The following is a 141,816-nucleotide window of genomic DNA, read 5'->3' as shown; positions in this document are numbered from 1 at the left end:
CATGATGTAACTAGAGAGCGCGGGGACATTCCCTTACACTGCTGTTCCTCTCATCCTGCCGTATTTCTCCATGTGGGGGAGGGAGGGGGGGGATCTTCACTGTGCAGAACCTGTCAGATCTTCCTGGACAGCAAGTGTGGCAATCGAGTCACTGTGTCGAGGTCCAGCAAACTGGTGGGACCCCTGCAGCCCAGCCTGGAGGTCTTAGTCCTGCTCCAGTGTCCAGTGTCCCTTCTTCCTTCCTTCTAAATTCTCTTATTGACTAAAATGAGGTTTTCAGTTCAAATGTCCAACTCTCACAGTTACATCAATATGTTTGAAATGGATTAAAAAAGAATTTAGTGTTAAAGTAATGAAATGACAATGGAAGAAACGCATGAAACACATGGTTTAATTTAAATATCCACCTTAACACTGTGATAAACTACTACTGATTCACGTAAACATTCTTACTCTGATGTTGCATGCTCTTGAAAAATTATGTAGTTTAAAGATGTATGGATGAGTGACCCAGTGTAAGTAGTGTATCTAGCAATGTAAGTCACCTTGGTGAATAAGGTGTGTGGACTGGTAACACTACATAGTATCCATTGGAAGTCGCTTTGGAGAAAAGTGTCTAAGTGGATAAATGTAAAGAGCACTTAACACTGGTTAGGGTTATTTAAGTTAAATATTTGATTGTACGGGTTTATTTGCGGGGGGGGCGCAGTGGCGCGGTGGGTTGGACCAGGTCCTGCTCTCCGGTGGGTCTGGGGTTCGAGTCCCACTTGGGGTGCCTTGTGGCGGACTGGCGTCCTGTCCTGGGTGTGTCCCCTCCCCTTCTGGCCTTATGCCCTGAGTTGCCAGGTTAGGCTCCGGTTCCCTGCAACTCTGTATGGGACAAGCGATTCAGAGAGAGAGAGAGAGAGAGTGTGTGTGTGTGTGTGTGTGTGTGTGTGTGTGGTTTATTTGCATGATGGGTATGAGGACGGAGGGGGTGCGGTGGCGCAGTGGGTTGGACCGGGTCCTGCTCTTCAGTGGGTCTGGGGTTCGAGTCCCGCTTGGAGTGCCTTGCGACGGACTGGCGTCCCGTCCCGGGTGTGTCCCCTCCCCCTCCGGCCTTACGCCCTGTGTTGCTGGGTAGGCTCCGGTTCCCCGTGACCCCGTATGGGACGAGCGGTTCTGAAAGTGTGTGTGTGGGTATGAGGACGAGCACAAATGTAATATGATTTTAGTGCAAAGGCAATTTTTCAGCCTTTCAATATATATTTTTCAACAGCTTTATCAAGCCTAATACCATAACTAGTTACACTTAAGAAACATTTTACAGCATTTCTGCAGTTATGTAAGTTTTCTTCAAAGTGGAACGGGGTGATTTGCCATTTATTGAATGTACATTAATTTCAAATAAATATCCTTATTTCATAGTAAACTACAATTTCCAGGTTGGAAAATGAATGACTAGTTAAGAACGTTAAAATACACATTATACTTTTTTAACAATGTTAAGCAAGTCTGTTGTTGCGTTAAATAACTGAATTTTTAAATTACGTAATGAGTAAATTTTTATCTGATTATTTTTACAGACTGGGGGGGTTACACTCAAGTTGTACTGAACATGATACTTATTTTTTCTTCTTTCCTTTGTCGTTTCAGATCAGTAACGTGCTGTTTTTCATTTTGCCGCCCATCTTGATGTGCTTGTTCCGTCAGTATGCCACACATTTCAACAGCGGGATTTATCTGATATGGACTCTGCTGGTTGTGGTCGGTAAGATGGGCCTCTGACACACTCCAAGTGTACACTTAGCAAACACACACACGCACGCAAAGGCAGTGAGTGCTGCTTACATGTCACAGAGTTTGGAACAAAGTGTTCTCCTTAGGAAGCACAGGACCAAGACCTTTCACCAAGATCCCTTTTCCAAGTGTAGAAGAAGTCAACGTCCTGTGTATTCGAAGAAGGGGGCGGGGGCAGTAGGGTGTTCATGGAACTGAGGTCTGGAAAACAGTACCTCTTAATTTAACTTGTTCGAGATTCTCAGACAAACAAGCCTGTTGCTGTTTGGTCTATTGCAACTTCAGCCTGTAACGGAGACCAATTTTTTTTTTTTTTTTTTTTTAACTCTCAGACCCTGATGTTCCTTAAGATCCTTTCGAAAATAACTTATTTTATACTTTTTAACACCACTGTGAAAATGATCCAACCTGTAGCATAAAACTGCCTGATTTTAACTTGGAAGGGAAAACATATACAGAAGCTCTCCGTTAAGTTGTCAAGTGACCTTGTGATTACTGTGAGCTGCAAAAAGGTGTGTTGTCCAGATCAGGAGTCTTGGCTCTCCTCTCACTGGAGTGTAACAGCTTACATTTATAGTGGCGCTTATTTATTTATTCGACAGAGCAACTAACGCAAAGTCACTTACACTGATTTACCCACTTATACAGCTGATTAATTTTTACCTTAGAAATTCATGGTAAGTTATTTGATCGAGGGTAGTACAGCAGGAGCTGGGATTCAAACCTGTATAATTTCAGTGCAAAACAACAGCTCTGACCAATAACAGAGTGCTAGAGCTAATGCTGGTACAAAGAGGACATCAATGACAGCACAAAGTAAGTGAAATGGCTCCATCTTCAGCATTCAGCCCCCATCAGGTTAGGCAGTAAAGAGAAGTAGAAAGTACCCCACTGAGCACATACTGCTGTGTACATACACAAGCCATCCTGTGTTGCGTTTCAAAGTTGTCCCATGCCCGGGTTCACTGCTTAGTGCCTGCTGACACAGCTCCTTTGAATTTTCTTTTACAAATGACCAACTTGTGTACCCATGCTGATCACCCCAGTGTAAGAGGATCTGTAGCCAGAGCTTTGCCACTTCAATTTTCGGTAAATACAGATTCAGGAAGCATGTCCGTGCAAGATAGTGAGTCCAGGTGCAGCAGCAAGACTCTCCCACAGATTCCTGTAGCTGTCTCTGGGAAGCTGTCTCCCCAGGAACATGTACTGGAGCAACCCTGACTGCTTCGAATGCCAACTCTTACTATGCCCAAGTTACCATGCTCGAAAATACTGTCCTGAATTTACAGCAAGCTCTGCATCTTGTACATAGTGGCTAAGAACACAAACTAGTGACCAGCAAAATTCCTATTTGCAGTGCCAGGAGGTATCTACTGTTATACCCAAGAAAAGGTACTTAACCTATGTAGTATCAGTAACAATACCACTTGTCTCTCATGTGACAATAAAGCTACTTACACTGACTTACCCATTTATACAACAGAGTAATTTTTAAGGTATCGGTTCAGGGTAAGTACCTTGATCAAGGGTGCCACTGCAAGAGGTAAGATTTGAATCTGGGTCATTATGATCCAAATACAAGAGCTATATCCCCTGACACCCACTGCCCCTTTAAGAGTAAACTAGAGAGAATCCCCCATGGAGTGGGTTAGTTTACCTGCCTTTTATGGTGGATGACACCTTGTTCTCCACAGATATGGTGAAAACCATGACCATTTGTGAAAACGGGTTCTCCTCGTGTCTCACACAGCCCTGTGCCTTGTGCGTGTTTCTGACCCAGGTATCGGTTCCACATACTTCCACGCCACACTCAGCTTCCTGGGCCAGATGCTGGATGAGCTGGCCATCCTCTGGGTCTTAATGTGTGCCATCGGCATGTGGTTTCCCAAGAGATACCTGCCCAAAGTGTTCCGTAGAGACCGGTAAGAGCAGTGCAACCGCAGCAGGTGGTCCAGGGCGATGATGGATGGTTCCTGCAGGGCTTCTCTCCAGGTTCCTTCACCACCTTTGTCATAGATAGAGCAGCAGGGTACGATCTGTTTCAACTCTTTACAAAACTGATGACGCCACGTAGAGAATGTGTGCTTACACTGGCTCCCTCCTCGTGTTACAAACCATCGAGTTACACATTTTTGAAGAGCACGAAAAAAGAACAGGAGCGAGCAAACACTCCAAGTTCAACTCACTTCTACACTGTTTACAGCTTACATCTGGTGTTCCTGAGTTTCACAGCTTGATAAAAAGATGAGCAGCATTGCACATATTTATGGGATCACTCCACAGTCTGCACTGAATAAAATCAAATTGTATTTTTTAAGTAAAGAAGCAAGTATATAGGAAATCTGCATCTCATTTCTTGCAATGCTGAAATTGCACCATGGCTTTGTTCCTACTATGAGACTTCTACACATATAATATAAATGAAGTTGTGGTGATTTGTGTTTTTGCTTCTCCCATTCTGCAGGTCAAGGTTCAAGGTGGTCATTGGCATCCTGTCAGGGATCACCACTGGACTGGCCTTCGTCAAGCCTGCCATCAACTCACTGTCCCTGATGACTCTGGGTATCCCCTGCACTGCCCTGCTCATCACGGAGCTCAGGAGGTAACACTGGAAAACATAGTCTCTGTGTTCTTAAGATGATTTCACAGCTACAGCAGTACATTGAATAAAAAGCATATATATAGTTACTACTGTGAGCACTGGCCCTATAACATCATTACTGCTACAGCAGCAAAATGTGACAAATGAAACAGGATCCCAGAAAGCATTAACAAAATTAATATGTCATCATATATCCAGTAATAATCACTCTGACGTGATGCTTCTGCCACATATTTCCATTTAGTGCTAAATGTAGAAGGACAACATTTTGAGTAATGCATCTGTGGCCAGTTCTGTGATCAAGCAACTTTCAAGGAACACATTTCTATTTATTCATTTAGTTGATGTTTTTCTCCAAAGGGACTCACAGCATTAAGGTTACAGTGATTTACCCATTTATACAGGTGGATAATTTTACTGAACCCATTTAGGGTAAGTACATTGCTCAAGGGTGCTACAGCCAGAGGGGGGGATCAAACCTGCGACCTTTGGATCCAAAGGCAGTAGCTCTAGCCGCTGCGCTACCAGCTGTCCCTTAATACTTTGTAATACTTTAAATACTGTAAATCAAGGATGAAACCAAGGACATGGTAACTTGATGTTCAGATAAAAGGTTAAGCGATGCAGTCAAAGTCTATAGTCTAGATAGGTAACACACCCCGTGGTGTTCGGATCCCCGTTTGACATCAGTACTGTCTGGTCTCCCCACGCGTGACCCTCTAAGGCTGGTGAGGTATCTCTGGGTAAAAGTATGAGGACGTGTGTGTGTGAAAACCTGCACTGCTGACTGTCAACACGAATAACTCGCGATTTCCATTGTCTTTCTAATGCACACACACACACTTTACTGTGTGTGCATGTCTCACAGTAAACAGTTCCTGGGTGGGTTGCTAGTGGAAAGAGAAGGGCCTTTGAAAGAGTTCTTACTGAAATATGCAGGGAGGAGCTGCCTTTTCCCACACACACACACACACACACACACACACACACACACACACACACACAGAGTCTGAAACCGCTTATCCCGAGCAGGGTAGTGGTGAGCTGGAGCCCAACCTGGCAACACAGGGTGCAAGGCTAGAGGGGGAGGGGACACACCCAGGACAGGATGCCAGTCTGTCACAAGGCACCCCAAGCAGGACTCAAACCCCAGACCCACTGGAGAGCAGGCCCTGGCCAAACCCACTGCACCACTGCGCTACCACACCCCCTGTTTTCCCCATATACAGTAATGCAAATTTTTGCCACACCACATACTTTGATCACTGTGATTACTGTGTACCGTTAACCATGGGAATCAGTACTGAGGTTGGACTTTCTGGTGAGCAGCGACGTATGGAATCACATTTGTCAGTCTGCGTCCCCTAGCTTACGTAGCAGGTTGGATGTGGTGTCTCACAGTCCATAGAAGAGGGTTACCATGGCAATGGAGGTGAACCTTGAAAATAATCAGTTCTCCACACCCGAGTTCATTCAGTGAAGGTGTTTGGAAACTGCGAACTCTTCTTTCCTGAAAGGTAGAAAGTGGCGCAGTGGTTAAAGCTGTCACCTTGCAAGTGGAATGACCAGTGTTCACATCCCTGCTTCTGTTGTAGCACCTTGATCAATTGACTTACCCTGAACTGATACAGTGAAAATGATCTTGCTTGTCTCTGAAAGGGTCTCACCCCCCACCAAGTATTCCTCTGATCTTTCCTGTAACATGCGTGCCCTGTTACATGGTCAGCATTGCATATTTAGTGTCCGTGGAGTCCCTCATTCCATTTTCTCTCCTTCCTTCACTCAGACTTGATGGCACTCCAACTCAACATTCTCAGGGTCTGTTAGCTGAACTTCAGCCCACTTGGGCTCTGCCTGCACATTCTCTTGATGTACTGAACATTGTGGCCAATTAGCACAGAAATATCCAGAAGTGCAAGCACTAGCAGGCTTATGACAGTCTATTTGTGTTCTCTTTCTCCCTCTGTTCAGCATTGTCTCGTCTTTCTTTTAACCGACACGCAACCCTTGACACAGCACTTTGATAACCAGGCCTCCTTGTGACTGTGTTACACCGATAACTCGCCACACATTGATACGTCTCCCAGAATGGACCTCAGCCTCCCACGTGTCACATTTTCATTCTCGTGTAACTCAGTGACCTCACATCCTGCTTCACTCAGTATTTTCTTCTTCCTTTCTGTCTCATTACTTGTTTCTTTTCTAAAACTGTATCTTATACCATCAGTCTCCTGTTTGCCCAGACACTTCTGCTTGACCGTGCCCGATCACATCCTGCTTGTCTCCAGTAAGACACAGAGCTGTGTCTGGTGTCTTCAAGGGCCACTGCGGGGTCATATCAACTTAGACCAGAGTTTGTCTCATGTCTGAATGGTGGAATACTGTCATCATTCCATCAGTTATATTATTTTAGAGAGCCAAATATATTTCCATGTTTTTATTTTCACATACTAATGTCAGGACAGAAGGCAGCATAGTGGTTAGAGCTGTCATCTTCCAAGGTAAAGGTTCCCCGGTTCAAATAACACACACACACACACACACACACACACACACAAAATCTGAACCGCTTGTCCCATACAGTGCTGCTGGGAGCCAGAGCCTAACCCAGCAACACAGGGCATAAGGCTGGAGGGGAAGGGGACACACCCAGGACGGGATGCCAGTCCATCACAAAACATCCCAAGCAGGACTCAAACCCTAGACCCACCGGAGAGCAGAACCCAGTCCAACCCACCGCACCCCCGGGTTCAAATAACACCTCCTGCTATATCTTTGATTAAAATATCCTTTATCTGATACTTTTGTCCAAGGTCACTTACAATGTTAGGTTTGTACAATAAGCTACTTACAATGTTTTACATTTATACAGCTGGGTAGTGCTTACTGTATCAGTATAGGTTAAGTATCTTAAAGTCCCACATGGAAACCATGTTTCTCTTCCATTACTTTTAAAGACTGTCTTCCTGCGGTGGAGCAGCACACACACCACACCCAAAGGGCTGTCATTTCACTGCCCGTTTTAACAGTCTCCGGTCACACACTCTGCCTGCCTGACTCGGCTCAGAGTGGACGTGCAGCTCGGCCGTAGGCGTTCGCACGGGAACGTGCTCTCTTTGCAGCCGTGTCTCCATAACATCTGCGGAACAAAGGTCTCCTCTGTGGAGTGCTTTTTTTTCTGTGAAATGCCATCTTTTATTCCAGTTACAATTCTTCCCCTCAACATGTGATTTCAGAAGGATGGCTTTGTTTGCTTTAATGCCACTCTCCATTTTGAACAGTAACTGAGATTTAAGGTCTTCAGAGTCCAAATGCCATTTCTGTCAGCTCTCATAACACAGCAGAAGTCTGAAGTGTCTGATCCTTAAAATATTCTTCTATAAGTGAAATAATCAAGCTTAATAATTATTTTTAAGAAATACACAGTGGATTGGATTTCTGACCTAAAGTGTCTGATTAAGAGAGGTTCTGCTAGACTCAGTAAAAGATCCTTCCATCTATCCATTAATTGGATGGTTGCAGTGGTCTAGAGTCTATCCCAGGAGCACAGTATGTGAGAAAGCCTGGATGGAACACCAATCTGTCACAGGGAAAACACACACGTACACATTTTCTGAACCGCTAGTCCCATACAGGGTCGCGGGGAACCGGAGCCTAACCCGGCAACTCAGGGCGTAAGGCTGGAGGGGGAGGGGACACACCCAGGACGGGACGCCAGTCCGTCGCAAGACACCCCAAGCAGGATACGAACCCCAGACCCACCAGAGAGCAGGACCCGGTCCAACCCACTGCGCCACCGTGCCCCCCACACAGGGAAAACATGCATATCAATTCAAAGGATGTCCAAACTCTGTAGAGTTGGATTCAAACTTAAATCCAGACTGAGAGCACCAACAATTTAGTTGGGAAAGTTTTGTAAATAAAACTAAACTGTTAATACTGCTCCAGTCATTTTTGTAATTAAAACAGATTCCCGTCTGTTTTCTCTGTAATAGGTGTGAGAACCTTCGCGTTTTTAAGCTGGGTCTTCTCTCTGGCCTCTGGTGGACCCTGGCCCTGCTCTGCTGGCTCAGCGACAGGATCTTCTGCGAGGTGTGGTCCTCAGTCAACTTTCCATACCTGCATTGTGCCTGGTGAGTGACCCTACTCTTGTTTCAACATCATCTCATAATTTTTTCTAGCCAAAATTTTTTATTTATTTATTGAAATTGAACAAAACTAGGTATTGTAACATAGAGTCAGAACAGTACACTCAGAAATGTTTAACACATATAATACAAGGGCTATACACAGGTTGACAATATTTGGCTGGGGTGGCCATGTACTATAGCACTGTCTACAGAGTTCCAAACGAGGTCCAGATATTCCAAAATTCTTTCAAATAATCGTACAGCTCAAATGTTAACTTTTCTAGCAAAAGAAAGTTAAACATTTGAGTCAACTATATATTTGTGGACAGTTTCTGGATGACGAAAATAAAAAAACATTTCCTTGCTAAATGTGTAAGAGGAATCAACCTGCATTACATAAATTCATGAAAAGGACAATCTGGGTTGTGGTTTAAAATGTATATAGAAGGTAACATATCAATATTTAAAACATTATTTAATTATTTAAATAATAACCTGGAGAACATAATTTTTTTTTTTTAATGATCGAATGATCACCATTCCGGTAAGTTCCGTATCACATCTGAACAACATTTTTCAGAGTTCAGACACAGATTCCTGCGACTGCCAACACCTTGCAGCCCATTCAGGAGCTGTACAGTCCACTGTGTGAATGACCAAAGTGTTTAATGCTCTTCATCCTGAAACATTAACATTTTACCTGCTTAACAATTCAAAGGAATTCTGCAATACCTGGATGCCCTTCTGGAACTTATTAGAGCTACATCATTACAGCTGTGAAATACTGTAATCTTTTGACCTAATGCCCTTGTTTTACACATGTGGGTGTATTTGCAGTTTCTCAGTGCTTTCTTCCCCTGTGTTGCTGTAACTTGGTGCCGTTCATAAAATTAATTTAAAAATAGCTGCAGGGTCCCTGTGAGATTCCTACTTGGTCACTGTGTGGTCATGTGCAGTCACTGGACCTTGCTGACCTCTCCCCTCCACTACAGGCACATCCTCATCTGCCTGGCCTCCTATCAGGGCTGTGTGTGCTTTGCCTACTTTGATGCTGCTGCCGAGGCTCCTGAGCAGGGTCCTGTCATCAAGTTCTGGCCCAGCGAGAAGTGGGCCTTCATTGGCGTGCCGTACGTCACCCTGCTGTGCGTCCATAAGAAGTCCTCGGTTAAGGTAACGTAGGCTGCCCCAGGGCTGCCCAGGACCTTGGAGAACTCGTGTCTTTCTATACATGTATCACAGTTCAGCCCCAGCGGCAGGAACGTGAGGACCTCTGCAAGGTGTACAGTTGGAGAACCAGTCAGCTCCCAGCAGGACTGACTCACCCTGTGAGGAGGGCGTCTGTTCACCAGCGGAGATGGCTGCATTTAACACCATGAGGAGTTTATCAATATGCATCTCTCTGAATCCAGCAATGTGTGGATCTTTCCTGGATTCTTGACTTTTTTCCACCTCAAGCCATCAGCTCACATCACCTTCTAGATCCTGGTGACACTCCTGGATCCTCCCAGTTTATGAGCTCATTTTGTTTTAGCTGTTTCTATGGTTGCATCCTACTTTGTGATTAAGATCAGGGTTCAATTCAAGTAAGAGCAAATGTGACTTATTTAAAAAATACACTGTCTGGTAAATCCACATTCGTAGTGCTCTTTCTATTTATTATTTATTCAAACTTTTGATGTCTCCAAGGTGCTCTGCCACAAAGCACTCGTGATTTTATCCTCAGAGACTTCTTCGTTGTGCTAACTGCCATTAAAGTGAGTTTTTCACCCACTGAGAGCTGCATACTTTCAGAACAAAATTTCACCGTTTCTTATTGCACCTCAGCTAGGATTAACTGCTGATTTAATGCTGCTCTTGTTGTTTGTATTCATTTCATAGATAAATTTTAACATATTATGGTAATTATTTTTTGTTTGTGTTCTATGTTTATTATATTGATACATAAAAGGTAAAATGTATTTTACAAAAGCATGATTTTAGTGTTGGACTCACATGGTAGCGGTGTGACTTTGGGTTATTGTGTCAGAAGAAAGGACGGTCCTGATTTTCAGGGTGTTACTGTGCAGTTCAAAGGCCGCAGATACCTGCCTCTTGTTCTGAGTCCACAGAATCACTTGGTTTGTTCTGTAAACTGAAGTCACGAGGTTCTGCTGACATGAGCAGCGTCAGATCTGTCAACAGAATTTAAATTTAAAAGCCACTGAATTCACATGCTTGAAATTCAAATTCAAAAATTGTGTTTAAAAAAAATTAAACTGGTCATCCCTGACATAACCCCATTCAAACTGAGAATTTGACTTTACAGAGTATTATTTAGAACCTACACTGTTTCCATGAGCCACTTGTCCTTGCCAGGGTCATGGTGGGCAGGATCCTATCCCAGAATCATAGGGCACAAGGCTTGAGGTGGTACACCCTGGCTGGAACACCAGTCCATCACGGTATATATGTTATATTAAAAGTGCTGTTACTTTTATTCACAAAAGCTGACCAACTTAAACATTTTGTAGCAAGTTTTTGACACCTATTTTTCAGAGTACACCATCTTTAATAAACTTAAAAGAAAATACTATTTGTCTCAGCAGGATACTACACGATTATACATCTACAAGCCCATCCCTATGAATTATGAGTCGTCTTGAGTCACCATGAAGGAGTTTGATTAGATCCAGGTTCTTCCGAGTACACCAGAGGGTTTCTTTGACATCTGAATTTCACTGACCAAATTCAGCAACTTGAATATAAGGTACTTAATTCTACAATTTTCACTTTTTCAACCTGAATTTTCTAATTCAAAGAGGTCAGTTCACTAGCTTTTTTACACATTCAAATTCTCTTGAGTCTGATCTGACACCATATCTGGTCCAGTTACTGTCTTTTTCAACAGTATGGCTGGATCCCAGAGCTCAAGGGAAGTAGCTTGGTGTGTAAAGCCATCAGGAAAAAGATCTTTTGCTCTGTGGACCCAGAACTGCAAAGGGATAAACAGTGTTACTGGTGGAATGCATAGAGCCTGTTTATTATCATTCTAACATGACTTTTTTAAGCCCAATAAGTGTTTATAACCCAAAGAGAAAAACCCTTTTGTACAAGTTGTATTTTTGCATTTTATTCAATAAACAAATCCAGCATCAAAATTTTGAATGGCCCTAACTGAAATGCTTCAGTGATGCCATGAGGTGGATTTTCAGGACCTGTATAACTCTAAGTCAAAGTCAGTCCTAATTGGTGTGGTGTGAAGCTGTTGGGCATATGAGGACACCTCCTTAAAGAGACTCAAACTTCATTTCTATGAGGGTCATGCAGACCTTAACCAAAACTCAGACCTTTAGAGAATTCATGTGAGGAGATCCCATATGACAAGTTATTTCATCAGTCCTATGATGAACATTGGTTCATATGGTGGAAAGAAACAAACTGCATGTAAGTATCACAGATCAGCATCTAAATATTTCTTCCTACTAATTTAATGCACACACTGTATTTTCTTTGATATGTACGTCACTTTGGAGGAAAGCATCTGCTAAATGACTAAATGTAATGTCCTCACTCCATGCCCAGAGTTACAAAACCACCGAAAGGATCTTCCTGAATCCATGGGTCGTGTGTGTGTATCAGCCATCAGTTTTCTAGAGGTGCTGTAAGAAAAGTTCTCTGAAAGAGACACTTGTAGTTCACCTAAAAGGCAGAATGTAACAGCTTTTCCATCACAGGGCTTGAATAAATAAAATGCTGTTGGCCTACTACTAAGGCTATTAGTGGAATGTCTGGCACAAGTGAAGCGTAAGCAACAATGACCATGCTCAGTTGTATATGATAGAGCCTTGGAGGCCATGAATCTGAACTCTGGCTCAATAGTAAGGCAAAAACTAAAGTTTTATAAATTATGAAAAATAATAAGCAACAGTCAAAGCCATGGTGTACTTCCTATTCTTATTTCCAATGAAAACTGAATGCAGAACGTAAAGTCCAGAAATGCCAAGCTGTGTGGACCTTGACTTGTGCTCACTTAATACTTTTTCCAGTTAAGGCCCGAATACACCTGGAACGGTCTTACTTGTATTTTGGTGACATCAGGTCCTGATGGATAAAAGACAGTCGATCTCCCTGAAATGGCGCTGAAGAATGAACTCTGGCGGCAGTGAGGTCCGGCGCGCGCTAACCTAAAGGCCCGCCAAAACCACTTTGGCGGGATGCGTCCCGAGTCTATTGGGGATGGAACTGACGTCACCTCAGACGGGAGCGCGCTCGCACACATCCGCAGAGGTCGGTGGCAAAATCACCTCGCTACAGTTTTTCATTCAATGTAGTGAAAACTCGTATTAAGCAACCAAAAGTACAGGAGTCCGTGTTGTACACATAAAAACTCGCGAGCATTTATATAATTTCACACTACTGTCGAACTCACATACATAGCTCAAGAAAGTTGACGTAGTTGCAAAACAATACATTCAAAGTCATACAAAAAAAAAAAAAAGGGTGATTAATCTGGTATCACATCGAAAGCTCAGTCTTAGAGTCCAGCGCGAAATCACGTCTGCGGGTCCGTGCCTCAGTATATATATTAAAAAAAAAAGTTAAGGAAAGAAACAGCAATTTGCAACATTATGCGGTGCTCTTTGTTAGCGTAAATGAATTTTATGAGGAGATACCCAGAACATACAGTCCCTAAGTGTAAGGTTTAAGGTGCCTTGAACCCGCTAATCGCTCCTCTTATTGTTTGTAGGCCACACCCCTTCTGCCTAAGATATCGCTTCCTCCTCCATGGGTGGTCCCATATGTGTAGAGGTGGGAGGAGAGCTCAAGCACAGCACCATGTTCAAATAAAATTACTGCCACTTTCACAAAAAAGTTTTTTAAAAAAAAAAAAAAAAACCTGACCTGGGTAGTTTTTCAACCTGATATACATTTTACTCAAGTACTGAAGTTATTTTTAATTCAAAATAAGTTTAAATATTATGAGCCACCAGCAACATTAACAAATGTCAAAACATTGTCAAATAGACTACTTCAATAAATAGACGACAAACAGACCACAAGTCGGTAAAAAAAAAAAAAGACAAATGTGGGAGGTTTCCATAACAGGGCTGTATAGTTTCCAGTCTAAGAAACCAGCAGAAATGAATATCTGTAGTGCTACAGAGGAGTCCATGTGTAAATCTCAAAGAAGCAATGGTCCTTGCACCCGGGTCCTGCTCAGCACGAGGAGGCCGAGGCTAATTGTGTATCCGACGCCACACTCTGGCTCTGTGCTGGGGCAGCAGGCAGGGGCTGATGACGTCGCTGGCAGCCCGCACCCTCCTCCGAAAGCGTTCCCGATCTCTGGCCATCTCCAGCCACCAGGATCCATCTCGTGCAACCCGGCTTGCGAACTTCCACACCACCATAGGGTGCACTTTTACAGCGTCACTGAAGCGCACCTGAAATCGGGGGGGGGGGGGGGGGGGAAACCCACATGAAGCACAACAGCATACCTAACTGTAGTCCTTCATAGCAGTAGAAAGATAGAGGCTGTGTACTCAAATTATGCAGTAAATAGGACATGAGTGTAATGGGTGGGTATAACTGTCTGGAGTCATTTCTAAAGGAATAACAGCAATTAAGGTGACTCATGAGTCACCCACCCAAATCACACTCTCTACGCGAGAGCACGCTGGTGTGTTTAGTTAACAAACCCAACATGTTCAGGCCACTGTGAGACTAAACTTAAAGAATGAACCATAATGGAAAGAGGGGCATTTTTAGGGGTTTTTTTTTAAATTTTATTTACATTCATTCATCAGACACTTTTGTCCAAAGTAACTTCCAATGAACACTGCCCATTACCATCAGCCCAGACCTTATTCACCCAAGGTGACTTATGATATAAATCCACTCTCAACCATCAACCAATACACTTTCTCCGTTTTCATGCGGACGCACTATGGGGTTTTTTAAGTCACCAATCCGCCTGAACGATGCTTTTGTCCTGTGGGAGGAAACCAGAGCACTCAGAGGAAACAAAGAGGCAGGGAGAACATGCAGACTCCACACAGACCGAGCAGGGGTTGAACCCACATTCTTCCGCAGCACCCAGGTGCTGTGAAGCAGCAGAGCAACTCACTGTGGCACCATGTATCAAATTTTACTGCACAACTACATTTTAAATTTAATCAGTTAATAATTGTCATCAACTCATTTTTTTGCACAGAAATGAGTGTTCAATCACACCCATCAACCCAGCATTCCTACCCCCTGCAATGACTCATGCTACATTTTGCAAGTGGTGATACTTCAGAGTTTCATCATGTCCTATTTAGAGCCTCAGTGGTACAATTTCACACGCTTACATCATCTTTGCTGCAGATGATGCGATGTTTCTAGATCTACTGTGGACCACCACCCTCACCTTGTTAACTGAGCACCAGCCAATGCGCTAACTGTCATCACCAGACCTGATACCCACAGGCTGGACTCAGTGTTGCAGCAGTGTTGCACAAGCCTGTCAGATCTTCTAATGGCATGCAGATGCTGCCAACACTGGTAATTTACTTTCCTTCATTCATCTTACCTTTTTAACTCCTTGCTTTTGGTTCTGACGGGTCCTCACATCCTTGACTGGAGGGTGTCCTTGCAGCATCCCCGTCTGCTTGTCTGTCTCATTCCCAGCATCCTCCTCCCTCCTACCAGCAGGACAGGAGAAGTTGAAAGGGTTGTAGGGATCATCACTACGAAGGAATGAGTTCCAGAGTTCAGCATTCAACTCTGAGTCTTCATCTCTGGGCTCATCACTGTTGTCATCATCATCAGACCATTCAGCATCTGTGTTCCCCTCCAGCTCCACTTCAGGGGCCAAACTGGTCTCATTGTCCAGACAAACTGACCCTTTCTCAAGGTAGGAGCTGGGATGTTCTCTGATGTCCTCACCAAAGTCCTTAGCAGCTTCCTCAGCAGCTGCATCCCATGTAAGCTCTTTGTCTGGGGATTCCTCCTTCTCTTCGAGCAACCCCCACGATAACTCTGGCCACACATCCAGGCTCAAAAAAGACACCCTTTCCAGCGAGTCCGTGGCCCCAGCCCCCATTACAGGGAATTGTGGCACTGAGCAGAGGGGTGTCCCCATGGCTGGGGGGAAACGCCACAGGATGCCAAGCAGTCTGGTCCGCAGGTGTGCAAGTGCGCTGTGAAAGACGCGGACCAGCATTCTGCACAGGTTCCCCACAGGCTCCTTCCACAGCAGGTGAGCCATGGGGTGTGCAGAACCAGATGGTCTCATGCAGAGAGTGTCACCTGGCATTCTGGAGGTCCAGAGGCACAGGTAAGGTACTGAACAGAGAGCTGCTCGAGCCATCAGCCTGGGAGGGGGGGGGGAGTGGAAACCAGTTTTTAACACCTGTACATTTCTATGAAATGAGCAAAAAATTAGAAGCCATACATAGACCAACTGAAATTTATTATTAAATTAATCACGTCTGAAAACTACAGTACCCGTATAAATGCTATGGTAGTGCGTATAAAGAGGGATTTTATTATTGTTCCACAGTTTAAGTGACTAGAAATAATGCAAGAAAGTGTCAGAAAACAGGAAAAATAATGACAACACATTTTAAAGTGAAAAAAAGTGTGCAGTAAAAAAAAAAAAAAAAAATCTTGCTGGTGTGAACCACGTAACAACAATAATAATAATAATAATAATAATAATAATAATAATAATAATAATAGACTTGCCACAAACGATGCTGATCATCCAGTGCTTTGGCAGTCGCTCCAACGCACATACACTCCGTTTTCATCGGTGACTATAAACTTTAAGATACCGCTCGTGTTATGGAAACACGCTGTCACTGTACAATCCATCTTCTACTCGTTCTCCGCGTGTCCCTTTCCCTGTTCCTCGATCAGACGGGATCTGTCCATCAGCTGGGATCTGACTCTTTATAGCCTCTCGGTGACGTCATCATCCTGGGCGGGACCTCACTGGTTCCGACGACGTTGCCTCAGTGGGCGGTGTCCGATACGCTGATGAAGGAGAAATCAATTTTTTTTAACTTGTGACGTTAACGCAGTAGGCGTGGCCTGTCGTTGGAACAGGAAAGAAAAAGCAAGAAAGGCGGCGCACCTTCGCGGCGCTTTCGGAAATTTCTGCGTAGCGTGTGTTGTTCACAAATGCGAAGTAATGGGAACTCTTAAGAGAAAGCAACGTTGTATCACCTTTTAAAAAAAATCTAAACCGATAGCGCCAAGTTTGTCATGTGTGCTCACCATCCCTTCAGAAACTCTTCTACTCCTTCATTCTCTCTCACGAATACGCGTTCAATACCTGATTGATCGGCGTGATGTCTCAATTCGGTGCAACGTTTGCTGAAGTGAACAGAAGAAAAAGCAGGAGGAGTGGACTCTTGTATAGACCTCCAGCCTGAACACACAACATTAGGGCTCGTACCCCTAATCCACACCTGTAGGCTACCATAACCGTAGGCTACGTAGCCCCAACCCAAACCTGCCTCTCATACTCGGCTCATAACCAGAGTTACATGGGTAAATGGGAGCTTATGGTGCCTTTTTGAAGATTCGAGCTGAACTGAAGTTCAGAATAAAGCGGGATCGGATTGCCTGGGGCTACCAAGAGGCCAAAGACAGATGGAAAGACCTCGTGGATAAATGTGTCTGAAGCTCTGAGGATGGACGTTTGCTTTATGGAACTGCATTCTTTTAAAACATATTGTACTTTCTTGTATCTTACCCCTTTGTATATTTATTTATTTTTTTTTATATATTTGTCTGTGTGGTTTTTTTAGTTGTTGTGCAGTATTTATTCACAGATTTTAGTGGTTTGGGTTTGTGCACTTTTAACTAATATTTTTTAACTTATATGGGTTATTTGTATAAGACGTGTTACTTATAGATTTTAATGGCTTTGTTTTACGATGTGTTTTTGTGCACTGAGTTTTATATTGATTATTTATGTGTATGTTTGTTTTGTATTTATTTGTCTGGTTTTAGGGATATGACCAAGTTTTATGTTGTAATTTAGAAGTATCTTATGTGTTTTGAAGGAAGCATGTATTAAGATGATGACTTCAGCTGAGCTGCTACTGGGGGACAGTCCTTTTGGGTATGTTGGTGTGGGGAAGACATGGGTCAGTTATATTTTTTTGATGCCAGAAAGGGACTGTTATGGGAAAGATTTTGTCTTGACAATGTGTTTTATGTAATGGTTGCTTAGCAACTTTGTTGACCAACTGTAGGAAAATGGTATTGGGTTTGTTGGATTGTGGATTTTAATGTGTTGTTTTGGTTGTGTATTATTGATAACTTTACCAAATAAAGTTGGGGAAAAAAAAGGCAGCTTTCCTAGTGCAATCCAGGCTGAATCTTATTTACATAATTTATGGCTAACCCTAACCGACCCAGGCTTGGCCCGTGGGAAGGTATGGGACAGGTGAGCTGGGATCAGTCCAAAGTGATGAGAGCGATTGGGTCCCTGCTGCTGTACCTCCACTCCAAGAAAACAAACTATTCTAGGGAATCATATTTATAGAGTAAAACGAAGGCAATCGATCGTGCGCTAGTGCGTCTGTTTAGCAAACGCGTGCGAGCAAAGTGTGAGGACTTGACAGGCATGAATTAAATGAATGATAAATAGTTTTACTGAAAAAGACAAGGTTTGACCCGGCGTTGCCGTTTGTTCCGAAAAAATCTTGAAAATATTATAATACATTTTCACATGTTCATGTTAGATACATGCGAAAGAACAGACAAACCCCTGGTGAGATGTAGGCAGAGCAGAAGATCCCGCGCAGACCCACAGGCACACAGTGGGAGATTGTGTTGGCGGAGCGGGTGAGAGGAAGGAGTCCAGGTCCAAGCTGATTATCCGGGTCTTGTGATCCAGCTCTTTGTAATGAAAGGCCGTTTTCATGTGCAGAGACAGACGGCTGTAAGCAGCCAACGCTCCTGGGACCTGGTGAGTTCATATTTACATTTTGCACATTTAGACACCTTTATATCACATACTTGTTGGTAATTTCATGTAAATAAGAAATAGATTTTCATGCGCACACCGTGGGCTTTTCCCCACATCTAACAGATTTTGAGAGTTTGATAGAGGCGCAAGGGTTTTCCTGGATTTCAGTTCACACCAAAGAGCTTAAACAATTTTAAAGGGATAAAAAATGTACCAGTTAGCGTGTTCTTTGAGTCCAGACTTAATTAATTCATATATCATATTTTTGGTGGTTGATGACAAAAAAGAAAACACAAACACCACAGCCTCTTTGGACTGACTAGTAAATAGATAATGTTTTAAATAATTACTTTTTAATGTCTGGACTCAGACTTAACATTATACTCTTTTCTGTGTATGTCATCATGTTCGTTTCTTTATTGCAAATCCATTGATCCAGTTAATTTTCATTTATAATTTGCAAGAGGTCTATTTTGTAAAAAATTGTGCAAAAAAGATGTAGAAACCCAACTGCTGGGTGAAACTGAATTTCAGTCATTACCTTACATTGGTACTTGAAATATGGCATTGATCTACTTCACAGCAAAGTCACAAGGCTTTTGTCATCAATCACATGCTCTGAAAAGAGCCCCCTTGGACACTTTTACAACGACGAGCTGTCTGCGAACACGAGTGTTTACCACCACCAGTGTAGTGGTGGCTTTGTGACCACGCTGCTGTACCCTTAAGACCGAGTATTTTTAATCAAGTAGCTCTAAATTAGGTGGTCTATGGAATGCTAGAAAACACACACACACACACACACACACACACACACACACACACACTGTCTGAAACTGCTTATCCCAAGCGAGGTCATGGCAAACTGGAGCCTAACCCGGCAACATGGGCCATAAGGCTGGAGGAGGAGGGGACACACCAAGGACTGGACACCAGTCCATCACAAGGCACCCCAAGCAGGACTCGAACCCCAGACCCACCAGAGAGCGGGACTCGATCAAACCTGCTGCGCCACCACACCCCCTGTAAAAAACAGATTTGGTCAAATGTCTGAGGCATTGTTACAAAACACACACACACACACACACACACACACACACACACACACACACATATTTTCAGAACCGCTTGTCCCATACGGGGTCACGGAGAGCCGGAGCCTACCTGGCAACACAGGGCATAAGGCCGGAGGGGGAGGGGACACACCCAGGACGGGACACCAGTCCGCTGCAAGGCACCCCAAGCGGGACTCGAACCCCAAACCCACCGGAGAGCAGGACCCAGTCCAACCCACTGCGCCACCGCGCCCCCTGCTGTTACAAAACATTTTATCATATTTTTCACAGTAAAATCACTATCATCTGCTCATCATGTTTCCAACTGCTGAACATTTAACATTTGTTTATCAAAAATGTTGTGCATCTTAATTGTTATAGTGGACATACAAAAGACTTCAAGCCAATGAACCTTGAATTATACTGTATTAGGCAAAATGTATGCAACCTTCAAAAATTCTGAGGTATCAGTTTATTAATCACTAACTTGGCTTTTCTGGGAATTATGATTGAAGCTGGCAAAGGGAAACCCTGACATGCATGTGGCCCCCCCGGCGTTTGGGGCAGCCACACCCAGGTGTGAGGTCAGACAACTGGCAGGTTGGTGCCATGGAAACGGGTGAACCAGCAGATGGGTCAGGGTACGTGCATGGACTGCGACGACTTTCCTTCGCCTATCAGGGCCTCGTGGAGATCCCCTACAACGTCATCCTAGAGCAGCGCGACACTCTTGAGGTGTTGGACCTGAGCTACAACCTGCTGGAGGAGTATCCATCACACCAACCTGTTTCAGCGGTCACACCCAGAGGACTTTGTGATTTCATTTATATACACTGGCTCCTCATGTTACAAAAGGTCGAGTTATACATTTTTGAAAATACGAACATTTTTAAGTGCGTTTTCTTTACTGATTTATTTAGAAAAATGTCTGTAGTGGGGTGAATGCAACCAGTTTACCCTCTGAGATGAGAGATAGTAGTAACAAGCACCCAAATAGAATAGGATTGTGGGACCATCTTTTCATCTCCTTTCCACAGCGTTTACAGTTTGAGTCTGGTGTTCCTCAGTGTGTGATCAATAACACGATGAGGAACACTATACATGTGTACGTGATGAATCAGTCAACGATGGGCATTGAGCAGGAGTTTGTGAAGGTGATTTTTTTCAGTTCATTGTTTGATTTCAATGAGATATTAAAATAAAAAATCTCATACAGTATATTTTTATTAGAACTTTATCTGAGATTTTTATAGCACCTAACACAGTAAATAAATCAAGGGACGTCTGTTTATTAACCTCTTAGTGATTGCGACTGGTAAAAGTGACTTTGGAGTTACAAACAAACCGAGTTATGAATAGACTTTTGGTCCCATTTGTGATTGTAATATGAGGAGTCAACATATAGTCTCTTGGGAATGTGTGGATTTAAAAAATAATAATCTGAATTAACGAATCTTGCAGATTCTGTTGGACTATTTGGCTGAAGATACCTCAAGTGAGCATTCACTTAGTTTACAATTATTTAATTTAATTAATGACTGAAGCAAAAATAAACTTTTATGCATGAAAAATCTGTGAAAATTACTATTCAGATGGAAACTCTGCTGAGGTACTCAACTAAAACATACCAGAGATGCTCAGCTGTTGAACACAAACATGACCCTTCACTGTGGAGAGGCGGATTGTTTCCATGGCAATATGTTCCTTAACTCAGCTGAAAACGGAGCCCTGCTCTCCTGGGGGAGCTGGAGAAGCTAAGCACCCTCATCTTGGACTGCAATAACTACAGCTCCCATGTGAAGTTCCCCTTCATGCCCAGCATCACCACGGTGTGGATCAACAAGAACCGCATCACCAACCTGCCCATCTTCGTGGAGGAGATCCGAAGGAAGTTTCCCAACATCAGGTGGGACGCCAGGTCACGTGACCTTCTCAGTGGGCAGGTTTTCTGGTGAAGGCCAGTGGTTCTGATGGGACATTCTCCTTCCCCAGAATTCTTAGCATGATGAACAATGAAGCAGCACCTAGCTACTTTAATGGAGGGACCTTGACTCAGTACATCGATTACAGGTAAACTGGACAAAATTGTCTGTGTTCACGTTTAAACAGCTTTAAGACATTATGCGTTTTTTTCCAGTTGTCATTTTTGGTGAGAAAATCTTGTTATTTTAAACTCCTGTTTTCTAAAAAGGACAAGACTGTGCTGGATGTAACTCATGGCTAACACAAAGAGCTAATCTATAATATCTAAGGTAATATATGTCTTTTTAAATTCAAAAGCCAGCAGCAATTGGGTTCTACATCTAAAAAGTATTTTTACATTCCAGAACCTTCCCCATGTGTATCTTATGCATGTTTTTCCAAAAATTTACAGATTTACATAATTTAATCACAACAATAACAATACTGTATCTATATAATGTAATATAGATCAAAAATTAACATTGCATATTAAACAAGAAGAGCTGTGGTGGATGGACAGTGATATTTTGCAGTCTTGAGGTTAGAGTTTACAATAAAGTCATATGGTAAACACAACTCAAAAAGGGCGTTTGGCCTGAAAACTGATTCTTGCTTTATTGAGGCTTCACACAGCCAGAGACAACAAGCATTATTCAGTTAAGATCCAAACCTTCTTGTGATCGCTTTAGCCTCGCTGGTTATGTATTTTCAAACAAATTTCATCTAGAGAACATGCCTTTTCTCTTTCCTTCTGACTGATTATAAAGAGACTAGAAGCAACCTTTGGCAAATGAACATGCAACATGCAAAGCAAAATTAAATCAGAAGCAAAATTAAATCAAGGCTTTGGCTGAATAAATCAGAAACAGTTTGTTTTCCAGCCAGAGCCTCTGACAGCACAATGCTTTGCTGTATTTATGTTCACAACAGCAGTACTGGAAATGGACCATATTATTTTTCCCCACTTGTAATATGCATCTAGAAACTATGATTTTATGGTCAGCCAGTCAGTCAGCGCTAACTATTTCAAAGCTCCATCCTTCTTTTCAATGCAGATCTTATTGTTTTTCAATTACAAATGAATGGAATGGTCAACAAAGCCCTTTAAAATGAAGAATGATCAGTCCAGTGCAAAATAAGTGAAGAAAATACCCATACATTAACAGAGACCTCTTGTTCAGTACTGTGCTGCACTGATCCAGAGTCTGTCCTGGAGGTATAGGATGTGAGGCAGGGTATCATATGGTAATCCCAAATAATGAAACACACACATACACACATGCTAAGGGCAATTTGGAGTCACCAGTTCACCTGAAACACATCTCTAGCCTGTGGGAGAAACCAGAGCACCTGGAGGAAACTCACCAGAACACTCAGTGAACCAGCAAAGTCCATGCAGGCTCAGCTTCAAACCCACAGTAGAAGAGCTATGAGGGACCAGTGCTGCTCACTCCATAGCACCATCAAAAAAAGCTCTCTCTGTAAAAACAGGAGAAATGACAGCGTTACATATAATTTTGTTCATATGTTTACCACGTCACACACATCACTGCCTTTAGCTTCTGATGGCTGTGAATGAGAACTTGGTCAGAGACTGACATGTGCAGTTAAGGTAAGAAGGTGAGGGTGTTGTAACAGGTGTTCCCCCCTTCAGGCTGTATGTGATCAGTCAGATCCCAGGCCTCGAGGTGCTGGATGACACTGAGGTGTTGGAAGCCGAGCGTCTGCAAGCCAAGAGGACGTACCGGAGACAGAGGATTAGGGATGGCAGGCAGCGGAAGAAGGAATTGCATCGCTGAGCACCCCTTCTGGACCCCGTCAGAGAAGCTTCAGTCCCTGGACCTTGTCAGAAGATGGACTGTTTGGATGGTCTCACACTTCAGGTTCACTGAGGGTCACCTGTGAAAAGATTTTTGCTTTAGATGCTCCTTGAAATGACTGAATTACTGCAATATGTTTTAGGTTCTTTTTTTTTTTTTACAAAACAAAAGATTGCAACATCAGGACACTATTTTCAATTAACTGATTTTGGAAAAACACAGGTTTCAGCAATATGCATGTTACTATTCTACTAATATACTTCAGTAAACCCATGGTTTTTGCACACATTCAGAAATGCATTTAACTTTATTTTGTCAGTGGTGTACTTCCTGTAAAATTAATTTTGCATTCAGCATGCTGTAATCGCAAGTGTTAGTTCACAGGTAGAAGAAATTAAATGGACCCGACACCTCAGGACGACTGAACCCGTTTCCACTTCTAACACCTATAGCACTCAGATTATAATTATTCAGAAGCAATAACATACACATTGGAGGTGAAATATAAGCAAGTGAGAAATAGAATCAGATACTTAAAGTGTAAAACGTCTTCTTTTTTTGTGGTCCTGTGCTAAAACCTTAGCTCAGTTCAGTTTATAATGTTTCCTTATATGAAATACTGTATACACAGTATTTAGTCTACTTACATACTGTATATTTCCAATCATGTGGCCATTGCTGCTATGGTGTGCACTCAGACACCGCACAGTTCAGGGAAAGGTAAAGACAAGTGACCACAGTGAGCCGAGAAAACGGTTTTGTGCATTTTCTTCTTAAATAACAAAGAATGAGTCCTGGGTGTGTCCCCTCCCCCTCCGGCCTTACGCCCTGTGTTGCCGGGTAGGCTCCGGCTCCCCATGACCCCGTATGGGACAAGCGGTTCTGAAAATGTGTGTGTGTGTGTGATAATTTTGGACGTAAAATGTTTATCTTTCATCACCCCTAATGCTGAAGGTGTGTGCCTGCCACCCAGATCAGGAAAATCCAGTATTGCCACATTGCAGGGACGTGGATAGGGCAAACATCCAGGTCACTTTGCAGCCACCCTTTGGAAACGGTGGTAAAACGCATGGTCCGATCGCGCGTGATGGCGCTCCGAAGGTCTGACAACCCTTCCCCTTCAGTGTATTGGGCAATGGGCAGGAGAGGATTGCTAAAATCGCAGCTGTTCTGTAATTCACACCCAGAATTATGCAACGGATAGGAAAGTACTTCCACCAGAAGTTATCTGTGGGCCTCTGCTTTTTCTCTTCTATGTCACATGGGCTGGATCCACAGTAACGGCCAACTGTGTATAGAAACCCTGAAAATTAATCCACTGAACCACTATCGGGGGCCGCTCCTTACCTGTCCTCACCTTTATTTTTATTTTTTTTTTTTTTTTACAAACACTGTAAAAGAAAAAAAAAAAAAAAAAAAAAAAAAATTGAACTTGAAGCAAACCTTAGGTTCCATGCTAGTGGAGTGCGATTGTGGCAGAAATTTAAATGTAATGTGCATTAATATTTCAGCAATAAAACCCACTTTTTGGGAACGGCTAGCTTTTTTTTTTCTTTTTTTGCTGTCCACGCGCTGACAATAACCGCCATCGCGCTTTACTGACACCTAGCGGTGCACTAAGTCGGGGTCACCGTTCATGTTTCTGTTCTTGCGGCGTCGGTACTTTAAACTAGCTGATTCATTACCGTAATAACACATAAACAGACCCTCAAGATCCGTGAGAAACGAATTTCACGGGACGTCAGAGCGTCTCGCGCTGATACCTAACTCCCGTTCAGGCTGATTTTCAGTATATGTTCATCTTCACTGTGCTTCTATGCTGCTTCCTAACATCATAGCATGAGGAGCTGGTGGATTTATTCAGTAACCCACAGCAATACGGCTGAATTGGAATCATAGTTCTGTTGGATTTAAAACAGAAAAAAATAACAGGGAATACTTTTTAAAAATAAAAATATCCCGATGCACCCAATCATATTACTTATACTTCTTACTTTAATTTAACTATTAAAGACAGTGTTGCATGATTTGTTTAGTTAAAAGACACACTTCCCTTTTATTATAATAAAAAAACGCTGAACACGTCGCTACTGTGTCTTTAAATGGTACTTCGTACCGTAATACTGTGTGATTAAGCGCAGTTGTAGTGGACTCGCTGACGGAGGGAAGCGGGGTTTATGGTAAGGACGGACTAGGGGTTTCTTTTACACTTTTTCTCTTTTATTTTAGCCTCGATTCCTGCTGACAGCGATGTGACGTGTATGTTTCATGCATGTATGTACGCTGTGCGCTGTTATTTTGAGGTTCAAAGCATGTCTGGTTCTCTGATCAGTTCAGCCGTCAATTGGAAACTGCTGGCAGTAGGCCGAAAATGGAGGTTCCCTTCCGAAATGAAATTTCCTTGCCTAGTGCATTTACTCCGTTTATACAGTTTTTTTTTTTTTTACTACTGCGTTCAGTTCACTCACTGCCCTGCGTGTCCCGTGTCCCTCACCGTCCTTTTTCAATCGCCCTATGCGAGTGTCATTGAATTTGATTGATCGCAACGTTATAATTGTGTGGATCCGGTTACTTCACTGTCACTGATTCCCATGTATTTTTCTACAGTAATAAGTAGAGTAACACCGGCGGGGACGTGCTGCTCATTTTGTCTCTAGGCTGTATAGTGTATTTACCCCTGTGCAGAGATACGCAAACACACCATCATGCCTCTCCAACTGTTCTATTTAAATAAATGATTCAGCTGTGCGCCCCTTCCTCGCTTCGGTGGGTCCTCCGACGTGTGTCTCGGTTATGGCTTTGGTTCTATTATAGTTATGCATAGGTTCTTTGCCGCAAGTCGATCGTCTTCTTTTTATAAACTGAGATTGAGAACATGATTGTTACAATGACTGTTAGCAACCGACGAATCGTAAGACAGCCGAACGTGGGCGCGCGCGGCACGTGTGTGCCGAGAAACTGACGTCTGCCGTCGTTGGCGGCGACACCGAAACTAGTTATTAAATCATCATGTGCGGAGGAGTTTTTCCTGATTGAACATCTTCTTCATACAATTTTGGTCACTATGATTTTTATACGAAAAAAGGGATAAAACAGCTTGAGTCCACTGTATTATTTTTCATTAGGACACCGCCGCACTGATTTACACAGTGATTCCCCCTCAGCTGTAGTACCCAGTTATAGATCCTATAATATATATATCTTTTTGAGCGCCACTGTTTGGCTGAAAAGTCCATTGACGACCAGTCCATGTGCTTTGGGGCGACATTGACACCGTGTTTGTGACAGACTCGTCGATAAAACTGGCTCTGTGTCAATGACTCCTTCTTATTTCAATAATGTAGTTTTATTTGCAGAGCATTTGTGATTCCATTCGTTACTTTTTAAAAAAAAAAAACATTTTTAGTACTTTAATATGTATGATATGTGGAATTGGTGAGAAATTTAATGCTGCTGTACCAGTGTAGCGTTCATGTACCAACCAGCCATGTCAACAGCCATCTGTCCCGAGCAGGGTCGCGGTGAACCGGAGCCTATCCTGGGACACACCCAGGATGGGAGGTCAGGCCGTCGCGAAGCACCCCAAGCGGGACCGAACCCCAGACCTGCCACACAGCAGGCGCCGGCCAAGTCCACTGGGCCGCCGCATCCCCTATGTAGTCACATATTCATTTAGCTTTTCTCCACAGTGACTTACAGTGTCAAGCTACTTAAAATTCTTTAGCCATTTATACAGCTGGGTATTTTTACTGAAACAAGTACCTTGCTCAAGAGCACCAGAGCTAGAGGTGGGATTTGAACCTACAACCTTTGGGTCCAAAGGCAGCAGCTCTACTCACTACAGTACCAGCTGTTCAGTCCCACTCATGTGTGCTAATACTTTATGTATCCTTATATAATACAATATGCGAATGACTGACAATGAGGTTATCAGAGTGGACCCCGTTGTACGCCGAGGGCCACCTCTACAAACTGGACATTGTAAGTCATCTTGGATAACGGTGTCAGAGAAACAAATAAATAATAAAGTCTCGAGTTTAAGCATTACTGTCACTGCTGTGTGAGTGGCAGAAAATGCTGATCTGTGTGAAGTAATACTGGACTCCTGATATTGCGAAATATGAACCGCATCATCGTTGCTGTAAAATAGGAAGCGGCAAATGCTTCGCCGGTTACATATGGGGACGCTGCAGTTTCTGACAGCGATGTCTGCAGAATGGCTTGTATGTGTTAACACACACAGACTGAAACTGCTCGTCCCGAGCGGAGTGTCACGGCAAATCAGAGCCTAACCCGGTAACACAGGGCATGGGACTGGAGGGGGAGGGGACACACCCAGGAGGGGATGCCAGTCTGTCACAGGGCACCCCAAGCAGGACTGGAACCCCAGACCCACCAGAGAGCAGAAACTGGCCAAACCCCCTGCAACCCCATTGAAATACATCACTCTTTTATTTTTTCTTATATCAATGGAAATGCATTTTTGGCTGTAATTAGTAAAAAGGTAGATGAGAAAGCCCACGAGATTCATGTGTGATTACAGTCTGAAATTATCAAGTGTTTGGATTAAAAGGCTGAGACATAGCAGAGCCCTTTTTTCTTGATTGTTCTGCTGAGCTTAATCTGATGTTGGCCACAGGGTTTGCAAGACTCCTCTGTGTGTGTGTGTGTGTCTTATAGCAGAAGACACTTGTTCCATCAAGGAGTAGAGGCTCATTCAGTCAACGAGGGGGGTATTAGCAGATCACGTACCTTGCGGAGACGTTGTGACCATGGACCAAGTTTCAGGAGAGACACTCTTGTTTACTGCGGGACCCGTCAAGAGTAGTAGCTCTGTTCTCACGTTGTTGTTCTCCCTTCATGTTGCTGCGGTTGCGCTGCTGTCTTATGGTGCCTGGGTGGTGCGAGAGGACATGGGTTCGATCCCCACTCAGTCTGTGTGGAGTTTATATGTTCTCCCTGTACTTGTGTGGGTTTCCTCTGGGTGCTCTGGTTTCCTCCCACAGTCCAAAGACATGCTGTTCAGGTTCCCCCATAGCGTGTGAGTGACACAGAGAGAGTGCGTTCCACTGATGTATGGATGAGTGACCCACTATAAGTAGTGTATCTAGCAGTGTAACTTAAGTCACCTTGGTGAATAAGGTGTGTGGGCTGGTAACACTACATAGAGTTCATTAGAAGTCGCTTTGGAGAAAAGTGTCTGCTAAATAAATAAATGTAAACGTGTGTACAGGGTGGTGTGGTTGGCGTATAGCTGGCTCTACAGCTACAAGAGGAACGTGACTTGTTGCACGGAGTTCTCCTGTTTTAAGGCGAGAGTAGGGCGACTGAAGCAATTGGATTCAAACTTTTAAGGTGAGCTGTTTCTCACTGTTGGTTTTCTGCTTGATGAGTCACTGCTTTGGCGTGACCCAAAGCAGACGCGGAGGAGGTGGCTTTGAGCGTTCCGCGGTCATGTTTGCTCTGTGCAACACAAAATGCCCCCGTCACATGGTCCTCGTTGCTTCTTCCCCAGGTGAGAGAGCGAGGGAGAGAGAAGGACCGCAGTTATGACTAACCCGTACGCAGGAATCGTGGAGCCTCTGGACCCAGAGAGGCCAGATCACAAGTTCTACAACCTCTCCATGCTCAAAGATGACAGATATGGTAAGGTGACAGTCAGCGTCCGTCTCGGGAGAAGTTGATGACTCACAACGGTGTGAAAATTACGTGTGTGTAAATTAAAAAAAGTCTATCTGATGTACCGTAGACCCACCATGATCACAATGGTAGAATTTTGAAAAGCTTTACAACTTCATTCCCGACAGCTGCATATTTACCCTGTTATTACATTATTAAAAATCTTGCTTTCTCCTGCTTTTAGTATTGTACATTATGGAATGGGAGACGACAGAATTTCTGTCTTGCCGTCTTAAACATCCATTGCAGAATGCGCGGGAGGACTCACCATATTTCTCCTTGCAGGGCGTCTGCCCTTCTCCGTCCGGGTGCTCTTAGAGGCTGCCCTCAGGAACTGTGACGAGTTTCTGGTGAAGAAGTCAGACGTGGAGAACATTCTCAACTGGAAGGAGACGCAGAAAAAGAGCGTGGAGGTGCCCTTCCGGCCGGCCCGGGTCATCCTGCAGGACTTCACGTAGGTCTTTCTCTCCACCGTCGTCCTCACACCTGCGCCAAAACCAGGTACGCTTCCGCAGGCTGATCTGGGCAGTACGGCCAACTGTGCACACAGCCTTATGGGCACTGGGTTCACTTGCTGCCTTTTTTATTTTAAAAAGGACCACTGAGCATATTAAGAAGTTACAAGTAATAATGTTGCAGTCATTTGGGGACAGGTAATCCAAGGTGTAGTCATCCATTAAAGAAAAGTGAGCTTTTCACAATCACTGGTGTTAGAAAGCTTAGTTTGGACTGCTGGTTTATAACATCTGTTCCATGTCACCGTGAGAAGCAGAGAGAGCTTTTTTTGCGGAAGTACTGGCAATGCACGCCATTGATGGGAATGCGGCAGAAGCTGGAGTATCTCGGGTGCCTGTGTAACGTGACCTTTGACCTCGGCAGTGGCGTGCCCGCCGTGGTGGACTTCGCAGCCATGCGCGACGCCGTGAAGAAACTGGGCGGCGACCCCGAGAAGATCAACCCCGTGTGCCCAGCCGACCTGGTCATCGACCACTCCATCCAGGTGGACTTCAACAGAAAGCAAGTCACTGCTCACGTTCATAACGAGATTCTAAGTTGGAAAGAATGTGGCTGCTGGCCACTGGTTGAGATACAGGGACACCGTGATGGCCTCCACATGCTAAAATATTCTTCGGTAGCTATTTTGGGTATGTTTGCAAAAAGATTAGTTTTTGGTTTCTTTTACGTTATCTTACAGACACCACCCTTCCGCATCTCATTTTTATCACTGTCTTCCCCTGATAGAAATGGATCGCTTTTTTATTCTCGCGATCGCCGTTCGACATGACGAACGCTTGGGCCGTGGTTAACTGTACGTGACGAAAGACGCATCTGCCGGCGTGATTAAACTCCTTCATGGGCTCCCAGAGGGGCTGGCTGACTGATTCAGGAAGTGTAGTTATGGCTTTCAGTTAAAGGTGGAAGGGGAAAATGAAACGTGGAAGGGGATCCGGCCAAGCAGGGTCGGGGGGTCACTTTGACACAAAAGGTCCCGAGGTGGAGGTTGTGGAAAAAGCCGTGGCGGTGGATTCTGCGTTGCGAACCCTCGGTGGACGTCAAACGGTCTGCTGAACACACTTTCTAAATACACGGCCACGAGGTGTTCTGACTCGGAGTGCATTTGCGTTCGGTCGCTGCTGTGAAGAACCCGATTCGCTCTCCTCATTAGAGCTGCTGCTGTGTCCGATGTTGAGAAAGAGCCTTTATAACACACACACACAAACACACCCACATATTTGCTGAAGCCGCTTGTCCTGAGCGGGGGTCGCGGCGAACCGGAGTCTAACCCAGCAACAGAGGGCGCAAGGCTGGAAGGGGAGGGGACACACCCAGGACGGGATGCCAGTTCATCACAAGGCAGCCCAAGCGGGACTCGAACCCCAGACCCGCCAGAGAGCAGGACCCGGCCAAACCCGCTGCGCCATCGCGCCCCCCCGCAAGCCTTTATAAACCTCTTCTAAAATGTTTTCTTGACATCCCTCCTACTCTGTTGATGGGACAAGTGCACAGTGTGTTCAAGATTACTCTCGTTGCAGAAAGATAGCAGCGCCTCGCTCCACTCTGGACGGTGAAGGTTACTTTGGCATTACCCACCTGGGTGACGTCCCCAGTGCTCCATTCTGCTGCGTGCACTTTGTTCCAGCGGCAGTGTTGAAACCTTCAGCATGTGTGCTGTTGCTGCAGCACTGCCTCATGCCACCAACCTTTGTCACCGTGTTCCGTACGTGGTTGTAAACGTGGCGTTCCTTTATCGGTCCTCTTCCGGGGCAAGGCAGTGTAAGGTCCAGCATCTTTAATGAGTGAAAGTTTTGATTTAATGGCACTGTTTTTCCAGTAACAGAGAGCAAGCTTGTAATAGGTAACAGGACAGCAGTTCAGAGCAAATCCTCTCACTTAAATGAAAAACAGCCAATTGGTGTGGCTCATTTCAACTGTGTTGGGTTAATGCGTGACCACAGTTAGTTTCTGGTGTAAAAGTGTTCATGATGTACTTAGCATTTTTATGGCATTTTGCAGTAAAGAGGAAAAAAGCCAACAGATTGTAAATCCAATTGAGATGTCCAATTGATGTCAGTAATATCATTCCAGGTCCGACAGCCTGCAGAAAAACCAGGACTTGGAGTTTGAACGGAACCGGGAACGATTTGAGTTTTTAAAGGTATTAATCAAATTGCATTCCTTCAAAATTAGATGAAAATGGAAGTTTTTTTAAAATTTTTTTTTATTAAAAGTAATCTTTTTGTACTCTTTTTTGAGGGGGGTCTTGAATGATGACCTTTAACCTCTTTCCCTGGCAGTGGGGGTCGCAAGCCTTCAAGAAGATGAGGATCATCCCACCAGGTTCAGGCATCGTGCATCAGGTCAATCTGGAGTACCTAGCCCGTGTGGTGTTTGAACAGGATGGCCTGTACTACCCCGACAGCCTGGTGGGCACAGACTCCCACACCACCATGATCGACGGCCTGGGAGTCCTGGGTTGGGGTAAGATGTCCTTTTCGTCATGGTCATCTGAGAATCCTTCTCTTTCGTTCATTGTGATGGAATGACTCCAGGGCAGATGTGTCTTAAACCGGTTATTTGTTGTCGATTTTCTGCTGCGATGGGGTCACAGCAGATGGGGAGTAGAACTGGCCTCAGGCAGGTCACGTAGACGTTTCTGAACCTGTGTGGACCAAAGCTTGTAGGCCCTTCGTCAGTGTAGGGCTGAGGTGGAGCTGCTCTGCTCGGCTGCTCCTATTAGTGGTCTGAGAGGGCATGGTATGACCTTAGTAGGTAACCTTTCTATCTGGTGACTGTCTGCAGGAGTTGGTGGGATTGAAGCGGAGGCAGTCATGCTGGGCCAGCCAATCAGCATGGTGCTGCCTGAGGTCATTGGCTACAGGATGGTTGGCATCCCAGACAAGCTCATCACCTCTACGGACATTGTCCTCACTGTCACAAAGGTGAATGGATGAATGTTGGGGTTAGGAGGAGGATGCATGTATGATTAATGGTTACAGCTACAACATCTGGTTGGATGTTTTATTTTCACATGCAGTAAAACTCAGACTAATTGGTGACCGGTTTGTTTTTGGAGTTGGACTAATCCAGTTTTTACTGATTTCAATATTGCATTTTAAGTGTCTTTCTAATTTGACAGAAGGTGCAGTTTGTTGTTTGCCCATGTACAGTAGTAGTGACTGGAATGTGTCCATCTGCCCCCAGCACCTGCGGCAGGTGGGCGTGGTCGGAAAATTTGTCGAGTTCTTTGGAGAGGGTGTGGCCCAGCTCTCAATTGCTGACCGAGCCACTATTGCCAACATGTGCCCAGAGTATGGTGCCACCGCCGCATTCTTCCCTGTCGACAATGTCAGCATCAAGTACTTGGAGCAGACAGGTAGAGGATCTCTGTCGCGTGACCCTGTCTGACCTCTTATCTAGAACCTGTGAGGTGTTCGCTCCTCCCGAGTGCTGATCCAAGATCAGTCTTACAGATTCCCTTCAGAGAATAGATTTCCAGCTCAAGTTAACACCAGTTTCCTTTAGGCGACCGACAGCCGTAGACTCTAACATATGGCCTTACAATGAATCTCAGAACAGCTTTGAAGTTGGTGCAGGAAGCAGCTGTTTTCCTGGGGGACACTTCCTGTTTGACGGTGCCATGCGTTTGTCTCCAGGGAGAGATGCAGACAAACTTGAATACATCGAAAAATACTTGAAGAAAGTGGGCATGTTCAGAGATTACCGCGATAAATCCCAGGACCCCGACTTCACTGAGGTACTGCACTGAAACTTTTACACTGTCATTTCTGTTGATTACATGCACAGAAAGAATCAATGGTTGATGGAGATTATTTACTTTAAGGCATGTCTGTAAGGAGACCAATAAGAGACTATGAACGAAATAGTCGTCATAGAAGTGGACGTGTGATCTGAAACTCAAAAGTTCAAATCTCAGAAGGGGATGTTGGACCTGGGCAATTGTTGAGCCTGTATTATTTCAGTAAATACCCACCTATATAAATAAGCTACCTTAAGTAAGTCATTTTGGGTCAAACATCTACACAGAGCAAGCAAATGGCAATGCTATGCAGTCATTTCCTAGAATACGTCAAAAGTGCTTACGTTTCGCTGCAGGTGGTGGAGATGGACCTGACCACAGTGGTGCCGTGCTGCAGTGGTCCGAAGAGACCCCAGGACAAGGTGGCTGTGACTGACATGAAGAAGGACTTTGAGGCCTGTCTGGGGGCCAAGGTGACTTCCCTGTCTGTTTATAGTCAGTGGTCAAGGATCCTGCTGCTTCAGGGCATATAGTGCCTATAAAGCAATTAAGAAAAACAAGTTTTAATTTTAGTCTGATCATGTATTCCCAAACCCATGTTGCCCTGTACCATATCCTCCAGAGACCAAGGGGAAAATTATTAAAGTATGTCCTCTAGACTAGACAAAAATGAATGGGTGGCTGGCTTTGGTAAATTATATGGTTTTTATACAGTGGTTGTCATGTGACCTCTACCTTTCCTGCCTTTCCCTTCAGCAAGGCTTCAAGGGCTTTGGGGTGGCACCAGAAAAACACAGCAACTGTGTGAACTTTGCTTATAATGGGACGGAGTTCTCCCTCACCCACGGCTCTGTGGTCATTGCTGCCATCACCAGCTGCACCAACACCAGCAACCCTTCAGTCATGCTGGGGGCAGGTTTGTACTCAACACAGAGAGCAAAAAAAGCAGAAGCACTTAATTAGATGGAAGAAGTCTGTGCATTATTTGAAGTTTATAGGTATTTGTAAGTCTTTTTCAGATGTTTTTGGGTGATTATTGTTAGCCATATAATTAGATGCTGGAGACTTGTTGAAGCTCTTGGAGTGGTGCTGGTGTACGCACACCACGCACGCCAGTGATGTTGATCTGTTTTGGTTACTTCCCAGGACTCTTGGCAAAGAAGGCTGTGGAGGCAGGGCTTAGTGTGAAGCCTTACATCAAGACCAGCCTGTCCCCTGGCAGTGGAGTGGTCACATACTATCTGAAGGAGAGTGGGGTCATGTTCTACCTCGCCCAGCTTGGGTAAGGATCTGGATTTTGGAAAGGTTGATCATGTCATCTTGTGGAAGTTCTTGATCCCAGACATCAAAATAATCTATTTTTTTGCTCTTATAAATTATCTGTCATGTTCATCAGTTTGGCACAGTAATGTCCATACTTATGTCCATTTTGCTTTCAGGTTGAAAGATGTAATGACCCTCATTTAGATGAACATTATGAGTTTCTTATCTGTGGACCTTTCACACTGGTTACAATGACAAGCCTGTTAAATTCTGACCTCTGCGACCTCAGGTTTGAAGTGGTGGGCTATGGCTGCATGACATGCATTGGGAATAGTGGACCTCTCCCTGAACCCGTGGTGGAAGCCATTACTAAGGTTGTGCCCTTTATCTGCCACATACCTTGATCTCCGTTCACCACTGCATGCCTCGTACCACTCGTCACCCTCTGCTGTCCATTTCTGTCCCCAGGGGGATCTGGTGGTGACCGGGGTCCTTTCCGGAAACCGGAACTTCGAGGGTCGCGTTCACCCCAACACGCGTGCCAACTACCTTGCCTCTCCGCCCTTGGTCATTGCCTACGCCATCGCTGGCACAGTCTGCATTGACTTTGAGAAGGAGCCCCTGGGTGAGAAGGCCATGCTGGGCCCCATTGGGCTCCACTGTGGAACAAGAGAGAGGGGATTGTGGAAATTCAGACCTGTTGATACTTAGGCCTCTCAGAAGGTTCTGCATGTTATTGTCTGCTGCATGGAAAGATATTCCTCTTAGCAGTCATAGAGGATGGGCAGGGTGGGGGGAAGTGGTTGTCTCAGACAAATGAGCACATAAGAATCCAAAAACAAGAAAACTGGTAAAAGAACTGAGCTTGTTTAGAAAATGTCAGTGCTCTCTGTGTGGGTTGAAGAAGCATGTTGACATTCAGTGCTGCAGAGTACTTCCATCCATCCATCCATTATCAACAACCGCTTGTCCCGAGTGGGGTTGCGGCAAACCGGAGCCTTATCCCGCAGTACAGGGCACAAGGCCGAAGGGGGAGGGGACACACCAAGGACGGGGCGCCGGTCTGTCGAAAGGCACCCCAAGCAAGGCTGGAACCCCAGACCTGCCGCGCCCCCACGTCCCCCCACTGCAGAGTACTTGGATGTCTCTCTCAACCAAACGCACACACACTCTTACGTGTTGATTAATGTTTCTCTGGGCAGCGGTGAATGCCTCTGGCAAGGAAATCTTCCTCAGGGACATCTGGCCCACACGGGAGGAGATCCAGGATGTGGAAAGGGAGTTTGTTATTCCTGCCATGTTCAAGGAGGTCTACGAGAAGATTGAGGTAAACTGGCATTCTTTACCCACGGTTCTTATAATATGAGTTGATCTGACTGGATCTGACCTTGACAGGAATCATCAGGCATCACAGTGTGCTTGCAGATGGACTTGTGATTGAAGCGATCTGCTTTCGCTTTGAAAGAAAATCAGAGCAATACTGTGGGTGTCCAGGAGCAAGATGTGTAATAATATAACTGATTTCTTCCATTTTTTGGAGACATTGAATTGCCTGAAATTTGTTTATGCTCTATAATGTAGAAAGGGAATGAGCGTTGGAGCAACCTGAAGGCATCTTCTGACAAGCTCTACAGCTGGGACCCTAACTCCACCTACATCAAATCGCCACCGTTCTTTGATGGACTGGTACTTCTTGCGGCTTTTTTTTTTTTTTTTCCCAGCATTGACATTTCTGTGAAGCTTTCTGGAGCAGGTGTGGTTGAACTCCAGCGCCCATTTATCTTCCACAGACCAGGGAGCTTCTCCCACCCAGGTCCATAATGAATGCCCACGTCCTGTTGAACTTAGGGGATTCTGTGACCACTGACCACATCTCCCCCGCTGGTAACATCGCGAGAAACAGCTCTGCTGCACGTTACTTGTCTAAAAGAGGGTGAGCAAGCATTGGTGTGTGTGTGTGTGAGTGAGAGTATGTGTTTTTCAGTGTTTTGTACACCCATATCCTTCTCCTTTTGCAGCCTGTCCCCTCGGGACTTCAACTCGTACGGATCGCGCCGTGGAAACGATGCAGTGATGGCCCGGGGTACTTTTGCCAACATCCGTCTTTTCAATAAGTTTGTGGGCAAACAGGGCCCACAGACACTGCACCTGCCCTCAGGGGAAATGGTAAGGGGGGGGGGGTTCCTTCTGGTGTTTACCCAAAGCTCATTCTTACTCCGAGTGTCGATAGATATGTGTGAAAATGCCAGCTGTTGTCTTCGTGTCCCCGTTCCAGATGGATGTGTTTGATGCTGCAGAAAAGTACCAGCAAGATGGCGTGCCGCTCCTGGTTCTAGCAGGAAAGGAGTATGGATCGGGCAGCTCCAGGGACTGGGCTGCCAAGGGGCCCTTTCTTCTGGTAAGTCCTCCACCAGTTGGGGGCAGATCTGAACTTTGAGCACATATTGTTAGCGTTAATTCTGAGTAACATGTGGTTCTGGGCTCAAGAAAATCCATTGTCCCATTTCTTAATGAATGATCACAACTCCCCCCCATCTCCCAGGGCATCAAGGCAGTGCTGGCTGAGAGCTATGAGCGCATCCACCGTAGCAACCTGGTGGGCATGGGCATCATCCCACTGGAATACCTGCCGGGTGAAACGGCCGAGACACTGGGGCTGACAGGTCGTGAACGCTTCAACATCATCATCCCTGAATTGTTGGTGCCCAGGATGAAAGTGACCATACAGGTGTGTCTGGAACCATCCACACCCTCAGAATCAATAAAAGAATCATCCACCATCTTAAAAAATCCAGGATGAGACATTACACCCTCACAAACAGAGAATAAAGGCCTCAGTGGGCCACAGCAGTCTTTGCTGAACATAAGTACCAAGAGGCTGCATAGTGTATAAGGACAAGGGCTTGTACCCTGAAGGCTTTTGGTTCAAGCCCCCCTCCATACTCTTGCTGTAGTACTCTCAGTTGAGGTACTTTCCGTGAATTTGTCCAGTAAAATCAGACTGCTGGATAAATTGACTGGATTACTGTAAAACACACTGGAAAAAAGCATGAACTAAGTAATGGTAATCATAATAATTAACTGATAGTACATTGTAGACAATGTATAAGGAAACTGCAGATGGCGGTGATGAATGCTGAACCTTTAACATCACAGGTTGCATACTGACACTGATCTCATGTCTGTCTTCTACCTGTATTGTACCTCTTTACTACCAGCTGGACACAGAGAAGACCTTCCAGGCCTGCATGAGGTTTGACACCGATGTGGAGCTCACGTATTTCCGACACGGGGGCATCCTCAACTACATGATCCGCAAAATGATCCAGCAATGAGAGATGGACCTCGGGGGAGGGGTGGGGGTTACGATGCATCGATTTAATTTTATCTGGTCGGGTTGACTGTCTTTTCCATCTTCGTTGCCACCTGGTCTGTCCTCCTTACTCCACCAGCCCAAGCAAGAGATGTACTTTAGTTCCATTCCCTGCTCCTTGCCCCAGCATCTCACTGTTGAAAACCAGACAATTTCAGCCAGCCACTTTAAATACCTTGTCGCTTCCATGGTAGGTTTGTTCAGACATTCTCTGGGTTTTATAGTCTGTTTTTTTTTTTTTTGGCTCAGTCTGCTGGGTGGTTTCTGTAGTTCGTCTCTCCCTGGTGTCTCTTTTCAAACGGTTCTGTTGATTTCTTATTTTCTTTTCCTGAAACACTAACGCAGCATCAAATTTCCACTGGCACCTGCTTGTGGATGTCACTCTGAATACTCTTGGTTACTCTTTTTGTTCTGTTAGCACATCTGAATGGCTTGGACCTCGATATTGGACAAAAGAAGCAATTACAGCAATATATTCAACGTAAGAACGTCCTATTCAAGTGTTTATCTCTAGATGAAAAAGAACCATCGATATTGATAGATAAACTAATTTTAATATGCTGAAGTAGTTCAGTGTTCACTCGGATTAAGCAAACACACTTTGGCTCACATTTTTATACCACTTTGGTAAAATTTGGATCTAAGTGCCTGTTTTTTAGTAGATTATCTACAAGGGTAAGTCAAAGTATTTGCAACATTAAAATTCCGGTTTAATGCACATTGTTGCACATACTTTATTTGACCTACCCTCATACAATGTACACAGAAGAATAAAGCTGAGGTTTTTCCAGCACACTGCACAGTTTAGGCAGCAGGACTTTAGGAAGCTGTTGTACACAGAGCTGTACACAGGTGTGTGAGACCGTGGCCTTGATGTGGGGCTGAGTGTGTGAGAGGAGCGCCGTTATGCCTACGGCGTTTCGGGCATCATGTGACCAAAACAAACCTCCGGGGGTGGGAGTGCGAGCCGCGCAGCCCGTCACGTCCCGTCCTGAAGCCACAATAAAAAAAACTTTTTGGACCAACTACTCTTTTTGTCACCATCTCTGTGCTGTCCAGGAGGATGAGTGTCACACCAGCTGCCACCTCTACAGTCTGATCTCAAGACATTGGATAAATATGCCAACTAACATCTGCATTTAACATTGTGCATAGTAATTAGTACAGTACAGTTTAAAGAAACTGTATTTAAATGGAGAGGGAAATCAGTTTGTGTAGTCTACTTTAGTAAGGAATGTGGACTTTCCTGATTCATAGGCAGTATAAAGGAAAAATGAAAACTGAAATGTATATTTTAGGTATATAATTTCATCGTTTAAGTGCCTGCCATTGCGTTAAAATGTGTTAAAATCTTCCAAGTGACATGAGCATAAAGGCACGTTACTCCTTACCTCTAACATGAATTTATGCAACAAAAGACCGTTGTGCACAAATTTACTTGAAAAATTTATCATGTGCTTTGCACAGTATTAAATGTCACATACAGTATATATGCATGGGTACATTCATTGAATAATACAATGTTGCCTATTATATTAATGTGTAATACAATAGAGTGTAGCACCTCCCGTATAAAGGAACCTGAGGTCATCTGCACGGTGGGCTTTTTGTTCCCGAAAGACCAGACCACTCGTCGAGTGACCACCGTGGGGACAGAGCTGTCCTGCCAGGTAGCGCTCAATACGTCCCCACTGGTGGGGGTGGATGAGACCGCAGCCCGTACAATTTAATATTTGGGACAAACCCTCTTACGTGGGTGGTCATGTAATCATTGTCAGTTCACTCACCTCACACACCTGGCTGTACTGTGTCATAAAGGCCAGAACATAATACACTGCATTACCCCATGGGGCCACCTCTGACTTCACAAGTTCCTGAAAGGTTTGGGTGAAAAAAGCTCTCCAAAAATAAATACATAATAAAAGAACTGAGAAGTTCCTTATAATATGACAGAAAAATCGCAAAATTACACATTTGACAAAAGGTTCCACGTAAAATGGACTATTTATAGGTTTATATCTGATCACGACTGTATTTCCAACCCCAGCAGGGTGTACTTCTTGGCTATTCCCTGTTTGTGTTCCTCAGCGGTGACCCGTTGCGTGGTTCCTACGCAGGCCATCGGGGTCACGGTATCCGGCTCTGGTTTTGTGGTTAGCGGCGCCGCCTGCGGATCGCCGGATGACACGCGGCAGCTCACGTCCGCGTGTGGCACACAAAGCGGTGCTCCTTCCCCCTCTCACAATCCCGCATGTTCCACTTGGCTCGCTGCTGCACCAGCACGCACCTCCTGGTCCCCCCCTTCCTCTTCACACGGGGGGAACGTCCCCGCCAGTTAGTGTAGGTCACCGGCTCACCCCCGACCCACTCCCACCGGCCTCGGTTCTCCCGGTCGTTCAGGCCTGAGCAGTGAAGAGGACAGCCAGCGGAACGGTGGGTAACAGAACTTGAGAGGGGAAAAATGAAACAATACATACATGCCATTGGGCCAGAACTAGGTTTGCATTTATTGGTTTATCAGATACTTTTTCAAAGTGGCATACAGTGATCACTATGTAGTATTTAGCTGACCTCCCTGTCCAAGGTGACTTGTACTGCTAGATATACTGCACTAAACTCACCCATCTACACACCCAAGCAATGTAACATGCACCCAAAGGACAATGTGAAATTTCCAGTTACATTTGTTACTTCATTCAACAGACACTTTTCTCCAAAGCAACTTACAATGAACTCTGTGTAGTGTTACCAGCCCACACCGAGGTGACTTACACTGCTAGATACACTACTTACACAGGGTCACTCATCCATACATCTGTGTAACACTCTCCTCTGTTACTCACACACTATGGGGGAACCTGAACAGCATGTCTTTGGGCTGTGGGTAGGGCTGTGTTTTCTGCTTTACGGAGACGTGGCTCACCGCCAGCACACGGGACCACGCGGTCAAGCCCGAGGGTTTCTCAATTTACCGCGCAGATGGGACTGATTCCTCGGGGAAAAAGAGAGGAGGGGGTGTATGCTTTCTTATTAACAACGCATGCTGCATGAATGTGGAAGTGACTGCGCAGTCACAGAACTGCACTCCGGACCTCGAATACCTTCTGATCAAACGCCGACCGTTCTACCTGCCCAGGGAGTCTCGGCTGTGCTCATCATGGCTGCAATTTACATCCCACCCCAAGGGAACACGCACAGCGCACTGAACGGACTGTACCAGGTCTTCACCAAGTACGAGAACAAGCACCCAGATGGACCGTTCGTTATCTCTGGGGACTTTAACCAAGCCGATTTCAGGAACGTGTACCCCAAGTACCATCAGCACATCTCCTGCCCCACCAGAGGCTCAAACACCCTCGGCCACTGCTACGCTTCACACAAAGGTGCGTGCCGCTCCCTGCTGTATCCACACCTCGGGCAGTCAGATCATGCCTCGATTCTGCTGCTCCCGGTCTACAAGCAGAAACTCAAGCGAGAGGAGCCTGTGACACCAGAAGCGGAGGAAAGGCTTCAAGACCGCTTTGACTCCGTGGACTGGGACATGTTCAGAAACTCATCCTCCAGTCTGGACGAGTATACCACGGTGGTCACGGACTTCATCCGGTACTGTGTAAGTGTCTGCATACCACATAAAACAGTCCGCTCATTCCCCAACCAAAAACCGTGGATAACCCCAGAAATCTGAAATAAGATCCGCGCGTGAACTTCCGCGTTTCAGTCCGGAGACATGGACGCGTACAAGAAGAGCAAGTACGAGCTTCGCAAAGCCATTGCCAGCACGAAACGGGAATATAGCAGGAAAGTGGAATCACAGTTTAACTGCACTCAAGATGCACGTAGGCTGTGGCAGAGAATCCAAACTTTAACAGATTATAAACCACAGACGCGGACATTGACAGGTGCCGCTCCGTCTCTCCCTGACGAACTGAATGCGTTTTATGGCTGCTTTGAGTTCGAGAACAAAGACCCCCTACTGCGACTCCCCACAGTAGATGATAACGCTGGTCTCACCATCTCTGTGGCACAGGTGAGAAAAACTTTTAGCCGTGTCAACATCCGCAAAGCTGCTGGCCCGGACGGAATTCAGGGCGAGTTTTAAAAACATGCAGTGAGCAACTAAGCTGGTGTTTTCACAGATATATTTAACACCTCCTTAAAAAGCTCAACTGTACCCACTTGTTTCAAAAACGCCACCATCATCCCCGTTCCTAAGAAAAACAAAGTGAGCTGCCTTAATGACTATCGCCCAGTGGCACTGACGCACATTGCAATGAAATGCTTTGAGAGGCTGGTGCTGGAACACATTAGGACACCATCCTGGACACTCTGGACCCACTGCAGTTTGCCTACCGCCACAACAGATCCACTGAAGATGCAATATCACACACACTTCACATCATTCTGTCTCACCTGGATAATAAAAACTGCTATGCAAGGCCATTGTTTGTAGACTATAGCTCGGCATTTAACACTGTCATCCCAACCAAGCTGATCCAGAAACTACTAAGGCTGGGACTGAGTGCCACATTGTGCACCTAGATCCTGGATTTCCTCACCAACAGACCCCAGCGTGTGCAGATCGGCATTAATACATCCTCCCCACTGATCCTCAACACTGGCACTCCACAGGGAAGCGTCCTGAGCCCAGTGCTATACTCCTTGTTCACATATGACTGTGTGGCCAATCACAGCTCCAACACCATCATAAAGTTTGCTGACGATACCACCATTGTGGGTCTGATCACCAACAACGATGAGACGGCCTACAGAGAGGAAGTGAGGCTCCTGGGAGAGCGGTGCCAGGACAACAATCTGTCTCTCAATGTCAGTAAAACTAAGGAGCTTCTGACTGACTTCAGGAGACAGGATACGGCTCATGCACCCATCTGCATAGGAGGGGACGTTGTAGAGAGGGTCAACAGCTTCAGATTCCTAGGGGTCACCCTCGCCGCCAAACTCACATGGACTGAGCACACAGCATCGGCCATCAAAAAGGCCCATCAACGCCTCCGCTTCCTCAAGCGTCTGAAGAAAGCCGGGATGTCGGCTACAGTCCTCACCACTTTCTACAGGTGTGCTGCGGAGTCCGTCCTCACGGGGTGTATTACGTCCTGGGGCGGCAGCTGCTCCACAGGACAAGAAAGCCCTGCACAGGGTGGTCAAAACAGCTCAGGGAATTATCGACACACGGCTACCAGCAGTCCAGGACACCTACATCGCACCTCAGAAAGACGATGCGCATCGTGAAAGATCACAGTCGCCCCACGTGGGCACTTCTCTCTTCTCTGCCATCTGCAAAGCGGCTCAGGTCTATTCGAACCCGCACTGCTAGGTACAGGAACAGCTGAGAGTATACAACACTCACTAATGTGCAACCTTTAGTAACTAGAGTTGGACTGCTCCGCCCAAGCACATTGGTAGATTACACTGTCACTTTAAGCATGATCATTCCCATGTTCTGAGTTCTCTGGCTGTCTACTGGTATTATTGTTACTACTGTTACCATTATTTATCATTATTGCTATTGCATTACTCATTGTCATTGTGATTGTTTTGTTTTGTGCAGTATTTCTATTGCCTCTGTCCTTGTCCATGGCCTGTGGAGAAGCATTCAGGAAGAATTTCATGATATATGTACATGGTACTGTATCTATGACAATAAACTTGAAACTTGAAACCAGAGCACCTGGAGGAAACCCACACACACATGGGGAGAACATGAAACTCCACACAGCCCACCTGCTGCGTCACTATACCACCTGACCTCCTTCCTTGGCAGTGCTAAACTCGAATGCTAACGAAAATGTTTTATTTTAGTAAAAGATGTGAGTTAAAAGATAACACGAGAAATCTGAAGAGGTGAATGATTTACTATAAACTGCATGGAGTGGGAGACGGGGGGAGAGATTTATTTTACCGATCCAGAAGGGCCTCTGTCCACCGAAGTCCCACAGCCATCCCATGTCCGATTTTGACCGAATGCTGACCAGGGTGCCGCGATAACTGACAAAGTGAAAAAAAGAAAGAAAAAAAATTAAAGGAACTCGTTAACCTTTGAAGAATCCGCTATAAGCTGAATTCTTTTTCTTTGTGTGTGTGTGTGTGTGTATATATACAAACACACCTTTCATACAACTGATTTACTGGATATGCATGCTAAAATGTTGAAATTACATAACTAATTAATTTATTAATTTATTAATTAAATAACTGTAGCAGATTGCGACTCAAGCAGTAGTAATTTTTCAGTGGGTAGATGTGAACTCAGTTTTAACTCTTCTTACTGCTCTCACTGTACAGTAATTCTGCCTGAAAAGACTTGTGGTTCACTGAATTACATCACATTTGAATTACATCAGCGTGTCCTTTCTGATTTATCCATTTGTACGGACTGGTAATTTCAAAACTACTATAGCAGGAGGTGGGTTTCGAACCCAGGACGAAAGCAGCTCTAAGCATAAATGTACATGTGCAGCAGACATGCTCCTCACATCTCCCTGCAGGCCCGCACAGCACCGCTCCACGTGACTCTCCGACCCTTGCTCAGGACGTAGCAGCGCTCCCTGTGGAACGTCCACCCTTGAGGGCACTTGTCTTGCTGCTGTTTATAATACAGAACCGTCATATAATTAATAGAGTCTGTGAGTTTATAGCTTGAGGACCCAGCGTGGTATATACACTGATGTGTAAATTCACCTCATTACTGATTTCTAACCAACGTAAGTCATTCTGGATGAAAGCATGCGGTAAGTTATACAATAAAATACAATTTAGTCTTACAAAGACCTCTATATATAGGACACTTTCATAAGTCTTACAGATAAATTAGCAAATATAACATCTGCAGAAGACAAAGTCAAAAGTACAACTAAAACTCACACACACACACACACACACACACACACACACACACACACACACACACACCATCTGAAACCACTTATCCCATGCAGGGTCACAGGGAGCCAGGGCCTAAGCCAGCAGCACAGGGCGCAAGGCAGGAGAGGACACACCCAGGACAAGACACCAGTCCGTCGCAAGGCACCCCAAGCGGGACTTGAACCCCAAACCCCCCGGAAAGCAGGAACCAGCCAAACCCACTGTGCCACCATGTCCCTCTCACAACTAAAAGAATGGGAGCTAAAGCAAATAAGTGAATAAATACTTTAATGTACTCAATGTAAAGGTCAATAAACTTTATGACGACAAAGTGAAGTTATGAATATGCAAGCTGCGGCAATCCGCTCACCTGGTCTCTGGGGGTCCACGGCTTCCAGGAGACCCCATTGCAGTGCCAGATCTGGCCAGAGCTGCGGTTGTAGTGTAGCAGGTCTGTGTCCCCAGGGCCACATGCTCTGGGGATCCAGTGACTTGCCCTGTCCTGTCAGTGTCAGAGTGACAGAGAATGTTTTAACGCAAGATGGCAATACGGGGCTTCAGTAATATTATTTTATGACAAAGATGTTCTTGTGCTCTTTACACACCTATCAGGAAGAATTAATTTTGAGTTGGTATTGATCAGCTATCTGCTGTCAGCTATGACATCAATAGACAGACTGTCAAGTAATACCTGAGAGGACCGGTTCAGACCAACAATTAGTAAATGGGCAAATATGAAGATTCCAACTGATGTCATATATAGTATGACTTACCACTGGCAGTGAGAGCACTACTGAGGGACAAGCCTTGTGCTATCTGGTACTGTTTTTAAATAGTTGGGAAATGACAACTCATAGTTATTTTAGTCTAAAATGTGGAAGTAAAAATATGCATCAGAGTTGCAAAATGAATTTTAAAAAAGTTCAGTTGTAGACATGAGCATTAACAATTACGTTCTTAGAAGCATGGTCCCTAAAGTGAGCATTAGTAAACACTGTCCAAAAACGGCAGGGTTGTCAGCGTGTCATTTGTGACCACATATGATTGTAAAAGTGCAACAGCTGAATATCTAGATATTTTATATATCATAAGTAAATATAGGGGATGCAGTGGCGTAGCAGGCTTGGCCAGGTCCCGTTCTCTGGCTGGACTAGGGTTTGAGTCCTGCTTGGGGTGCCTTGCGATGGACTGGCGTCCCGTCCTGGGTATGTCCCCTCCCCCTCTAGCCTTGCGCCTTATGTTGCCAGGTTGGGCTCCGGCTCGCCGCGACCCCACTTGGGACAGGAGGTTTCATCCAGTGTGTGTGTGTGTGTGTGTGTGTGTGTGTGATAAAGTAAATATATCACAGATATTAAATAATGCATTCAACCCCAGCAATAACTGTCTGCCGGGTATGTGCTAGATTAGGCAGCTCAAATCAAATGTTCCTCCTGTACAGGCAGCCAGTCGCTAGCATGTAACATGATATAAGAGTTTAAATATTTAAAAATGATACTCGGAATGTACTTCTGACATGCAGCAAGTGTGCGTAAGTCCACTCTGAATGGTGACCTGTTTGATGAATGGGGCATCCCTAGGTTCTGCTCCCAGCGCTGCATTCTCTCTCACGGAAGCAGAAGCTGGTCTCTCCTTCCCTCTGCCGGTCACCCTCACCTGGGACAAACGTGCCAGCTGGGACGGAGAGGAGTCGTCCTGAACTCGCAGTGACACCATGCCATGATACTGCAACCAAAAGTGGGTATTACAATGAGAGCAGCACTAAATAATAAATGCACCGTGATGCTATTTCAGTATAACGTTCATGACTGCTTGACACCATTCTGGAAGTCATAGAAGTCCATCGAGTGAATGAAATAAAAATGCAAATGTCAAAATCAAATTCTGGCAGGTAAAAATAAAGGTGTACGAAGGGATTTTCTTACTGTGAAAACAACATTGGATCCATTTCGCTGAACCACAGACGCTTGGACCTGTGGGTAAAAATACAAGTCAGATAATTCTAATTATAATTAATGGATCAAGTCCTGAGATGTTACCCTGAAAAGTAGTTTCACCATGGTACAGGGTATATACTATAGATATATATATACATATATTCACACACACAGGTGGTCTCCGATTTATGATGGTTCGACTTAGGATTTTTTTCGACTTTACAAGGGTGAGCTGGCGATAGACATTCAGTAGAAACTGTACTTCAAATTATGAATTTTGATTTTTTCCCAGGCAAGCAACGTGCAGAGCGATATTCTCTCACGATGCTGGGCAGCGGCAGCGATCCGCATCTCCCAGTCTGCCACGCGGTTGTGTTTTGTGCGTCCACAATGTCACAGAAACGCTCATCTGTGACTCCTGCTACAGGTGGAAAGAAGAAGAGGACGGCAATTACTCTTGAGGAGAAACTCAAGATAACTGCCCAGCATGTAGGCTTCAAGCCTGTAATGATTACCGCATGTATGCTAGGCTATAGTATGATGTTCAGTAGGTTAGGTGTATTAAATGCATTTTTGACTTATGATATTTTGGACTTATGATGGGTTTTGCGGAACGTAATCCCATCATAAATCAGGGACCAACTGTATATGTATTTCTTTCTTACACACAGACAGTACAGGAGTGGAGGCGAAAGACAGAGCCAGGGACACGGAAGATGACATGGAAGTGGAGGAGGAGTCTACAGTGAATGGGGCCCACAAAAAGAGGATGGGTTCACTGTCTGTGTGTAGCTAAGAATTTGGAGCTCACCGTCCTTCCATTTCCCACAGGCCTCAGTCTCCTGTGGCTGAAGGGGGTTTCCTGCTGCACGACGGGTAGTGCGTCACCCCGGACGAAGGGCAGGGTCTCCAACTGGATAGCCCCATGGTAGGGAGGGACCTGCTGTACTCTACGACCGGTGCGGCACTGGCCTGTACGGGCAGAGGAGGGAGCAAGGGGCTTAGGATGACACATGATACATGTAGGAATCTGTGCAGCGTGACCCTGCTTTCCTCGTGTCTATTTCAACTGCTTTTCAAACTCTTCCATGCAAAGTAACCCATCTTTATGGCAGCTAACTGATAGTATGTTAACCCACCCTTATACTAGTAACATTTATGCTGAGTAACTGCTACATGTCACGTCCACGCCCACAACTCAACCGACAGCACCTGACCAACTGCTCACCCTTTAAAAAACCCTGCTCAGCTCCCATACCTTTGCGGAATCTCGTCAGAGACAACCGCCCTCCCTCGTGATGTCCAGCGCACACTCAAACCTTGTTCTTCGTTCTTGTCTTCCGGTTATCATCCCTTCGCTTTGTTTCCTGACCACGTCCACGGAGCTTCGTTGAAACACCGACCGCCAATCGACCGACCGTTCGCCCATCCCCGACTCCGAGAACTTGCCTTATCCCCTGAATCCAGACGAACAACTCCGCACTTGGGTCCTGCCATCCCGGTTCCCTCGGCCCCACATGACACTACACTAACCATGAAGCTAACTGTCAACTACGGTAATTGTTAACTAATTGTTAGTATAATTTACTGTTAATTAATTACTCAAACCATTATGTATTTACCGTTACACTAACTGGCCATTAATGGTTTATCCATGTCCTGCATCCTTGTGTGTTTAAATATCGTTTTAACAGAAAGTGGTGAAAGTTCACAGGTCATGAAGCAATCTCTCATTTGTGAACAAACGGTGCTTTAACTGAGCTTGAATTTATTTTAATTGTTGATTGTATCTTGTTTTTCATTAAAATGGAGGTTGGTCTCTACTCTACATTATATTAGCTGTGCTCTCCTTTAATTGTTGTATTGGAGTTGATAAATGGGCAAAAAACCGAACCAATTGACCTAACTAACCGTTATGCTGTTGTGTGGTTGTTGTAACTGTTGACTAACCATCACAGTAGCTGTCACGTTAACTAGCTGAACTGTCCTCACCTGTCCCTGAATCGAGAATGGTCACAAGCGCGTTGTCACGGTGGCCTAGTACGACGCCTTTGGGTGACACCAGGGACACCGTGAAGATCTCCTCTGCCTCTTCCAGTTGGTCTTCGGTAATCTCCACCCACCAGGTTCTGAAGGACACTCCTGAGGGCAGAGGGACACACACACTGACTCGAGGTTGATGCGTTGTTAATCTGACCACAAAAATATAAGGTATAAAAACATACCAGGATCAAACTGAATTAAACTTGCGGGACTCGGGATGAAATCTGCCCCAGAGGAAGCTGTGATTTCTTTAACCTGAAACCAGAAAGAAGCAAAACAGTGATTCTCTGTATACTGGTTGCCAAAATGACTCCATTCCACTCTTCCCAGCAACATGACCGTGGATATCCACGTGAATACGAATGCGACCATGAAGACCAATGCAAAGATGAATGTGAAGATGAACGTTAAGGTGAAAATTAACGTGAGCGTGGCTGGTGAACATGAGCAGACTAGACCTGGCAAAGAGCCTTGGTACCTTGACGGTCACGTAGGAGGACTCGGCACAGTTTCCTCTCCTCAGTACGGTCAGCGATAGTCTTCCCTCCTCCTCACACACGCTGAACTTCGTTTGGGAGAACTCCACGCTGGCCCAGTGGAATTCCAGTCTGCAGCGGCCAATGTTGGAAGAGCCATACGTGACTCACCAGACACAGCAAGGGCGGAGGACAGCAAAGTGGGGTGGGTGTCTGATGCTGAAAGGGTCTTACATGTGTGGCAGGCTGTGGTTCCTAAGGGGGCTGAGGACCTGAAACTGCAGGCTGTCAGACAGAGCCTCACTCTCCAGGCTGATGACATACAGGACTATCCTCCTGCTCAGGTCTCTCTGGGTGAAGCCGTGGCGGATAAACTGGCCTTTAGAAGAAAGGGGTGATTGTCGCCATGGCGTCACACACAAGTCGGGACTCACACAAAGACTGCAACTTTAATCAGAAACCCACGGCAACAACAAAACTTAAAAACTTATTGAATGTTACAAAAAAATTATTCAGGCCCCTGCATACGCTGCTCCTCACCTGTGGAGGCGTTCTCCAGGTGGCCGAAGCTTGGTCCTCGGATGATCTGGAAGGTGATGTTTTCGTTGCGGCCACCTGCTTCCCTCGCTCTCAGCTCCCGAGATGAGACGAATATGCCGTAGCGGCCATCCTTCAGCAGCTCTGCCCTCCAAGCAGCCTGCAGCTGAATTATCTGGGGGGCAGGGCTGTCCAGGGGCTCCACCTGTAGGAAGGATGATGTGAGTAGAGTAGCACTGGACCAATGGAAGAAGATGCAGCGTGGCACGTGTTGGAGTGTCCCACCTGGATGGTGAAGAAGACTGGTTGTGTCTGCAGCTTCCCCTCCAGCAGGAACCCCTGGTTAGTGCCATCAGATGCGATGAAGGAGAAGCGGTCGATCTGTGCCGAGCTGCCTGCGTGTCTGTAGGCCACGTCCAGATCAAGGAGGTGCTGCTGGGTAAAGTTTCCCCTGTATAGGGGCGCCCCCTTCAGGAGTAACTCTCCGTAGTGTGGCGGCTGGACCAGCAGGAAGAGGAGGCTATCCGGTGGGGTGTCAGGGTCAGACAGGGTGAGCACGTCAGGGGACAGCACTGTGGTGGATCCCTGGGGAACCCACAGGCCACCATTGTGTTGTAAGGAAGGCAGTTCCCGGTCAGCTGTCTCCACAGCGATCTCCAATGTTCCGTTGCGGGAGGAATGCCCATTGCTGATCATGAACCTGGAGAAAAGGAGGTGAACCTTACCTTCTGTTCCCACCCACTGGCACTCTAACGGGCAGATGTATTTCTCTAAACACACTGACAGCACCCATAGCAGGTGGCACCTACCACAGCATCTCCCTTGGAGACGTGGCCCACTTGCTGTGGACGTAGCACACCAGGTTGGCGGCCACATCCATCTGGCTAAAGGAGGTGATGGGCGTGCCAGGATGATGGGCGTACTCCATGTGTCCGTGGGCTGGGCCCTCCATGACCACGTAGAGCAGCTCCTCCGGGTGGTCTGTGCCATCCACTGCCAGGAGGATGTCTGTGGTCAGCACCACACGGCCCCCCCGGGTGACAAGGACCGGTTTGGAGAACACTGCAATGTCCCCTAGAAAGTCAGGATGAATATCTGCTCACCAAAGCTTCATTAAGGTCTTTAGCGTCACCATTAACTGGACTTTTATGTATTATTTATATGATAATGTTACTTCTGACATATTTTTAAAAGCTTTTCAGCATAAAATAAGTTTAGCCAGATATGGAAACATAGACCCGAGCCAAAGAGGAAACAGCAACTCTGCTAGCTGCATCTCATCAACAGCTGTGATAGGACACAACCCCAGCAGTTTCTCACCCTTTTCCATGGTTTTCAGTGTCACCTGGAAGTTCTGTGTGGGTGAGCGGTTTGCCCCATCCTCCACATGGAAGACGAAGAAGTCCTGGTTTTGGAGCCCTGTGGCTTCCTGAGGCCCAGTGGAGCCAGTGTGAAGGTACCTGAAAAGGTTGGCATCCACAGTCTCCTGGGAGCAGTTCGCCCCCTTTCCGAGTGTCACCCAGTCAAGGCCCACCTTGTGAAGATAAAATCCGTATTCAGGAAAAATGCATTATATTCACAGTACCTGGTAAAACACAGGAATTTACTGAAGCAGAAAGGTCCAGTTCCCCTATTTAGAGAGTCTGCAGGATCTGACATGAGGACCTTTCTCCTATGATGCTTGAGTCAACTCAGATGAATTCTCCTGAACTCTACAGAATCTCATCGCAGGACATGAGGATCTGAGCTGACCTTTATCTGCAGAAGTCCCTGGGTGGGAATGCTCTCAAACACATAGAGGACATTCTGGAGATGAGTATCCTCATCCTGGGCTGAGAGGACAGCGCCGGAGATCAGCCTTGATTCGCCCATCTCCACCTCTATCCCCATGTTTCTGCAGGATGAACACAAAAATGTGTCTGACCCTCAGCACTCTGTCATGTGTCCCAGATCCAGTGGATTCAGAAGTGGCTTGATCGACCATAGCATCCATCATGCAGAGATGATGATACCTTGTGACACGAGGTGCCTCATCATTGACGGGCAGAACTGTGACCTCCACCCGCTTTTGCAGCCGGTGCTTCCCATCTGACACCTGGATGGTGAAGCTGTCATGCAGACTCTCCGAGTCGTCATGCACATACATGACCGTTACCCCTGGGGAACAAAGAAGGTTGGGGCTGTATCAGGTGAGTGGCTGATTTGAAGACACTCAAGTCTAGGGGGCTGCCCTGTATCTTAGACTTAATGAGGTTACCATGTTGATCCATGGTTAGACCAAAAGAGCTTTAGGATCCGAGGTGGACGCATCATTAATTTAAAGATGAACTGATTTTATTCATTTCTAATTACCCCTGGAAACTGAGTGAGAAGTTAAACAGGTAATGAATTCTGAGAAACTTTTCTGAGGCAATCTTGGTAATGGTCATTGAGGTGTACCACCATGCTCAGGGTGGTCTTACCGTTCCTCAACTCATCCAAGGTGAAATCCTTCATCTCAACCCCAGTGTTTGGATTTCCGGGACGGAGGGTTCTGGGATGGTTGACATCATTCACATGGGGCTTGCCCATGATCGCTCCGTGCTTTGGAGACTCAATGATGCTAAACACCATGTGGTCTCGCGGGACATCTAGATCCACCGCATCGAGGATAGATGGGTCCAGTTCCCTCATCTGTCCCTCACTCACCTAGAGGGGAGGGAGGCTCATTAACACTGGATTCTCTGAGATGTTACTAACACACATTCCACCTATATTTTCACAATTTCCAGGACTCCATATATTTGAAACCTGATGGTTACTACATCAAGTACATGAAAGCTATACTGTATGAAAATTGTTCGGCACCACAGCTCCATGGCCAGTCACATTGTCTTGCTTGAGCTCACCGTGATGTTCCTGGCAAGGAAGTCGGGAACCTCATCGTTGGTGGGGCTGATGATGATGTAGAAAGGAGTGTCAGGGGAGCTCCGCTTGCCATCGGACACTCTGATCATGAACTGGTCTGCTGTTGGCTCCAGTCTCTGGTGCCTTGACTGCACGTAGTTGATGTAGCTGCTTTTCACATCTCTGTAGGTGAAGGAGCCTGGGAGAAGGTAACAGCATGGTTCCTGATCTGTCACCACAGTATGTTTTTTCATGAATAATGAAGAATATGATGTTTTGATATTTAGAATAGAGCCATCTGTGACCTTGTAGGATTCCCAACGGTTTAGACATATAAGTGTTCTGCATGTGGTCCCTCACCAATGCTGATCCCCATGTTACTCTTCTCAAACCCTGGACTGGGCAAGATGTTTTCAATGTAGCCAAACTGTGGGGGGGATACCAAGATGAGCCCCAGCTCCCCAACGGGGGTGTCGACGTCGGACGCAATCAGGTGTGCTGTGGTGATGGAGGCGAAACCCCCTTCATCTACCACAAAGAGCTCTCCTGAGAAGGACAGCACATGTTTGACATTCGCCCAGAGATGGCGGATGAGGAGACTGGATGGATTAATAAGTGATATTGTGGAGTTTTACAAATACAATATACAAAAGAGCACCAAAAATACCAATGACAAGTGAGGGGGCTTGGCTGTCCACAGGAAAAACAGTGACATTGAGGTCATAGACAGGCACGGCTTTCTGGAGATGGGCAGCTGGCCCGCCACTGGAGGTGCATGCTGGGAGATTCACTGCCTCTTCGTCTGAGATGACGAATGTGATGATGTCATAGCGAGGGGTCAGTCCGATTTCCTGTCCTGAGGAACATAGCATACATACCATACATGGATAAGCACCAAAAAAAAACAAAAAAAAAACAAACAACAACAAATAAATGCTCAAGTGAAGATTTGCGGAACTGGTAAACTGAAGTCCTGTGCCAGAAATACACACACACACACATTTTCTGAACTGCTTGGTGCCAGAAATATTGCACATAAAATTTTTAAATTTCCAAATGCAGCGTTCAGTATTTGATAGCACCACAGTGAGGAAGGAGAATTGAGGAAGGAAGGTCCTACCTGTGTGCTTATAGGTAATGGACCCTGTGACCACATCCGCCTGGACAAAGCGGTCCACCACAATGCCATTCTTACACACCACTCCATAATAGGGTTGTCGAGCAATCATGTAAATCAGTTCACTGTCGTCACTATCCTTGTCTGTGGCCTGGAGATACTCCGTGGTAATAACCACTTCCTGTCCCTCGGCACAATCCAGCGTAGGCTTCAGGCCTGGCATGATAACTGGAACCTCATCATTGACTAGCGCCACCTATATAATTAGAAGAAAAGACACCACACAAATAAAACAACTTTTCTGAGTGGATGAATCAATGGCAGAGATAAGGAAAGCCTCTTTTTCTTTAATTTTCTCTTCACCTTTTCCATTCATATAAAATTTTTGCCTGTTGTAGAGAGAACACGACTTATGTTTACTTGTCAAGCCAACGGGTGTCAGTAGAACACACCCAAACAAGAACGAGAGACCGTCTTAATTCAATTCACTTCCACAGTGTTTATTACTTATGTCTAGTGTTCCAGAGGTACAGTTATCATCAACAACACAATGAACACTGCACATAAGATGAATCAGTCAACAGGCAGTATTAAACAGGGGTTTGTTCAGACAAAGCATTTTTATTTTTAGTCAATTAAAATTAGTTTTAAAATAGCTCAAAGAAAACAGAGTAGATATTAAAAAAATATATTTTATATTTATTAAAGCTATTTCCAAGATTTTTTCAACACCTATCCTATAAATAAATTGAGATGTGTTTTATTAAGCTCTTGTTGATTGCAACTTCAGTAGGAGATGGGATTAAAACCTGAGTCCTTCACGCACACACTGACACCTCAGTTGCTACATTACCTGCTTCACTTGGTTTATTTCAGGTGACTTTGGATTTACAAATAAATTGTGTTTTTACAGACAGAATTCCGGTACCAACTGCGTTCACAAACTGAGGACAATGTGTATAGACAACTGCAGGAAATGCAGCCTGGATGTGTCTTACCTCAACGTGCAGAATGAAGTCAGAAGTGTTGATCCCATCAGTAGCCATGAAAACAATGTCATCCTGATCTGTCTCAGAGCCATCATGGTGATATCTGAGGATTTATTGCATGTAGCATTGTCACATGATGATCAGTTATTAAATAAAATGGCATTATTATAAATTAAGGCATTTGGGGCAGCAAGACTACCTACGGGTCACAGCCCGTGTCCGCATCCACGTTCATCGCACGAGTAGGTGCACAAAACTCAGGATAGATGAATCCTGATCACCTTCCTACAATTTTTTTTAAAGGTAAACATTTACATACAATACAGGAGTAGCAGGTGTGTAAAGGCTTATCTGGGCATGATCATTTACTATCTTGTACTCCTGTTCTGTGTCACACCATGGTCTCCGGAGAAACGAAATTTCGTTCAACTATATACAAGCTACATAAACCACTTTAATTTGAACTTGAACTTGAATAAAGTGATGCAGTAGATAGTGCTGCTGCCTCATAGAGGGTGTTTGGCCATAGATTTGAATCTGGCTCAGTCTGTGTAAATTTTGGTTGCTGTCCCCGTGTTTGAGTGGGTTTCCTTCGGGCGCACCGGTTCTCTCCCGCAGTTCAAAAACATGTACTTCAGGAAAACTGGTGAGGCTAAATGCCCCGACTGTATGAATGAGTGAATAACTTTGTTTGTGTGTAGCTACCCTGCAATGGACCGACATCCCGTCCAGCGTGTACCCCCCTCAACCTTATGAACAGTGATTCCAGAATAGGTCCTGGACCGCTGTGACCTTGATCAGGACAAGCAATTATTGAGAATGTATGGATGGATGGATGGATGACTAAAAGATGAAGGCGTTGCTTGTTTTCTCTTAATGCTAAGTTGATCTAAACATCACATTATGTGAGATGACTTTGACAAAAACCTTTATGCCTGTATTTTCTATGAAACAGGTAACACGGAAAATCTCTATGTGTTGTCCTGAGCACATCCAGGTCTTAGTGAGGGATGTAGGAAATGGTAACTATGGTAGTGGTTTGAGCTGCTGCCTTAAGTCCCAAATGTTGCTAGTTCAAATTCTACCTCCAGTTGTAGTGCTCTTGAGCAAGGTACGTACCCAGAATTGCTCCAGTAAAATTACCGAGCTATGTAAATGGGTAAATAATTATAAGTTGCTTTGAAGCAAAGTGTCACCTAAATTAATTAATGTAACTGATAGAAACAGTGTTAGAAACTTGTAAACAAGTGTTGGGAAGAAGACGTTGGGCTGGCTGAGCATCTTACCTAACTGTTTGGCCATTCATGTCCTGCAGTGTGAAGGTCTGCCCTGGCCTTATGGCAGATCCATCCAGATAGAGGTGACCGTGCTGGGGCTCCACCTTTAACTCCACCCACAGGGCATTCTTTGGCGAATCCGGGTCTGTCACCCGTAAGTGATCCAAGTCCAGTGGACAATCTCCACCCTCTTCCACAGCTAAGGGGCTGGTGTGGACCTGAAGTAAAAGGAGAAAAAATAAACTCTGAGACCTTCTCCCCAGGTATAAAGTTCAAATTAGGAGATTTTGGATGAAAAGTACACTGGAACATTAACACAACTGAAATGATTGTCACCAAGTAACATTGCATGAGAGTCCTGTACCTGAGGGGCCTGGTTGTCTACAGGGAGCACAGTGATGTTGAAGCAGATCCCGACAAGGGTGCCACCCTGCTGGTTTGTGACAGAGAGCACAAACTGGATGTGCTGGGGGTGGATGCCAATGTCCTCAATGGGTGGCATGTAGGCCACCTTCATGTAGTTCACTGCTTGCTGTGGACACAGGAATAGTCTAGTCAGATAATACAAGTCCACAGTTATAACCAGCAGCTAATGTCAAGGCTAACCATTTCTTTACCTGTGTGAACAGCCTTAAAATGGGTGCACTGGGGTCTTTGGCAAATTTGGGAATGCTGTCAACCAAGAACAACCTTCCAGCGTCACTTTTCCTGACACCATGAAGAAAACAACACAAGGCAAGAGGATTATACAGAAGACACCATTCTGATAATGCTGGGTGGATTTAGTCTTTTAACTGGCATTTATTACTGTGAGGATTCAAAATCACTCACCCATGACTGCTAATGTAGAAGGGAGGACTGGTCACAGTGTATGTCAACTCACTGTCAGGTGACTCGAGGTCAATAAAATGGAGCTGCTTCTTAGTTAGGTGGACTACATCTGTCTCCTTAACGATCAGTTGTCGAGTAACCCCAGGTGCCTCCTTCGGTAATTGATCGTGGACAGGAGTAATGTGGACAACAATAACCTGTGTGGATCAACAATGGCACATCAGTGGAACAGAAAAAGGAAGATGACACGTAGTGAAGAAAAGCATAACAGTCTCCTGTGATCATGCTCTGATCGTTGCATCAGAGATCTAGAATAGCAATGTATGGTCTTCAGCAGGATAGTTCACCTGAGGCTCTGAAAGATTGGGAGGGTCATGAAAATCTGAGAGAACCACCTCAAAGGAGTCCTCAAAGACCTCATTTCCCAGGTGGCGGTAATAAATGATGGAGTGGAACAGATCTCTCTGCAGGAAGCGGGTGACAGGATAACCTAGCATGAGGGAGGAGAAATTAAGCATTCATATCTGGGGAGAAAAAAACTGCTTTAGGCTGCATTCTGGTCCAGGACAACTCATACATCAGTTTCTTCACTCACAGAGGAAGGAACTCACCGGTGATTCCAGGGCCTGGTATTTTCATGATTTCTCCATCTTGGGGAGAACGAGTGATGTTGAACAAAATATAGTCGTCACTGGAGTCCATATCGGAAGCCTGCAGTACAGACCCCCGCAGCAAGGCAGTATTGCCCTCTTCCAGCTCGAGCACCGTGTTGGTGATGAGGAAAGGTGGACTGTCGTCTTTCGGGAGGATGGTAATGGGAAACTTGTGTCGCGTTTGGTGTGAGCCATCAGTGATCCGGAAGACCACAAAGTCTTTGGTGGTGTCGCTGTCATCATGGTGGTAGCGGACCACGCCAGCCTTGATGTCATTCACAGTGAACATGAAGCCCTTACCACCTGGGTATTAGAAACACCAGGGACCAGGTTGGTGTTTCAGCTGCACGTTCAGGTACAATTTGGAAAAATGCCAAGGCTACCCTTGTCTTTCTGCTCGTTTCACTTTAATTTTGAATTTCTTTGGTTGATTCACAAACAAAATGGGGATACTCAAGAGGGGGTCTCTCATTACCTCTAACCGTGAGTCTTCCATGCTGTAGCCCATCAACAACGATGATGCGTACTGATTTCAGGTTGTTGTTATCTGCAATCTGCAGCTGGTCCCATGTGATAGGACGCGACTGACCTTCCAGCAGACTGAGGCCTGTGAGGACCATCAGATCACTCAGTTCTTATCATGATTAAAATACACAAGAGTGGGTCTGCACAGGAATCAGTTTGATATTGCAACTCTTACCCATGTTCCAAGACACTCGAGGTGCATTAGTGTCGGCAGTCCTGACTGATATGTGAACCACGACTGGGGTGCTCTTCACAAAGTAGAAATCATGGACTTCAAACTCCACCTGATAAGACAGCAGAGTGCCTCTGACTGACTTCAAGGAGAACAGTTCTCAAGGTTAAGACTGGTGTTATAGTTAGAGTAACGTCTCATGAATGGGGGGGTTAGAGGCACCTCGTAGTTCCTACGTTGTGTGTGACTGCAGTTGGGGGGCTGGTAGGCGATTTGCATGTCATTGAGGTCCTCCCAGAGGAAGGAGGTAATGGGCTTAGTGTGGTCAGAGAGGTGGGTGATGAATCCTTCCTGAGGGGGCTTGCTGATGTTGAACACCAGCAGGGACTTGGGGGTCTCCCCATCCTCAGCATCAATGACAGCAGTGCTGAAAGGGGTGAGGATAAACTGGTCCACCTCCAAGATGAACGTAGACATAAAGGCCAGCTTGGGTGGCTGGTTTGGGATGGCATTTTTGATCCGCACTGGAATCCAAGCCCGCTCTGACTGAACAAGGAGCAAAGAATATCATTTAACAGATATTGTTATGGCAAGAAACTTCAGTAACTTACTTGTACAACTGGTTATATTACTTGTTCAACCCTATGCTAAAGAAAAATCAAACAAAATACCCTGTATATGCTCCTGCTCCTTGTATCTGTGAGGTCCACTCTTATGGCGATGTAGTCAACATCTGGTGAGGGAGGGTTTGTGTGCTGGTACCTCAGACCCATTAGCAGGAAGTCCTCACATGGCACCTTCAGCGTTTGTACCAGTTTCATTCCCTTCAGGCAAGCTGCCTCTTTACACTTTGCTCTGGCTTTGTTCACTGCGGGAAGGACAGAAGTTGCTGCTATTTACTACGTTCTTAAGAGGGTACAGCCAGTCTTAACAGAAGCCGAGACAATACAATCAATCTCTTGATGAATCTGTACCGAGTCCATCTGCAAATTAGTAAATGAACAAGATTTTCTAAAGGAGGGCACCCAATCCCATTGTAAGTTAGCTCGCCCAGTCGTTTTGTAGATCTCTATACTCAATCCATCAGTAAGTCGGTATACAAAATCCACTTTTGAATCACTACTCAGAGCTCTATGACATTTCATCATCCATAATTTCATCTTGGATCAGTACCCTTAGCCCCATGGCTGAGCTGTGCATTCAATTCTACGGCAAGTCAACACAGCAAGGTCAGCAAGTTCCACCGCAATCCTTGACTCCATTGCCAGAAACATCTGTCTACCGGCAGAAAGACATAGCAGGCCGTACTTAGCTGCTGCTGGAGGAGTATGAAGCTGTGTGGTTCATCTCCTCGAGGCTCCAGCTTTTCAGGCTCACCGGTGACCAGGTGCCCGTGGGCAGGAAGGTGGGTATCGTGCGTAGCTATCCGCACATTGCACTCCAGGTTGTGTCGTCGCTCGTAGTGAAAGGACAAGACATTTCCATTCAGCTTGTCTGACACACTGTAGAACTCAGGCACCTCCAAGGTTCTGGGCCCCAAGTGGATGATGTTACAGTCAGGCTCCTGGATCTCCACGTGCAGGAAGAAGATCTCTGTATACGTTTCCATCTCTGTGAACCTGTGAAGATGCCCTCGTCACAAGTTCTAACCCACATTTTATCAGCTGACTATTCATGTTGGTGTTATTAGAGAAGATATGTGTGATGAACGTCGGTGCATATGGTGAAGGAAGGAAACTAACTGTACTTAAGAGTCACACATCTGCAGCTATGTCTCTTTCACCTAATGTAATGCACACATTGAATTTTCTATGAGGTGTACGTCGCTTTGGAGAAAAGCATCTGCTGAATGAATAAATGTAAATGTAAGTTGCTTTCCATACCTGTACAACCGAAGCATAATCCTGTCTTCTTTGAGGATCGGGCAGCCATTATGAACGTACTTCACCTCATCCGTCAAGAAGTGGCAATCAAAGACCTGACATTAGGACAGCACACAACAAACCTGTCATATCTCTAATATAAGTTATCCACACCCAACTTCTGGTCATCTGAGACCACTTGAAGATGGTGTGAGGCTCAAAGAAAATTTTAATAGTGATGACTACAAAAAACGCAGCTGAAAATAATCAAAATACAGCTGAAAGAAGAAAGGTCATATTGAAAACTTCCAATTTCTACAGCACTCTTTTGAAATGTGTGGTTAGACAGCATAAAATAAAGAATAATAAAGAAAATGAAGGCCTTAGCCTCTCATATACCGCTTCTAGACAAGTTAAAATACAATGAATTTCAGCACAGTACACACACACACACACACACACACACACATTTTCTGACCCACTTGCCCCATACGGGGTCGCGGGGAACCGGAGCCTAACCCGGCAACACAGGGCGTAAGGCCGGAGGGGACACACCCAGGATGGGATGCCAGTCCATCGCAAGGCACCCCAAGCGGGACTCAAACCCCAGACCCACTGGAGAGCAGGACCCGGTCCAACCAACAGCGCCACCACGCCCACTGCTTCAGCACAGTATTACACACTTTTTTGTTTTGTCATATTTTCATTTTTGTGCTTTTCTTCCATTTCACTACATGATAGTAAACAGCTTTCCTTTTGAGGAGACCACATCTAATGTTTCGGGACAAGCCACATCCAAGGCATGGTACAGGATAATATGTTCAATTGCTGTGTTTTCCCACCAACTAACCATACCAGCCTGTTCAGCTGAAAAATACAAAGGTCCTCATGTAGAATTGCTTCACAAAAATGCTATTCATAAAAGAAAAAACAGAAATGAAAAATACCGAAAACACCCGATGAGCACTGAAATGTATTAAGTGGAAGCCATCTGTTTAGGTTTAGGTGTTGGCACCCCACACCTCATGAGATTCGTACCAAGGTACCCAGTCCTAATGCAACTGTAGTGTGTTGAAGGAGGCTGGAGACTTACCTGGGGTGTGAGTGACCCCACCCGTTGTGTGATGGGCTCATTGAGGACCACCTCCACTTTGCAGGTGTCTCTCTCCTGGAGCACGTGGAAGCGCAAGTCTTCTTCTTGCAGGAATGCCTCCTGGCCTCTCTTAACCTTCAGACCCCTATTCACCTTCACCAGGGAACCCCGCCTCATGTTGGCCATGTCCACCAGCAACACCAACAGCAACAGCAGGGGTGGCAACCTAACCCCTGTTGATCCCATTGCCTTGGCTCTGCCTCCTATTTAGAGCGTTCCACCCAGCAGGAGGTCCGATTCCTACTCTCACGTATCAAGTGTGCGTCAGTTATGTACGTTCCAGGATGCAGATATTTTCCAGATATTATCCATCTTCAGAGTTCATCAAGGGTTTGTGAATCACCTGAAACTGAAAAGCAATAAATGTTCACACTTTTCAGTCCCGAGTATCTTAATATTCTGGGCACAGTAGTTTAACATTGAGAAACTTAATCACACGATTCCTCTGTATAAGTATTGTAGCAACCATTAGAAAGTGCAATAATACTCAGCCGGAGGTGATATACGCTTGTTTTTCTTATCCCTGTGATTCATAAAGTGGCAGAAAGAACTAAGCTGCTCAATTCCACGGTCATACTTGAAAAAGAACATCTGCTCAGCCTCGAAGGCTGTGACTGCAGAGGGATGGTGGGACGGTGGAGGTGTTCATCCTGACCACTTGTACTTCATTAGCGCAATGATGCTTGACAGCTTTGTGCTTTCAAGGCCGATCGAAAAAAGACGTTTAAAGATCTTATGAAATTCTGTAACTTTTACCCACCCCACTCACCCCCCCTTACCCACCACCAAAGAGGCCAGGAAAACATCTAATAGACACTCACTCCAAAAACTCGGTGAAACGAAACAGACAAATAATGAAACGTTTCTGAAACATAAGTAGGGGGGTAAATACAAATGAGTAAAGGCTCCAATGTGAGAAACAGTTGTATGACAGGAAGTGGAAAAGACAAACACAGCTGAAGATTAGGAGAAGAACAAGGGAACAGCTGTTCTGAGATCAGACCTAGTGTTGTTGTCACGAACCACGTTGCAGCTTCTCAAGCTCGCAAATGACGAGACCGACTCCGCGGTTTCTAATAAAACGTTACATTTAATTAAAATACCAACAAACATCCGTCGCTCCACTTGTACACTCTGAGACAAACTCATCTTCTCTACTCCTCTAGCATTTACGCAAAAAACCAAGGAACGTAATTAACGTACGGACATCTAGTGGCAGTTCTATAAATCGCATTTCAAATTGTACAATTAAACTCAATGCCAATCATTCATCAGCAATTACAAGTTGACAACCAAATACAAACAACACCTTTCCACACAACATCAACAACACCAACTCAAAGAAGAAAAATACAACACCTAGAATGGGTTGTGGGTAGAGAGAGGAAAGAGAACGGTGAAAGACCACGAGTAGTTGTTCCCAAAGACCTGACTCATGACAGTAAACGTGGAGAAAAGCTGCAGACGAAAAGCCCAAGTTACAGTAATATCAAAGGCTCTGCTTACACACTGCAGATGCGTACCGTAGTACCACAATGCAGAACGGCACATTACAAAGGCTTGGTGGTTCTAAAGCTTTTCAATTCCCGTTTGCCACAGTAAATATACAACTGATTGCTCTTTAGTACTCCATTCCTAAACCTCTCTGCTTCAGTCTCAGTAGCAGACAATACAGTTACAATCCAATACAATCCATACCTGCTATCCTAATGCAGGGGTGCGGTGGTCTGAAGCTTATCCTGGAGGCATAGGGCACTAGGCAGCGTACACCCTAGATAGCACGAGCGTCCATCACAGGTTCAGACCAATAGAGCTGCTTTGTTTTCTGCTGACTCCAGGCCCATGCAGACTAAACCCATCCTGCGAGGGAGGTTTGGTCCTGAAAGGTGACATCTGACCTCAAGCAATTACCAGGCCCTGAGGCAGTGTGTAAATAGGCTCTCTGGTCCACACTGACCGCACAGGTCACACAAAATAGCCCTTAAAAGTGTCCGTTAATGGAGCAGTCCGGAGTTGCGATGGATGGTTTTTTTCCGCTACGGCTTCGTGCCTACGAGAGAAGATCAAACACATACACACACACACAGACTGAGACATGCATTCTGTCACACACTTACACGGAGGAATTTGCACTATTGCCTTCACGTGGGGGCTGACCGGATGGAGTGACCTGAGGGTTTCGGTGCTGCGAGTGGGTGCGGGGGACCGAGTTCGCTCCGGTGTCAGGGAGGGATGATGCAAACCAGGGCCAAAAGCCCTTGTAACAACTCCCCTCGGCTTAGAAACATCAGACAGGCTGTTATTCATACGCACGCACGCACACACACACACACATCACTGTAATCCCAGCAAGCCATTTATAGCTCTGTAAAATGTTCAAAAGTCTCTATGAACACACACAGTCAAAACCTTTCAAAGTAGTCATAGTAGTAATGGGTAAAATCTGGACAAAGCTCAGAGATGAAGCCCACGATAATTCATCGTCATCCTTAATCTGCTTCAAATTCCCCGGTTATTGTTGACAGAACATGAAGCGTGAACCAAAAATGAAAACAAAATGGAATCAAAGTGTTTTCATTTGAAAACATATGTTGTGACTCACAATAAACACGTTACCCCCACGGGCTCTTGCATGTTTTAATTATCAGAACACCACAGGAAGCGATATTTTTTAAGTAAAGTCAGTCGCAGCGGTGAAGCCTCGTGTTTTATTTCTTTTGCCTCCTTTGGATCACAGTACGTCTGCACCAAACCCTTTCTTCAGCGTGATGCTTGTATGTTATAGTGCATTCTCCCTCTTGTCTTGGCCAAGGTTCACGCCACATTCCTGTTCTCCATCTCTGGCTACTGGACAATGCACTCACCCCCCGCAAACGACACGCACTGGTGCGACTAATCAAGTTCTGCTATCAGCCAACCCTGAGCTTCTAGCAGACTGGGCTGACCTGGAGAAGAGGAGGAGATCCTTAGTAAGTGAATGGAGATGTGGACCAACAACCCAAAAGTGCTGAAAGCTGCAACTTGGAAGTAAGAGATATGCTTCAGGCCCAGGACAACAGTCTGTTGCGCAATAAATTGACAAGACCAGACTAAAAGAAGTGGACAAGGGGCCTGGGGATTAAGTGATAAGCATTGTGTGATGGTCCAGTTGCCTGGAGATATTGACACTATTAATTTGGATGTCAAAAGGTCTCATCTATCAGGAAATACAGGCCAAACCACAGTTACCAGGAAGCTGGAAGCCACAGTCATGGTTGACCGCTGAGTGGTGCCTTTTCATAGAAATGAGATGATGTGGACAAAATCCCTAAGCATAATGACAGGGCAATAGTGACAGCTCTTGGTCTTAGTCTTCATAGCTTTCAAAGTCTCTTGCAGCCCCAGGGCTCTAGTTTAGTGTTCTGTGCTGGCTAGCACTGTACTATAGTAAGTCCCTCATAGCATTGAGCCTTTAAGAGATACTTAGAACAAGAATTGCATCTCCACTGTAAGTTCCTTGCTGGAGGCTGTACTTCTGCCATCAAGGAAATCCACGGGAGAGTAACTGCAAGTACTTTTTCTCTTTGTCCCACCGCCTTGCCTGAGCAACCAAGACATCCATCACACTGACATCAAGTCGAAGGCTATGGGAACGTGACCCATTTGCACAATGCAGCTGTTTCCATAGAACTGGAGTCAGGAAACAAGGGGATCAATTACACTCAACCAATTTTCATAAGTGGGGCACAAAGCCCACGTGCAGGACTTCACACCACAGCCAGTTCAAAATCCGAAAGAAAAGAAGCCGTTGATTTGCTTCGCTAAACTATGAACATGTCTCGCTGCCAAATCCTTCAATCTCCTCGCTGTCTATAGCATATTTCAAAGCTAGAGACGAATGAATGAAGCACAACCTCCGGAAAAATGTGTTCCACACGACGAGGTTCAAGGAAGCGTCACACTTTTAGATCTCCTCAGCGGAGGCGACTGATCGTCTCATCACTCCAAGTTGCATCTGTGCTTCCAGCCTTTGAAATCTGACCAGCGATGAGCATCATCATCTCTGGAGGCCTCTCCACATCACTTCCCTTTGCTCATCGCCTGGGTAGAATCCCACACATACCAGCACACACATGCACACGCCAGAAGTCCCCCTCACTTCGTTGGCAGAGTCCACAAAGGTCCAACAAAGTGCCATGTGCTGCAGCCCTCTGTTTACGTGCACAAGGGCAACACTGACAGAATCACAAGAATACCACCATTACATCGGGACACGTGTGAAGCTGTTGTGAGTTGAACATGTTGGAGTGCCATTAAATGGTTGTTTTCGACATTCTTGGCGACGTGGATCTGCCCTTTTCGCTGGGTGATGTCAGGAGTGCTCAGATCTGATTACGCACACTGCTTTTTATTCCAAGAACCAGGCTCTTTCGAGGCTGCAGACAGACACTCTCAGCAGGCCACATCTGCTGCGATGGCACACTTGTGACATAAAAGAATGCACAAACATCTTTATAGATTCTGCATATTTACATTTATTTAGCAGACACTTTAATCCAAAGCGACTTCCAATGAACTCTATATAGGGTCACTAGCCCACACACCTTATTCACCGTGGTGACTTACACTGCTGGATACACCACTTACACTGGGTCACTTATCCATACATCAGAGAAACATACTCTCTCTGTCACTCATACTATGGGGGAACCTGAACAGCATGTCTTAGGACTGTGGGAGGAAACCAGAGCACCCAGAGGAAACCCTCACAGGGAGAACATGCAAAAACTCCACACAGACTGAGTGGGGATCAAACCCATGTCCTCTCACACCACCCTTGTGCCATGAGACAGCAGCGCTACTCACTGTGCCACCATGCCGCCTTATATGACCTCTCGCCGCATATAACTCATCGATCGAGATCCACAGCTATACAACGAGAAGGAGAATGTTGCATTTTGATGGCACAGAGCCTTTCTTTGGTTGGAATATTTCTTGCGATGGCTGAAGCTTGCTCCCTGCTGTGCAGTGAGGGATGTTTAATAAAACCAAGCAGCTGTTATTACACCTTGCAAAACAAATATTGAGAAAAACTAATTTTTAAAAGCAGTGTAACATTCTGAATGAGAAATGTGCTACCATCCTGTGATTAGTGTGTGGCATCTTCATGCGGGCTGTGGATAACTGGTGTGTATTATTACTGGAGCCAGTCCTACAGTTTGAATACCGCTATCATGTAAGCAGGCGGGGGTGGGCTGCGTGTCACAGCGGCAGAGTGGTGAGGAGACACATTACGCACCGTGTGAAATGAAAGCAAAAATGGTACACAATGGGGTAACAGATTATTATAAAATTATTTCCTTATTAGGAGGGGGTGCGGTGGCGCAGTGGGTTGTACCACACTCCTGCTCTCCGGTGGGTCTGGGGTTCGAGTCCCGCTTGGGGTGCCTTACGATGGACTGGCGTCCTGTCCTGGGTGTGTCCCCTTACGCCCTGTGTTACCGGGTAGGCTCCGGTTCCCTGTGACCCTGTATGGGACAAGCGGTTCTGAAAATGTGTGTGTGTGTGTGTGTGTGTGTATTTCCTTATTTTCCACAGTTTGACTGCCATCGGTCTTTGATTACGTGTATTTCACTACAGTTATTCTCCATTGCTTGTGCACAATTTTTGAAACCATGTTCACATTTTCAAACTACACAGCAGCTTGTCTGTGTCTATTTAGGGCCATTACTTTACAGCCAAAGGACGTGTGTTGAAATCCCTACTCGTGCTGTAGTACACTTGATCAAGGTGTCCTGAATTCATACTGTAAAAAATTAACCTGCTGCATAAATGGGCAAATCACACACACACATTGACTGAAGCCTCTTGTCCCAGGCAGGGTCACGGTGAGCCGGCGCCTAACCCTAACCCGGCAACACAGAACGTAAGGCCGGAGGGGGAGAGGACACACCCAGGACAGGATGCTAGTCCATCACAAGGCACCCCAAGCGGGACTCAAACCCCAGACCCACCAGAGAGCAGGACCCGGCCAAACCCATTGCACTACCGTACCTCAACTTGGGCAAATCACTGTAAAGGGAACTATCTAACATTTTATATTGTATTGGGCAGTGATGCAGTGGGTTTGGCCTGTGCCTGAAATTGTACTTGTCTCATTCAATTAAAAACATAACAAAAGTGGAGGCATTTGAAGATGTTTAGAGAGCAGGTTATTTCCATCAGCTTATTTACCTGCCGTTCCCCTCACTCTGGCACATACCTGACTGCGGCAGGTTGCGCTGCGGTGTGTGAAGTGTGTGCGAAGTGTGTGAAGAGCAATCCTGTGAGTGAGTTACTCCTATCCAGGTATTCTCCATGGTAACTGGGAACCACAGGGACACATTTGTTGGACAATGGAGGCAGTGTTACCCTGCAGGGGTTGTGCGGGCGTGAGGTTCTGCCCTCTGTCTCTAGCATGATAAGATCTACAGGAGATGTGGGAAACAGGAGAGGAAGTCCACGTGGGAGAGAAAAATAAAAATACACAGGATTGAGTGTGTTTCAGCGAGATACTTGTCTACCCTCCCTCTGGCCCCTAGGCACTTTAATGAGTGGGGCTTGTCCCAGTCACGTCTGTCATCACAGGTAATGGGCCTCGGGTTCCAAGCCCCCGGCTCCCCCAGGGGTAATTAGCATCGGCACGACAGCCGACTCGGGTCGGGGAGCGGGAACGAAGCACGCGCGGATGGCCTTCTGCGTCGTAGCATCATCCTTATGTGCCAGTGCCAGAGGAAGGCCATCAGAGAGGACAAAATCTCCAAGGGAACACTAGTACCATGTCTAGCTATAAACTGAAGGGACATGAACAAAGAGATATTTACATTTATCTGATACTTAGAGTGTTAATTAATTTATACGGTGGGGCAATTGTTATGTGGTAAGTTCAGGGTTAGTACCTTGATCAGTGGTACTACAGCAAAAGGTGGGATTCAAACCTTGGTCATTCGAGTGAAAGGCAGCAGTTCTAATGTCTGTCCATAAATGACGCATATAAAAGTGGGTGGCATGGTGGCACAGCAAGTAGCGCTGTTGCCCCACAGTGCCTGGGTGGCGTGAGAGAAAGTGGGTTTGACCCCCGCTCAGTCTATGTGGAGTTTGCATGTTCTCCCTGTATGTGTGGGTTTCCTCTGGGTGCTCTGGTTTCCTCCCACAGTCCAAAGGCATATTGTTCAGGTTCCCCCATAGTGTGTGGGTGACAGAGAGAGAGTGTGTTCCACTGATGCATGGATAAGTGACCCATTGTAAGTAGTGTATCTAGCAGTGTAAGTCACCTTGGTGAATAAGGTGTGTGGGCTGATGACACTACACGGTATCCGTTGGAAGTCACTTTGGAGAAAAGCTTCTGCTAGGTGAATAAATGTAAAAGTATGGTTTCATAACATGAGGGACATTTCTGAGGAAAATTTGCAAACGGTTGCCTACGGGAAATGAGAGCCACAGAAAGCATAATGAAACAGTACCTTGGTACTGAGGGCCCAGAATTATAGTTTCCCAGCAGTATTACAGTTTCTGTTATACAGAGGCAAACGGGAACACCGTCTTCTCCAGCGTACAGAGTACTTTTCCAGGTGTGCTGCCTGACACCGATCAACACGGAGAAATTACACGACGCAACCATTTCCCCGTCCCCTCCCCCCTTAAGCGGAGCATCGCAGAAATGCTGGCATTGTTCACCGTGCAAGACGATACATGCTTCACAAAGCATCACTCATCGGCGGGCTCACCTTCCTGTCCTCGTGTTCACAAGTACGTCCTCGCGGATCCGGCAGAGTTCAGGCACCATCTGACGGACGGTCATCGACTCTCGCCATTCGGACGAGTTCCATCCGCGGTGGCCGGGCCTCTATTTGGACAGAAGGAGAGTCACATCTGGAGTTCATCTCCCGTTTTCACCACAGGCCTTGACCACTGACCCCCACAACATCTACATCTCACCCAGTGTCTGATGCTTTTCTGTAAAGAAGCAAAAACCACTAAGCTGCTTAACACTGATTTACTTATAGGGATAGGTCATTTTTACTGTATCAGTCCATGGAAAGTACTTTGATCGAGGGTACTATGGAAGGAAGTGGGATTCAAACCTGGGTCCTTTGAGTCCAAAAGCAGCTCTAATCACTACGCCACCTGTGGCCACCAGATAACGCTACACTTACGCAAAAGCCCATTCGCTGCAGTTGCTAGGAATGAACAGGGGACTGTGGGTTTTAACGGACTCATTGCCAAGAAATTTCCATTGCCAAAGTTAACCCTGCAATTTATGGGTTACTACAGTAACCCAGACGGAACGCGAGATGCTTTCTCGGAACAACGACATTAACAATGTGAAGGAGTCAAACCGCTTCTGTCCCGTCCAATCAGGAGCCTCGTCTCGTTTACAGAGGAAGCGGATAGAGACGGGAATGTGAAGAATGGCCGTGCCAGGCTGTTGCTCCTTGCTGTTAAGGAGGGGGTCGGGTTTAACCGCTCAGGTGGCGCTGTGCGGCTGTGGGTTTGGGGCGTGACCGACTGGTCACGTGATCCTGCCGGAGGACCCCAGGCGGAGCGGGGTGGGTGGTCCGACGTCTTGCCGCGCTCCCGGAGAAAGGGCGGCTCCGGGCGGAACGGACTCTGGACGGGAGAAGGAGGATTACATCGGGGGACGAACACGGCCCTTCCCCCACACACCAGGTCCCCGCTTTGTCGCAGGCCTTCACAAATGGCTTTACAAACACAAGAACATAGCAGGACGCAACAGAAAATCCACCTAGGGTGACCTTAACTTGTACCTTACTTTACCGTGCCATTCTTTTCACCTAACCTGTCCAATTTTAGTATATTTACCCACTGATTACTACAAACAAGAGTAAGTGATTGCAAGTGAGTGGATGCAGTACTACTCAGTACTTTCCTGTATTCTGTGCAGAGGCATTCATTTCCATGCAGGTACACTGTGCTTGCCTTACATTACATTACATTTTACATCTATTGATTTAGCTGACACTTCTCTGCAAAGCAACTTAATTAATCAATTTACACACACACACACACACCTGTCCCATACAGGGTCATGGAGCCTACCCGGTAACACAAGGTGTAAGGCCGGAGGGGGAAGGGGACACACCCAGGACGGGAAGCCAGTCCATCGCAAGGCACCCCAAGTGGGACTCGAACCCCAGACCCACCGGAGAGCAGGACTGTGGTCCAACCCACTGCGCCACTGCACTCCCCCATACTCAATTTACCCAGCTAAGTGATTTTTTTTTTTTTTACTGGAGCAATTAAGGATAAGTACCTCACTCAAGGATTTTACAGCTGGGGATGGGACTTGAACTGACAAACTTCAGATCGAAAGGAAGCAGTTCGAGCTGCTGGGCAAACAGCTTAACCTTAGCACCTTCTAGAAGAATCATTTCACATGGACAGATGATTATATTTGACAAAACAAACTGTCACTGCAGATCTGGTTTGTGGGTCATTTCATTTCCATTAACACTCAAAGATGGTTAAACAATAAGCAGCTGATAATTGTTCACACCATCTGACATTCAGTCCACATGTCTAAGGGACTCTGTTTTCTAAACTGTAGGACATAACTGCCCTGGAAAGGCATCTCTTTAGAAATTTACATTTTTGTCCAGTCTCCGGGAATCCGTAAGTAATGTGACGGTATTGAAATCACACACGTCATCATGGAGGGGCGCACTGACTGTGGACTAGTCTATTATTCATTTGTCAGACGCTCTTCTCCAAAGCGACTCAAAACGATGAGCAACTTACATCGCTCTACCCATTTACGCAGCTGGATTATTCTTACTGTGAGAACAATACAGCACGGTGGCACAGCGAGTAGCGCTGCTGTCTCACGGCACCTAGGTGGCGTGAGAGGATGTGGGTTTGACCCCCCCCCCGCTCAGTCTGTGTGGAGTTTGCATGTTCTCCCTGTGTCTGTGGGGGGTTTCCTCTGGGTACTCTGGTTTCCTCCCACAGTCCAAAGACATGCTGTTCAGGTTCCCCCATAGTGTGTGAGTGACGGAGAGTGTGTTCATGATGTATGGATGAGTGACCCTTTGTAATTAGTGTATCTAGCACTGTAAGTCACCCGTACATATGTTAAAAAATACTATGTTACCCTTTGCCAAGTAGATTTTAGCATTTGTTGGGTGATGGCAAGCACTGATTACTGCCTTTTGCCCCTTCACTCCCAGTTTCGATAATCACAGGGTCCCAGGCAACGATTTTCACAGGGGAACAGGGACTGGGGGGGCACTGAGGCTCTATGCACAGAGGAGTTGGATACCAGGCAACTTCATTTAAACTTCAGGTCAATTAATCAAAAATACCAATTCATTTAGAAATACCCCCTGTGCCTCCACTAAGGCTGAGTGTACATGCAAGTGTGTGTGTGTGTGTGTGTGTGTGTGTGTGTGTCTGTGTCCAATACAAGGAAAGAGCTCCCTGGAAAATTACAACTCCACAGTGGAGCAACACATCAAGCAAACAAGGAGAAAGTGGTAAGGGCAAAAAAGGATTTACTGTGGTTTACCCAGGTAATGGCAAATGAAAAAATAAAACAGACTTAACAGGTAACAACATACCATCACTGCAAACAGAGCAAAGTGAATATATCATACTAACCACAATAAACAGATCTAAGCAAACTCATCATAGCCTGACGTGCAGCTTCCTCTGCGGGCACTTAGGTGCCATGCTGAGCAGTCGTATGAAAACTGATCGGATACATTAATCAGTGGTCAGTCCCAAAATGGTAAAAATTAATCTATCTGATAATAATATACACGTGGCTGTCACACTGCAGACACAAGCTTCTCGGTAACATTGCAGTCTCTCTCAAACCCTCGGGCACTTTCTCAACATGTGCCATGAAAAGAAGATGAGACATGGTGTGGCAAACTGCTCACAATCCAGACAGCAGGACCACAAAACTGAACAAACACACACACAAACACACACACACACACACACACGCCTGCATGCGTGCGCTTTTGTTTCGACAAAACTATGAGGGGGAGGGAGAAAGAGTGCTGGACCCCCCAGTACCACCAGCTGATGGATCAGCACGATACCTTCTGACTATTTCTTCAAGGAGCCCCCAGCAGCCGAGAAGATCTTTGTTAAGGAAGCGATTCAAGCTGAAAGCGAGAGAAGGTGATTCCAGCACGGTGCACAACTGCGCCTCCACTCCCGACTCAGCGACGAAGGAAGTCCAGCTCGGCTCCCGACCCAACGGCAGCCCACACCCACCCCGCCGAGGGAGGAGAGAAGAGCCTCGGGCGTGCGTGTCTCAGTGTGTGTGTGTGTGTGTGTGAGAGAGACAGATGGGGGGGGTTCCCACGTTCAGAACTTGTTTTTCAGATGGGGTGGGGCCTGAAAAAAGAGGCTTATCTTTGCAAAGAGAAGCACAGATAAACACCGCAGCCCCAGATCAAAGGGCCCAGGATGCCCCAGTTGTGGAGGTGGGAGCACCTTCATCATGCTGTAATTACAGGCTGGGACAGCTGCTCGCGTTCGTCTCATCACGCTACACATCTGCTTCGAGGTAGAAAAGGCTCCGGTTTTCGAAATTTGCCTCTCTACCTCTCTACCTCTCCTACCACCTCTTGTCCTCTGATTCACTGTGGTCCGACGGCCTGGACGAATCCGTCATACAGCGCAGATGTGGACTTCGTGCCATGATGTCTGCGCGAAACTCTGCACATGATACTTCCAGCGTAAAGCAGGGAGGATCACTGGCTGCAGTCTGTCCTAACTCCAGCACCTCCACAGTTCCAGGACCAGAAAGAGTGCAGGCAGGATCACGGCAGACCCTTCACATTTGGACCATCGCATGTTCCGATCCCTCCATTCTGGGAAGCAATAAAGGGCAACAAAGACCCAAACAACAACAAGGCACAGAAATTGTTTTTTTTTTCCCTCCTCAAGCAGTGACCTTATTAACTTCTTAGGGGCACACGATAATCCACATCCTGTCTTGAATGGATGTCAAGATTTCACTATTATAAAGCTATAAAGTAACGTAATGCAATATAAAAGTGCAGCGGTAACAGCGTACAGCCTGAACGAATACATTTATTAAAGTGTTACCAGTTAAACTGCTTTACTCTATATTTAATCCCCTTTGCATGTTGAAAAGCCCTTGGCCAGTACATTTACGCGTATTCGTTCAGCAGACGCTTTTCTCCAAAGCGACGTACATCTCATAGAAAATACGATTGTCTTTGACAAGACGAAACTAAATTGTCTTGTCTTCATTTGACTCTTTGAAGTTTGACACCGTAAGAGCTTACGGCCCAATTAGAAGACGTGTCCATCCATAACAACTGTTGCAGACCGGGCAGCTGTGGAAGACCCCTGCTTCTCCGCCGGTCCAGACGGCCCAGTTCCAGTGTGCGTGATGAGCGCGTGTCTTTTCAGCGAACGCTGGAGGTTAATGAAGCTCTGTGCCCTTCCCGCCTTTTTGTCCCATCAACAAAGACTCATTTGTCACTTTCTGGGCTTTCATTTTCTTTTTTATTTTTCTCGTACTGGAATTCTGCAGCCAGTTGTCTTCCCATGCTTGTCGCCGTGGCAACGCCCTCCTTCAGTCATGCAGGGAGTTAAGGAATTAATCCATCTGTGGCATGTTAATATAGAGCAGATTAATGATGAGTGTGTGTTCTCCCCTTTAGGAGCAGATGGCTGAGGTTGAAAGTTAAAACGGAGTTGAAGCAGAACTCTGGGTATTTCTTAAAACAGGTGTATATAAGACTTTTACGTTTACATTTACATGTATTTATTTAGTAGATGCTTTTCTCCAAAGCGACTTCCAATCAACTCTATGTAGTGTTATCAGTCCACACCTTATTCACCAAGGTGACTTACAAGGTGACTTTTACACAACCTAAACTGTCAATAAATCAATGGATGTATATATTACACTTACATTTATTAATTCAGGAGACGCTTTTGTCAAAAGCAACATGCATCTCAGTGAAAATACAATTTGTGCATTACATTAAGAGAAAGAGACATGGCTGCAGACATGTGACTCTTAAGTAAACCTAGTTTGTTACTTTCCACTTGATGCACTGATGTTCATCACACGAGTAGGTGCATAAAACGCAGGATAGATGAATCCTAATAACCTCCTAGCAAATATTTTTTGAATAATAATAATAAGAAGATACACAAAATCACATACAATGCCTAAGTAGTGGCTGAATAAAGGTTTATCTGGTGATGCTCATGAAGTTACGGTGCATGAACATTTACACCGTACATGAGCTGGAGAGATCTTGGGCAAAGTGAGTCCGGAAAAGGTGGGTTTTCAGACCCTTCTTGAAAACAGACAGAGTTTCCGCACTTCTGAGTGAGAGGGGGAGGTCGTTCCACCGCAATGGAGCCAGGACCGAGAACCTCCGTGCTTTATCTATATTACGCTTTCACTGATTGGGACTTAGTAGTTCAAGTGACTTCAGACTTATAAACATTGTGAGTTACAGACTTACAGCCTCAATTTTGTTCATAAGATAAGATGCTGCTACGTTTTGTGAAAGACAGCGAATTCCGTTGAGCCACGGTGGGATGCTTCATTATAAAGACCTCTACGTGGACCATAGTCCTGAGAGAATTTATCCACTGATGAAGTACAAATCAAGCTCCTTTTGCACAAGTCAGTCAAGTGAAGCTGCAGTTCCCATCTCGCTTCAGCCTAGAAGCTTCCAGACCTCACGGTTACCCGCAACCTCATAACATTCGCATTCATTAATCTAGCTCGCAGTGTTAAGCTCGCTACAATCGTTGGCCCATTTATACATCTGAGTAATATTTATTGAACTTATTCAGGGGAAGTACCTTGCTCAAAGGTATTAGAGCAAGAGGCGAGATTTAAACCTGCGCCTTTCAGATCTGAAGGCAACAGCGCTAGCCGCCGCACTATCAGTCACCGTCCTAAACACCCCGTCTGTATTACTTGCCTCGGAGGTGCAGCCCGGGGTTCACCTTTCCAGGTCAGAGAGGACTGGCTCACATCTGATTGTCTCCACATTCCTTAGACTGCAGTCAATTACTGTGCCACGGTCAAAGGGCCTTTCTTTTGTGTGCTGGTGGTTGAGACTGGGGCTGGGGGGGCACCAGTGGGGTTGCACAGCTCTGGATTTGAGAACATTCAATACCAACCCAAAGCCCCACTTTCATACACTTTGGTCTCAGTAGTTTACACATTTAGATCTATTTATTTACCTGACACTTTACTCCAAAGTGACTTAAATGTTATGCGACTCACATTGATTTCCTCATATATACACCTGGATCGTTTTTACTGTATCAGTTCAGGGCAAGTACCTCGATCAAGGGTACTACAGCAGGAGGTGGAATTCAAACCCAGTCCAAAAGTAGCAGCTGTAACCACTACACCACCTGCTGTCCACTAATGGCTGTATAGTACATTTGCTGAAGCAGTTATGGTAAAATTCTCCCTACAATAGTACAACTGCAAGTTCCTTCAGGCCTGTTGGGTTACAAAGTCCAGCTCCACTCCCCCGCGTGGCCCTGGCTGCAGTTAGCCACTTAGTGCAAGCTCAGCTGCGGCTCCCCTTCAAAAGAAGCAACTGTTACAACTAGAAAAGTGGCAGAAAGCATCAACAGGGATGGGTGAAACTGTACCTCACGCAGTGAGCCTTGTACGAACAAGCAGAAACACAGGAAGCGTGGTCGTCCCGTATGGCCACCGATGTAGATGAGCCTGGTGAGAACAGCAGCCTACAATAAGAATAAACTGAACTGAACTGAACACAGCAGCATTCAAGCATAGATCTGAAACAGGTACAGCCCGTGTGGAGTTTGCATGTTCTTCCAGTGTCTGTGTGGGTTTCCTCCCACGGTCCAAAAACATGCAGTTCAGGTGGAGTGGTGATGCTGAACTGTCACAGAGTGTGTGTGTGTGTGTGGCTACTCTGCAATGGACTGGCATCCCATCCAGGGTATATCCCCTGTCAGCCTTGCATGCAGTAATTCTAGGACAGGCTCCAAACCTCCCTGACTAGGGCAAGTGGGTAATGAAAACGGAAGGTCGGCTTTTCATCATCGCCACTGGTGTAAAATTGAGTTACCTAACAACGCCCCCTGTTGGTCACACGTCCTCTGGTCTACCTCGCGAGTGGGACCACCGAGCAGCTAGAGGTGCTCCTGCTAGGGAGTGATCGGGTCCTGTAGGTACTGAGGTCCATATCCTTTGACCCTTCTTGGCTGGTCAATCAGAAGCAGAAAGACTGTCAAGCGTGGCAAATGGAGTGTGACATTCTGGTATTTCCAGTGCGGCCCATAATTGCTGTTCCCACAGTGTTCCAGAAAACCTCAGTCTGCTAGTGGTTGACTGGTGCACACAGCGTTCTGCCGCACCCCCCTAACACAGACACAAACAACACCGTGTGGCAGACGGGGTAGCATGGCTGTCTGGACCGTCACTGGGTGTGTATGGATGGCTGCACTACTCCTGCTACCGCTGCAGGGTCATCTCGGCATTCCGCTGGACCCAGCAGCACCACACGGGGTTCGTGACCCCAGCAAAGCCATTCTGGAGATGCTGCACATCGACAAGCTGTCGGTGCCACGCCGCAGCCAGCCACACCCCTACATGACACACGTCTACCGCCTGCTGGACTCACGGGAGGTCCATGATGCGAGCGCTTCTGATGGGACGCTGGTGCAGAGCTTCCGGAGCCTTCAAGGTAGGAGTCACACCTCCCCCGCTTACATTTTGTACTGCACTTTTATTCATTTATTTGGCACTTTGCTACATGGTGACTTAAAATGTGACGTTTATACGCTAAGCTACTTACACTGGTTTACACATTTATACAACAGGGGAATTTTACTGTGTCAGTTCCATGTAAATAACTTTATCAAGAGTACAACTGCTGAAGGCGAGATTCAAACCCAGAACCTGGAAAATAAATTTTTTTTTTTTAATTCAGCAGATACAGTTGCTCAAGGTATTTCTAAATGATGGTCCTGGATCAGCTGAAGTGTCATCTGAATTAATTTTGAATGCAGTCCTGGAATGAGCCTAAGATATGTTTATGATGATGTCTTTAATACAGTTCATCCTCGCATGACTGGACTAATGGGAGACGGATGTCCAGCCATTCCAATGTATCAAATATGTGATCAGAGAGACGAAGGAGGCCAGTGCAAAGGATACAGTTCATTTCAATTCTCCCTTTCCAAAATAAGGCCTCCATTATCATATTATTTGCCTGATGGCACAGCAGGTAGTACTGTTGTCTCACAGGGTCTAAACTGTTGAGATCTAGATTCAAATCCAGCTTTGTTTGTGTGACATCTACATGTGATCCCTGTGTTTGTCTGGATTTCCTGTGGGTGTTCTGATTTCTTCCCAAAGTCCAGACACCTGCAGTTCATTTGAATAGGATGCTCTAAATTGCCTGTAGAGTGTGTGGTTACTCTGTGATGGACTGGTGTCCAGTTCAGGGTGTATCCCCCAGCCTTGTGCCCAATGATGCCAGGATAGACTCTGGACTGTTGTGACCTGGAAAAGAAGTTAAAGAATGTGAATGATTGAATTACAAGATTCAAAATTCCTACAGATATTTAAAATAAGTGATTTTTTAACACTATGTGTCATTTTTTCGATTAACCAATTACTCAAGAAAAATTATTAATGATCACATGCCATATTGGAAGATGGCGCAACATTCCGTACCTTGTTTATAATAAAATACTAAAAATGTTCTTACGAAAAACTTTGTACAAGTAAAACACTTCAAATATTGAAACAAAGTGTTTATGCTTTGATGTGCTAAATTTTTTCAGTTTCTTTTTTTTGAAAATTCTGGAAAACATATATTTTAAAAAATACTGATGATGAACTGGACAGTGTAGTCATTCCAATATTCCATCACCATGCATGGATGAACTGGACTGTATTACAGCAAAGGTCATATCTAGTCATTTGCTAAACATATAAGCGCTGGAATATGAATAGCGGGGTGGGGTTCAGCTGTTCGGCTGGTCCGAAACCAGCTGTAATGAGGGATTTACATTTACATTTTACATTTATTCATTTAGCAGACGCTTTTCTCCAAAGCGATGTACGTATCACAGAAAATACAATGTGTACATCAACAGAAAAAGAGGCTTAGATGCAAATGCATGATTCTAAAGCACGGTTAGTTTGTTACTTTCCACCATGTAAACCAATGTACATCACACGAGTAGCTGGAGCACAGACCAGGAAGACCTCCCACTGAGAAATCCCAACCCTTCCATTCCATGCAGGCTACCGGTACGGCCCCCCAGGGTGGATTTGGTTTAGCGTGATCCAGCTGGAGCCCTACATGGCTGCGGCGGAACTGGTTCTACGGCGCCGGACTCTGCACCCGGAGCCTCTCAGTGTGAGCGTGGCTGTGCATGCTGTGGTGCCCACAGCCGGTCAGATGGTGGTCAGCGCGCCCTTGGATGAGCAGCTGCTGGTGCTGGACCGCCCACCACCATTAGGCTATGACGTATTTGATGTGTCAGTAGCACTGGCAGGTGTGCAGGGGGGACCTGTTGGCTTCCAGCTGCGCTACACGGACGAGAGCGGTAGCCTGGTGCTACACGAAGCACTGACACAGAGCCTGTACTGCCTCAATGGCAGCGCGCACAGCGAGCCGCTGCTCGTTGTCTACCAGCTGGGTCAGGGCCACCCCATGCCACACCCCTCCCCCAAACCGGTGCCTCCTGGCCCAAAACGAGGTCAGCGCCACCACTCCAGAATGGTGCAAGTTGAAGCTCGCTGCACCCTCTACCAACACTATGTGGACCTCCGGCCCGTGGCAGACTGGGTCCTGCACCCTCAGGGCTTCAACCTGAGCTCCTGCAGGTGGGGCAATGCCGAACGTGAGTCACTGAATCAGAACACACAGGACGATCCTTTAATGACAAGTGAAATAATCAGTTCAGCGTTTTCATCATCATTAGCTTGGATACTAACTGCTGTAAGAAAAATCTCCCCATATAGAGGTACCTGCGAGATGGAAAACTCAACTGAGTCAACCCTCGGTAACACGTCGGACGAGCAAAAAGGCAGAGAGATGAAGAGGAACCGGACAGGGTGAGTGAGCTCGCAGCTTGGGTAAGGGGCAGCTGGTGGTGTAGCGGTTAGTGCTACTGGCTTTAGACCCAAAGGTTACAGGTTCAAGCCTCACCTCTGGCTGTAGCTCCCTTGAGCATGGTACTTGCCCCTAAAAATTGCTCCAGTAGAATTACCCAACTATTTAAATGGGTAAATAATTGTAACCTTAACATTGTAAGTTACTCTGGAGAAAAGGGTCAGCTAAATGAATAAATGTAATGACAAGGGACTGTACCTGTCCAGTTGACTGTTCCTCTTGCTTCCAGGTCATATTGTATCCCTCAGGAGCTCTCAGCGCTCACTGTGATGTACATGAGCAGCAGAGGTGACATCTCCATTGCCCAGCTCAGCGATATGATGGCTGGAAGCTGCGTGTGCGGAAAGGATGTTAGACGAGGATGAGAAAATCCACCCTCCAACACACAGACGAACACGTGTGCACATTTTAAAAAGTGCAAACCATCAGTGAATATTACAATATCGACTAAGAAACAAGAAACACAAGGCCAATTGAGACAAAAACCCAGTGCCTGTCCAAATGTACATAATGTGTATTTATATTATAGCATAGGATAATGATGTAATACTGTTTTAATGCACATATACAAGTATAATAATAACATTACCATGTACTGTGTGTGCAAAAGCAAGGAGCTAAAGTATTTGGCCTGAAGGAGGAAGGAAGAGCAGGATGGCATACATTAACACATGGCACATATGCCCCAAGCTCTCTAGTACTCCTGAAAGTAAAGTGGGGGTTAATTTGTGTGTAGACCTTAGGGCTAATTAAAAAAAATAGCTATAGAAACATCACTAACAAGACAGCAGACAGAACAACCACAATATTGTCTATAAAACGCTAGACTCGTATCAGCTTGTGAGGATAAAACACATTAGGGCAGAAAAAAAAGCTGAATTACCAGAAATGACCTAAATTCAGCAATTAAGCCCATACCATGCAAGTACACCAATAAAATGTATAACTTATTTTCATGTTAATTTTTTTCATTTAATAAATATGACTAATGTACAAATGAGTAACGCCCTTTTTTGCTAACTTGAATGTTTAATAAGAAATTTTCAAGATGTTATATAATAGCAATGGATGTTAATGTTACTGAAGCAAATAAATTTCCGAAATATTTTGAGTATTTTTATTTCTTTGCATTGTGAAAAGGACTGCTTCAAAACATGGATTATGTATAGATTATTATATACAGTCCTTAGAGCGACACCCTCCTATCAATGGCAGATAGTACCTGACAGGGCACTGCCGGAAGTCCCGCCCATCTCGAGCGACTTGAAATCTGACTGGTCAGCGCTTCCGTCCGTCACCAATGACGTAACGGGGATTTAACTCGACTATTATAAACTGCGGATTCGTTAGAATAAAGGCGCTTCTCTATTTCCTCCTTTCGTCTATTGTTTTGCTCGAAAAAACGTATGACTTTAGCACCGGTCGCTTCAGACCGTTACTGTGCTCCGATGAAGACGAAGACAAGAATTAATTTAGACGGGAGCTGCGATTTTGGAGAAGATTAGTCGAGCCGTCCTCTGAAATAGAGCAGCAGCAGCTTCAATCTATGATTCAAATAATAATCTTATTATTCTCATGACAAGTGAGGATGTCAGGGAAACATTACAAAGGACACGAAGTCAGTTGCTGCATCAAGTACTTCATATTCGGATTCAATATTATATTTTGGGTAAGTAGATTAAATTTTCTTTGCGAATGCGTTATTTATTATACTGTAGATTTGCTACAGTGGCGGCAGGAGCGGGTGTGTGAACTGATATACACATGACATTTCTTTGATTGATTCAAATAAGAGGTAGTGGAAATGAAGTGTTCATTGATAGAATTGTGTAGACTTGTCAGATTTATAGTTAACTATGTTACCTGTTACAGTGAGTGTAAATCACTCCCTGATCACTGCCTTTGTAGTAAAAGAGTGGAGCACCACTGGTCACACAGTGAGAAGTACATGGCCAGGGACTGTACACTGCTTTCTGTCCCCTGGGATCACGTAGAGCTGACAAAGCAGGCATGACTGAAGCAGAAGCATAGATGACTTTAACGGAAACATTTAACACCATTTAAGTACTTTGCATGCCCAGTGTCAGAACACACAACAGGTATTATTGCATGGTCTCCTTGTGACGTTACTTTACAAATGTTCTAAGACAGCTGCGTTTCACGTTGACTTCTTCTCCGACGTTCTCCTGCCAATGGAGATGAGCTGTCAGGCCGGTACCAGAAAGTCAGCATCCTATCTATACGGCAGGCTCTTATGCATAACTGGAGCAGAAGGAAATGAAATCCACACTGATGTGCACATTTTGCAGAAGGAAAGACAAACAGCATTTCTCAGATTAATGGGAAGTCAATAAGGGTCCCCTGAGAGGAGCTCTTAATGAAGACACTATCACAGCGATGGCTGAAGGGAGGAGGCACAAGGGCCTGTTATGTTATTTGATATCCAGTACAACACTGAACACATCACCTCCCGGACAGGCAAACTGAGCGACGCGGGATCTTTCTGCTCTTTTCAGCAAAACATCGGAGCAGTGGTGTTTGAAAGGGACAAGCCATACTGACCTTTAACGGCTGCGGCAATGCACGTTCGGTGCGTAGTCCAGGGCATCGCAACTGCTGGGCTTTTGTTCGGATCCAGCTTAGTCTGTGTGAATTTCTCTCCATGTTCACGTGGGTTTCCTCCCACAGCCCAAAGAGGTATTTTGGATGGACTGGTGACACTAAATTGCCCATAGTATGTGTATTTGCCCTGTGATGGACTGGTGTCCCATTCAAGGTGTACCCTGTTTCACACTGTACTTCCTGGATAGGCTCTGGACCACCACATCCCTGCACTGGACAAGCAGTTATTGATAATGGGTGGAAGAAAGATAAACCATTTTAACTTGATCACAGTGTTTCACTGCCACTGCAAGGTAAAGGTAGATCCTTCAACTGCCTGCCTTGCCCTTCACCTCCTCCTACTTGGCTTGATGTTTTTATCATGGGCGCCTCATGGGCGGTTCATATAGCCTTGGCAGGGAGCAAGAACAACACTCAAGAGACTTTAACCTAGACCGTTTCCCCAACAAATCGTAAGCATCAGCCTCAGAAAAGCGATCTTTGAGAAGCCATGAGGAACAATGGCTCTTCTTGAGAGTGTGGGGGGGGGGGGGTCGACTCATGGGGGTGGTTTTCATCCAGAGGCATGGCATCTAATCAAGATGCGTGTGCGCACACACATACGTCTGACAGACACAGAAAGTTCTGCTCTTCTCCATGCTGGATGGCGCACATTGTTCAACAAAATGGAAAGCGGCAGGGGGCGTAGTGATTAAAGCTTTTGTCTTGTAATCAAAGGACCTGGTTTGGATCTTCTACTCCTGCTGCAGTACCCTTGGTTAAGGTACTTAGCCTGAACTGATACAGTACACATGACCCTACTGTAAATCATTATAAGTCACCTCGGAGAAGAGTTGATACTTTTTGTCGTTATGGTTTGTCAGTGTTTGCAAGCAAGGCTGTTATATATCTGTTTTGCTTCCTTATGTTCTGAAAATCCCCAGCTGAATGTGGCCTTTTTAGACCCTCTGTATGGACTTTTCACTTCCTCTTGAACCGGTGAGCAGTGAGTTGTGACAGTTGGCGCAGCATACCTGGTCCACAAGTCACAGGGTAAAGGACTGAACTAATAACATGCATGGAGGGGAAATGTACCATTCTGTTTCCCTGGGTCTGAGGGGTATGTATGTCCAGGGCTCCCCTGTATGCCTGATGTGTATCTGGACACTCATTTTGGCCTCCTTCATCTTGCTTTGATGTAGCTCCATCCTTAATTTTACGCAGACAAAATAACCAATTGAAGCTGTATTTCCATTTTTTTGTGTGCTGCAGCTTACCACCCTCTTGGTGACCTACATCACTGTAGCCATTTGAATCAAAGTGCTGAAGTGGGAGATTTACAGGGATTGATCTTTTTGGGCCGGTACATGTATTTGTGTGTCTCGCTTATTATAGGGTGCTGAATGGACTCTGTGCAGCTGTGGGAGAATCACAGGTTGGCATGTTGTGTATTTTTTCCCGTTTCCGTGGATGTGCAAAGATGCCATGGGGTTGGAGACTGACTGAAAAGATTGCAGCAGGGGGAGGAAAAAAAAAAAAGGAGTTTTACTGCATATTTCAGTGATGTTTCAAAGGCTTTTCCCAAACCATTGTGTTGGGGAAATTTACACAGGAAATAGGATGTCACTGCTGAAAGACGGTGAGGTTCATCTTCATTTGGTGATGCGTTTGGGACTAAAAGAGTTTCTCCCACTGTGGTCTATTCATAGTCATGAAGACATTTTCGTTACTGGCCACATTCTGCTTGGTGTCAAAAGCAGTGTTCTTCTATGTGATGTTAGAGAGAGGTGGCAGTCAATAAAGGTATGTGTTTCTCTCATGTTTGGGGTCTCGCTATTGAATGGAATGTGAAGTTCACTCACCCGACAGCAGGTCAGACACATGCAGGGAAGAAGCACCCCAGCAACAACTGTTCAGTCTCCAAACGTGTTCCAGACATGTCTGTAGACACAAGAAGCAGACAAAGGACAGCAGGTGGAGTAGAGGTTACAGCCTTCACCTTGCAATCCACTACTTTCTGGGTTTGAATTCCATGCCTGGTGTCGTACCCTTGATTGGTACAGTAAAATTTCCCCAGCTGTATGAAAGAGTAAATCATTGGTAAGTTGATCTAACATAATAAATCACTTTAGTACGAAGTTATCTAAAAGATTATTATTATTCTTATTATTATTAGTGATAGATAAAGAAAATAAATACATAATATATATAATATTAAAAGAGGGGCACGGTGGCTCAGCAGGTTTGGCCAGGTCCTGCTCTCTGGTGGGTCTGGGGTTCGAGTCCTGCTTGGGGTGCTTTGTGACGGACTGGCATCCCATCCAGGGTGTGTCCCATCCAGGGTGTGTCCCTTCCCCCTTCAGCCTTGCGCCCTGCGTTGCCAGGTTAGGGTCCGGTTTGCTGCGACCCCACTTGGGACAAGCGGTTTCAGACTGTGTGTGATATATACTATTATTACTATATCATAATATATGTAAACAGCTGAATGACTGCATTCAGTGTGTGAATGTTAGTATTGATTGTCTTATTCCAAGGATGTGTTACGCAACACCTGTTAAGCTGTCCCTCTGTGTTTGCTTCCCAACATTAAATTGCTCTGAATTTGAAACACCAAGCCTTTCATTCTCAAAATATATATTCAAATCAATTGCTAAAAACCATCAACATTTGGCTACAGACTCATATACTGCATATATATGGATCAGGAGCCAAAAACAGTGTTCAGAAATACATATTAATAATGGGTATTTGCCAAAGGTTTCAAACTGACACGCAGCCATCTCAAATCTGAGTGTGACATCTATCTACACACCTGTGAAGCTCTGCTCTGATTCCCAAGGAGGTCAGTACAATATAGAGGACAAAGTGTAGTGGTTGCACACTTGCTGTGCACTCAGTCACCCATCTGTTAACCCAACAGTATCTTTCTCAGTTACAGGCTTCTGTCCAGAATGCATGAACCAATACTGTAAAATCAAACGTGGTCGCTTGACGGCCAATCTGTGCAGCTTGTGCATGATAAGATGCATTTTAAGGACTGTCTGACATCAAGTGCAAAGGAAAGTAGCAGGTAGATGTGTGTGAGCTATTTGTGTCACTGGCAGTAACAGTTACTATCCCCCATGTTTTCCAGTTGTTGGGGGTGGCATTCCTTGGGATCGGCCTGTGGGCATGGAGTGAGAAGGTGGGTCTGCTATCAATCTGTATGTTCTTGTACATAACCAACAGATCAACCGCTGCGTTGCAGGAAGAGCTCTGTGTTCCTCTGGTTGCTTGGTGGTGCCACTCACAGGGAGCAAAATTAAGTCTATTAGTTCTTACTTTTGGCCCCAGTGTGGTAAAATGATCCCCCTCTGCCCCTTATAGCTGCTGAATCCCTCCCAGCTTTCAAGAAGGTTCTTTCAGAGCCAGCTCTTTCACAGCCACTTCTCCCCTGATCTTCTGACAGCTATATAAATGAGTCTAGCAGTCTGTTGTGGTTATAATCATAATTATAGATAATTATATAACACAGAAAATTGTCTATGTATTTGCCATTTGAATATCACTTCTATAGACAGCTACAGAGCAGTGTGAACTAGCAACATGGTGATACAAAATAAGCCATGCTTTGATAATCTTGTGTGTCTAAAGCTTTTCTGTTGTTGATGAACTTCTATGTCATTTTTGAAAAAATGTCTGCTAAATGCATAAATGTCAAAATTATTTTAACATTCTTGCTAGAACTGTGTCACTTCTTTCTGTATCAGGATGAAAAAACATACAAAATGCTTATAAGGACTTGGCCTCTTTGCTGTTTTTCTCCTCACATTTTTTTTTTTTTTTTTTTAAACTTAACTCTACAACACTTACACACACACACTATCAGAAACCGTTTGATCCAAGCAGGGTCGTGGCAAGCCGGAGCCTAACCCGGCAACACAGGGAGCAGGGCCGAAGGGGAAGGGGACACACCCAGGACAGGACGCCAGTCCATCGCAATGCACCCCAAGCAGGACTCGAACCCCAGACCTGTCAACACAGGAGGGCACTGGCCAAACCCGCTATACCACCACACCCTCCCTTACTCTACAAGTGAAGTTTAAATGCTGAAAGGATTCGACATAGCTGCTTGCGATATAAGAGCCTCTTGCCTTTAACTTTGTTTTTCTCCTGAGCCCCATGCAGTCAGTATCTGTGATTAGTCATATTAAAAGCCAACTCAGGCTGCAAAAGTGAAGTTTTTTTTTTGGTTTTGTTGCTGCTGAAAGTGCTTTTCACTTCCATTTTGATGAGGTTATGAAAGGAGTAAAAGGCCCTATCAAAAGCAAAAGATGTGAATTTAGAAGCTGGCACATGCTTGGGGCTTTTAAGGAGATGCTTGGATCTAAAAAGGGTCCATACTTTTGTGTGGGAGACTGATGGAGGAGAGCACAAATGTTTTAGTCTCTTGTCCTACCCCAGTACAGATTCTCCATCTTGGGGACATATCCCATCACCTTTGAAGGAAACTGGGCCAAATTTACACCCAGAGGAACAACTCAACAATGCTTCTTGAAAGAGAAGTCACTGAAATTACAGGAATTCGCTGCAGTCTCCAGATTAGAAAAACCTTTCTCAAGAGAGACAAATACATTTAAAATGGATCATGACCAAATCTGTACACACAGGACAAGGGCAGACTGCAACATGTCACACAGGCAGCAGAGAGGACCACTGTGAGCTGGCCAGACTCCAAGCCCTCTACAGTTCCAAGATCATAAAATGTGCAGGCAAGATGATGACAGACCCTTTGCACCTGCATCATTCAGTGGTCCAGTTCCTTCCTTCTAAGAAGCAAAACAGGGCAAGAAGAACACAAACAACAAGGCACAGAAAGAGTTTTTCCCCCCCCATACCACGTTCCCCATCAGCCTCTGAAGTGCACATCATAATTCCTATCTACACTTGAATGGACTTTTAAGATTCCACTGTTGGGATCAGCTATAAACTAACAGAATACAATTGAATTTTCAGACTTTGTATCAGGTTTCCTTTTACAGTATGCTTTTACATTTGTTTGTTTATGTGATGCTTTGCTCCAAAGTGACTTACGATATTCAGCTGCTGTGATTTACCCAATTAAATAGGGTAATTTACTTTATCAATTCAGTACAACTACTAAGGTACCATAGCTAGAAGTGAGATTCCAATCCATGGTTTTCTGACTCCAAATGCAGCAGCTCAAATCACTACTCCACCTACTGTGTGCTATTGTCATGCCACTCGAGTGTAGTACTTTTACTGAAACTGTTAAGGGGAAGTCCTATGGTATAACGTTTCAAATTTTTTTTTTTTTTTTTTTTTAAAAGTAGCAGCTCTAATCCCCATGTGACGTCAACCAATATATACAGGATTTACCTAACACTCTTAGAATTTTTCCCAGGCTCTGAGATGACAGTGACCCCTCCTGTCTCACATTGCCACTTGTATTTTTCTTCTTGCTCCTCGTCTCCACAGGGAGTGCTGTCCAACATCTCCTCCATCACAGACCTGGGGGGCTTTGACCCGGTGTGGCTCTTCCTAGTGGTTGGTGGCGTAATGTTCATCCTGGGCTTTGCTGGCTGCATTGGCGCTCTGCGGGAGAACACCTTCCTGCTCAAGTTTGTATGTGAACCCAACCCCTGTGCCACTGCACAGCACACCTTACTATCTCTTTTCTAAGCTCCTGCTTTCTCATTCACTGTCTTACTCCATCCTCCATATGTCATCATCAAGAAGAAGAATAAAAAGCCTGCCAATGTGTGTATGTGTTTGTTGCGGGGGTAGAGGCTGATCCAAAGAGGAACGGGGTACTGGAACCGAAAGCTTCATGCAGCATTCCTGCTGCTTTCACCTGAAATGCCTTTGGCTGCTTTCAGATCTTCTTCATGGAGCTTCCGCTTTTGAGCAAACAGTCCACAGTTGCCTTGGAAAGAATCACAGGACGCCCACTGCAGGAGACAGCAACACCAAAGAGCCATCACCTGTCTCTGCAAATGGGGTTTATTTGTGTATCATTGTCAAAGCAGCCTTGTAGGAACATTTGTAGGTGCTGGTTTGGCGTTTAATGCTGTAGGGCAGCTATACGGTAACTTTGATATGAATGATAAACACAACATGGAGAACTCATCAGAACATGAGCTCAACATTCATTACACAAGTCCTTACCATGACAAACACCATTTTCACTCTGAACTTCTGCGTTCTGTTGGTCACTGAGGATGCGTGCGAGTTAGCTGTCTGTAGATCCGAAGATGAATCAAATTTCACGGTGTCATTTTAAATGGGGAAGATTTAATTTTATTCCATAAAGCATTCAGAACTGGAGAACTAAGAGTTGGAACTTTAAGTGCATCCTTCTCCAATAGATATGTAGCCACAATTAGTGAAAAAGCAGAGCTTATATTAAAAATACAGCCTCAGAGGGACTATGTAATACAGAATGGGTTTGATTTAAAACTGTATTTCCTCACAGATAGTGAGCAGCAACAGTAAAATACAGACATCTGAGCCACGATCTTGTTTGCGTGTTCTGTCTAGTTCTCTGTGTTTCTAGGGATCATCTTCTTCCTGGAGCTCACAGCAGGAATCCTGGCCTTTGTCTTCAAAGACTGGATCAAGGACCAGCTCAACTTCTTTATCAACAACAACATACGAGCCTACCGGGACGACATCGACCTGCAGAACCTCATCGACTTCACACAGGAATATGTAAGAGTACCATTGCCAGGGTGCCGCAGAGGCTCTTGCCATACCAACCCGCACATTGTCAAGGAACAGACATTTGACTGTCGTCGTACCATTTTGATTGATGACTGATGTCAAGAACTTTCCGTGCTCTCTGTAAGAGAAAAGATCTATTTGAGAAAATATAAGAAGACTGTAGCAACTGAACCCATTTACTCAGAAAGTTGTCTGATAACTAAAGCCTGTGCCCAACTGTTCTTCGGCAGCTTTTGGGGGGGGGGGGTCTGATAACACCAGATTTTTGAATGTGGCTTTCAGTCTCTCTCATTGTGGATTCGCTGCACGTTTATAAATATTAAATGTCTATTTAGAAAAAGCAATTTCTGATTGTGCCCCTCCTCTGGCACAACATTTGGTAACTCAGCCGTAGGAGCTGGACTGAAACGGCAGGCAGGCAGAGAGGCCTGTGCCTGGTTGGAGGGGGGGGATGGGGGTGGACTGGGAATTTAATTAGTTATTGGCAGCTCTCTTAGTGGAGCTGTTTGTTCCCCTGGCTGTCTCACAGCCCTGTTTTGCATTAGCTTTCTCCAAGCTGGGTGCAGATGTGTGCAGAATTCTGAGAAGGCTCACAAACGTACCCTTGTGTCTCACAGTGGGAATGCTGTGGCGCATTCGGGGCCGATGACTGGAATCTGAACATCTACTTCAACTGCACGGACTTGAATCCCAGTCGGGAGAAGTGTGGAGTGCCCTTCTCCTGCTGCACTAAGGATCCTGCGGTATCTTGATCTGAACCCTGTTCCTTCTGTCACAGTAAAACATTCTTTTCAATGCAATTACAATTAATGAGAAGCACAGCTTCACGCCTGTGCAGGAAGACAGAATGACAATGAAAATTTGATTTAAAAAAAATAACCAGGTTTTACCAATATTTTGCTTCTTTGAATTGGCACTACAGAACCTGAACACCTTTAGTTGTATCCCGATGCTCCATTTTCTTCCGCACTCCATGTGTTTCACATGAATTGGGGACTGAGTGTGTGCAATTACCATGTGGATAGACCGGCATCCAATCCAGGGTGTACCCTGCCTCACACCGTGCCTCTGGGATAGACTCGAGACCACTGTGACCCTGCCTTTAACAAGAGGTTACTGGTAATGGATGGATGTTATATTTTTAATTAGGGCTTTTCTTATTGAGTGGACCCCTTCTCTTGCTCAACGCCACGGCTCTGCACTGCACAGGAATGTTGAGCTCATGTTGCCTTATGTAAGTGCGCAGCTTTACACAGCCTTCAGCCCCAGAACCTGCAGTGTCTTGCTTGGCCTTCATACCCTCAGCACTGTCTTTCTTTAGTCTCATATTCCTCAGAAATTTTTGGCCTGATCTGGTGCTGTGGTCTTAGTGAGCCACACTACAGTCTAGACAAGGAACAGTCCTACTGAAGTACTGATGAAGTACTTAAGATTGTAACAAACATGTCTGCTAGAAAGGAGGTTAGCAGTGGGTACCTTACTGTCAGACCTTGGGGCTATGGCACTGTCAGGGGACTCTGGGACACTTATTTGGTTCTGTTTTGTTGCAGGAGGATGTAATCAATACACAGTGTGGCTATGACGTGCGAGCAAAAACGGTGAGTCGGGTCTCTGGTTGCCATGCAGGGCAGTGTCCTGGCAATGAAATGTCGCATCCCACACTGAATAAAAAGCCTCTTCTTTAATTTCACTTTATGCAATTTCTCAGACAACGTCTATTAAAGATGGATTAACGGGACCCTTTTTGGATATTTCACTGGCATTTAAAAGCTGGTGTCAGACCCAGCAGGACCTAAAGACAGGGTTCAGAATGTCTCCAATAAACATCTGCAGAAAACACTTCTTAAGAGATCATTTACCACATTTCCCGCCGTACACTACCTGTTCTCCCCTCACGGGCTGTTTGCCCACAGGACTCGGAGCAGAAGACCTTCATCTACGTGAAGGGGTGCGTGCCCCAGTTTGAGAAGTGGCTGCAAGACAACCTGACGGTGGTGGCTGGGATCTTCATCGGTATTGCGCTGCTGCAGGTTAAGACGGAACACAATTTATATTCATTGCTGCTTGGAGGGAGTCACTAATACAGTCTGCCCTTCTCAAGGTTACATAAAAAGCATGGGACTTGAACTCCTAACCTACTGGTCACACTGGTTTCCTAAAGTGCTGTGCTACCTGTTGACTGGACTGTAGAACAGTTGAATTTTTTATACATGTTGCTTCAGGAGTGTTGAGTTTTTGATGTCTCTCATCCCATGTTTTATTTTCAGATTTTTGGGATTTGCTTATCCCAGAACCTTGTAAGTGACATCGAAGCTGTGAGGGCAAGCTGGTGAGGATAAACTGACCCCAGATCAGTGCCATCTGTTTGCTCTATGTGTCTATACAGCACTAACTCATTGATGCTAACCATGCTATTACCTTTATGCTGCACCCTTGACCAATGTACACACAGCAGAAATATATTATTTTAATATCCACTATTATAATATCATATTGGATATTATAATATCTAATATTCCCAATAAGATTGGGAAAGGTTGCCCCTTGCTGGAAAAGATGTATACTTCAGGAATACTGAATTAGCATTGCTTGAGAAAAGATGCTTATAGGCGAGAATTCTCAATTCCCAAATCTGGTTACTAAAGAGCTAGGAGTAGACAGTAAACACCTTACAGTAAATATTTAACATAGCATCGGTATAACATTGTTCTAAGGCTGCAGGCTTTTGACTGGGTGAGAACTTTATCAAAGTGGTTGAGATCCATCTCCCTTTACACAATCAGATCACTGGGGTCATTGGGGACATCAGGAGCTCCTGCTCACATTCACCATGCTTTTCACCTCACTCCTCATTCTTGCCCCCGCTTCATCAGGGTGCCCCCTTCCCTGGCTGCGTGCAGGCCACCTCCGCCATGCTCTACCAAGAAGGCCAGAGCGTACTCGTGAGGATGTGTTTGTGTGTTGACCTGGTGGGTGCCACGGACACTTCTCTTACCCCTCCTCCTTTGATTGGGAAGGGTCAGCAGAGTAGGTCTGCCGGTCTTTCCGATAGACCATGCATTGACAGCACTAGTTTCTTTCTTCTTGTCGCCTATGACTTTATCCACAGCTTACAGCCGTTTCCAACAAAAGCAGAATATGGGCCAACGCTGTACATGCACTAGGACAGCAGAGTGTGTAGCCTTTAGCACCGCACCACCTATAGTCCAAGCTCAGCTCACATCATCACAGTGCTGCTGTCGCTTTGGCTACATCAAATGCTTTCCCTGGAAACTGGTTACTGCATTACAAGCTTGTCCATTATTCATCCTCCTACAAATCCTGCCCACCTGGGCCACAACACTGTCCCCCAGAGCTGTGATCAGTGTGAACCTGTCACCTATTGTCGTCATGGCGTGGCACCTTCATGGTCCCCACATGCTTTCCGCTGCCTGTGGCTCAGCCATTTGGTTTCCCACTTCCATCTGTACAGCAAACCAATGGACTCTCCCTCTCTCTCTCTTTCTCCCCCCCCCTCCCCTCCCCTCTCCATCTCTGTAGTCTGTTCACCTGAGACCGTAGCCATCCCTCAACTCCACATCAACAGGTACTGTCCCTGCAATTTACAGGTTTTGTAAAAGTTAACCATATGGGGCAGAGGGGGTTAAGGGTTTTTTTTTTTTTTTGAACACTGACTCAGTAAAAGCCGTTCTTCTTCATCAACAGGTCTCCTGATGCAAGACAGCCAAGTGAGAAGAGAGCGAGTAGATGCAAAGAACCACATTATCTATATATACAGAGTGTACTACTTGTTTGATTATCTGTACATATTAACACTTTTGTAGGAAGGGAGGGGGGGTTCTGTGTAATTTTCCCAAGAATCATGCTGGTGTCACTTTGTGTAATAAACATTAAAAAAAGGCATTTTGTAAATGAAACTGGCCCCACTGTTCTCCACATAATGATCACAGTCATGACCTTTTGTGTGGCACTAGCTGTGTACTGTGCACTTTGGAATGTGTGCTTGCTATAACACACCAACATTTGATTACAGGACTGCCTCACAGCCCATACACACACAAGCTGTTAAACCAGATCAGTCAGAAGTATTACTGTTCAGCTCAGTAGAAAATAGTACAAATGTAATTTTTCCTCAGTGGGTAGTTGATATTTTAATATGACCTCAGTATTAAGAACCACATTTTTAAGGCAAACTAGTTTTTTGTGTTAACTCACAATTCCCACACTTTGTACAGCCTAAGATGGAGGAGAATTTCCTCCCCATTGATTAGAGGTTACTAATAGTGTTCTGTTTGGTCAGTGGAGATAATGAGGATGTTTGTCTAGGTTATGGGCTTTCAGCTTCCAGCCACAATGGTACTAAATGGTGGTATTTTTTGTTAAAGTTTTGATGTCCCGTCTATCTTTGGATATGGAGCTCCAGAAGCAATGATCTCTACTTGCTTCAGTGCCATTAACAGGGCTCTCTTAGACAAGTATTCCGGTGTCAGCCAGTAATCGGGTGGACATCATTATCAAGCTGAAAATACAGGGTGCATCTCTGTGTGTATGCATGTGAAAATTCAACATGGCCATATGTTTAAATGGTTGCACTGATTTCCTTGTAAGTTTGACACTGGGAAACACACTGCCCTCTTGATTCTAATTGCTGTGCCCCAGGACCTTATGACAAAGAGTAATAAAAATGACAGGGTGAAATGGAATGTAAGCGAGTCCTTCTTACCGCGTGGCTGTCTCTCCTGGTCCGACAGAAAGGTTGTGATCATTCAGAGACTCCAAATCAGTTATCCCTGTTGTCATTCCCTGACTCATTCACTCCACCAAAAAAATAGTCTCACATCTCCTGACTGTACCTGGACAGGGCTAAAACATGAACATCCAGCATTGCTGCTGGACCATCAGAGGTGCCTTTTTATTCAGTGACCCATACAGGAGAGACAATGGGCCTGTGCTGGACACAGAAATAACTTTGTACAATCAGCAGTGCAGTAATTAGTCAATGACTTGTAACCTGAAGATTGTACGTTCGAGTCCAGCAAGAGCTCTATAGTACTCGTGAGCAAGGTACCCACTGAAAATTTATTGCTGAAACAAGTTCCAGCTTAATAAGATAAAGAAAAGGGTTTTGTTGGTTCCTTACCGTAATCAATCGTAGAAAATACTCTACAGAACACGGTCACAACAGTGCTATTCTCCGGTAGTCCTCCAAAACAGAACACGTTTATAATACAGCCCCCTGACTTCTACAGAAATACAGTGATTTGCTTCTGCAACGATTTTATATTACTATAATCTAATTTAAAATGGCTGAAATAAGAATTTAATTTCCACAAACTCCTATTCAATTGAAGCTGTTGACCAATTCGTTATATAAATCTGCAACGTTCCTCATTTTGTTACCGATCACCAACCCTCAGGAACTCCAAACTGTGGAAATGGGTTGAATTGAGGAGGTCCCACATTCCTAACCCGTTTCAATTGGAATATGTATTTTTTATAATCTGTAACAACTGTTCCTAACAGTAGCACCCAGTGTAAGCAGCTTTTGCAGCTGTAACGTTTTAGCCATTGAAATCAGAAACCCAGATTACAGCCAGCATTTCAGGTTTAATTTTCCAATTCAATCCTTGAAATTTACAATTCAGCAACAGACATTTACAACAAATATTAACGCTTATATATTGTAGGAAGTAATGGTGGTTTGTTTCCTGATGGCCTTGTGACAATTGACCAGGGTACAAATCTAATAAATTACAATAAATAAGACAGATCAGGACTTCTGAAGATGGTTAACCTGTAGGTGTTCATCATGAAGTTCACCAGCACTCCACAATACACACCTATCAAGATGCCCTTAATGAAAATGAGTAAATTAAACATGCAAAATGCCTGTCTAGCAACAAGCTGTACCACTGGGTAATATGTACATGGTCACAGTATTTGAGGGGATGATACCAGAGGGGATTATGAACAAATGATATGGCACTTTTTGCTCCAATATACTCATATATTGTAACAGTCCAATGTCTCCATGGGTCTACGTGCACCCCGAAAGTGATCTGACATGGTACACAACATACAGATCCACAATGAGAGTGAGAGTGGACCACCAGTCTTTATTGAATAACTTTGAAAACCGTGCTTACCACGGTACTCTGTCTTTTAACCATTTAGCATGTGACACCAGTGAGAAGGCTGTGACTGACCTGGCTGTCTTCCTGGAAAGACACTGGTGCGCAGTGGTGATGGAAGATGTAGCCTTCACCCACAGTATGACCCCTCCCATCCCCCCACTCCTGCACTGTTGTGAAATTCTTAGTCATCGAATGGAAACACAAAGAGGTGAGCAGAACCAGATGGACACGTAGGATGAAGGAATGGTTACACCACTGACTGGACGACATGCATGTCTCAACTATGCCAGTACTCAAGCAACACGACACACATTAGACGGATCGTGGATGTGTGAAGGACTCCCCCATCCTCCTTTTTTCCCCGCAATTTATAACGACGGACTGGCATCACAGCTGTGGTCTTAATTTTGTTCTGTTCTCATTTGGTTCTCTATTGCAAAGGGATACCTACGATCCCTGTGGGAGATAGCACAGAGCTGTGCATGCAAGCATGAGAATTAGAAAGGAAGAGGTAGGGGGCAGGGCTTGCTAGCATGACAGGATGCCTTGGGGGCATTATCAAAGGACATTGAGTGAGGCAGTGGGTAGGGCCAGGAAATGGGAGGAGTTCAGAGTCCTTTAGCTTTGCACTGTTAACCTTTGCTCCGTCAGCGAGGCTTGGTGGGACACTGTCTTGTTCTCGTGTGACCGCAGCCGGGACACCAGGTCCAGGAAAGCAAGGTCCTGCACTTGTTTGTGGAGTGGCTCTGTGGGTAGAGATAAGCAGGTGTCAGCACTCCAAGATGACAGGTTACACCAGTCACACAGATGTTCTCCAGAAGCTGCTGCAGCTCCATCAAACATCTGGGCCTAATCATGACCAAGGGCATCCAGATACATTAGCAGTGTGACAAGCTGCAGCAGCTTCTGTAGCACCTGGTCCTGCTGGTGCGACAGAAAGTAGGTAATCAAGCGAAACTGGAAAACCAAGGCTGGGGTTTCGCTGTAAAAGGGCTGAACTGTTCCCCCATAGCAAGGAACCAAACTGGTTTTGCAAACATTCAGCAACACAAATCAGTGTGAATGTGATGCCCTGTTAGACCTTCCCCTAATATGAAGATGATCAGTTCTTACACAGGCATTACTCCCTTCCCCCAGCTGAGCTTACTCTCACCAGAGCCCATGATGGCACAAACGAGGATCATGGAGTTGTATTTTATTTCAGGGGCACTGGTCTCTTCTGAGAGCAGCTTGTGGAGCACCTGCACCAGGCTGGCATTCAGGAAGTCCTTCTCTGCCAAGGCTGCACCAGATAAGAAGTGTATACCATCATCCACATGCAACTATGTCACACACATGTGCATGCAGCAGTTTGAGAAGCATGGGATGAAGGCCTTACCCAGATCCAGAGCTGCCATGAGTCCTAGCGCAACGAGCGCCTCATTCTGCATGATCACGTGCTCACTGGTTGCCATGGATACCAAATATTTCACCCCACCTCCCTGGATGACCGTCCTTACAACATCCTGCAGAAGACATTACCAAGCCAAGGAATGATTTGTATGATTGACAGCAGCTCCTCTGCTTGATGAAAGGAAACGTGTTCCTGTTCTTTGTACCCATCTTGCTTTTCCCTAGGGGTAACACTCCACGTGAATTGTCCAAATGGAAGAACCGGCCTGGATCTCTTTACAAGTCACACACAGACGCTCCAAATTTACATTTATTCATTTAGAAGATGTTTTTCTCCAAAGCAACGTACACCTCAGAGAAATACAATTTCTCTGTTAAAATACAAATTTCAACCCCAAGAACATATAGCAGCGACTTGGATGACTGATTACTTCATACATAAAAAGTTGCCTGACAACTACCGTATATGTTTCACTCACTTTCACTAACCACTAGTCCTGGTCAAGGTCACAGCAGTCTAGACCCAATACTGCAATCACTAGGTGTAAGGGTGAGAGCGGCAGACGCTGTATGGGACACCAATCCATCACAGATTAGCACAGATGCACACACTCACCCATTCACACACCACAGGAAATTTTATTACCACAAATTCACCTGAACTAAATGTCTTTGGACTGTGGGAAGAAACTGGAGCACCCTAAGAAAACCCATGCACACACGGGGAGAACATACAAACGCCACACAAACTGAACAGGAATTGAAATTATGCTTCAACACCCAATTGTGAGGTAGCAGTGCTGCATACGGTGACACTGTGCTGCCCTACGAGTACTTCACAGTTGTAATGAATGTATTAAAATATACCGACATCTGAGGAATGTACATGGTGAATTTACACTCAATTACGAACACAAATGGCTTTCTGCTGCCGCAGCTCTTCTGCAAAGGCGGTTCTCTGGTTAGGACAATAGTAGACTGATGGGATGTCAGGAAATGCATGAATACCGATAAATAAATGAAGGCTTCATGAAGTTCTATAGAAAGTAGGCCAGCAGTGGCTATAACAAAGTCATCTTATGACCTAAAGACATTAAGCCTGATCTGCTACAGTACATTTAGAAGTTGAATGATCATGAGTAAGTAGCTGTCGTTAAGAGTCATTATGTTGCAGTATAATGACTCAGGATCAACTCCTGCTGTAGTACCCTTGTTCAAGGTACTTACTCTGAACTGATACAGTAAAAGTGACCTTGCTTTATGAAAAGAATCATGAGTGTAAATTTAGGTAAACATGACACTGGAGAAAAAATGTCATGTAAAAATGTTAACAGTAATAATAATAATAATAATAATGCTCTCTTAAAAAGCAGTGCAAATGTAATCAGGAATGCAATTTAAGGGAAATAAGCTGATGTGACAAGTATGTGAAGGTGTGACTGTATTTAGAGGCCAAGGAGACTGACCTTTGACCTGCTATGTCGGATGAGGGCTGACAGCAGCCTGTTAGACTCGCCCATGACACCTGCATGCTCTTTAGCGTCACACCACTCCACGAGCCGCTCCACCAGCGTGGGGTTGGTGCCCAGCTGTTCAGCCGCATCCACTGTATTGGGACACAAACAAGGTTCGCATGATGGGGTGAACAGATACTATTAGAACACAGAAGCGCCAAGACAGGCAGACTCACAGTTGTTCAACACCCCTCCGCAGCACTCTCTCTGCTTTTAGCCCAGTGAGATGTCCTCATTGCAGTTTCCTTCGTAGTTAAGGGATGATCCCTCCTAGTGTTTACTCATCACTAGTGCCAGTTCTCCACCTAACAGCATTGAACCATTACACTTACAGGTTCACTGATACACTTGTTGCCATCACCCTACGGGTGCCATGTTCAATGTTTACCTAACACTCTCTCAACATTCCTGCAGAGCCACATGCTCCTCCCACCCAGCATCCTCTCTTCAGTACAAGGAACCAAGTAAACAAAACTACAGCTTTGCATCGTTTGTTGGAGCTGATGCATCAATTAGGGATTCAGCTTGTGCCTCATGTACAGAAAGCAGCCCGTTTTAAACAAACAGGAGCCTCATAGAAGAAGAGGGAATGCTCAGGGTCACCTGAGATACACAGGAACATCATCCTCAGCAGTGCAGCTTGTGGAGAACTGCTGAAACTGTGGAGAAAATGCATCCGTGACGATAGTAAGCACCAAAACACTCATGGGGCATCTGCACTATGGAAACTGGCAATTTTTTTTTGTGTGCAATAATATTTATTTGGGCACAGTTTCATTTAACTTATAATCAAAGACATCACTGCAACATCAGACTTATTCTGTGTGTGTCTTTGTTAGGGTGCTTTACACTAAGTGTGGCTCACGTTTTCTGACACACAAGACCTATCCATTTTTGAAAGGTAACGTTTCCCCTTGGGAAGGACAGCCACTGGGCTGCTTGCTGTAGCTCTCTGATGAGGATCAGGATCATGTCACTCAAGTTTACCATTGTGCAGTACCATGTTTTGATACCCTGGGCCAGTCCGTTACCAGTGTATTCGAAGCAACAAATAATTAACATCTTCTCACTCTCCACACTCAGGAAACATGTTTACATGGGAGAGATGAACAGTAATGAAAGATTTAAATTACAATTAAAAAAAATGCATGACAAGACCAGGAGCTCATATACTGGCAAGAATCACATGGTTGTGGTACAGATCAATCAAGAATCTACAAAAGGATAAATCTGCTATGAAATAGTTTTATTGCTGCTGTTGTAATCCCCCTGGATTAGAACAGGGGTGAGTTTGGGGTACTTCAGATGCTTGCATGGAGCTAAGAAAGGACTGGCTACTGTCTGCTCTGCAAGCAGCAGTGCCCACTGTTGCCTAGAAAATAAAAATGTCAGTGAAGTAGAGGCTGCTCTGACAAAGTAGTTTAAAAATGTTCCACAATGCTACAAGACACTTGTCACATTACAATAAGTGTCTCTGGTACAAAGCATCATGGAAGTCCTACCTACCTTGTGTGTCAATGAGCATCCGCAGTGTCCCCAAGAGCTTGAACTGCACAGGTGGCATTTCTGACGGAAGAAACTTGAGCACAACGTCTGCCACACCCATTGCCAACATTTTGGACTTGTTCACCACTGAAGAGGGAGGGACAAAAAGCCAGAGTAAGCAGGTTTCCTCAGTCAATGCAGTTCCCTCACTTATGGGGAAAAGAAAACGGAGGGGAATCAAAAAATGAACCTTGAGCAGGACCTGTTAGACCTTCATTCAAAAGTTAATTTAATCTTGACACTCACCACCAGTAAAAAAATGGCTTGACAGGAATGAAACAGGAAACAAAGCAGGACAGAGAAGTGAAAGGGGACCCTCACCAGGGATAGCCAGGTTCCTGAGAGCACTGAGTGCTGCATGCTGCACTGTGACGTTTCCCTCCTCCACATGCCGCTCCAGTAGCTCCAGCAGCTTCTGCACAATGCCTGTGTCCACCATATGGATGCAGTTTCCATCTGAGAGAGACACATCATTGTAGGAGCGCCACAGTACTCACGCCTTAGATGCTCCCCAGTCATGGACATGCCCCTGATACATACCCTGTGATATATACAACATCCCACTTAAAGACATCACCTGCAACAAGCATTGCATGCATCCTGCCACCTTCCCCATCCTGCTGCTTCTGAGACTTGATTCATGACTACTATATCCCAAGATATAATTCATTCAATGTGAGGCACTACATAAAATAAGCAGCAAGGTACTAAAACAATGGAATGCATGAACTGGGGGGAAAAACTCATTCTCCAGAAAATGGGACAGCATCATGCACACAGCTTGCAAATCAATTGCAAAAAATACACTAAATTCTGAATTCACTGCAAACCAGCTTCATCTAGCAGTTCACACCATGTTCACCAGGGGGTAGTGGTTCTCTGAGCTCCTGCAGTCCAACAAATCCATGTCTGCTGCTCTTCTTCTCATTTTGCTCTTGAGGTTGTATATGCAGTTTCTAATCAGCACAATGAGTGACAGGATGAGCCTCACCATTGCGGGCGAAGTTGGCGACAGCCAGTGCCCCAGCCAGCTGCAGCTGGTGGTTATGGGATGGCACCCAGGACAGAACCCTCTGGAAGACACTGCCCTTCCCTCCTTCGAACAGCTTCTGCATGGACTCATCTGGAGGTGAGTGGAAGGACAGAGCAGGGGGTTAGCAAACTGGAAAGAAATAGAGATACACAGGGACACACACACACACACCCACCCAAAACTCACCTCCCAGCAGTAGGAGGACCATAAGGTCTGATGCAGTCTTGAGCTGGGCCACATCCTCTTCACGCTCTCCATCTACTGTCTGATCAACGACCTCCAGCAGGCACTCTACAAGCCCTGCCTCCACCAGCTGCAGCTTGATCACGTCTTAGGAGTGAGCGACAAAGGAGGATGGTGAAGAAGAGGGACAAAAAAATGTAGAAGACAAGACAGGATGGTAAAGAAATAATGAATGTTACAAAGAGAGGGATAGAGGGTGGGGGGGGGGAAACCACAGGAGGTAGGAATACATTTGTTTACACTTAAGAGGCACTATTCCACAAAGTTACTTAAAGTATTAAGCTACTTAAACTGAATGACCCATTCATACAGCTGTGTAATTTGGCAGTAGCTGTCACTACTATCCTACACGCAAGACACACAAGCAGTTTCACAACACAGACAACAGACCTTTGTGCTATTTTAAAAAAAAAAAAAAAAAAAAGGCAGCCTTGAGTCTGAACCAACCACGGACACGGACACGGACACACACACACACACACACACACACACACACACACACACACACGGCTGAAAACTTTCTGCATTAGAACTGTTCCTCACCATTTCACAGTCTGCCAGCTCTCCACCTCCCCGGACTCAGCATCCCACAGGGCTGTAAGACCGAGTAAAAACCTACCCAAGCCACAACTGGTCACTCAGTCTTGGGTACACTAGGTAACGGGGACGGACAGGGCTGGGGCATAACCCAGTGTCGCAAAAGAATGATGCTGCCTTAAATACTGACAGTACAGCTGAGTGGCTGCTGGGAGAGAGTGCGCTGCCCTCTACAGACATGAATTTGACAAACTCTGAGGAAGGAAGACAGTTCACAGAACAGAGAGGAGTCACAGCAGCCTGTCTCCGTAGAGACAGGAGATCCAGTGACTCATCCACATGATCCTTCTGCCCACATATCCAAGGGAGGACATCAAGTTCTTCTCAGAACAACCCACAAAGCAGTACCACCTCAACACCATCACAAAGGTGAAAAATTTAATTATTGAGAACACAGGACCCCCAAGATTGACTTCTAATTTTTCAAATTAGACTTTGGAATGAGCAGAATCAATTTAGGGTTGAGATCTGAAGGAAAACCAAACTGTGACTTTTTCTGTATGTTAAATTATCTTTTTCACAGATCAATTCTTAGATGGGTGAAGTAGGCAGGTGGTGTAGTGGACAGAGCCACCATGTTGCACCTGAAGGACCTGAGTTCAGATCTACACCCCTGCTCTAGTACCCTTAATCAAAATACCGCAACCTCATAAAAATGACCCTGCTGTATAAATGGGAAAATCAGTATAAGCGACTTAATGTTGCAAATCTGACTGGAGCCCTGGGACTGAGTCTCTTGCTTCTCGTGCTCCTAACAAGGGAGTAGTTTGAAATGGTTCAAATCTGTGGACAATGCTGTCTTCCCAAGCTGCTGAGGAAGTTGGACTCTCCATTGCAGGTGAAAAATTTTGAATAAGCCATTTCTTTCCTGACAAAACACTACACATGTACAGTGCATACAGGTATGGAGAGGGCCTTGAATCCTTGCTCACCGTTTTCAGCCAGCGGAGCCAGAACCTCAAAGATCATCTCCTTCTTCTCATGCTCCTCTTGCTTCCGGAAGAGCCTGACCAGCTCCTCGGCCACGTTTGTGGCAGCAAACTGCTCCTTGCTGGATTCTGCCGGTGGACACACAGGCAACTTTAGAGACCAAAGCTTATCAGATTACGTAAGTGTTTGCATGTTAAACACTAATTTCTAAAGCAGACAAAATATGAGAAAATTGCATAATGTAAAATAAAAACTAAGGGCCTAAACACAACTCCTTGGACTCTGGATTGAGGTGTAAACTACAATGGGACAACAGAAAAGAACAGTGATGTGTGTAGCAAGGTCTATGCAGAGTCTCACCCAGCTCAGCCAGATTCCCAAAGGCTACCAGACACATCTCTGTGAGGGCTGCATTCTGGGAGTGGATGGCTAGCAACTTGACCAGGGTGGGGACCACACCCATGTTGATGAGCTGTGCCTGCAGGGAGTCTGACAGAACAGTAAAATTGTTGGTGAAACCACGAGCACCTCTACTGCCCTTGGGGGCCAACACACACACACACTTTACAGCCTTGAAAGAGGCATACAGGCAATGATCTGTGTTTAAGCAACCACTCCTATAGCAGCGAAGGGCACTATGGGCTCTTACAAAGTTCTGGGGGATGCCCTGGGACCACGACAGACACATTAACATGGGAATGCCACACAGAAGAGTGTGGGTAGAAGGTGTTACTGTATGCAGATCCTCTGTCCTCAGAGGGAGGATCAGCTGAGGAACACTGGGGAAAACACGGAAAGGAACAGAACAAAAAGCAAAGCACAAATGACATTCACAGAGGTGATGCTAAAACATTGGCCTGTCACCCTAATAAGGGACGTGTGGTGACAGACAGGTTCTCAGTGAGCAGTGGAGCTGCACAGATGCTGACTAGAGGGCTAAGTGGTGATCAGTGGCTGTTAGGGCGGGGGTCACCTGCCAGATCTGTCCTAGGCAACGGAACAGAGTGCTAATGTTCCCTGCAAACAGGCAACAAGATACCTGGTTGCAGGGAACATTACATAAGCAGATCACATTGAACAGGAATGAAACCTCCTGCTGTGACCAAAAATAAAGGAGCTCCTGCACTTATGAATATAAAAATTAATCTAGTTTTCTCCTTGATGGAATTCCACACTGAGACACCACACACCAGAGAGGAGGAAAAACATAAGCGCACAAAGAGAAATCACAGCAGGGCCTCATTAAATGATAATCCTGCATACTTGACACCTTCATGACTGATTCACAGATTCTGAAAAGTGAAGAGAATGACAAAGTGAGAGAGAGAGAGCGAGCTGGAAAAGTTAGTGGTTATAAGAGGTGGAAAGAAGAGGGAGAAATGTAGAGCAGAGCTCCAATCCAAAAAAAGAAAGGGATCAGGCAGACAAAGGGCAAATGAAGACAGTTCAGTTACACCATCATAAACATTTTCAAAAAATAATGAAAACCGCTTCATTTCGGAGACAATAATGCCTGAATTATAAAAAAAAAAAAATTAAAAAAAAAAGAAATTAACGTAATAAAGTTGCTTTACGCCACAACTGATTGTTAAACTTTTCATACAGCTGGATGCTTTATTGAGGCAGTTCCACTCTATGGTACAACTGCAGAGCCCCTTGAAACAACCTTCAGGCTTCAAACATGTTCTTAAGTACTGTGCCACATGCTAACCTACAGTGAAACCAACCAATGGTGCTGCTGGGAGACCGATTCTCTGTACTCTAGATCATTTCAAAATCAACCCAGGGGACAGAGCCAGAAGAACTCTGGTATTTGCTGGAGCCCAGACCAGATTCACATGTTGCGAATATCGTCTCGTCTTGGTCGCCTTGCAATGGTCTGGAACTCACTGAGGTATGGTGTTCCCTGGGCACATAAGTGCCACACAACAGCCAAAGTACAAGATTGTTACCTGGGCAACCCAGCAACCTGCGTGAACCTGCTGAAGGACCAGTATTAGCCACCCCAATTTCTATTTCAGAATTGCTTACTTCTCTAATAAAAGGTCAAAATAAAAAAATTCTGCTGCTAATGCTTCCATAGCAGTAGTTCAGCTAGAAAGTCCTGTGTATCATCTGAATGTTGGCTAATATTTCTGATAGAATTATTCATTTGACTGAAACATTTGATGGGCAACATTAGGTTTGTACACTAAGCTACACACAGCGACTTACCGACTTTTACAGCCAGATAATTTTTACTGTATCAAGGGTAAGTACCTTCATCAAGGGTAGTACAGCAGGAACAGGAATTCAAACCAGTAGCCTTTGCATGCCAGGTGATGGCTCTAACCACTATGTTTCCCATTTTAATTACAGTTTAACATGATGCATTTCATCTTATTTAAGCTTAATGACAACATATGACTTAATGGCCTTATTAGATTGTGGCAGCTTGAGAAAATGAAAAAGTATAAAACAGTCTGGTTGACATCTGCTGACCAAGCTAGAGAAGAAAACCATTTGCAGTGAACTGCATTACTATGGGATCAGTGTAACTACTAATGAAGAGAGGGGGCAGTGTTAGTCATAGCTGTTCATATAGCTCTTGCTAAATTGCATGAAATAGAAAAACTGCTGTACAGTCAGAGTGTAAAAAGGTTTCCACTTCCACTTGATCAGTGGGAAAGGCAACCAAATGACTGTGGTGGGAAATATAGCTGCTCCTCGATTCCCCGGAGGACAGGCGGAACTCCACAATCAATTCACAAACTGCACAGTGCTATCATTAACCAAGTGGGGAAAAATAACCAAAAAAATCAGCAGCCAATGAATAACCTAACATCAGTCAATACAGTACTGATAAGGACTTGTCCAGTGCAGGGTCCTGGTAGTCTGGAGCCTAATCCAGGAGCACAGGGTGGATGTAGCGTACACCCTGGACAGGACCCTAATCCATCACACAAACACCGAGTGATTTAGAGTCACCACTTCAGCTGAAACACATCTATGGACTGTACGAAGAAACAAAGAAACACAAGGAAACCATTTCCTCCTATACTAAGATTGATGAGCTTTGATCTAATTAATTTAAATACAGACTCTGATAATGCCAGTCTACATCAGCTCTCACAGTGAACTAAAACTAAGAATTCCATGTTCTGTGACTAGTGTAACACTAGTCACTAGTAACTCATGTATTCTTGAGAAAGCATATCTGGAGTAATTTTAAAGATTTTGTGCAGTACTGAATTTTCATCAGGTGGAACCTTAGACAGCAGGGTTTTTGGTCTATGAGGACCCGACAGCAGCAGGCTACTTGGAGGAGTGGGAGGAAGCACAGGAGAGAGAAGGGGACAGGTCAAAAAGAGGAGCTCAGCAGACCCCAAGCAGGATGAAGCAAGAACCCACCGCACTACAGAAGATTGGCAGAAAGCAGGAGGTTAGTGACTGACCACAGACAATCTGATAGACATACCCATCAACAAAATCACTCAGCCCTTTCAACTGCATGAGTGAATAAATACACTGGCTCCTTGAATTACAAGCATCCAAGTTACAATTTTCAAAAGATACAGGCATTTTCCAGTTAATTTGCAAATATATTTTAGAAAAATTGTTTTTTAGTGCCACATATGCAACATGTGTTCATCTGCTGAGTTGATAGAAGATACAGAAGAGCACAAAAAGAGAACAGGAATGTGGGACCCCCTTGATTCAATGAATTGCCACGGTGTTTGGTGATCTTGTCGGCAATCGATAAGATGAGGAATGGAGCACACTTCTGGGATGAAGCAGCCAACAACCAGAGCCAAAAAAGTTTGTGGAGATGATGCATTTCCAATTTAAGTTTGAATTTGAATGCTGCTTGAAATTAATTTTGAAAAAAGTACTTTTCAGAACTTGATCTGGGAGGAGTGGCAAGGGACATCTGTGTTAAGTTTTAAGGTGACTTTGGAGTTATGAACAAAACTTGCAAAAATATGAAGTTACTAAAAGTCTTCCAGTACAAACTGTATCCATAATGTGAGGAGCCAGTGTATTTTTTTTTCTAAGTGCACTTAAACTAAAGTTTGTTCTGAATCCCTCTAAATATCGTCTTTTAAAGAGTTAACTCCAACAAATCCTCCAAACCTCCATTTAAGACAAATGCACCAGAAATCCACCATGGCCTTAATTTAAGCACTTCTTTGATTGACGGACTAGTCTTTTTTAAACTGATCAATTCTTTACGGGGTGGTTTATTACCATTATCATTGCTATAGTTCATCAGCATGCCACAAAAGACAGTCAACAGCTTCCCATTGGCCGCATCAGTATTTTGGGAGCGAGACTTTAAGTGTTCAGCTACTATGTGTGCACCGCCCGCCTGGTCAACAGCACTCCTGCCCTCATCTGCAAAACAAAGAGTTCAGGTATCAAACAAAATCAAAACAGAACAGGGACCTGTGAATCAGTAAGAACAAACAATGATATTAACGGAACACCAACAGAACAAAAACAATTCACAACATATTAACATCCTCAGCCACAACAATAATCACATTCCACAGCACACACCAAAACAAAAAAAAGGTCAGTCTTCAACAGTAACAGAAATAATGAGACTTTATAAGTAGGACCTCAGTTATAAGTCAAGACAATAAGTAAGAGAAAATTTCTGAAGCTGTGACTTTAATCACTGTGAAGTAGAATAACAACAATAACATTGTGGTGAGGCAGCAGGTAGTGCAAGGGTTATAGCAGTCACCTTGAAATCAAAAGACCTGGGTTTGAATGCCACATTTTGCTGTAGTAGGTACTTAACCTGAATTGATAATATAAATATTATCCTGAGGCATAAATGGGTAAAAATCAGTGTTAGGTATCAGTACAGATAATTAATATTGTAAGTCAACCTGAAGATAATAAAAATAATAGTAAAGCTAAAAGGTTGAACAAATCATGTACACATGCCGAAATACGAGTACCTCAAATAATAGCAGTGAGGTTGACAAGAACTGAGGTTCTACAGATGAATGTAATAATTCGGTGCATAAAAAATGTCGAGTCATTTAAAATTTTACAAAAAAATAAATAAATAAATAAAAAAAATAAATACTTTGGCTAGTCTTTGTACACAGAAATTTGTTATAGTGACAGAAATGGTGAATGACTCCCAGCACTACAGAACTGAAAACATGTTCCATGACCTCGACTGAGGTACTCCAGGCACCATAACAGTTCATCTTCCCAGGATTAAAACCTGAAATACTGTGGTTATTACCTCAGACCCATAACAATTACACTGTCTTTCTGGAGCTGGTAAATCAACCAACCCATCAGGCCTCAGCTCTGAATGTAACATACTGGTGCCCTTATCAACATGTGATAAGTGGTAAAATGAAAAAATGATGGGAGTTCAGCTGGGGTGTATATGTAGCATTAGAGCAGACACCGAAACTCTTCCGGTTGTTCCCCTCACTCCTTCTGGCTTAAGAACAAAAGTTTTTTTTCTGGAACGTATCCTTTGAGAAGATGTGACGTGGATGCAAGGTGACAGGTGCAGAGCTCGGCACCATGCTGTGGCTGTCTGGGGGGAAGTGAAGGAACATCGTTGCAAGGAGCTGCTCTTTCATAACCACACCCTTTCCCAGAACAACCCAAAACAGACAGGAGGTGCTGGTTGAACACTGGTGCTGGTGTGTGTGGAATGTAAAGCCTTCTCACCTGTCTGTATAACACATTTCCCTTCCAGAGGGAATAACAATACGAACAGATAGTTCAAGAAAAAGGTAAGCACAGAAACCCCCAATGTGAACAGATGAGACAGGAAGATGTGGAATGCAAAGACACTAATCCATCACCCTTCAAGAGAGCCATTCTTTCCTGCCCTCAGACTGAGCACTCTGTCTCTGACGCGAGAGGGTTTTGTGTCTGACCTCATGTCCGTAACCTTAACTCTCTACAGGCAATTGATGATTCTTTCTGCTCTCAGACCCATGAGCAGCAAAAATGCAGTTTTCTATGGCCTTGAACAAATGACGGAATCACCAAAAACCCTTCATTCTGACCACCGTACCACATCTGTACTATGTAAATAACAACCTGAAGTTTTGGCACAGGATTACAAAAGATCAATAAAACACAGTGAGCACATTCTGGAGTTTTTTGTGCTGAACTTCAGATTGACCTGATCTTGTTACACTCTTCATTTAAATTTCAACAATTAAACTGCTTACATTTATTCCGATAGATTTAATCGAAAGTAACAATTTATGATTTAGAATTTCACAATGAAGCAAACTTTCAAAGGTACAATAGCAGCCACTTGTTAAGCATTCAAAGCAGCAACCTCAAGATCATCTTCCTGCAGGCTTTGGACACAGGGAAGGGGAATGGCTGCGGATCTGGTGGTATCACTTACGGCTATCATAGCAGATGTTGCCCAGGGCACGACCGGTCTGGAGGAGCACCTCCTGGTCCTTGCAGTGCAGCAGCTGCACCAGCGGGGGCACCAGGCCGGCCTCTACACAAGGGCCTCGCATGAACTCTGTGGGGCCAGAGAGAAACATAAGAGCTTTTAAAATCCCAGTGAAACCCAGAGAACCTTGATCAGTTCAAATGACACCATCTCAGTAATAAAACTGGGGTTGCCATGTTAAAAACCCATATTATCACAGTTTACCAGTTCATAAAGCATGACATTTCACTGAGGACACCCATAAAGGACAACTGTTGGAAAATGCCTTCTGCCAGTCTTTGGGGGGGGGGGTCAGTCTTTCACAGGAGATGAAAAAGTGAGTCTTCTGTTCATATTAGGATTTAAATATAATTTTTAAAATATATAAGATATATATATAAAAAAAAGAGCACAGCGGATTTAGAGTTTCTGTTAATGCCTCTCCACAGAGGGAGGAGGACGAAGATCTTTTAAGCGCTGCCATGTTTTCAAATGGGAAATACAGGGAGTTATCTCCAGCAGAAACTGCCAGATTATGTGGCCAACATGCTTTTGATGAAGGAATTTTGCACTGAAAGCAGAGATCAACGCTATTCCTCAGCAAAAAAATAAATTAGGCTTGGAGACTACTTGGCAGAAATTCACAATGGTTCATCCCTTTCATTTAACCCAAGAACCTATGGAATAGTTCTTAATTCAAGTCCAATATACCATCATGAGATTTAAGCTCAAAAACCTTAGGACACATCAGGGCCATTCTTCCAACCCAAGGATGAAGTGTATGAAAGAATGAGAAAGCAACCTGGACAGGTGGTGAGCATCTGGACATGCTTTCACTCCATACCTCTCTCCATCTGTTGCTGGAGAAAGTGGGACAACTGGCATTGGACACAGTGAAATGAATAAAATCTAGATGTATGACATTTTTGTTGAAGGCATATGACAGTGTCCACTGTTGGACCTGTTGGAGTGTATAAGTGAAAACCTGGAAGAAAACCTGAAAACAAAACCCTGGAACAAAGACAAAGCAGTGGCTGAGAACCTCACCATTCTTGGCAACTTCAGCTATGATGTTGGCAACTTTGGGGGCACAGGAAGACCTGGGGTCCAGCAGTGGGGGGAGCAGCAAGAGAACACCCATCTTCTGGACCTTCTCACTGGCCTCTGCATCTGAAGTAAAAAATAGACATAGGCTTGAACAGAACACACCAGACATACAAGCTCTTGACTGGTTTAGTAAATGATCAGATCAAAACGAACTCAACACCCCTATGGAAAAATGGTGAATAACAACTTGCAATATAGACCACATTAATTCCACCAAGTAAGACATTTGCTTTAGAAAAGTGTCAACTAAATGAATAAATACCATTTCCAGTGTTAATCAACATAAAACCATTTACATAGCTGAGTATTTTCACTTAAGTAATTTCAGGATAAGTACCTTACTTCAGGGTACTACAGCTGGAGGTGGGATATGAACCTGTGGATCCAGAGGCAGCAGTGTTAACCACTATGCTACAAGCTGTTCCTGTAGGTAAGCCAAGTGCATTTGAGTATCTTAACTCAGCATTTAAGACATTTTAAATGAATTTCTAAAAGACTCAGTATTAGAGAGCCTTTATAGATTTAAACATGGTCATTTTAATCTCAAGTTCATATCCTTAACTGTGACACCACCTACTGGCCAAAAATATGTAATGCCACATGGCTCCTTTCTATCTACTGCAGGTGAAAAGCCAGCTACGCAACCCTGCTGCCAGACCTGCTGGGATGGTTCCTGCCGTCTTCCTGTCTGGCACCAGAACGTGGATCGGCCTTCTGTTCTTACACAGATAAGACTGCAAGGGTGAGAGCTGCTTTTTATTATTAACCACTTTGTGTCTGTAACTTTTTTCCTAAGGTGACTTACAACATGGGTTTTGAACACTAAGCTATTTACAGTGATTTAACCATGTATGGAGCTTGGTAATTTTAACTATGTCAATCCAAAGTATGCACATTAATGAAGAGGACTATGACAGGAATGGAATTTTAACTTGAATCCTTTGACAGCTCTAACATCTACACTACCTGCTGCAGTTTAATATAATTACTTCTGCAATATAGGTTATTGAGACTTACTTCATCTGTCAACTCATTTATCCACTCCCGTGAAAAACGACAGTGGGCTTTCTCAATTCACAGCTAACCGCATGTGGCGTACTGCAGCAACTCCAGCACCAAGAAATGTGAAAGCAGAAAGGAAATGCTAAGATGACAGAACACAGCCAAGGATGATGAGATCCTGTTGCTGTAAAACTGTGCTGTGTGTTCAGAGTAGTAGCGCTCATGACCAATTTGCATAGCACTAAATGCATGAATGTGCAAGATGATGGTGTCATGTGGCAAACTACAACTCTGCAGGGCTGTAATAGTAAGGTTACGCAATAGTCAGATAAGAGGATCATCATTTCCAATAGATGAGAAAATTATTGAAATAATGAGATCAGTGAAGGTTTGAATGAGAAAATTCAAGTCATTGAGAGAAATAGAACAAACAGACAAAAAGGAAATTAGTCACATGAAGCAGTTTTTGGTTTTGGTGCTTGTATTGGAGCATCTGCCTTGCATGTGAAGGACCCAGGCTTGAATCCCCATCCCTGATGTACTACCCTCAGTCAAGGTACTTGATCTGAACTGATCCGAGTAAAAAAAAAAAAAAAAAATTCCCAGCTATATAAATGGGTAAATCATTGTAAGATTCTGGTGTTAAGTGTCTGGTGTTCCTGAGTGTCAGAGATCAGTAACAAAAGGAAAGTTGCATGTGTTTATGGGATGAATTGGTCAATAATTAGCACTGAAAAAGAGTTTGTGGAGAGAACATTTTTATATTAAATTGCAAGCGATACTGGACCAAAACCAGGAAGATAGTGAAAGACCTCAGCCATCCGAATAATGAACTTTTCTCCCTGCTGCGGTCAGGAAAGTGTTTCTGCTCCCTGAAGGCCAACACAGAGAATGAGGAGGAGCTTCTTCCCACAAGCCATCCGGGCTCTTAACCAGGACAACACCATAGAGTAGAGACTGGACTTGTATGCACAATAATCACTACCTCAGTCAAATACTGCACAGCAGTTTTTGCAAAACATTGCACACACTGCACTTTTTTTCCCCCCTCTTACTTATTTTAGCTTTCATACTGGAGTTTACATTCACTTTATTCATATACTTGAATACATCTGTACCGTTCTGCATTTTCCCCCATCACATATATTCTCTTTTCCTGTTCATTTCTATTACATTTTCATCATATATTTTCCCTGTAGTATGTTTCTAATTTCTATTTTATTTGCATTTCCTTATTTTTATTTTCTCTACTATTAGTATGTACCATGGACAGTGGGAAAAGCATTTCACTGCACGTCATTCTAAGTATGGTTGTGTATGTGACAGAATTTGAATATAGCATGAAAGTAGTAACACACGTTTACTGCATTTACATCCAAAAATTTTACAGAACTTTGCAAATTAATTTTGTTGACAGAGCTGAAAGTGTCGGAGTTAAAATGAATTAAAGAATTGTGGTTCAGACACAGACTGAACTAGATTCAGACTCACAGACCAGGAGCTGTGAGGCACCACTGTGCTCTCTCTCTCTCCACACACACACACACACACACACACACACACACACATACACCATCTGTATCCAACATTACATTAAACAGGGACAGCAGGCAGTGTAGTGGGTTAGCGCCAGTGCCACTGGCCTCAAAGATCCAGGTTCAAAATGCAAGTCCTGTGTTACCTTTGAGGAGGGTACTTAACCTGAATTTCTGAACTGCTTAAATTGCTATTTAAACATCTATTAAATATTTATTTACCAGCAGACACATTCCTCAAAAAAAAAAAAAAAAAAATGCATAACAACAACCAAAGGAGAGATTTGGATGAAAACACATGATTCAGTGCAGCCAATTTGTCACATACCTCCATATAAACCAGTATACCTTCCACAAGCACCTGCATACAGAATTTTTTGGTAACTGCCCCTGTAAAAATTACCAAGCTGTATAAATGGATAAATAATTTTAATTAACATTGAAAGTCACTTTAGGACAGGAAAAGCATTAGCTAAATTAATAAACACAAAGAGCTTGAGATAATTCTGACCATTCTGGCCCAAAGTTTTATGCAGAAACAGAGCTGGTGAGTGGGGACCCTGATGGACAAGTCAGGTCATCTCAAAGATCAGTGGTCACACTTACTATTGTGGGCCAGTGCTTTGAGCAGGCAGTCCAGGCAGCCCTCCACGCTGTCTCCGGTGCCATCAGCTAACGTCACCTTCAGCTTCTTCAATGCTTCACACAGGTTGTCCTCTGGAGACAAAGCAGAGGCACACAGGACTGAGCAAGAACACACATGCACAAAATAACCCCCAAGGCTATAGGTTAGAAGTGGACTTAGCATAGCACTGTGTTGTCCGGCTGCCAAATGGAAGTAAATACTTAAAATCCTTCAGCAGTGTGAGATTTCACCTGGCTGCTAGCAAAACAGTTAGGCACTTTGGAAAGACCCCAAGAGATCAAGAGATTTAATGCTATATGGTTTCAACAGACTGAAAATGCAACACATTCCTGCAAAAAGTGGACAGATCTCACGATATTCTCTAATGGACCCTTCAAGAAACCTCTTTCAAGGGAAACTTGTCTTTGCTGAAAGAGGTATCCTTGAAAGAGGGAAGCTCATGAGCAGGTCCAGCTCCTCCTGTTTTCTCTCCTTAGTGCATGAGCCTCTTCAGCCCAAGAGAATCAGTCCTGTTCAAACTTTAGTAACAAGCAAACTGCATGTGCAGAAGGTCAATATTGAAATTTTATGTGCAGAAATGTTTACTTATTTAACAGAAAATTTACATGTATTCAGTTATCTGGCACTTTTCTTCAAAGCGACATATAATGTCAAGGTACTTACAATTATTTCCCCGTTTACAGAGCTGGGTAATTTTACTGAAGCAAATTTAGAGTTAATACTTTGCACAAGGGTATTACAGCTGGAGGTACAGCTTCATTCAAAAGCAACAGCTTAAGAAACTATGCTACCAGATATTAAATCTATTTAAATCTCAGTCAGATTGTGTAATACAACACTTCATATTTAAGATGTTGTTAACATGCAAAGTTTGAAACTTCAGGTCAGCTCTGAATACATGCACATTGATCTACAGGCATTTTATAATATACAAAAACATGTTTCATTTAACTGAATGCCTGAATGTGTGCTTTGTATGAATATGCTTTCAGAATTGCACACTACAGATGTGGTCTCCTTAAAATGAAGTATCTTGACTGCTGTGTAGAAAGCATTCTGCACAATAAATCCCTCATTAACCAGATCCTAAGTTTAAAACAAACAAAAAAGGCTGATGAGGAAATAGAAGATTTATGTTCCATTTCCCATGGACCCATAGTGCAGTTCAACTATAGCGCAACATTTACCAAATAGTCTCTGCTTCTAACATCCAGCATTACAGAACAAGCAAAGCAGCCACATAAACATGCAGCATAGGCTGATAAGCAGAAACTCCAGGTTTGTCTGGCTATTCTAAAATGCTACACGAGAACGTACTGGCGAACTAATGAAGCAGGAAGGCAGTGAATAGCTGCCACTTTGGGAGCGATGCATAAATCACAACAGGGAGGGCAAAACAGCATTCTTGTAGTGGAATGGAAGCCTACTGCCTTCTAGCTCTCAGATCAATAAACAGCAGCACACAGACAAATGGAATCTCACTCGCCTTTGCTCAGGAAATCATTGGCACACAGCTACCAGCAGTCCAGGACACCTACACCATACACTGCCTCAGAAAGACGATGCGCATCATGAAAAATCACAGTCTCCCCACATGGGCACTTCTCTCTTCTCTGCCATCTGCAAAGCGGCTCAGGTCTATTCGAACCCGCACTGCTAGGGACAGGAACAGCTGACAGTATACAACACTCACCAATGTGCCACCTTTAGTAAATAGAGTTGGACTGTTCCTTCCAAGCACATTGGTAAATTACACTGTCACTTTAAGCATTCGCATTCTCACGTTCTGAGTTCTCTGGCTGTCTATTGGTATTATTGTTATTACTGTTACCGTTTATCATTATTGCTATTGCATTACTCATTGTCATTGTTTTGTTTTGTGCAGTATTTGTATTGTCTCTGTCTTGTCCGTAGTCTGTGGAGAAGCATTCAAGAAAAATTTCATGATACTTGTATACAACACTTGTACCTATGACAAACTTGAAACTTTGTTGTTCTTTACATTGTTGGAGCATCAGCCCCTATAAAAGGTTGTTACCCGCCAGGATTGCTGACATGGCCTCCTGCTCCTCTTGTTCCATGGCATGGCAAAAGTCGAAAAAGGTGAAGAAACAGCAAGAAGTTGACCACAGAAGCAATGCCATCCGATTAAGAATACTGTATACGGCATCATCAGTAACAAAACCGTAACTCTGACAACCTAACAAATGTTTAAAAAAAAAAAAAACAAGAAAATTTTGAAATGCTGCGCTAAACAGAGCAGCAAGGCGGCACAGCAGGTATCACTTGTGCCTCATAACTCTTAAGCTATAAGCTCAGATGTAGATTCAATTGCAGCTCAGTCTGTGTGGAGTTTACATGTTCTACTGTGTTTGTGCTCCAGTTTCCTTCCACAGCCCAAAGACAAGTGTTACAGGTGACAATCTTATCTGTGAATGAATGAACATGCATGACTGCCCTGTGATTTACTGGCATCCAGTCCAAGGTGTACATAACTTATTTTCAGGAAAGGCTCTGGACTACTGTGACCCAGCATTGGACAAGTGATTGTTGACAATGGATGAATGGATGTGCTAAATATCCACCAGCATCCATTTTCAACCAGCATAAAAAGACCTGAACGGTTGAAGCAATACAAATCAACGCGATTCATCTGACCGGTGTGCAGCCGGCTTAACAGAAGTCTGATGAGAATCGTAATTCAACTTATTAATGCAAAGCAATATAGCTGAAGCAATTACAAAAATGTCTTCAGCGATATGACAGTTTTAACTTGGTCACATATGACTAAAGCTCACAGTTTTGTTGAGGAAAATACAGAATGATTAAACTAACAGCAGATGCAAATACATGCAGACAATCCTCCAGCAAAGCAGCTACTGAAAGATTTATATCCATAGCATCCAATGCTTCATCCACATTGCACAGTCATTGCTCAGCACAGGATAACAGCAGTGAAAAGGCCGGCAATTCCTCTCGGCAACTCTGCGGGGGCAGGGAGGCCACAGAGGAGAATGTGCGAGAGCAGTGTATACAGACAGCGGGAGGCTTGCTAATGGGCTCCTTGAAAGACTGTTGTTCATCATGTCATAATCCACACTCCATGGAGTGGGCAAAGACATGAAAGCCGCAGGTTGCGAGTCCCACGGTGTCCCAAAGGTGGGAGATGCTTGAGTAGGCCCTCCGAATATCTTAAAAGTATACACTGTCTCCAAATGTTATGACATCTCTATGCAACTGCACAAAGCTGAACATCTCTCCAGATGGTAACTAACAGTCTATTCACTTGGTCAAAACACTTTGGCTCTGTTCTTATATGCATACACTGTGGACCTGGCCAGGTCCTGGTATCCAACTCGCCTGCCCCCTTTCCTGGGGGGTCTTTTAGTACATGTCTGAAAGGAGAAGAAAGAGCTAGGCAATTCATGGACAAGGGCTGCTCCCCAGGAGGGTATCAACCTTGTCATTGAATAGGACAGGAATTTGAAAAGCCCCTCTGATGCCTGGTTTAGGAATGAACAATGAGCAAGCCACCATGCTTGCACGAGAGAAGCAGTTACCTGAACCCAGGCTCAGACAAGGATGACATGCAGAATTAGCAAGTCAGATTCACAACAAGGGTAGCTGCACCACATACACCAACTAACCATGAAACTCAACTAACATGAGTGCCATATCATACGCAATCATTTGATCCCTTTGACAAATCACCTCACTAATTACAATCATCATTAGTTTTACAGCATTTTTCTATGAGAACCTAGTTTGGGTGCTCTCCTCCCTACTGCTTTTTCTCCAGAATTGTTGATTTTGACACTGACTACATGAAACAGACCTGATGGGCTGAACCCATACAATATCACACAATTCCTCGATTCTCAGCTTATTTTTAGCCAACATATTGGACAACCACCTATTCTTAGTTCACTAATAACCAGTTCTGTCAAAAAGATTCAACTGGCATAATTTTTTTTTCTTTCGCAAACATTCAACCCAAAATATTATGGGGGCGCATCATCCTCTGCATGTATATGGCCAAAAAAAAGTTCATGGCTGTGGACAAACACTCTATTTTTAAGAATCCAGATTATCCAAAAAGGCATTCAACAAAGGATGACATCTGGCCTCATGCAACACTAGCTTTACAAGAATGCTGGGAGTCTCATACAAAGATCCAGTGCAAAGGCAACACCTGATTCTTGTGGGACAGAGGTGTATGACACCCTTTATGGCAATAATAGGCTCTCTTCTTCAGAAGCACTGGCTGCTGGTCTATCACCGGAAAGCAATACAGATTAAAAGATGTACTACATTTACATTTATTTATTTAGCAGACACTTTTCTCCAAAGCAACTTCCAATGAACTCAATGTAGTGTTATCAGTCCACACCTTATGCACCAAGGTGACTTACAAAGTGCTGTACACTACCTACAATGGGTCACTCATCCATACATCAGTGGAACACACTTTTTCAGTCACTCACTCACTCTAAAAGATGTACTAGCCAGGGCCATCACCTGAATAAATTATTACTGCAAGCAAACCGAGGCACCAGTTCCTCACACTGCATTAAGAACTCACTTTACGCTGCATTGGCGACTCAGAAAGAAGGAAAATTCCATAAACAGGTCTCATTATGCCTTCATAGCACTTCAAGACAGTGATATCTACAGTCCACATGTCCAACAATTATTCCTTGAGGACAGAAGAAAATTTAAGTAAAATGCTCCAAACGAACAGTTTTGGTCAGACAGAATTAACAACAGGTGGGTGTGCGCATGTGCATGCATACAGTTAAGCCATTAGAAAAAACACTGAAGGTGACTGGTGCTCATCAGCTGGCAACTTGTGAAGACCCAGAGCTTTTGTAATTGACATGTTTGCCATGAGCAGTGTTCCCTCTCCCATGGATTTCAGGGACCATGTGTTACCTTGTGAGCTTCACCCTTTCTGGCTTATAGCACATGCTGTGTGTTCACAAACACAACCACAAGGAAACAGCTACATGTGCAGGAGCTAATCTAGTTAGTGTCATGTCCTTAGCAGTCAGCAGGACACCAGTCAATGCGAAAGCCTCAGCTGATGTAACCTGTGTCAAGACTGGGTCCCGACACCAATTCCAGTTAGCAAACTGTACTCTTAAAGTGGACCCCTGGGTGACTCAGAAAATGTCTTCTAAAATGTAAAAGCAAGAGTCCTTCCATTAGTGCAAGCTATGCACTCAGCCACAGAAAGCAGTACTAACAGCTCACAAGAGTGAAAACTGCTGCAAGGCTGGAGGTCCCACATGAAGTCTAGAAAGAAAAATAGAGAAAAGGCCTCAGAATATTAATGTTTTCCCAATGTGAACCCCCAAGGGTCTGTTATCCACTGAAAGCACACAGAGGGGCAAACATAGGGTGTGTACAACCTTAGTGGGACTGCTTAATGAACGGGGACATAAAGTCTAGAAAAGCAAGTCGGTGGTTATAAACACCATTCCTCAATGAAACATGGAGCCACCCTGAGAGGCACACTAATAAGTGTCACGCCATAAGGTATTGGCCTCAAAGAGTAAAGCACAGTGACTTCTGCATACTGTCAACCGCCTTCAGAATACACCCTTTCAATGCCGGGGGGGGGGGGGGGGAGTCTTCCACTATAATGCATATACACATCTCCACACGAACAAGTACTCGATCTCTCTCACGCTCACACAAAATTCTGGTGGTAGAATCTTCCAATAAAAGGTGTTCCAGCTTCAGTGATACAATCTTTGCAAAACATAGTGTTTCTCTTTCAGGTATGCCCTACTTCTCTTTAATGAAAACCCTTCCTCCCCACCCAACATCCTGTATCACTGACGGTCGGCACTCCAAGGGCCAAAGAAATGTAGGCCGAACTAAGGAAATGGAGCTGACACTGCTGAGCAAAGGCACATAATGCCAAGATGGAGACAGTGGACCAGTTTACTGCTGTGACACATACAGTTCCAGAACACAGGTGATAAAACAGATTTAACAATGTGTCACTGTCTATTAGAATCGTAAAGTCATTAAAACAATGGAATTTCCTCTAATATTTGAATTAAATAAGCCATACACAGAAATATGCACTATTAGTCTTTTTTTTTTTAAAAAAAAGAAAACAAGGACCATAAGGAGTGTTTACAACTGCTGGCATTTTTTACTTCTAGTTCCCATCCAAAACTGTTGTTCCATCATGGATGCACAGCAGACATATTAGCTTGCCTCCACTCACAGCAATATCAACATTTGGTCACAAAGAACAGTGAATCTAGCTCATCCCTCAATAATATCTTTAAATTCGCATCCAGAGAAAGACAAGCGGCGCGAGGGATGAAGCATTTCATCTTCAGCAGAGATGACTGTTAAACACACCAAGTGCACACTGCACCTAAAAAAAAAAAAAAAAACATTAGGGGCCTATACACCAATGGTATTGTTACTAATAATGGTGGTATTCAATAAAATGGACTGTGCAGATGTTGACTCTGTTTCCTTCTTGCCTTAGACGGGTCTTAAGAGGCTACTTGTGCCTTTATTTCTGTTCAGTTTAATACATAATATAGAAACAAAATATATAAAATACTGAAAATACAGAATATAGAAATAGAAAGGGGGGAAAAAAAAAAAAAAAAATCAGCAGGGGTGCAGCTCGTGTACAGGCAGTCCCCGGGTTACAAACATCCGACTTGCGCACAACCCGTAGCTACGAACCACCCCCCGTAAAGCCTATCATATTAAAACTATGAGTTACATACAAATATTTGTAATAACAAACGGGTGTTACTTTGTGACGCGCATCGTAACATTGCACCTCTACAGCGGTTCGTCGGCTCGTGGGTGCATGAGCCCGAGACACGACAAAGACGTCCTCCTTTTCAGTTGGACCATGTTGTCGTTAAGTGTCTCATAAGCGTTACTGTATTTGGCTTTAATTTTTTTTTGTTTTTACCCCCCTAAACATGGCAACAAAGTGTAAAGGTGATGCAAGTGATGGCGATGCATCAAAGAAAAGGAAAACGATCATGTCTGAAACTAAAATGGAAACAGTAAAGCGATGAGGCAAAGGTGAACCGCGAATTAACACTGGAAAAGCAAAGAATAAAGTTTCTTTAATGTTGCACGCACACCTTCTCACTTATAAATGCTGTAGTTGTCACGACCACACCTGCACCTCAACCAGCAGCACCTGGCTTCAATCAGAGCACTCGGCTATAAAAAACACTTCTCAACCTCTTCCTCACTCAAGACAACCGTCCCCTCTGTGCTCTCAAACCTACCTCGCTTCGCTCTTCCAAGTCCTGTCCCTCATCGTTCCTCGGTCCCGTTCCACGTCTCTAAGACGACCGCCCACCTTGTCCCTTAACTACAATTTCGGATCCTGGCCTGTTAGTTCGCGGATCAACCGAACATTCGCCCGTCCCCGACCACGAGAACACGTCTAGTCCTTTGATTCTGAATGAACGATCCTGCGCTTGAATCCAGCCTCCTCCATGTCCTCTGTTCATCATAACAGTAGTAAAATTCATTCTTTCTTTGCATCTCTCCATTAAAAATACTGTAGTTACATTTTGTTATCATTACACTTATTATTGCTGTATTGTGTTATATTAAAGATGTTTTAGTGTATCCAGAAGCGTTTGTTTTTATGCACAGAAAGGTACACAAGGAAAACATATGACTAACACGCTAGAAGCGTACCTAATTGTTCCGAATTACGTAGAAATCCGACTTAAGACAGACTTATAGGAAGGGGACTCGTTCGTAATCTGGGTACTGCCTGTAAAACTGTGGCCGCTTTGATTTGAACCTGAAGGATCTAGACTCCAACGTTGTTGTGCAGTACCAACCAAGTAACTTACCCTGAATTTGTGCAGTAAAAATTACTCAGCTGTGTGTATGAATGAATCAGTGCAAGTAGCTCAACGCAGCAAGACGCTTCGGAGAAAAGTGTCTGACACACGAATCAATGCAGTGCTGCTTTTTCCACACAAGGACCCACAGTTCGGTATGTTTCAGCGCATCAGTGCGTATCTCGTCACCTGTGAGACCCGCGAACTCGCGCGCGCTCGCTCGCGGCGCGCGCCACCGCCCCTCAAAAGCGTGACGGAGCACGCGGCCGCGCATTCCGCCTTTCCAAATACTTCCTAGTGAGGCAGTCACGACAAAAAACGTACCTGGAGCATTTTAAAAAAGCCACCGGCTTCCGAGGAAGCAATATACTTTTAAACTGTGATGCCATTCAATCATGTTCTACTTCCTCGTCAGCAACACCGGCGCTAAAAATCTGTGCGCCTTCGTCATGACAGTTTGAATTTATGCCGATTTTGGTAATGAACAGAGACCAGTCGTAACGGTGCACGTGCAAAAAAGCGCGACAGGAGCCGTTACTAAGACCCGACCCACGGTCCTACCGAACACACAGGTCCAGGCTGGGGCTGCACCTCTGAATATATAATATAAGCCTTATAAGGACATACCTGACGAGATGATTACACGCTTTTTACAGAAGTGTACCAAGAGAAACTCAACTGCAAATTAAGAAGCGGTCTGCAACCGGACGGACCGCTTTTTCCGATGAACCCAACACACTCACCCATGGGGATGCCTGACGTGACGAGCGGGGCTCCGTGGACGCTGCGTGAAATGGTGTTGGTGGTCTTCAGGGGAGAACCTGCGGGGTCGGAATGCCCACGCACCAGCGCAGGGCGGAGCTTCGAGCTTCACTTCCCTTTTCTGATACCCAGCCAAGGGCCACTTCACCAGGCAGCGCAAGCCTCCCACAGCCGGCGTAACGTCGTAGGATATATGTTATATAAGCGACAAACAACGCGCGACCTCCATAAAACCACGAACGGTGCACTTCCGCCTGCTCCGGCCGGGCTGCGGCCCTCGCTCTGCGTGACGTGAACAGCCCCGGCTCGCTCTGTCATCTTGCCGTCTGATTGGTCCACGGCCACCCAGGAGCGTCAGGATACGCTGGCGATTGGTGCGTTTTGACATCGCCATGTTGGAGCCACGCCTTTCCGATGCTCCGCTCTCCGCGAGGGCCACGGACGGACAGCATCAATGAAAGTCATTTCTCTTTGTGCGTCCCTGACGCGGTTTTTCTGCCTTTTCTCGCTGCCTGGGGGGTTTGTTCCCTGTCTGGCATTTGTCTGCATTAGAGAGGACCCTTGTGAACAAAAAGATAATAAAAGGTTTTGAGCATCACGGGAATACTTAAATGAAACTGCAGCCCAACCTATACAAGGGAGTGGCCCCAGTTACGTAACGTGTGAACTGGCAAAGAATTCAAATTCAAGATGTAAAAAGCAAGACGAATAAACAGTAGAAAGAAACATCTTGGTGTTACAACACAATATTTCTGTCACGAACAAATGCAGTTAGATGCAGATAAAACGGTTTTCAGGAGATGTTACCCAGTGTTCTCATAATCATTACGTTAGTGGCTCATGCAGCAACAACAACAAAAACATCAACAATAATACCGTTAATATAACAAGGTCTACATACCTGCCCAATGTGCGTTCATAACTGCAAAAATAAGACTACTTTTGTGTACGTTATTATATCTGCAAACTCTCCAACGGCACAAGCTGGTGCCACCTCCGTGAAACAGGCACAGAGATTTATATTTTTGCTTTTTATAACTGTTTTTATTGAGAATATTGTAAAAGAAAATGCCTAATGGGGTGTGTAAAGGTTGCTGAGTCTGTGTAAAATCCTCATCTTCCAGTTAGAATGTATGACATATCGTCTGCGTGTGCGGTGAATTTACACTCGGTGTGTTGTTTCGTTGAAGCAATGCTGCAAGTGGGACCAGACCTTCAAGAGTCTGGAAGAAGAAGTGTGCCTTCTACTGGTAAGCGAACACTTGAAGTGCAACGATCGAGGTACAACCGTTAATATTAGCAACTGTCTGTCTATCTGACACCGCTTGTCCCATTCAGGGTCACGGGGAGCCAGAGCCTAACCTGGCAACACAGGGCGTAAGGCTGGAGGGGGAGGGGACACACCTAGGACGGGACGCCAGTCCATCGCAAGGCACCCCAAGCGGGACTCGAACCTCAGATCCACCAGAGAGCAGGACCCGACCAAACGCGCTGCACCACCACCAACCCCCCATATTAACAACTGTTACCATATTAATCCGACATAAATTATATGTAATGCTTTCTCGATTTCCTTTTCCCTTGGAATAATACTTTAAAAGCCTGTTCGTCCAGTATTTTGACTCTTGTACTCTAAAAATTTCTTTTTCAATTTCTCTTGCTAAGACATGATTGATAGCAGCTGCCTGGAAAGGCCTCCAAGGACTCGCCAAGGTTTCTAATCCATTCCTTCCAGAGGTACGCGTCGAAACTGTTTGCATTTCCTCTCCGTTCTTCCCATCTTTTTCTCCCTTTCCTCATTAACCTCTGCTACTCGCTGCCGTGTTTTGAATAGGGATGAAACTCAGGAGACGGATACAAAGCAAGTCCTTGAATATGGACACTATGAGAGCATGCTGGGGATGTGAGATCACAGATTACCAGCAAGTGTGTCAGTAGCAGAGTAAACAAATAAACGACAACAGTGGTATACAGTCTGGCATGTAAATGAGAAGCAAACAACCACCCGTTTTATATGTCCCAGTGTCTTCTGCTGAATAGATACAGTAAAAGTTACCATGCTGTATAATAAACGGATAATCACTGTAAAAAGCTAAGTGTACTCACTTCACACTGGGGAAGAATTGTCAACTAAATAAGTAAATAAATATGACATGAAACCAATTTAAATGCCTGCTAAATACTACAGTACAATAGCACATTATAAATGGTACAATAATTACAATATTTGCCTGTCTTTGTGGTTAGAAAATATTTTTTCAACATGTTTATTATTTTTACAAAAAAGTAATAAAAGGTTATTTTAGATAGTTAAACTCCAACATAATTGTAACATGAAGGGTATTAAAGGTGTCATGAGACTATTCTTTTCACACTCTTACTCTAAAGATAAATAGATGTGAGAACCTTTTGTTTAATTTGCTGTTAAAGGGAAATATGGGAATGACCCCCAGCAGCCCAGTAAGTGGTCCAGAGCACCAGGAGGTCCAGTAGGGAGGAGATTCCTCTGCAGGGAAATGAAAACAACCATTCAACATCTACAACTGTTTGTCCTGAGTGGGGTCGCGGCAAGCCGGAGTCTACCTGGCAACACAGGCACAGGGCCAAGGGGGGACACACCCAGGACGGGATGCCAGTTGGCCACAAAGCACCCCAAGCAGGGCTTAAATCCCAGACCCGCCACACGGTGGGCAGTGGTCAAACCTGCTGTGCCACCACACCCCCCGAAATGAAAACAGGATTTATTAAATGATGTGACATCCAAAAGTGCCTGGTAACTGTGATTAATGACTGAGAATGAGGACCCTGTTATAAACATTTCAGAAGCTTTTAAATTAAAAACTTCAATGCATTTCATCAAGGAGAAAAAGATTGTTAAAAAGCCCAAGTGAAAGTGGCATTTAACCCATCCAAGTAACCTTATGAGGGGGCAGATCGAGTAGGGTAGCAGAGGGGCAGTGATCCCAACAGGTGAGCACAAATGATGTGGAGGACCCTCAGCTTGGATATTTACACTAAATCAGTAGGGGGCATAATCACTGAAGCTGTTGCCATAATCCACAATCTGGTGGTCTGAGGTTTGAATCCCTTCTCCTGCTGTAGTACCCTTGATCAATTTACTCACTGATATTGCAAAAATTACCTAAATAGGCAAATGAGTAAGTCATTTTGGAAGAAATCATCACATAAATACTTACTAATATGCGATTTGGTTCAATACTACCTTGAAATTTTTGCTTGTTTTAAGAAATTACCAAATAAATGGGTTTTATGCCAACAACTGGAAACACGCCTTAATACTTTATTCAGTGCATCATGACATGTATCATCCACAGTGACTTGTGATCTGGTGTGATCTTTGAGTGTTCATGATGTAGTTGATGATCTCCGGGGTAACGCAATGAATTCAGGGCATTGGTTGTGTTGTTAGGAGGCCACGGTTCATTCTCTGAGATTTCCTGGTCTTTGTAATTGAGCTCACATGGAGCAGATAAAATTGTGTATGATTTACATGTGCATGTATGTGTAATATGTGTGTGATTTCACCTTACAGGAGGAGAAGGTGGAGGTGGTGCAGAACTACAAGTCCCTGGGGGGCGCATTTGAGCAACAGACTGGACTGGTCGGCCAACACAGTAGTAACAAGAGAGGTCAGAAGAAGCTGTACTCTTTGAGGAGGTTCAGGTCCTTGGGTGTGTTCCACAAGCAGCTGTTGTGGTTAGTGCACTTTTCTTTGCTGTGACCTGCTGGGGAAGCAAACTTAGGTCAGGTGATACCAAATGCCTGAACAAACTCATAAGGAATGCCAGCTCCATCACGGGACTGACGATGGACACCCTGGAGGTAGCGGCAGAGAGGAGGGTGCTGGCAAAACTGGAGGTCATCATGACCAATTCCACCACAGTGTGCCAGGAAACTCTGCTGGGGATCAGGACGACCACCAGGCCAGGGTGGGACACCCAGTGCAACGGGTTCCTGTCCTACATTAATACATCACTGATTTATGTCGAAACAATCTGTACATTTTCATACTGTCCCACATTTTGGCCAGAGTGTCAGTGTTTATAGTTTAAATACAATCTTCTCGCAAATAATTAAACAGCTATGGAGTCAAATGGGCAGCTGGGGAGAAGTGTCCTTTTACAAAACCCTCTCTTTATAACTAAGGAGCTGGCGCAAAATTACTCATGCGGTGAGAACTCATTGTCACTCCTGTGTGTGTGTGTGTGAGTGACAACTGGATATGGAAGAGTGTGTACCCTCAGCGCACAAGTTTGTGCATAACTCCACTGAGTACTGTTGCTAATATTTTTGGGCCAAGCCAACACTTGACAAGTTGTTTGTGCTTGTGTGTGTACCTGTGTGTCTGCATGTCCGTGTGAGAGATTCCTGTGTGGACACACACAGTGAGTGACTGGACGAAGTGCACTGACTCGGGGAGGGCCGACCGCAGTCTTCCTTGGGGAGAGTTGGGGGGGGGGGCTCCTCTCACTGGGCTATAAGACGAAGCTCTCTCCCATCCGCACTCCCGTCCGCACTCCCGCGTGCGCGTCACCGCAGCAGCAGCGGCAGCAACGGCAGCAGCCTCCTCCTCAGCCTCCTCAGACTCATCATCAGCAGCAGCGGGTCCGAGGCTCGCTCCCGCACGGGCGCGCTCCCCCTCTTCACCCCCTGCGCCCATCATCACAGACACACAGCCAGACTGGAGAGGAGGAGGATGATAGGCAAGAAGGCGCGCAGCGGCCCCGACGTGCGGCGCTTCCTCCGCAGGAACTGGCTGCTCTTGTCCACCGTGCTGTCGGTGGTGCTCGGTAAGGGGGGACAGGGACGGAGGGAGGGGGGGAGCGGCGGACCGGGTGTCGCCGTTTCTGTCGCGTGCCGCCATTCATTCATTGCCCGCAACAAACTGCGCGATCCGATCGCCGCCGATCATCATCGCCCCAGTTCACCCCCACCCCAGTGTGGCCCTCACAGCTCTGGCATGGGGGGGAGCTCGATGCGATCGATGTCATGTCGATCATGCCATGGCATGGTCACTTCGCGTGTGCGAGTCGGGTGAGCGCGCGCGTGTGGCTCGAGGCAATGAAACCTCTTTGTCTCTCTCTCTCTCGCGCACACACCATACCGGTTCTGTATACATATATATATATATATATATATATATATATATATGTACGTATACAGTATATATATATATGTGCAGTGGACATCGAGAGACCCCCCCACTGCGTCGTTTGTCTCATTCAGCAAGGAGGGGGTGTAAATGAAGGGGTGAAACAACTTACAACGAATGCATTAGGTCAGAGGATGGTGTGGATAGACTAGGACCCTCGTGTCCACTGTGCACATGTAGAGAGGAGAGAGCAAGGCCTGAGAACATCTCTGTCTCCATGCTGTGACTCCAAGTGTCCATCAGCTGACTGATGAATGGTCATGAGGGTCTCTCGCTTTCCTCCACAGTGAGGTGGGGTGGTCCTGTAGGCTCAGGCCCAAACCAAACCCCCATTGCTGTCCCCTGGGGGACTGGAGGGTCCTGAAGGTGACGTGTCTCCATCGGGGCTTGGTGTGCGGTGGATGACCGTGCCAGTGGCCAGTCTGACCGTGTAAGGAGAGTGTTCAGGGACAAAGAGTTACTCTTGGAAACACATCGGTTCATAGTTTGCTGCTGCTTCTGAGCCTTAGAGTCTTTAAAAATCATCATTCTCTTGCAGCGGTTGATATTTGCGGTCCGTCCGTCCATGTTGTTTGATTGATCTTCCACTGCTGCGCTTGAGGTCATGAGATCAGAGCTCCCGACACAGAATCGTAACTCCATCCGCTCTTCCTGGGCTAAACGATGTGTCGTTCATCATGTTTTATGAGACACATAAACACAGAACCGCCCGACTGGCTTAACGATAAACCTCAGAAATAAAAACTTCTATACTATTAATTTCTTCCACCCAGAGACACTGGTGTCATACTGGATCTGTGAATGATTTTAAAGAGATCAGGCTGATGCTCCACATGGACTTTGCTGTTGTAACCTAAAGATGGCCACTGCCATACTTTCCCTCCTTTACCGCAGTGAAATCCAGCTAAATGAAGTGGAGGGAGAAGCTTCTTATAAAAGGATCTCTCTTGTTATTAATTTCAAAGACTGTGACATATTTTCTGCTTTTCTCACAGAGCAGTCCATGGCGGGATGATTTTTGCAACATAGTTTAATAAAGTCAGTCATAATGCATATTATGTTGAGTACTGACATATACAGTATGACATAGTTCTATCACTGTTACAGTCACTAGGAAGTAGTCAGTGTTACATTGTATTGTAACCAGAATGTCCTGGGTCCAAATATGCCATACCCTCAATCAATGTATTTACCCTAATTGATAGAGTAAAAATTATTCAACTCTGCAAATGTGTAGATGAGTGGAAATGGCTTAGTGTGCAAACCTAACACTGTAACATGCCTTGGGCAAAGGTGCCAAATAAATAAAACACATATAGTAAAATTGTCATATCTGATCAATATAAGGTTTTCAAACTGTATTCTTTGAATAATTAATATAACATTTGTATTCTGGTCGATCTACATTGTTTATCTGATCATGTGTCTACATGCAGAAATTAAAAAATTCTGTTGTAGGTCTCATTTAAGTCACTGCCTATAATAAAGTAATTGCCCTGTTTGTTGACAAAACCCTTAAGCCATCTCCATTCTGTAGGTATTGTGATGCAGACAGATTTATGCATATGAAAAAAGTAGATTGGTTTTTTTGTGGAGCCTACTTTGGTGTGGAAAGAACAGTTTGATGTACGATGTGTCACTTTCTTTTCTGTAGAGAGAGAGCGGAAGGAGCTGAATAATAACTTTCTAATTTAATTTCAAAGTCATGTGAAGTTTTTGGGAAAAAGGGGCTTTTCCAGCAGAATGAGCTGGAAAAATTGGCCGTTGATCTTGGAAATCTCACTCTGCTCCTTGATAATGTTTTACATATGGAATAATTAGATATACAGCTTAAAAACTTTCTTGATCCCAAAGGAAACTGAACAGGTGTGAATATATATTTGAATCCTGACATGAGAGCTGCTAAACTTGCACATTTAGTTTAATATCTCACAATAACCATTTCTTATAAAGAAAAAAGTATATCCTACATATCCAAAGCAATGCTTTTTAAGAAGAGGAGCAACTTTAACAAGTCACCTGTCATTTTTAATATGTTGCTTTATTTTTCTTACCCAAAAAGTGGAACAATATCAGTATGAACATCATAATTCTGGATGTACAGTTGTGCGCAGTATATGTCCTTATAATAAATATGATAACAGATTCCCCAGTAGGACGCCATCCTCATCGTCCCCAATAAATCAGCCCTACACTAATGTCCTACTGGGACCTCATCTATGGCCCGATTCCGACCAGGGTGTATATTAGGAGGGTTAGCGACCGTTGATCTTGCTGCGCTTTGCTGTTCAGGACTGATGAGCTCAGCTCGCCCAGTATTGATCAGCACCTCATCCGTGAGCGCAGTGAGGCAGTGGACCCTGTGTTAACTCTTACTTATCGTAAGGGCCCATTAGCTTGTGTCTGCTGGAATGGCCACAACCTGATGAATAAGGCGAGGACCTGAGACAACAGTTGAGGGAACCAGGAGGTGACATCACTGTTTCAATGCTAAAAGGAAAAGGCGGCTCAGAGTAGCACCCACGGTAAGACCTATAGCATCCTGTGATGCTACTGCACGGTATGTGGGTAATGTATATATTTACCCAATAAATTCTCTGGACTAAATTTATATATGGGGGTTTGTTGATAGGCTTTTTATGCGGATATAACGTAATTGTCACGTGCACGACACTCTAACCTGCCTCTCATCAGGGAGGCACGGGATAAAGACGGCTGCTTGCGGAACCTCATTTCGAGCAACAGCAGCTTCCGCGTGCTTCGCATTCCTAGCTCTTTTCTGTTCCTGGTTCTCTGGCATCCGACCTTCGCTGCGTCGTCACGACTACGTCCCTCGTCTCTCCTACGAAACCCCGATCGCTCATCGCCTAACCCACGCCTGTCCCTGACCACTGTTTTTCGCCTGCCCTTTTGGTTTTGCTGATAATAAAAGAACCCGCAACTGGGTCCAACTCAGCAATGCCCCGGCTTCCCTTCTTCCAGCATGACAGTAACTTTTTCCAAAATTTATTTCATGGATATAACTAAACTCAGTAGACCTTTAATCCAATAGCTCCAAATTAGTGCCAGAGAAGATCACCTTTTATTGCCCTCGCTTCAGACCCACTTATTCTACATCAAGCCGTAGTAAATGGCCTGTGAAGGATGTCTCTCGTCGCCCAGTTCATGGCCTCTCCTGTAAATTGTTTACCGACTTTCAACAAGGGTCCATGTCCACCTTCAAAGGCAATCTAATAATGGCCATGGAGGAGCTGCAAAGAGTGTGGTTACAGATGCACTTGGCTTCACTTCCCTGTCTTCCTAGAGCGACCCTGGCAGAGCAATGCGTGGGGGAACACAGATGCCCGGTGTGCCATGTTTCGCTTGTGCTGAGACATCACAGGGACTCGTCGCCAGAACAAATCCATTTGCTGACAGTTTAAAGACCTGAATGAAATCCCCAATCATCATAACTGCTGGCAAAATGGCCTTTAAAGTGCATCAATTAGAGGCTTGTGTGACAAAGTAAACAGCGGGAAGCTTGGAACGTGACGCTCGGGTCGCGTCCCACTTCTCAGGAGGACTTTATAGGAGACTACATGGGCCGATTAGAAGCTGCAGGAAGCACGCATCACTTGGGAACACAGGAAACTATCAAGCACAGCTAGGTATGTTCGGTGTAATAAACTTGCAGTCCCGCGGTTTCAACCTTCTGAGGCCATTCGTTTTTGTCCGCTCTGGAGGACACGTATAATAAGTGTATCTCTCAAACTGTACATATACCGATGCTGAATCCTAATGCACCTTACAGAGGACAGCCTATGCTTGTCGGTGTTAGGGGTGGTGTTTAGACAGCTCTCCAGAAATCTTTGAAATAGGGTCTCGGGATGTTAATAGAGCTGTCTGTGTTGTGGCCCAGGGTGTGAGCCCAGAGAAAAAGCGGGGAATATTAAATGCGGTCTGAGGTCCACCTATGGCAGCTTTCCTCCCATTTACGTTTTATTCATTTAGCTGACACTTTTGCCCAAAGCAACTTAAATGTTAAGCTGCTTACAATTATTTCCCTATTTATACAGCTGGGGTAATTTTTTTTTTTTCTTTTTTAAACAGGTGCCATTTAAAGTAAGTATCTTGCTCAAGGGTATTACAGTTAGAGGGAATCAAATCTGCAACCTTTGGGTCCAAAGGCAGCAGCTGTAACCCCTACACTGCCAGCTATCTCCCTTCAACAGGCCTGATGCACTTGGTGAGGAGGTCGGGAGATGCTGTATCTCCTGAGTGACAGTGACAGCACAGCTGTACCACGGGACATGTGCTCATGTGTTCATCTGCTTGACCCCGCCTCTCATTCCAAAGCTGCTCGATTCAGGGGAAGATGTTTCTCTTGGGTTTCAATCCCAAACCCGTAAGTCCCAGGTGTGGTTCACTGAGTTGCCTGTATGCACGGGGTCCCAAAAAGAAGCCCAGCTGGGCCCTGAAAGTGCTCTTTGTGTCCATGTGAATCAGGGTAAACTCCAGCTTTTATCAACAACAGCACAGCAAATGTATCAAAGCTGCGCAGTTCCATCCGAGATGCCAGTTTACTGATTCACGAGTGTTTCACGGTCACGTTATCAGCAGAAAGCCTTCTCTTGCTGTGCGGAATGTTGAATGTCTGATAAGTGGCCCGGCAGAGGCGCTGGGTTGCTGTAACAGGGTGTTGGCTCTGTAGAATTTTTGCCTTGCAAAATTATACTATGTGCAGGATAACGCAATCGTGAAAAGATTACGTTATCGCTGCTGTGAATTGTTAACTGACACGTCTGGTACAGTTTGCTCTTCGTCTCCCGGTTGTTTTGATCCTTCATCTTTTTTTATGTCAAGCATATGACGACAGATTGGATTTATAATGACATAAAAGATGCCACTTTACAGTGACAGTTCAAGGCCTTTCTGGTTGAATGAGGTGCAGAGATTCCAAACGGGAGTCTCCTCTGGTAAAAATGTCCTTTTTTTTTATCCAGTCTTGATACCTCTTTGTATATTACATCAGTACTAAAGAGCAGGAAATTGTATGCATTTTATAGATTATTCATATACTCAGCCACCTAAGCAGTTCAGTCTTTAGAATCACTGAGCCACACACTGTAATTCAGAGCTGACACCCCAGTGACGTGTGTCACGTTGGAGGGATTGCGCAATAATGCTGTGGCTTATGAGTGGGGATTGGACTGAACAACCATCTGCATTGGGGCTTTTTCCTGTCTCATGATGTTGGTTTGGAACAGACACACCAGGTGACGGGGGGTGTGGGGGTTGGAGAGAACTGCAGACGAGCAAATTAGACTCCATGTGTGAAACGGGGGATTGGTGGAACAGTAGGGTCTCATTCCATTCTGGTTGCTGTCCAGTGTCCCACGTGCAAGTGCTTCTGCTCACCCTTGTCCTGGGACCTCCTCAGGCATCGGATTGGGTCTGCTGGTGCGTCAGTATGGCTCGCTGTCCCAGCTCCACAAGTACTACTTCGGCTTCCCGGGGGAGATTCTGATGCGAATGCTCAAGATGGTCATCCTGCCGCTCGTCATTTCCAGCATGATAACAGGTAAGTGGACTCTGCAGGATCCATTCACTGTCACGTCTCTTTTCTGTAGCACAAGGTGAAAAAAACACAAACCTCATAAAATAAAATAACGGGGTATTTTGCAGAGTAGCTTTGCTCGTGTTGACACATCAGCGTATTTTAGAGTTACGTACAGTTCATGGGTTCGGTGTGCAGTTTCTATGGGAACCACAAAGTGGGTTAGGAACCAAAGCACTAGGGGACGCAGGTCATTGAATTATTTAAAGAAGTGACAGATTCAGTGTGGCCTTTGACGAGCGCAGGCCTTCTGCGGGAAAACAAAGGAGCAAAGAGAAAACGGTGGAGGGTGTGAATTGGCCTTTGAGTCCCAAATCAGAAGCACTTATCTGCTCTTCAGTGCCACCAAAAAGCCCAGCACAGGGAAACCAACAGTTAACAAAGAATCTCACCTTCTTGGCTATGAGGTGGCAAATGAACCCTTCTCTCTCTGCCATACATATCGTACATGTTGTACTGTACATACCGTACTGGTGCAGCACCCTGCTCTCCATGAAAGAATGTGACTGACACGTCTGCTTTCCAAAGTGTTCTTCGGTGTTTCAGCTATTAATGGTTTAGTTTGAGAACATCCACAAGGGGTTAGGGTTGATATTAAGGGGCATGTGAGCACCTTGACCACATGGCACATGGGTTCTAGGTCCTGCTCAGTGCTGCACACTCAGCTGGTGCTCCTTTTGCTCTGGTGGCACAATGGTAATACTGTCAGGGTCCTAGACAGGGTTTGGACTGTGATCAGGATCCAGAAAAACAAGGCATAGGATTCATCTCTGAAGACCACTTTGAATATCGTACAAACAGAAGGTGTGAGCGCATCAGCTACGTGTGGCCATCTCCTGACATGATGTCACTTTTTCTCAGGTGTGGCTGCCCTCGACTCCGAGGTGTCTGGCAGGATTGGTTTGCGTGCGGTCGTCTACTACTTCTCCACCACCATCATCGCTGTTATCCTGGGTGAGCATCGTGGCTGACAGGAGCTCAGAGGGAAGCTCTCTCACTGTTGACGTAATGGATTCCAAATTGTGTTTCACACTGATTGAGGTCTGAGTTCTTTACTGCGGTACTGGTTACTGGAAATGGTTCTCCAGCAACACGGTATAAGTCACACTCTGGACCTTGTATCACACACACCTTGCAAAGTCAAAATCTCACAGAGTTTGTAAATCTTGCCTGAAATGAATGGAGTTCCTGCTGCACAGCCTTGGAAGAAAAAACAGGGCAGGAGGTGGGATAGTGGATGGAGCTGTTGGCTTACAGTAAAAGGATCTGATTTTCAGTCCCTCTCCTGCTCCAATACCCTTGATCAAGGCACTTAGCCTGAATTGATGCAGTAAATGTATAAATGGGTAAATCAGTGAAGTAGCTCAGTGCACAGACCTCACATTCTAAGTCACAGTGGAGAAAAGTTTATTATTTAATAATAAAAAGACCCCACAGAATAATGTGGTTTAATGACTCTATAGAATCAGCCCAGAAACTGAGACTCTGGTCTGTCTGACCCAGAGTTGATGCACGAGAACATGTATGACAAATGTCCAAAGCGCATCAGTTTTCAAAAACCTTTTTCAGGGATTGTTTTGGTTATGGCTATCAAGCCGGGTGTCTCTCATGAAGCTGACAACCTAGACAGAACGGGCTCAACGCCGGACGTCACCACCGTGGACGCCATGCTGGACCTCCTCAGGTGGCATCTCCAGCCCTGCTCATGATCTTCTCTCACTGTGGAATTTCACACACAGTACCATATTGTTATACTATAAAGTTTGACTATAAATCAACTAATGAGATGATAAATGAATGACCTTTGTTAAAAGGGTTTTCTTCATATGACACCTCAGAAACTGTACCTACCGCAAATGGCTTGCAGCACTTAAGATTTAATTCTCATTAGAATTGTCATTTGTAATCTATATAATGCCGTAGCCATAAAATACGATGTATAGCTCAGAATGACAGGCAGCGACGGGTAGTAGTCTCACCCCCTGCTGTAGTACCTTTGATCAAGGTACTTACCCTGAACTGATGAGTAAATCAGTGTAGTGGCCTAGTGTGCCAGTCTCTCACCGTAAGATGCCTTGGAGAAAGGGGTCACATTAAGGAATAAATGATAATAAATTACTACAGGTATTTTTATTTTGTCCTTTCACTGACAGGAACATGTTTGCTGAGAACCTCGTCCAAGCTTGCTTTCAGCAGGTAAAGTCCATTACCTCCTCGTTCTAGATGGATGCTCACGGTCTTAGGTGTTATTTTAACCAGTATCCACTTACAAGCCAACGATTGTAACCTAAAATTGGTTGAATTGCAGTTCAAGACCAAGCGTGAGGAAATTGAACCCAGTAAGCCTGCAGCGAACACAGAAGTGCCACCGTCCGTCACCGTCATGACAACGCTTGTCCCAGAAGTAAGTGTCACCGAGATGCACACGGCAGCGGTTAAATGTGCTCAAAGTGGTCATCTGTCTCCGTCTTCTGCCGAATGAAGAGCACTCTGAGGTACAGATGAGGTGTAAACTTCTCTCTATGGGTCTCAGAAACACAAAGTCAAGCAGACTCATCGCATTCATTGTATTTACATATTGGGTAAATGCCGTAGATCAGGCCAGTAGGCTACTGGTGCACAAGCTGTAAAAGGTGCAAATGTGCAGGGAGGCAGTTCTTAGATGAAAGATCGTTGAAAGCAGAGGAAATTATTAACCATGTTATAGTTAATATACTCTACAAGGAGGCACAACAGAATAAGCCATTCTAGTTAATGAAATTTAGACTCTGTTAGAACAAGCAAGACCCTTCTGCCATGGAGTCTAATTTCCACCCCATTCGTACAGCTCTCACCAACTTTCCCTCTGCTTACAGAACATAACCAAGGACTACAAGATAGTGGGGCTGTACTCAGACGGAGTCAACGTGCTGGGGCTCATCGTATTCTGTCTGGTGTTTGGCCTGGTCATTGGCCAGATGGGTGAGAGGGGGCGCATCCTCATCGAGTTCTTTGACGCACTCAATGAGGCAACCATGAAAATTGTCCACATCATAATGTGGTACGAGTTATTTTTACTGCCAGTTCATGGGGTACACTGGGGGGATATTTTTTTCTGTCGGTTTGCTGGTTCTGTGAATGTACTGTGTGGTCTTGTTCTCCATGATGTTCATGAGGAAAACAGGATAAATATGGCCCTTCAGTGGAGATGATGAATCATCAATTTGCTTTCTGCTTTTCTTTGTTACTCATACTAGAGCATAACCAACCTGTCACCTGTCTAACATTGCTAGTTGCTCTGGAAAAAGGTGCCAACTAAACAATAAGAATGAAGGTTATTCTGTATAATGTGAAGATGTACTGTTTCTCTGAAGCTTTAAGATCCCGCTGTAACAGCTGCAGCCCTCGGTGGGATAAAGCAAGCGGTGAAGTGACAGCCGAGCCACAAACAAGCTGTACAGCTCCTCTGCATTCGCTGAGAACAGAAAAAACAAAGCAACGTTTGCTGGTGTAGCTGTTGAGAAGCACCAAAGGGCACAAAAAAACAAAAGCACAAAAGAAAGAAACAAACCAAAAAAAAAAACACGAATACATGTCTTCCAACGCCTGAAACCTATCGGCCTGATGACAGTTATTTTCAGGGCAGTATGTGGCACATTTTTCAGTATTTTTGCAATCTGACAGGCCTGGGTTCTAATCCCAGCTCTTGCTGCAGTACCTTTGTTCAAGGTACTTACCCTGAATTGATGCAGTAAAAATTACCCACTGGATAAATCAGTGAAGTTAAGTGTACCAACGTGATATAAGTCACTTTGGAGAAAGATATCAGGTACCAGAGTGAATAGTCATGTGCCCTTTCCCATCAATTCTGTGGAGGAATCTCTGAAGAATCCCAGATGCTGTGGCTGTGCAGTTCTGACATTTCTCTCCTTTTCCCTTTGTTGGTTCACAGTTACATGCCTATTGGAATTCTGTTCCTGATTGCTGCCAAGATCATTGAGGTTGAGGACTGGGACATCTTCAGGAAACTCGGGCTGTATATGGTCACCGTACTGAGCGGGTGAGCCAGTGTAACAATGTTTTCCATGCCCAGGGGAGGGAGATTTATGGCTGGTGTCAACGTTCACACTTTCTAGCCAGTGCCTGTTTCTGGGCAGATAAAGAAACACTTGCAACAAAAACCCATCAATTTGAAAATGGCTAGCTCATGGGGATGTGTAATTAAGTCCTACACTGACACCCCATGGCTCTTAAATCCAGTTTGCAGATGTTGACTAATAAAAGCCACTGGAGCAAAGTGCGTTGTGGGTAATTTGAGAGCAGGAACAGGCATGTCCTGGTTCTTGAAGAGCAGTGCTCATAATTTGTTGTCCACCAACCCAGACGGACACACAGCAAAGCAAACCTTCACGCAAGCATGGTGAGTGACCAAACCGCTGGAGCACCAAGTCAGTCGAAAGCGATTGGTGGACTCAGTTAGCCCAACCCGATGGAAAAAACATCACCCCTACGATCTGCCACGAAAAAAGAGACCTGACATTCAGTCTGACTCTTCCCTCCTCTGTGCAGGCTGGCCATCCACTCCATCATCTTCCTCCCGCTCATCTACTTTGTGTTTGTGAGGAAGAACCCGTTCACGTTTTTCCTGGGGATGGCCCAAGCCTTACTCACTGCCCTCATGATCTCCTCCAGGTACTTCCAAGGCTCAGAGGCTTCACACACTCATTCCAAACAACTTCTCACCATAATTTGGCTCCATTACAGCTGTGATGCTGTTAATATTGCAAATGGAACCGAAAAAATATATTTCCCTCCATTTTTCTATAGATATTTAAATGAATTATGAATTAGCCAGCAAACATTTTACCCAAAGTATGGGGTCTAAATGCCTATAAATCTCTGTATAACAGGAAGACTTCTTAAAAAAGTATAGTATAGACATACAAAATTACTTATTGAAAAGCTGTTTGAGTCTCACAAAATTAATTGTCCGGTTGTATGGAATATCACCACATGTGCAAACTTGTCGGAAAAATGATGCCCCTCTCAGCTCAGCAACTCTGCCTGTCACCTTCCGGTGCGCTGAGGAGAACAACATGATCGACAAGCGCATCACACGCTTCGTGCTGCCGGTCGGCGCCACCATCAACATGGACGGCACGGCTCTCTATGAGGCCGTAGCTGCCATCTTCATCGCCCAGCTCAACAACTATGTCCTCGATGTTGGTCAGATCATCACCATCAGGTGTGTCTTGGCTTACTGGTTGGGAAAACATGGGGCAGTTAGAACTTGAAGGCATGAAACGTTGTCAGCTCTGCTTAAGATGCAAGCCAGAATTTTGCTTTCGTACCGTGCATTCTTCTTTGAAAGATTAAGTCCACATTTAATTAAGATACAACAAAATATTAATGTCGGTGAGTAATGGCTCACAATGAATCTTACCTGTATTTCCTGCTTTCAGGTGAGAAAATCAGTGACTTGCTACTGGTTATTTAATAGATGATTTCTGGCATATTTTAAAATGGAACACAGTGTTAATTTGCCAAGTTTTAATGATTATTTAATCTTCCTGTTAGTAACCCTGCATGTCAGTGGCGAGCTGCTGGTGGTGATAGACCGTTTGTGTTTTTGTGAGACTCTGCACTGCGCTTTCTCTGCCTGCAGCATAACAGCAACGGCTGCCAGCATCGGGGCCGCTGGTGTTCCCAATGCCGGCATGGTTACCATGGTGATTGTCCTGACTGCTTTGGGACTTCCAGCCAGTGATGTCACTCTCATAATTGCTGTGGATTGGCTCCTGTGAGTGCCATTCCTCTTCTTGGATGATATCTGGCATTTTGCGACAGTCCCTTAGCAGAACGACGTGCTGTAGGTGTGAGTAGCTTCGGTGGTGAAAGCAAATGTCTGTGTGTCATCGCTGAAGCCTTAAAGTAGCCTGGCTGTTCCCTGTCCCCTTTCTCTCTTCTTCAGCGACCGCTTCCGAACCATGGTCAATGTACTGGGGGATGCCTTTGGTGCTGGCATTGTCCAGAAACTCTCCAAGAAGGAGCTGGAGAGAATGGATCTGACGTCGGACGTGGACGTGGTGAACCCCTTCGCCCTGGAGGCCACGATGGACGACGAGGATGGCGAGAAAAAGTCCTACGTCAACGGTGGTTTCACGGTGGACAAGAGCGACACCATATCCTTCACACAGACCTCTCAGTTCTAGCGGTCAGCGGAGGGCGGGAGCTGGTGAGGCGCCGCGCTGAACGTGCGAGGCTGGAGGTAGGAGTCGTAGCATCAGTGCCACCACACGACGACAACGATGACGACCACAACAAGCAGTGAGAGCGGAAGCATCGGGAGCCAGACTTCGGCAATAGCTACCATTAGTTCTCCCAGGGGCCCTTCGGGAGTCGGTGCCAAACTGGAGAAAGAAGATCAGGACACGGAGGTGTTTCCATAAACACAGGGGCTGCTCTCCTGAACAGGAGTGCTTCACTGAGGACAAACACACTTTGCTTCATGCTTACGAGTTGTGTGTTGTGTAGCCTTATGTGAGACCACATCATTCTAGAGTCAACCGGCCCAGCCCGCTGTCATGGAAAGCCAGACTGCTGTGTGCGCGACATTCAGATCTTCTCCTCATCATCAGTGTCATTGTGGCTTTTGGAAGCGCCGCCTTCTCCGTCCACGTGTTTGTGCTGCGTAAAACTCACTCGAACCTGGCCGCTGGACTATGCTGTGTATGTGTCCTCTATCATCGAGCATGGGTAACGCATCCGACAATGAGTATACTCAAGAACATCTATGATTAATGTCGTTCTTAGATCCAAATTTTTTTAGATCCTTTTTTATTTCAGAATATTAATTGTGACTTTTGTGGAATTTTCTAGATCAGCTCTTATAATTGTAGCTCATTTGCCTGCATGATTCATATGGGGTAGAAATGTAGGGTAGAGATGGGTTTGACCTTACAGAGAGTTCTGGTAGGAACCAGCAAGCCATCTTTCTTCATCAGCTGTTTCCTCTTTTCCAAGTTCTCGGCAACGCCACCACGTGCATTAGGAAACGTGTGCGTTACCGCATACCGAGCAGCCGTTCTCCAGGAGTGTAAAGCCCTGGCGCGTTTGTATAAAAGGAGTCATTTCCCTCATTTGCTCGAATGTTTGGGTGCTGCAGGTTTTGTTAATGAGTTTCATACCTGTTTGTTTTTTGGTAATTCAGACCCAGACAGTTCTGAGTGTTCTAGAACATTCTGTTTCCGTCAAATGCAGTGTACAGCGAGAGGGAGCTTTTTAAAATATGTTACTAATGAGTTGATGCATGAAGCAATGTGAGAGATTTTTAAATGAGGGAGCATGTGAATGAAGACTGCTGATTGGGATTTGTTGTGTCAAGGACCACAGGAGCTGGTGGTGGAGATCCCTGGTGTGTCCTGCGGTCCTCGGTTGTAGTGTCATGGAGAAAATTCAAAATTTTTATTACTTGTGAAGAAGCCGTGGCTTGAAGAAACGCGCTGTACTGTAGTATCGTACACCCCACCCTCTGAGCACTCTTCCATCCATGGGGGATGGCAGTGACCAAAGCCATTTGATAGTCAGTTTGCGGTGACAAACCATCCACAGTCACTGCGCCGATCCTAAAGCAGAACCCGGAAAGGACCCGCTGAAAGAAGCGTTTGACTTGGACCCCATACAGGCAATATGATCCTACAATTAAAATGCAATAATCATTTCCCTGCCATCATGTTTTTTCTTTACTTTTAACTCTGTATTTTCAATTTTATATTCTGATTAAAGTTCACAGTCCATGAGGGAAAAATGTGCCAAACCTGTGCCAAATATAACACGTGAAGTGGAAAGACAAGTTTCTTTATGAATAATACAAGATTTTGTAAAATGTGAATGTAAACACTGTCCATCTAGGCAAAATTGTGACAAATGAAAGCTCAGCTTGTAAAAACCTTTTTAACAGAAACGTGAACTTTGTATCATTATGTGCTTAAAACTGTGTTAAGGCTTTTGCTTAATTAATCTGAGAAGCACATAATGAGTCCATATAAATGTCAAAATATATATATATGTAAATGAATACATGTAATTACGCACTGGATGTCCAAGCGAAAACTAATAAAGAAATTATGATTAATGACACAACCTATGATTGTGATATGCTTCTTGTAAGAACAAATTAAATTATTTATTTGATGGTTTTCTTCAAAGTGACTTGCAATGTAAGATTTGTACACAAGCTGTTTACACTGCTTTAGCCATTTATACAGCAGGGTAAGTTTTACTGTGTCAATTCAGGGTAAGTATCCTAGTCAGGGACACTACATCAGGTGAGGGTATTTGAACCCTGGTCCTTCCATTGAAAGTCGGCTCTAACCACTATACCGCCTGCTGCCCCGTTCCGTGAAGTCCAACGATTATCAGACGACAGCACATTCAGAGTGGTCCTGCACAAAAACACACACACTGCCAGCCTCCAGTGAACGAAATCATTGCAGAACAAAAGCACAGCCAATTCATTCTTAGTATCTACTCTAACAGTCCTGCTAAGAATAGCCCAGGTAATTTTTCCAAGGCTATAACTGCAGGAAGCCCAGGCCAGGCTTGAGTGACTATGTGCTGATATGATTTTTTCTTCACCTCCTCCTTCTGCAGCCTTTGAGCACAAATCACTGCGTTTGTTCTACAGGGTTGAGTGCAGCAGGTCATCGTGGACGAGCCGGCCTCCGTGTGACGTCACGTAGGCGCTCGCGGGAAGCCGCCGTATAATTTAATTTTAATGGCCTCCGGTGGCCACTTGAAGACGCCTCAAGGTCAGGCAGACGATTCAGCCAGAAATCTGCCTGGGTGCGAATCTGCTTGGCTTAGCAGAGTCGCAATTTACAGCGCGGGGCGAAAGCGCGTGCATGAACCCTGGTCCCAGCCCCACTGTGGCCTCTGCCACGATCTCAGTTCATTCTAATTACTCTCAGCTCCTTTATTTAACACTCAGCAGCATGGTAAGAGAGCCACAGATCCCAGAGGAAGACAGAACCGCAGGCTATAAATAAGGACCGCTTTCAGACAGACACTAATGGCTCTCTCAGAGGCCGTGTGGGCTCCATCGATTCCTTTATCAGGATTTTTAATAAACGGCAAGAGCAATGTCAACACTTGGATGTTAAATATGAAAGAACATTAACTACCGAAGGCACAGCGAGTACCAGTGCTGCCTCAGAGAGCCAGTGTGGTGTAAAAGAATGTGGGTTCGGCCCCTGCGCAGTCCGTGTGGAGTTTGCATGGCCTCCGCGTGTTTGCGTGGGCTTTTTCCGGCGGCTCCCGTTTCCTCCCACGGTCCAAAGACACGCAGTTCAGCTGTACTGGTGATGCTAAATAGGCCCTAGTGTGTGTGGTTGGGTTGGCTATCCTGCGATAGACTGGCGTCCAGTCCAGGGTGTACTCCCTCTCAACTTTGCACTCAAATTTGTTTCTGGGATAGGCGGGGGCAAGGTGGCAAGCTGGCAAGGTGGGTTGGACTGGGTCCTGCTCTCTGGTGGGTCTGGAGTTCCGAGTCCCACTTGCAATGGACTGGCATCCCATCCTGGGTGTGTCCCCTCCCCCTCCAGCCTTACGCCATGTTGCCGGGTTAGGCTCTGGCTCACCTGCGACCTTGTATA

At 44.9% G+C, this 141,816-nt stretch overlaps 9 protein-coding genes across 20 annotated transcripts in view; 6 read left to right on the top strand and 3 right to left on the bottom strand.

Annotated features, from left to right (window-relative positions):
- acer2 (alkaline ceramidase 2) overlaps positions 1-12,968 on the top strand; it is a 13,454-nt gene extending 486 nt beyond the window's left edge. Inside the window, exons 2-6 of the mRNA XM_018759635.2 lie at positions 1,636-1,750; positions 3,560-3,701; positions 4,244-4,381; positions 8,377-8,514; positions 9,504-12,968. Of these exons, the coding sequence (XP_018615151.1) occupies positions 1,636-1,750; positions 3,560-3,701; positions 4,244-4,381; positions 8,377-8,514; positions 9,504-9,690 (720 nt within the window). The 3' untranslated portion in view covers positions 9,691-12,968. The remainder of the gene's footprint in view (positions 1-1,635; positions 1,751-3,559; positions 3,702-4,243; positions 4,382-8,376; positions 8,515-9,503) is intronic.
- Positions 12,969-12,970: 2 nt separating this feature from the next.
- Positions 12,971-18,702, bottom strand: ppp1r15a (protein phosphatase 1, regulatory subunit 15A). Of its 2 annotated transcripts, XM_029252149.1 has the most exons (5): positions 18,255-18,702; positions 16,219-16,509; positions 15,375-15,845; positions 15,062-15,173; positions 12,971-13,931 (listed from the first exon to the last, which is right to left on the bottom strand). In XM_029252149.1, the coding sequence occupies exons 2-5, from the start codon at positions 16,281-16,283 to the stop codon at positions 13,728-13,730; spliced, it is 852 nt and encodes a 283-aa protein (XP_029107982.1). In that variant the 5' UTR covers positions 16,284-16,509; positions 18,255-18,702; the 3' UTR covers positions 12,971-13,727. The 2 variants fall into 2 exon arrangements, with proteins under 2 accessions (XP_029107982.1, XP_029107981.1); XM_029252148.1 differs by having other exon boundaries at positions 15,062-15,845; positions 18,255-18,699.
- LOC108938762 (leucine-rich repeat-containing protein 72) lies at positions 18,444-23,361 on the top strand. Its single transcript, XM_074559695.1, is given in 5 exon segments — positions 18,444-18,457; positions 20,028-20,279; positions 21,227-21,418; positions 21,505-21,582; positions 23,129-23,361. Coding segments are annotated over 4 exon segments (642 nt in total). The 5' UTR covers positions 18,444-18,457; positions 20,028-20,052; the 3' UTR covers positions 23,274-23,361.
- Positions 23,362-25,421: 2,060 nt separating this feature from the next.
- Positions 25,422-38,621, top strand: aco1 (aconitase 1, soluble). 2 transcript variants are annotated; one of them, XM_029252147.1, is made up of 22 exons: positions 25,431-25,474; positions 28,528-28,649; positions 28,810-28,940; positions 29,259-29,427; positions 29,853-29,990; positions 31,560-31,629; positions 31,769-31,952; positions 32,274-32,413; positions 32,676-32,847; positions 33,128-33,228; positions 33,588-33,704; positions 33,988-34,147; positions 34,378-34,513; positions 34,784-34,868; positions 34,963-35,119; positions 35,697-35,821; positions 36,076-36,180; positions 36,285-36,427; positions 36,513-36,660; positions 36,770-36,892; positions 37,037-37,222; positions 37,713-38,621. In XM_029252147.1, the coding sequence occupies exons 3-22, from the start codon at positions 28,844-28,846 to the stop codon at positions 37,827-37,829; spliced, it is 2,673 nt and encodes an 890-aa protein (XP_029107980.1). In that variant the 5' UTR covers positions 25,431-25,474; positions 28,528-28,649; positions 28,810-28,843; the 3' UTR covers positions 37,830-38,621. The 2 variants fall into 2 exon arrangements, with proteins under 2 accessions (XP_018615146.1, XP_029107980.1); XM_018759630.2 differs by lacking the exon at positions 28,528-28,649 and having other exon boundaries at positions 25,422-25,474.
- Positions 38,622-38,879: 258 nt separating this feature from the next.
- Positions 38,880-72,411, bottom strand: frem1a (Fras1 related extracellular matrix 1a). 7 transcript variants are annotated; one of them, XM_018759624.2, is made up of 39 exons: positions 72,286-72,411; positions 69,559-69,829; positions 68,947-69,065; positions 61,142-61,550; positions 60,070-60,164; positions 59,495-59,805; positions 58,858-59,054; positions 58,409-58,732; positions 58,190-58,298; positions 57,965-58,096; positions 57,448-57,792; positions 57,184-57,326; positions 56,837-57,033; positions 56,623-56,713; positions 56,370-56,537; positions 56,015-56,223; positions 54,738-54,831; positions 53,743-53,995; positions 53,290-53,478; positions 52,983-53,168; positions 52,625-52,821; positions 52,199-52,424; positions 51,749-51,893; positions 51,489-51,630; positions 51,057-51,270; positions 50,546-50,810; positions 50,022-50,436; positions 49,740-49,941; positions 49,434-49,578; positions 49,202-49,331; positions 48,906-48,978; positions 48,673-48,822; positions 47,492-47,652; positions 46,669-46,716; positions 46,298-46,468; positions 45,117-45,248; positions 44,359-44,468; positions 43,785-43,870; positions 38,880-40,269 (listed from the first exon to the last, which is right to left on the bottom strand). In XM_018759624.2, exons 4-39 carry the CDS (start codon positions 61,385-61,387, stop codon positions 40,064-40,066), a joined length of 6,507 nt encoding a protein of 2,168 aa, XP_018615140.2. In that variant the 5' UTR covers positions 61,388-61,550; positions 68,947-69,065; positions 69,559-69,829; positions 72,286-72,411; the 3' UTR covers positions 38,880-40,063. The 7 variants fall into 7 exon arrangements, with proteins under 7 accessions (XP_018615140.2, XP_018615141.2, XP_018615142.2 ...); XM_018759625.2 differs by having other exon boundaries at positions 44,359-44,465; XM_018759626.2 differs by having other exon boundaries at positions 46,355-46,468.
- A 4,232-nt stretch (positions 72,412-76,643) lies between these two features.
- LOC108938707 (uncharacterized) lies at positions 76,644-79,736 on the top strand. The gene is made up of 4 exons (XM_018759551.2): positions 76,644-76,926; positions 78,497-79,082; positions 79,221-79,313; positions 79,601-79,736. The coding sequence occupies exons 1-4, from the start codon at positions 76,644-76,646 to the stop codon at positions 79,734-79,736; spliced, it is 1,098 nt and encodes a 365-aa protein (XP_018615067.1).
- A 946-nt stretch (positions 79,737-80,682) lies between these two features.
- tspan5a (tetraspanin 5a) lies at positions 80,683-92,646 on the top strand. Of its 3 annotated transcripts, XM_018759782.1 has the most exons (11): positions 80,683-81,040; positions 85,106-85,156; positions 87,451-87,597; positions 88,513-88,683; positions 89,313-89,438; positions 90,246-90,293; positions 90,609-90,725; positions 90,963-91,024; positions 91,569-91,664; positions 92,236-92,281; positions 92,401-92,646. In XM_018759782.1, the coding sequence occupies exons 1-9, from the start codon at positions 80,960-80,962 to the stop codon at positions 91,639-91,641; spliced, it is 876 nt and encodes a 291-aa protein (XP_018615298.1). In that variant the 5' UTR covers positions 80,683-80,959; the 3' UTR covers positions 91,642-91,664; positions 92,236-92,281; positions 92,401-92,646. The 3 variants fall into 3 exon arrangements, with proteins under 3 accessions (XP_018615298.1, XP_018615299.1, XP_018615300.1); XM_018759783.1 differs by lacking the exon at positions 85,106-85,156; XM_018759784.1 differs by lacking the exon at positions 91,569-91,664 and having other exon boundaries at positions 92,401-92,601.
- Positions 92,647-94,290: 1,644 nt separating this feature from the next.
- On the bottom strand, positions 94,291-121,730 carry rap1gds1 (RAP1, GTP-GDP dissociation stimulator 1). Of its 2 annotated transcripts, XM_018759737.2 has the most exons (15): positions 121,397-121,730; positions 112,755-112,865; positions 109,552-109,674; positions 108,469-108,594; positions 106,311-106,457; positions 102,444-102,572; positions 102,086-102,211; positions 100,500-100,643; positions 100,272-100,403; positions 99,602-99,736; positions 99,242-99,367; positions 97,688-97,827; positions 96,208-96,334; positions 95,983-96,111; positions 94,291-95,575 (listed from the first exon to the last, which is right to left on the bottom strand). In XM_018759737.2, the coding sequence occupies exons 1-15, from the start codon at positions 121,398-121,400 to the stop codon at positions 95,448-95,450; spliced, it is 1,827 nt and encodes a 608-aa protein (XP_018615253.1). In that variant the 5' UTR covers positions 121,401-121,730; the 3' UTR covers positions 94,291-95,447. The 2 variants fall into 2 exon arrangements, with proteins under 2 accessions (XP_018615253.1, XP_018615254.1); XM_018759738.2 differs by lacking the exon at positions 106,311-106,457.
- Positions 121,731-125,981: 4,251 nt separating this feature from the next.
- slc1a1 (solute carrier family 1 member 1) lies at positions 125,982-139,864 on the top strand. The gene is made up of 12 exons (XM_018759736.2): positions 125,982-126,226; positions 132,008-132,148; positions 133,046-133,138; positions 133,754-133,868; positions 134,338-134,380; positions 134,493-134,588; positions 135,040-135,224; positions 136,116-136,223; positions 136,733-136,855; positions 137,214-137,408; positions 137,829-137,963; positions 138,135-139,864. Exons 1-12 carry the CDS (start codon positions 126,133-126,135, stop codon positions 138,373-138,375), a joined length of 1,569 nt encoding a protein of 522 aa, XP_018615252.1. The 5' UTR covers positions 125,982-126,132; the 3' UTR covers positions 138,376-139,864.
- Positions 139,865-141,816: the final 1,952 nt, after the last annotated feature.

The sequence above is a fragment of the Scleropages formosus genome, chromosome 5 (assembly GCF_900964775.1).
Source record: "Scleropages formosus chromosome 5, fSclFor1.1, whole genome shotgun sequence".
Classification (NCBI taxonomy): Eukaryota; Metazoa; Chordata; class Actinopteri; order Osteoglossiformes; family Osteoglossidae; genus Scleropages; species Scleropages formosus.
This window is presented reverse-complemented; position numbering and strand designations above follow the sequence as displayed.

Bases quoted from the DNA above. Each gene is read 5' to 3' on its own strand.
- tspan5a (XM_018759782.1), top strand. From the start codon at position 80,960: ATGTCAGGGAAACATTACAAAGGACACGAAGTCAGTTGCTGCATCAAG. The intron at 81,041-85,105 runs GTAAGTAGATTA...CATGTTTTCCAG, and splicing joins GATTCAATATTATATTTTGG to TTGTTGGGGGTGGCATTCCT. The intron at 85,157-87,450 runs GTGGGTCTGCTA...TCGTCTCCACAG, and splicing joins TGTGGGCATGGAGTGAGAAG to GGAGTGCTGTCCAACATCTC.
- slc1a1 (XM_018759736.2), top strand. From the start codon at position 126,133: ATGATAGGCAAGAAGGCGCGCAGCGGCCCCGACGTGCGGCGCTTCCTC. The intron at 133,139-133,753 runs GTGAGCATCGTG...AACCTTTTTCAG, and splicing joins CATCATCGCTGTTATCCTGG to GGATTGTTTTGGTTATGGCT. The intron at 137,409-137,828 runs GTGTGTCTTGGC...CTCTGCCTGCAG, and splicing joins GGTCAGATCATCACCATCAG to CATAACAGCAACGGCTGCCA.
- aco1 (XM_018759630.2), top strand. From the start codon at position 28,844: ATGACTAACCCGTACGCAGGAATCGTGGAGCCTCTGGACCCAGAGAGG. The intron at 32,848-33,127 runs GTAGAGGATCTC...GTTTGTCTCCAG, and splicing joins CAAGTACTTGGAGCAGACAG to GGAGAGATGCAGACAAACTT. The intron at 33,229-33,587 runs GTACTGCACTGA...GTTTCGCTGCAG, and splicing joins AGGACCCCGACTTCACTGAG to GTGGTGGAGATGGACCTGAC.
- LOC108938707 (XM_018759551.2), top strand. From the start codon at position 76,644: ATGGCTGTCTGGACCGTCACTGGGTGTGTATGGATGGCTGCACTACTC. The intron at 76,927-78,496 runs GTAGGAGTCACA...CATTCCATGCAG, and splicing joins GAGCTTCCGGAGCCTTCAAG to GCTACCGGTACGGCCCCCCA. The intron at 79,314-79,600 runs GTGAGTGAGCTC...TCTTGCTTCCAG, and splicing joins ATGAAGAGGAACCGGACAGG to GTCATATTGTATCCCTCAGG.
- frem1a (XM_018759624.2), bottom strand. From the start codon at position 61,387: ATGGGATCAACAGGGGTTAGGTTGCCACCCCTGCTGTTGCTGTTGGTG. The intron at 52,822-52,982 runs GTGAGGGACCAC...ACCTTCTCCCAG, and splicing joins TAACATGGGGATCAGCATTG to GCTCCTTCACCTACAGAGAT. The intron at 49,579-49,739 runs GTGAGGAGCAGC...TTTCTTCTAAAG, and splicing joins CCTGGAGAACGCCTCCACAG to GCCAGTTTATCCGCCACGGC.
- ppp1r15a (XM_029252148.1), bottom strand. From the start codon at position 16,283: ATGAAAACGGAGTGTATGTGCGTTGGAGCGACTGCCAAAGCACTGGAT. The intron at 15,846-16,218 runs GCAAGTCTATTA...CCCCCCTCCCAG, and splicing joins GATGATCAGCATCGTTTGTG to GCTGATGGCTCGAGCAGCTC. The intron at 13,932-15,061 runs GTAAGATGAATG...CCCCGATTTCAG, and splicing joins AAAAGCAAGGAGTTAAAAAG to GTGCGCTTCAGTGACGCTGT.
- rap1gds1 (XM_018759737.2), bottom strand. The intron at 100,404-100,499 runs GTGAGTTTTGGG...ACTCACCTCCAG, and splicing joins GGTCCTCCTACTGCTGGGAG to ATGAGTCCATGCAGAAGCTG. The intron at 99,368-99,601 runs GTGAGGGTCCCC...CTCCCTCTTCAG, and splicing joins CAGGAACCTGGCTATCCCTG to TGGTGAACAAGTCCAAAATG.